The 144,179-nt window shown below is 36.9% G+C and overlaps 2 protein-coding genes across 2 annotated transcripts; one reads left to right on the forward strand and one right to left on the reverse strand.

The window, feature by feature from the left end:
• Window positions 1–5,313: 5,313 nt before the first annotated feature.
• Window positions 5,314–81,653, forward strand: LOC138762362 (mucin-like protein). The gene is made up of 10 exons (XM_069936131.1): window positions 5,314–5,528; window positions 5,628–5,715; window positions 45,942–46,229; window positions 51,614–51,859; window positions 53,564–53,716; window positions 62,753–62,931; window positions 71,021–71,177; window positions 72,832–72,951; window positions 80,514–80,626; window positions 81,537–81,653. Exons 1-10 carry the CDS (start codon window positions 5,331–5,333, stop codon window positions 81,651–81,653), a joined length of 1,659 nt encoding a protein of 552 aa, XP_069792232.1. The 5' UTR covers window positions 5,314–5,330.
• Window positions 81,654–81,748: 95 nt separating this feature from the next.
• LOC138762363 (uncharacterized PE-PGRS family protein PE_PGRS46-like) lies at window positions 81,749–82,372 on the reverse strand. The gene has a single exon (XM_069936132.1). The coding sequence runs from the start codon at window positions 82,370–82,372 to the stop codon at window positions 81,749–81,751; it is 624 nt and encodes a 207-aa protein (XP_069792233.1).
• Window positions 82,373–144,179: the final 61,807 nt, after the last annotated feature.

Below are 144,179 nucleotides of genomic sequence, written 5' to 3' on the forward strand. Positions count from 1 at the left end.
TGTGTTTGATTTTTATTTTAATATCCATCTGGGGACAAGCATTGTATTTTGGTACTTATGGTCTAAATTTTAGATTTAGACCTACGACACAGTAACAGGCCATTTCAGCCCGTGAGTCCATGTCGTCCAATTTACACCCAATTAACCTACAGCCCCCCAGTATGTTTCGAATTACAGAACATAGCAAAATACAGATTCCAAACATTATCAATATTCTATTTAAATTAGACCTTAATAAGCAAGATTAATATAAAATCTTGATGAAGGGTCGCATTGAAACTTTCAACCATTTTTTTTCAGATATGGATCATTATGCAATATTTTTCTGGCATTCTTGATACTTAAACAAGGTGCTCTCTTTGCTCTTAACTTTTTAAGTTGGCTTAGTCATTTGTTTTGCCACTTTACCATTTTCCTTAGACAATTTATTTTTTCATAAGAGAAATGTAATATTTTTCCCTAACAAAGATATTTATTTACAGACGAATACATTTCAATGCATATTGACGACAGATGGGATTTTCTCATTTGCTTTGTTAAAATATGCTGCAATGCTCTGGCATCCTGGTCAGAGATTATTTCACAGAGCATTGATGGGCTACACAAATGGAAATGGAATATTTTACAATGATCCACAAACACAAAAGATTAATACTTATGGGCCAGAAGGAAGATACAGGCCTGATCAAACAATTGGAAACACAGGATTCCGTGGACAATGGGCTTATCAATTGGATCTGCAAAACACTGGTAAATATAACACAAACTACCAGCAGAAGTGTTGGCATTGGTATCTAACTGAACCAAATCCTTCTGCCTGGAATGCCAATATACATTCATGTCCTTGCCATGAAACACAAGCAAAGGAAGACAACCGGTTTATACCTGAGATTATGCTATTCAATAGTTTGTCTGAACAGAAGCTAGAAGATAAAAGGATTACATTTCAATCTGCATTACCTAATAGATTCACAGCTGGTCGAAGATGCAGTTACAGTTCAGGATATTTGATCACAGGAATGACTGACCGTTACTTTATCTATTCGAAAGAAGCAACAACGATAGAGGACCACATAAGTGAGTATATATTAAAATGCTTTCATTGCCCTCATTTAATGGTTCAATTGATGTTGTTAGAACATCTCAGCTGGAACATTAGAGGAATGTATATTGGTCTTGGGACCAGCCAGGGGTTCAGCTTCCAATTGATTTTAAATTACTTTTGTTGAAAAAAAAATGTGAATATGGGTAACAGCTGGTGAGAAATTTGAGATCAGATTTTACTCTTTGACCTGAAAACTGTAGCAATCCTTCCCTCCTTGAGTTCTCCTATAAAGAACTTACTATTCATTTTAATATAATTTAAAAAATTTCAGTTCAAATTTTGCTCTACTCTTTTATTCATAAAGCATAAATTACAGAAAGTTAATGCTAAAAATGGGCATTGGCTGCTGGCCCTAGACATTTAGATTGAGTGAAGCCACTGGCTACAAACAATGGTCTCTGGAGCTATAATCTGGGAAGACATCCAAAGAAGAACTTTAAGAAATAGGTGAAAGGAAAAAGCAATTATTTAAAACTTGAGAACAGATAATTTCTAAATTGAGTACAAGGATCAAATACCTTCCTCCTTTTATGTTTCTTTTATAATCATATAACAATTTACAGTAGGAAACAGGCCATATCGGCCCTTCTAGTCCACACCGATTTACGTGAAACTCCACTATTCACTCCCTTGCCCATAACCCTCCAACCCCCTCACATCCATGTACTCATCAACCCTCCTCTTAAATGACAGAATTGACCCTGCCGCAACTACTTCTTCCGGTTGATCATTCCACTCAGCCACCACTCTGAGTGAAGAAGCATCCTCTTATATTACTCCTAAATTTTTGCCCCCTAACCTTTAATTTATGACCCCTTGTACCTCTACCCTCAGGGGAAAGAGCCTGTTCACATCTACTCTATCTATTCCCTTCATAATTTTAAATACCTCTATCAAATCCCCTCTCAACCTTGTACACTCCAATGAATAAATTCCCAGTCTACTCAATCTTTCTCCATATTCAAGATACTGCAATCCAGGGAACATTTTTGTAAACTTTCTTTGCACCCTCTCTACCTTATTTATATCCTTCCTATAATTTGGAGACCAGAATTGCACACAATACTCCAAACTTGACCGCACCAAAGCCTTAAACAGTCTCAACATCACCTCCCAGCTCCTATATTCTATGGTATGATTTATAAAGGCCAGTATACCAAAAGCCCTTCTTCACCACCCTATCTACATGGGAATCCACCTTCAAGGAATGCTGAACCATTTTTCCAAGATCCTTCTGTTCCTCAGCATTCCTCAATGACCTCCCCTTCATTACATACGTCTTAATTTGGTTATGTTCTATTCATTAAAATGTTGGTGCTTTAGTACCCAGTGAATGGGATACAGATGTCTCTGAACTGTTCTCAAAGTGGCACTTATTTATCTTCTGTGGCTCTACAGCACCAAATAGATCCCAGGCCTCACCACTGTGAAAAGCAAAGTAGTCCATGAGTGTAGATTCTGAGGCCACATCCCGATTCCCCCAATGACCTCTTCAATTTGCTGTGGAAGAAAAGGCAACTGAACTGTTTTTAAATTTCTATGATAAAATGGTCAAAATCTTCATTTTTAACATTTAAAAATAAAATATTTTCAAAAATATATTTAAAAAATAACTTAAAAGATCACTCTCAATTATTCTTTTTTAAAAATTCCTGCATTTATCTTTCCAATATCACTAAAGGGCAATGTCAATCTTCCATAATTCAACCCATCTGAGGTAGATGAATGTGCCAGCATCTGACAGCCTGCATGCCTCTCTTTTCCATGTTGCAATGAATTGGCATGCAGGTTAGAGACAAGCCGACTCACAAATAGTACACTGCCACTGTTTCCTTATCCTACTGCCGGCAGAAGGTTAGGCCAACATCAGGCCCTTCTCCCTCCTAACAGACAAATGCCAAAACTTGTGACAATGGAACATCTGAAAATCCTTCCTATATATTCAAACATTGAATTTTAATCACAATTGTATATTATATAAGACATTAATGTTTTAATTAACAGAGGGGGACTTGGAACCTTTTGAATGGTGTTGCAGAAAATCATCCTTGTGTAAATTGTACTATGGAAAACGACCTATTGATAAATGTGAAAATTATACATCATTGGGTTTGGGTAAGTGAATAACAATTCAATTTGCATTCTAACAGTTGTGGCTCATCATGTTGTGAATTCATTGCCTGAGTGGGATTCATTTTATTTAGTACTTTCTCAAAAGTTATTTTTCTTTATCCTAATTGTTTATTTATTTGATCACTACAATTTAGAATGCATAGCATATTTTAGAGGCATCTATTCCCTAATCAACCTGAAAAAATGTGACTGAAGTCAAGATAAAGTACCATGATTTCCTGAGGAGGATTGAATTGTTATTGGGTCAGATCAGATTGGATTAGGATTGGTGGGCTGGCCAAGTGGACCCTCTATACCAGTGATTCTCAACCTTTTTTTTTTCATTCCATCCTATTCATAGGTGCACTGTGGGATTGTTTAAGGTGGTATGTGAGTGGGGGGTGGGGGGGGGGAGTCTGAGAACCAGTGCTCTATGCAAAATGGAGCAGGCTGTAAGCAACTAGGCTGCAGATCTTGAAGGTTTACGACCAGAATGTTGTGATGGCTGACCGCTGTCAAAATCCCTGAACTGATTTAAATCTAACTGGTCATCAGAGGAGTTAAAATAAGCAAAACAATTTAAGTTATTAGAACGGTGATGAATTGAATGAAAATCATCTAATGGCTTAGAAATTAATTGAAACAGTAAGAAAAGGGAAAGAAAAATAAGTTCTTGTATTTTCACTTACTGTGTATTGTGTAATGTTGGTGCAAGTCCAGCAGTAAGAGCAGTCAGCTCAAGCTGACTTCCACTGAAGAGATGAGCTCGACAGTTAGGCTGCATTCGTAATCTCTGGCAAAAGGCAAGAACAACCTTGCCTAATGTATTGTATTCCATCCTAAGGAGAGTTTACTATGTATTCAGTTCACCATTAACTTGAAGTTAAATGTAGGATGTAAATACAGAATCAATAGATTGGGAACTAGAAATAAATCAGGGAAGTACAGTTCCCAACAGATACATTACTTTTTCTCTGTATTATTCGCCAATGTACTAATAGCCTTGAATAATTTGCCACCCCTTCATATTCTTTGGCAATGTAGCTACCAGTGAAAGCATGTAAATCTTGCACAATGTCGCACAGTTTATGACATGGCAATCAGAAGCAAAAATCCTGGCTGATTTTATTTCCCTTCCCCTTGGCACCGAGTGCCTCCCAGGTGATTTTACTCACGCAGCACAGATTGGGGCTGAAACCTGACTGGGTCATTGGACACTAAGGTTGAGGAAGACCTGTCTGGGGATTTTTAAATATTATTAGAGCGTGTTTTGAGGATACCTTTGGACATACAAGTGGATTGGTGGTATTTTCTAACTGCCAAAGTTTGTCAATCCCCATAGGCAAGGAAGAGATGTTAAAAATGAGAGGATGGATCATTCAGGATGATGCTAACTGCTAGCAGACACTAGAACTGTGTAGGTTTGATGTGTGACGTGGAAAAGAAAGAAAACAAAGAAAGGATAACTAACATAGCCAGGTCCATCATAGGATCTGACATCCAATCATTGAATGGTTTGATGTGAGATGTTGCCTAAGAAGGCAGTCAACATCATAAAGGATCCCATCACCCTGGTCACAACCTCTTCTCACTGCTCCCTTTGGCCAGAAGGTACAGAAGCCTGAAAACCAGCACCTCTAGGTTCAATAATAGTTTATTTCCGCCAGTTTTCAAATTCTTGAACTGCCTTGTAACTCTAATTAGGGACTGCTCCAACATCATAAAAGGTCTTGCAAATCCACATTTTCTGTATGAGAAAATCTAAGCATTTATTCTCTTTTTTATATATATTTTTTTGTTTCTTTATAATTCAATTAATACTATTGTAGTTATTAAAGTTGGTTCTGTAATTTCTTTTTATAAGGTTCCTTTTCAGCTGCAACGAGTCAGAATTTCGCTGCATATCTACATTGTACAATGTATATGACAATAAATTCATAATTAATCATTATTATTTTTGTTATTATCAAACCAATCAGGAAAACAGCTGAAGTAGAATGATGCTCAATAATTTGCATTTTACAGGATATAGATTTAAAATTAATATTGCATAATGATAAATAGTTTATAAATCTATTCTTATTTATAAGGTCAGGTTTATGGAACCCTGCACATGAAAACATTTGATGGAGTTGATTACACATTTCATGGACTTGGAGAATATGTCATTGTCAGGCTGTCATCAGCCAAGGGAAATAACATATTTACTCTACAAGGCCAAAGTGACCTAATGATCAAAGACAACACCCTTATAAGTCCTGTAATCTTTGTAAAGTTAGCTGCATTTTATCAGGGGATGGTCATGATGAAAGTAAGTGCTATTCCTTTATATCGAGAGTTTTCCGTTATTGTTTCAAAACAGTCCGCAAGATCTCAGAAATCTCAAATTCTTATTTTTTGTATTTTTCAGGTGGAGTGGGGATGTTCAAAATCTGAAAATGAACTATCTGTTGCAGTAAACGATAAAGATATCACGTTAAATAAGGCTGAAGATCTAGGTATGGTTATTAAATTGAAGATCTAGGATCGATTATTAAATTGAAGATCTAGGGTGGGTTATTAAATTGAAGATCTAGGCTCGGTTATTAAATTGAAGATCTAGGGTCGGTTATTAAATTGAAGATCCAGTTACGGTTATTAAATTGAAGATCTAGGTACGGTTATTAAATTGAAGATCGAGGTACAGTTATTAAATTGAAGATCTAGGTACGGTTATTGAATGGAAGAACTAGGGTCGGTTATTAAATTGAAGATCTAGGCTCGGTTATTAAATTGAAGATCTAGGGTCGGATATTAAATTGAAGATCTAGGGTCGGTTATTAAATTGATGATCCAGTTACGGTTATTAAATTGAAGATCTAGTTACGATTATTAAATTGAAGATCTAAGTATGGTTATTAAATTGAAGATCAAGGTACAATTATTAAATTGAAGATCCAGTTACGGTTATTAAATTTAAGATCTAGGGTCAGTTATTAAATTGAAGTTCTGGGGTCGGTTATTAAATTGAAAATCTGGGGTCGGTTATTAAATTTAAGATCTGGGGTTTGTTATTAAATTGAAGATCTAGGTACGATTATTAAATTGAAGATCTTGGGACGATTATTCAATTGAAGATCTAGGTACGGTTATTAAATTGAAGATCTAGGGTCGATTATTAAATTGTAGATCTATTACGATCATTAAATTGAAGATCTAGGTACGGTTATTAAATTGAAGATCTAGGTATGGTTATTAAATTGAAGATCTAGGTATGGTTATAAAATTGAAGATCTGGGGACGGTTATAAAATTGAAGATCTAGGGTCGGTTATTAAATTGAAGATCCAGTTATGGCTATTAAATTAAAGATCTAGGTACGGTTATTAAATTGAAGATCTAGGTACGGTTATTAAATTGAAGATCTAGGGTCAGTTATTAAATTGAAGATCAAGGGTCGGTTATTAAATTTAAGATCAAGGGTCAGTTATTAAATTGAAAATATAGTTATGGTTATTAAATTGAAGATCTAGGTACGGTAATAAAATTGAAGATCTAGTTACAGTTATTAAATTGAAGATCTAGGGTCGGTTATTAAAATAAAGATATAGGTACGGTTAATAAATTAAAGATCTAGGGTCGGTTATTAAATTGAAGATCTATGTACAGTTATTAAATTAAAGATCAAGTGTCAGATATTAAATTGAAGATCTAGTTACGGTTATTAAATTGAAGATCTAGGGTCAGTTATGAAATTGAAGATCTAGGGTCGGTTATTAAATTGAAGATCCAGTTATGGTTATTAAATTGAAGATCTAGTTATGGTTCTTAATTTGAAGATCTAGGTACGGTAATTAAATTGAAGATGTAAGGTCGGTTATTAAATTGAAGATCAAGGTACAGTTATTAAATTGAAGATCTAGGTACGGTTATTGAATGGAAGAACTAGGGTCGGTTATTAAATTGAAGATCTAGGCTCGGTTATTAAATTGAAGATCTAGGGTCGGTTATTAAATTGATGATCCAGTTACGGTTATTAAATTGAAGATCTAGTTACGATTATTAAATTGAAGACCTAAGTATGGTTATTAAATTGAAGATCAAGGTACAATTATTAAATTGAAGATCAAGGTACAATTATTAAATTGAAGATCCAGTTACGGTTATTAAATTGAAGATCTAGGGTCAGTTATTAAATTGAAGTTCTGGGGTCGGTTATTAAATTGAAAATCTGGGGTCGGTTATTAAATGTAAGATCTTGAAGATCTAGGTACGATTATTAAATTGAAGATCTCGGGACGATTATTCAATTGAATATCTAGGTACGGTTATTAAATTGAAGATCTAGGGTCGATTATTAAATTGTAGATCTATTACGATCATTAAATTGAAGATCTATGTACGGTTATTAAATTGAAGATCTAGGTACGGTTATTAAATTGAAGATCTGGGGACGGTTATTGAATTGAAGATCTAGGTACGGTTATAAAATTGAAGATCTAGGGTCGGTTATTAAATTGAAGATCCAGTTATGGCTATTAAATTAAAGATCTAGGTACGGTTATTAAATTGAAGATCTAGGTACGGTTATTAAATTGAAGATCTAGGGCCACTTATTAAATTGAAGATCAAGGGTCGGTTATTAAATTGAAGATCAAGGGTCAGTTATTAAATTGAAGATCCAGTTACAGTTATTAAATTGAAAAGCTAGTTATGGTTATTAAATTGAAGATCTAGGTACGGTAATAAAATTGAAGATCTAGTTACGGTTATTAAATTGAAGATATAGGGTCGGTTATTAAATTAAAGATATAGGTACGGTTAATAAATTAAAGATCTAGGGTCGGTTATTAAATTGAAGATCTATGTACAGTTATTAAATTAAAGATCAAGTGTCAGATATTAAATTGAAGATCTAGTTACGGTTATTGAATTGAAGATCTAGGTACGGTTATTAAATTGAAGATCTAGGTATGGTTATTAAATTGAAGATCTAGGTATGGTTATAAAATTGAAGATCTGGGGACGGTTATAAAATTGAAGATCTAGGGTCGGTTATTAAATTGAAGATCCAGTTATGGCTATTAAATTAAAGATCTAGGTACGGTTATTAAATTGAAGATCTAGGTACGGTTATTAAATTGAAGATCTAGGGTCAGTTATTAAATTGAGGATCAAGGGTCGGTTATTAAATTGAAGATCAAGGGTCAGTTATTAAATTGAAAATATAGTTATGGTTATTAAATTGAAGATCTAGGTATGGTAATAAAATTGAAGATCTAGTTACGGTTATTAAATTGAAGATCTAGGGTCGGTTATTAAAATAAAGATATAGGTACGGTTAATAAATTAAGATCTAGGGTCGGTTATTAAATTGAAGATATATCTACAGTTATTAAATTAAAGATCAAGTGTCAGATATTAAATTGAAGATCTAGTTACGGTTATTAAATTGAAGATCTAGGTATGGTTATTAAATTGAAGATCTAGGTATGGTTATTAAATTGAAGATCTAGGGTCGGTTATTAAATTGAAGATCCAGTTACGGTTATTAAATTGAAGATCTAGGTACGGTTATTAAATTGAAGATCTAGTTACAGTTATTAAATTGAAGATCAAGGGTCGGTTATTAAATTGAAGATCCAGTTACAGTTATTAAATTGAAAATCTAGTTATGGTTATTAAATTGAAGATCTAGGACGGTAATAAAATTGAAGATCTAGTTACAGTTATTAAATTGAAGATCTAGGGTCGGTTATTAAATTAAAGACATAGGTACGGTTAATAAATGAAAGATCTAGGGTCGGTTATTAAATTGAAGATCTATGTACAGTTATTAAATTAAAGATCAAGTGTCAGATATTAAATTGAAGATCTAGTTATGGTTATTAAATTGAAGATCTAGGTATGGTTATTAAATTGAAGATCTAGGTATGGTTATTAAATTGAAGATCTAGGGTCGGTTATTAAATTGAAGATATAGGTACTGTTAATAAATTAAAGATCTAGGGTCGGTTATTAAATTGAAGATCTATGTACGGTTATTAAATTAAAGATCTAGTTATGGTTATTAAATTGAAGATCTAGGGACGGTTATTAAATTGAAGATCCAGTTACGGATATTAAATTGAAGATCTAGGTACTATTATAAATTGAAGATCTAGTTACAGTTATTAAATTGAAGATCAAGGGTCGGTTATTAAATTGAAGATCAAGGGTCAGTTATTAAATTGAAGATCCAGTTACAGTTATTAAATTGAAAATCTAGTTATGGTTATTAAATTGATGATCTAGGACGGTAATAAAATTGAAGATCTAGTTACAGTTATTAAATTGAAGATCTAGGGTCGGCTATTAAATTGAAGATCTATGTACGGTTATTAAATTAAAGATCAATTGTCAGATATTAAATTGAAGATCTAATTACGGTTATTGAATTGAAGATCTAGGTACGGTTATTAAATTGAAGATCTAGGTATGGTTATTAAATTGAAGATCTAGGTACGGTTATTAAATTGAAGATCTAGGGTCGGTTATTAAATTGAAGATATAGGTACGGTTCATAAATTAAAGATCTAGGGTCGCTTATTAAATTGAAGATCTATGTACGGTTATTAAATTAAAGATCAAGTGACGGATATTAAATTGAAGATCTAGTTACGGTTATTAAATTGAAGATCTGGATACAGTTATTAAATTGAAGTTCTAGTTACGATTATTAAATAGAAGATCAAGGTACGGTTATTAAATTGAAGATCTAGGGTCATTATTAAATTGAAGATCTATGTACAGTTATTATATTAAAGATCAAGTGTCAGATATTACATTGAAGATCTAGTTACGGTTATTGAATTGAAGATTTAGGTATGGTTATTAAATTGAAGATATAGGTGCGGTTATTAAATTGAAGATCTAGATACGATTATTAAATAAAAGATCAAGGTACGGTTATTAAATTGAAGATCTAGGGTCGGTTATTAAATTGAAGATCTATCTACGGTTATTAAATTGAAGATCTGGGGTCTGTTATTAAATTGAAGATCTATGTACGGTTATTAAATTGAAGATCAGGGGTCGGTTATTAAATTCAAGATCTAGTTAGGGTATTGAATTGAAGATCCAGGTACGGTTATTAAATTGAAGGTCTACGTACGGTTATTAGATTGAAGATCTAGGGTCAGTTATTAAATTGAAGATCTAGGTATGGTTATTAAAATGAAGATCTAGTTACGATTATTAAATTGAAGATCTAGGCATAGATATTAAATTGAAGATCAAGGTACGATTATTAAATTGAAGATCCAGTTACGGTTATGAAATTGAAGATCTGGGGTCGGTTATTAATTGAAGATCAAGGTACGGTTTTTAAATTGAAGATCTAGTTACGATTATTAAACTGAAGATCTAGTGTTGGTTATTAAATTGAATATCAAATTACGATTATTAAATTAAGATCTAGTTATGGTTATAAAATTGAAGATCTAGGTCCGGTTATTAAATTGAAGATCTAGGGTCGGTTATTAAATTGAAGATCTAGTTATGATTATTAAATTGAAGATCTAGGTACGGTTATTAAATTGAAGATCTAGGGTCTGTTATTTAATTGAAGATCTATGTACGGTTATTAAATTGAAAATCAGTGGTCGGTTATTAAATTGAAGATCTAGGGTCGGTTATTGAATTGAAGATCTAGGTTCGGTTATTGAATTGAAGATCTAGGGTCAGTTATTAAATTGAAGATCTAGGTACGTTTATTAAATTGAAGTTCTAGTTACGATTATTAAATAGAAGATCAAGGTATGGTTATTAAATTGAAGATCTAGTTATGGTTATTAAATTGAAGATCTAGGGTCGGTTATTAAATTGAAGATATAGGTACTGTTAATAAATTAAAGATCTAGGGTCGGTTATTAAATTTAAGATCTATGTACGGTTATTAAATTGAAGATCTAGGTACGGTTATTAAATTGAAGATCTAGGGTCAGTTATTAAATTGAAGATCAAGGGTCGGTTATTAAATTGAAGATCAAGGGTCAGTTATTAAATTGAAAATATAGTTATGGTTATTAAATTGAAGATTTAGGTACGGTAATAAAATTGAAGATCTAGTTACCGTTATTAAATTGAAGATCTAGGGTCGGTTATTAAATTAAAGATATAGGTACAGTTAATAAATTAAAGATCTAGGGTCAGTTATTAAATTGAAGGTCTATGTACAGTTATTAAATTAAAGATCAAGTGTCAGATATTAAATTGAAGATCTAGTTACGGTTATTGAATTGAAGATCTAGGTATGGTTATTAAATTGAAGATCCATTTATGGCTATTAAATTAAAGATCTAGGTACGGTTATTAAATTGAAGATCGAGGTACGGTTATTAAATTGAAGATCTAGAGTCAGTTATTAAATTGAAGATCAAGGGTCGGTTATTAAATTGAAGATCCAGTTACGGTTATTAAATTGAAGATCTAGGTACTATTATAAATTGAAGATCTAGTTACAGTTATTAAATTGAAGATCAAGGGTCGGTTATTAAATTGAAGATCAAGGGTCAGTTATTAAATTGAAGATCCAGTTACAGTTATTAAATTGAAAATCTAGTTATGGTTATTAAATTGAAGATCTAGGACGATAATAAAATTGAAGATCTTGTTACAGTTATTAAATTGAAGATCTAGGGTCGGTTATTAAATTAAAGACATAGGTACGGTTAATAAATTAAAGATCTAGGGTCGGTTATTAAATTGAAGATCTATGTACGGTTATTAAATTAAAGATCAAGTGTCAGATATTAAATTGAAGATCTAATTACGGTTATTGAATTGAAGATCTAGGTACGGTAATAAAATTGAAGATCTAGTTACGGTTATTAAATTGAAGATCTAGTGTCGGTTATTAAAATAAAGATATAGGTACGGTTAATAAATTAAAGATCTAGGGTCAGTTATTAAATTGAAGATCTATGTACAGTTATTAAATTAAAGATCAAGTGTCAGATATTAAATTGAAGATCTAGTTACGGTTATTAAATTGAAGATCTAGGTATGGTTATTAAATTGAAGATCTAGGTATGGTTATTAAATTGAAGATCTAGGGTCGGTTATTAAATTGAAGATATAGGTACTGTTAATAAATTAAAGATCTAGGGTCGGTTATTAAATTGAAGATCTATGTACGGTTATTAAATTAAAGATCTAGGGTCGATTATTAAATTGAAGATCCAGTTACGGTTATTAAATTGAAGATCTAGGTACTATTATAAATTGAAGATCTAGTTACAGTTATTAAATTGAAGATCAAGTGTCGGTTATTAAATTGAAGATCAAGGGTCAGTTATTAAATTGAAGATCCAGTTACAGTTATTAAATTGAAAATCTAGTTATGGTTATTAAATTGAAGATCTAGGACGGTAATAAAATTGAAGATCTAGTTACAGTTATTAAATTGAAGATCTAGGGTCGGTTATTAAATTAAAGACATAGGTACGGTTAATAAATTAAAGATCTAGGGTCGGTTATTAAATTGAAGATCTATGTACGGTTATTGAATTGAAGATCTAGGTACGGTTATTAAATTGAAGATCTAGGTACGGTTATTAAATTGAAGATCTAGGTATGGTTATTAAATTGAAGATCTAGGTACGGTTATTAAATTGAAGATCTAGGTATGGTTATTAAATTGAAGATCGAGGTACGGTTATTAAATTGAAGATCTAGGGTCGGTTATTAAATTGAAGATATAGGTACGGTTAATAAATTAAAGATCTAGGGTCGCTTATTAAATTGAAGATCTATGTACGGTTATTAAATTAAAGATCAAGTGACGGATATTAAATTGAAGATCTAGTTACGGTTATTAAATTGAAGATCTGAATACAGTTATTAAATTGAAGTTCTAGTTACGATTATTAAATTGAAGATCAAGGTACGGTTATTAAATTGAAGATCGAGTTATGGCTATTAAATTACAGATCTAGGTACGGTTATTAAATTGAAGATCTAGGTACGGTTATTAAATTGAAGATCTAGGGTCAGTTATTAAATTGAAGATCAAGGGTCGGTTATTAAATTGAAGATCAAGGGTCAGTTATTAAATTGAAAATATAGTTATGGTTATTAAATTGAAGATCTAGGTACGGTAATAAAATTGAAGATCTAGTTACGGTTATTAAATTGAAGATCTAGGGTCGGTTATTAAAATAAAGATATAGGTACGGTTAATAAATTAAAGATCTAGGGTCGGTTATTAAATTGAAGATCTATGTACAGTTATTAAATTAAAGATCAAGTGTCAGATATTAAATTGAAGATCTAGGTACGGTTATTAAATTGAAGATCTAGGTACGGTTATTAAATTGAAGATTTAGGTATGGTTATTAAATTGAAGATCTAGGTATGGTTATAAAATTGAAGATCTGGGGACGGTTATAAAATTGAAGATCCAGTTATGGCTATTAAATTGAAGATCTAGTTACGGTTATTAAATTGAAGATCTGAATACAGTTATTAAATTGAAGTTCTAGTTACGATTATTAAATTGAAGATCAAGGTACGGTTATTAAATTGAAGATCGAGTTATGGCTATTAAATTACAGATCTAGGTACGGTTATTAAATTGAAGATCTAGGTACGGTTATTAAATTGAAGATCTAGGGTCAGTTATTAAATTGAAGATCAAGGGTCGGTTATTAAATTGAAGATCAAGGGTCAGTTATTAAATTGAAAATATAGTTATGGTTATTAAATTGAAGATCTAGGTACGGTAATAAAATTGAAGATCTAGTTACGGTTATTAAATTGAAGATCTAGGTACGGTTATTAAATTGAAGATTTAGGTATGGTTATTAAATTGAAGATCTAGGTATGGTTATAAAATTGAAGATCTGGGGACGGTTATAAAATTGAAGATCCAGTTATGGCTATTAAATTAAAGATCTAGGTACGTTTATTAAATTGAAGATCTAGATACGGTTATTAAATTGAAGATCTAGGGTCAGTTATTAAATTGAAGATCAAGGGTCAGTTATTAAATTGAAGATCAAGGGTCAGTTATTAAATTGAATATATAGTTATGGTTATTAAATTGAAGATCTAGGTACGGTAATAAAATTGAAGATCTAGTTACGGTTATTAAATTGAAGATCTAGGGTTGGTTATTAAAATAAAGATATAGGTACGGTTAATAAATTAAAGATCTAGGGTCGGTTATTAAATTGAAGATCTATGTACAGTTATTAAATTAAAGATCAAGTGTCAGATATTAAATTGAAGATCTAGTTACGGTTATTAAATTGAAGATCTAGGTATGGTTATTAAATTGAAGATCTAGGTATGGTTATTAAATTGAAGATCTGGGGTCGGTTATTAAATTGAAGATATAGGTACTGTTAATAAATTAAAGATCTAGGGTCGGTTATTAAATTGAAGATCTATGTACGGTTATTAAATTGAAGATCTAGGTACGGTTATTAAATTGAAGATCTAGGGTTAGTTATTAAATTGAAGATCAAGGGTCGGTTATTAAATTGAAGATCAAGGGTCAGTTATTAAATTGAAAATATATTTATGGTTATTAAATTGAAGATTTAGGTACCCTAATAAAATTGAAGATCTAGTTACCGTTATTAAATTGAAGATCTAGGGTCGGTTATTAAATTAAAGATATAGGTACAGTTAATAAATTAAAGATCTAGGGTCAGTTATTAAATTGAAGGTCTATGTACAGTTATTAAATTAAAGATCAAGTGTCAGATATTAAATTGAAGATCTAGTTACGGTTATTGAATTGAAGATCTAGGCTCGGTTATTAAATTGAAGATCCAGTTATGGCTATTAAATTAAAGATCTAGGTACGGTTATTAAATTGAAGATCTAGGTACGGTTATTAAATTGAAGATCTAGAGTCAGTTATTAAATTGAAGGTCAAGGGTCGGTTATTAAATTGAAGATCAAGGGTCAGTTATTAAATTGAAAATATAGTTATGGTTATTAAATTGAACATCTAGGTACGGTAATAAAATTGAAGATCTAGTTACGGTTATTAAATTGAAGATCTAGGGTCGGTTATTAAAATAAAGATATAGGTACGGTTAATAAATTAAAGATCTAGGTTCGGTTATTAAATTGAAGATCTATGTACAGTTATTAAATTAAAGATCAAGTGTCAGATATTAAATTGAAGATCTAGTTACGGTTATTAAATTGAAGATCTAGGTATGGTTATTAAATTGAAGATCTAGGTATGGTTATTAAATTGAAGATCTAGGGTCGGTTATTAAATTGAAGATATAGGTACTGTTAATAAATTAAAGATCTAGGGTCGGTTATTAAATTGAAGATCTATGTACGGTTATTAAATTGAAGATCTAGGGTCGGTTATTAAATTGAAGATCCAGTTACTGTTATTAAATTGAAGATCTAGGTACTATTATAAATTGAAGATCTAGTTACAGTTATTAAATTGAAGATCAAGGGTCGGTTATTAAATTGAAGATCAAGGGTCAGTTATTAAATTGAAGATCCAGTTACAGTTATTAAATTGAAAATCACTGGTCGGTTATTAAATTGAAGATCTAGGGTCGGTTATTGAATTGAAGATCTAGGTTGGGTTATTGAATTGAAGATCTAGGGTCAGTTATTAAATTGAAGATATAGGTACGGATAATAAATTAAAGATCTATATACGGTTATTAAATTAAAGATCAAGTGTCGGATATTAAATTGAAGATCTAGTTACGGTTATTGAATTGAAGATCTGGATACAGTTATTAAATTGAAGATCTTGTTATGATTATTAAATAGAAGATTGAGGTACGTTTATTAAATTGAAGATATAGGGTCAGTTATTAATTTGAAGATCTAGTTACGATTATTAAATTGAAGATGTAGGTACAGTTATTGAATTGAAGATCTAGTTACAGTTATTAAATTGAAGATCAAGGGTCGGTTATTAAATTGAAGATCTAGGTACGGTTATTGAATTGAAGATCTAGGGTCAGTTATTAAATTGAAGATCTAGTTACGATTATTAAATTGAAGATGTAGGGTCGGTTATTAAATTAAAGACATAGGTACGGTTAATAAATTAAAGATCTAGGGTCGGTTATTAAATTGAAGATCTATGTACGGTTATTAAATTAAAGATCAAGTGTCAGATATTAAATTGAAGATCTAATTACGGTTATTGAATTGAAGATCTAGGTACGGTTATTAAATTGAAGATCTAGTTACGATTATTAAATAAAAGATCAAGGTACGGTTATTAAATTGAAGATCTAGGGTCGGTTATTAAATTGAAGATCTATCTACGGTTATTAAATTGAAGATCTGGGGTCTGTTATTAAATTGAAGATCTATGTACGGTTATTAAATTGAAGATCAGGGGTCGGTTTTTAAATTCAAGATCTAGTTTGGGTATTGAATTGAAGATCTAGGTACGGTTATTAAATTGAAGGACTACGTACGGTTATTAGATTGAAGATCTAGGGTCGGTTATTAAATTGAAGATCTAGGTATGTTTATTAAAATGAAGATCTAGTTACGATTATTAAATTGAAGATCTAGGCATAGATATTAAATTGAAGATCAAGGTACGATTATTAAATTGAAGATCCAGTTACGGTTATGAAATTGAAGATCTGGGGTCGGTTATTAATTGAAGATCAAGGTACGGTTTTTAAATTGAAGATCTAGTTACGATTATTAAACTGAAGATCTAGTGTTGGTTATTAAATTGAAGATGAAATTACGATTATTAAATTAAGATCTAGTTATGGTTATAAAATTGAAGATCTAGGTCCGGTTATTAAATTGAAGATCTAGGGTCGGTTATTAAATTGAAGATCTAGTTACGATTATTAAATTGAAGATATAGGTACGGTTATTAAATTGAAGATCTAGGGTCTGTTATTTAATTGAAGATCTATGTACGGTTATTAAATTGCAGATTAGGGGTCGGTTATTAAATTGAAGATCTAGGGTCGGTTATTGAATTGAAGATCTAGGTTCGGTTATTGAATTGAAGATCTAGGGTCTGTTATTTAATTGAAGATCTATGTACGGTTATTAAATTGCAGATCAGGGGTAGGTTATTAAATTGAAGATCTATGTACGTTTATTAAATTGAAGATCTATGTACGTTTATTAAATTGAAGATCTAGTTATGATTATTAAATAGAAGATCGTGGTATGTTTATTAAATTGAAGATCTAGGGTCGGTTATTATATTGAAGATCTAGTTAGGGTTATTATATTGAAGATCTAGTTAGGGTTATTAAATTGAAAATCTATGTACGGTTATTAAATTGAAGATCTTGTTATGATCATTAAATAGAAGATTGAGGTACGTTTATTAAATTGAAGATCTAGGGTCAGTTATTAATTTGAAGATCTAGTTACGATTATTAAATTGAAGATGTAGGTACAGTTATTGAATTGAAGATCCAGTTACAGTTCTTAAATTGAAGATCAAGGGTCGCTTATTAAATTGAAGATCTAGGTACGGTTATTGAATTGAAGATCTAGGGTCAGTTATTAAATTGAAGAGCTTGTTACGATTATTAAATAGAAGATCATGGTACGTTTATTAAATTGAATATCTAGTTACAATTATTGAATTGAAGATGTAGGTACAGTTATTAAATTGAAGATCTAGGTATGGTTATTAAATTGAAGATCTAGGTACGGTTATTGAATTGAAGATCTAGGTACCGTTATTGAATTGAAGATCTAGTTACGATTATTAAATTGAAGATCTAGGTACGGTTATTATATTGAAGGACTAGGTACGGTTATTAGATTGAAGATCTAGGGTCGGTTATTAAATTGAAGATCTGGATACTTTTATTAAATTGAAGTTCTAGTTACTATTATTAAATAGAACATCAAGGTACGGTTATTAAATTGAAGATCTAGGGTCAGTTATTAAATTGAAGATCTAGGGTCAGTTATTAAATTGAAGATCTGGGGTCGGGTATTAAATTGAAAATCTGGGTTCGGTTATTAAATTAAGATCTGGCGTCAGTTTTTAAATTGAAGATCTAGGTACGGTTATTAAATTAAAGATCTAGTTACGATTATTAAATTGAAGATCTAGGGTCGGTTATTAAATTGAAGATCAAATTATGATTATTAAATTGAAGATGTAGGTACAGTTATTAAATTGAAGATCTAGGTACGGTTATTAAATGGAAGATCTTGGTATGGTTATTGAATTGAAGATCGAGGTATGGTTATTGAATTGAAGATCTAGTTATGGTTATTAAATTGAAGATCTAGGGACAGTTAATAAATTGAAGATCTATCTACAGTTATTAAATTAAAGATCAAGTGTCAGATATTACATTGAAGATCTAGTTACGGTTATTGAATTGAAGATCTGGATACAGTTATTAAATTGAAGATCTTGTTATGATTATTAAATAGAAGATTGAGGTACATTTATTAAATTGAAGATATAGGGTCAGTTATTAATTTGAAGATCTAGTTACGATTATTAAATTGAAGATGTAGGTACAGTTATTGAATTGAAGATCTAGTTACAGTTATTAAATTGAAGATCAAGGGTCGGTTATTAAATTGAAGATCTAGGTACGGTTATTGAATTGAATATCTAGGGTCAGTTATTAAATTGAAGATCTAGTTACGATTATTAAATTGAAGATGTAGGTACAGTTATTAAATTGAAGATCTAGGGTCGGTTATTAAATTAATGACATAGGTACGGTTAATAAATTAGAGGTCTAGGGTCGGTTATTAAATTGAAGATCTATGTACAGTTATTAAATTAAAGATCAAGTGTCAGATATTAAATTGAAGATCTAGTTACGGTTATTGAATTGAAGATCTAGGTACGGTTATTAAATTGAAGATTTAGGTATGGTTATTAAATTGAAGATCTAGGTATGGTTATAAAATTGAAGATCTGGGGACGGTTATAAAATTGAAGATCTAGGGTCGGTTATTAAATTGAAGATCCAGTTATGGCTATTAAATTAAAGATCTAGGTACGGTTATTAAATTGAAGATTTAGATACGGTTATTAAATTGAAGATCTAGGGTCAGTTATTAAATTGAAGATCAAGGGTCAGTTATTAAATTGAAGATCAAGGGTCAGTTATTAAATTGAATATATAGTTATGGTTATTAAATTGAAGATCTAGGTACGGTAATAAAATTGAAGATCTAGTTACGGTTATTAAATTGAAGATCTAGGGTCGGTTATTAAAATAAAGATATAGGTACGGTTAATAAATTAAAGATCTAGGGTCGGTTATTAAATTGAAGATCTATGTACAGTTATTAAATTAAAGATCAAGTGTCAGATATTAAATTGAAGATCTAGTTACGGTTATTAAATTGAAGATCTAGGTATGGTTATTAAATTGAAGATCTAGGTATGGTTATTAAATTGAAGATCTGGGGTCGGTTATTAAATTGAAGATATAGGTACTGTTAATAAATTAAAGATCTAGGGTCGGTTATTAAATTGAAGATCTATGTACGGTTATTAAATTGAAGATCTAGGTACGGTTATTAAATTGAAGATCTAGGGTTAGTTATTAAATTGAAAATCAAGGGTCGGTTATTAAATTGAAGATCAAGGGTCAGTTATTAAATTGAAAATATATTTATGGTTATTAAATTGAAGATTTAGGTACGGTAATAAAATTGAAGATCTAGTTACCGTTATTAAATTGAAGATCTAGGGTCGGTTATTAAATTAAAGATATAGGTACAGTTAATAAATTAAAGATCTAGGGTCAGTTATTAAATTGAAGGTCTATGTACAGTTATTAAATTAAAGATCAAGTGTCAGATATTAAATTGAAGATCTAGTTACGGTTATTGAATTGAAGATCTAGGCTCGGTTATTAAATTGAAGATCCAGTTATGGCTATTAAATTAAAGATCTAGGTACGGTTATTAAATTGAAGATCTAGGTACGGTTATTAAATTGAAGATCTAGAGTCAGTTATTAAATTGAAGGTCAAGGGTCGGTTATTAAATTGAAGATCAAGGGTCAGTTATTAAATTGAAAATATAGTTATGGTTATTAAATTGAACATCTAGGTACGGTAATAAAATTGAAGATCTAGTTACGGTTATTAAATTGAAGATCTAGGGTCGGTTATTAAAATAAAGATAGAGGTACGGTTAATAAATTAAAGATCTAGGTTCGGTTATTAAATTGAAGATCTATGTACAGTTATTAAATTAAAGATCAAGTGTCAGATATTAAATTGAAGATCTAGTTACGGTTATTAAATTGAAGATCTAGGTATGGTTATTAAATTGAAGATCTAGGTATGGTTATTAAATTGAAGATCTAGGGTCGGTTATTAAATTGAAGATATAGGTACTGTTAATAAATTAAAGATCTAGGGTCGGTTATTAAATTGAAGATCTATGTACGGTTATTAAATTGAAGATCTAGGGTCGGTTATTAAATTGAAGATCCAGTTATGGTTATTAAATTGAAGATCTAGGTACTATTATAAATTGAAGATCTAGTTACAGTTATTAAATTGAACATCAAGGGTCGGTTATTAAATTGAAGATCAAGGGTCAGTTATTAAATTGAAGATCCAGTTACAGTTATTAAATTGAAAATCACTGGTCGGTTATTAAATTGAAGATCTAGGGTCGGTTATTGAATTGAAGATCTAGGTTGGGTTATTGAATTGAAGATCTAGGGTCAGTTATTAAATTGAAGATATAGGTACGGTTAATAAATTAAAGATCTATATACGGTTATTAAATTAAAGATCAAGTGTCGGATATTAAATTGAAGATCTAGTTAGGGTTATTGAATTGAAGATCTGGATACAGTTATTAAATTGAAGATCTTGTTATGATTATTAAATAGAAGATTGAGGTACGTTTATTAAATTGAAGATATAGGGTCAGTTATTAATTTGAAGATCTAGTTACGATTATTAAATTGAAGATGTAGGTACAGTTATTGAATTGAAGATCTAGTTACAGTTATTAAATTGAAGATCAAGGGTCGGTTATTAAATTGAAGATCAAGGGTCGGTTATTAAATTGAAGATCTAGGTACGGTTATTGAATTGAAGATCTAGGGTCAGTTATTAAATTGAAGATCTAGTTACGATTATTAAATTGAAGATGTAGGGTCGGTTATTAAATTAAAGACATAGGTACGGTTAATAAATTAAAGATCTAGGGTCGGTTATTAAATTGAAGATCTATGTACGGTTATTAAATTAAAGATCAAGTGTCAGATATTAAATTGAAGATCTAATTACGGTTATTGAATTGAAGATCTAGGTACGGTTATTAAATTGAAGATCTAGTTACGATTATTAAATAAAAGATCAAGGTACGGTTATTAAATTGAAGATCTAGGGTCGGTTATTAAATTGAAGATCTATCTACGGTTATTAAATTGAAGATCTGGGGTCTGTTATTAAATTGAAGATCTATGTACGGTTATTAAATTGAAGATCAGTGGTCGGTTTTTAAATTCAAGATCTAGTTAGGGTATTGAATTGAAGATCTAGGTACGGTTATTAAATTGAAGGACTACGTACGGTTATTAGATTGAAGATCTAGGGTCGGTTATTAAATTGAAGATCTAGGTATGTTTATTAAAATGAAGATCTAGTTACGATTATTAAATTGAAGATCTAGGCATAGATATTAAATTGAAGATCAAGGTACGATTATTAAATTGAAGATCCAGTTACGGTTATGAAATTGAAGATCTGGGGTCGGTTATTTATTGAAGATCAAGGTACGGTTTTTAAATTGAAGATCTAGTTACGATTATTAAACTGAAGATCTAGTGTTGGTTATTAAATTGAAGATGAAATTACGATTATTAAATTAAGATCTAGTTATGGTTATAAAATTGAAGATCTAGGTCCGGTTATTAAATTGAAGATCTAGGGTCGGTTATTAAATTGAAGATCTAGTTACGATTATTAAATTGAAGATATAGGTACGGTTATTAAATTGAAGATCTAGGGTCTGTTATTTAATTGAAGATCTATGTACGGTTATTAAATTGCAGATTAGGGGTCGGTTATTAAATTGAAGATCTAGGGTCGGTTATTGAATTGAAGATCTAGGTTCGGTTATTGAATTGAAGATCTAGGGTCTGTTATTTAATTGAAGATCTATGTACGGTTATTAAATTGCAGATCAGGGGTAGGTTATTGAATTGAAGATCTATGTACGTTTATTAAATTGAAGATCTATGTACGTTTATTAAATTGAAGATCTAGTTACGATTATTAAATAGAAGATCGTGGTATGTTTATTAAATTGAAGATCTAGGGTCGGTTATTATATTGAAGATCTAGTTAGGGTTATTAAATTGAAGATCTATGTACGGTTATTAAATTGAAGATCTAATTACGGTTATTAAATTGAAGATCTTGTTATGATTATTAAATAGAAGATTGAGGTACGTTTATTAAATTGAAGATCTAGGGTCAGTTATTAATTTGAAGATCTAGTTACGATTATTAAATTGAAGATGTAGGTACAGTTATTGAATTGAAGATCAAGGGTCGCTTATTAAATTGAAAATCTAGGTACGGTTATTGAATTGAAGATCTAGGGTCAGTTATTAAATTGAAGAGCTAGTTACGATTATTAAATAGAAGATCATGGTACGTTTATTAAATTGAATATCTAGTTACAATTATTGAATTGAAGATGTAGGTACAGTTATTAAATTGAAGATCTAGGTATGGTTATTAAATTGAAGATCTCGGTACGGTTATTGAATTGAAGATCTAGGTACCGTTATTGAATTGAAGATCTAGTTACGATTATTAAATTGAAGATCTAGGTACGGTTATTATATTGAAGGACTAGGTACGGTTATTAGATTGAAGATCTAGGGTCGGTTATTAAATTGAAGATCTGGATACTTTTATTAAATTGAAGTTCTAGTTACTATTATTAAATAGAACATCAAGGTACGGTTATTAAATTGAAGATCTAGGGTCAGTTATTAAATTGAAGATCTAGGGTCAGTTATTAAATTGAAGATCTGGGGTCGGGTATTAAATTGAAAATCTGGGTTCGGTTATTAAATTTAAGATCTGGTGTCAGTTTTTAAATTGAAGATCTAGGTACGGTTATTAAATTAAAGATCTAGTTACGATTATTAAATTGAAGATCTAGGGTCGGTTATTAAATTGAAGATCAAATTATGATTATTAAATTGAAGATCTAGGTACAGTTATTAAATTGAAGATCTAGGTACGGTTATTAAATTGAAGATCTTGGTATGGTTATTGAATTGAAGATCGAGGTATGGTTATTGAATTGAAGATCTAGTTATGGTTATTAAATTGAAGATCTAGGGACAGTTAATAAATTGAAGATCTATGTACAGTTATTAAATTAAAGATCAAGTGTCAGATATTACATTGAAGATCTAGTTACGGTTATTGAATTGAAGATCTGGATACAGTTATTAAATTGAAGATCTTGTTATGATTATTAAATAGAAGATTGAGGTACATTTATTAAATTGAAGATATAGGGTCAGTTATTAATTTGAAGATCTAGTTACGATTATTAAATTGAAGATGTAGGTACAGTTATTGAATTGAAGATCTAGTTACAGTTATTAAATTGAAGATCAAGGGTCGGTTATTAAATTGAAGATCTAGGTACGGTTATTGAATTGAATATCTAGGGTCAGTTATTAAATTGAAGATCTAGTTACGATTATTAAATTGAAGATGTAGGTACAGTTATTAAATTGAAAATCTAGGGTCGGTTATTAAATTAATGACATAGGTACGGTTAATAAATTAAAGATCTAGGGTCGGTTATTAAATTGAAGATCTATGTACGGTTATTAAATTAAAGATCAAGTGTCAGATTTTAAATTGAAGATCTAATTACGGTTATTGAATTGAAGATCTAGGTACGGTTATTAAATTGATGATCTAGTTACGATTATTAAATAAAAGATCAAGGTACGGTTATTAAATTGAAGATCTAGGGTCGGTTATTAAATTGAAGATCTATCTACGGTTATTAAATTGAAGATCTGGGGTCTGTTACTAAATTGAAGATCTATGGACGGTTATTAAATTGAAGATCAGGGGTCGGTTTTTAAATTCAAGATCTAGTTAGGGTATTGAATTGAAGATCTAGGTACGGTTATTAAATTGAAGGACTACGTACGGTTATTAGATTGAAGATCTAGGGTCGGTTATTAAATTGAAGATCTAGGTATGGTTATTAAAATGAAGATCTAGTTACGATTATTAAATTGAAGATCTAGGCATAGATATTAAATTGAAGATCAAGGTACAATTATTAAATTGAAGATCCAGTTACGGTTATGAAATTGAAGATCTGGGGTCGGTTATTAATTGAAGATCTAGTTACGATTATTAAACTGAAGATCTAGTGTTGGTTATTAAATTGAAGATGAAATTACGATTATTAAATTAAGATCTAGTTATGGTTATAAAATTGAAGATCTAGGTCCGGTTATTAAATTGAAGATCTAGGGTCGGTTATTAAATTGAAGATCTAGGGTCGGTTATTAAATTGAAGATCTAGTTACGATTATTAAATTGAAGATATAGGTACGGTTATTAAATTGAAGATCTAGGGTCTGTTATTTAATTGAAGATCTATGTACGGTTATTAAATTGCAGATTAGGGGTCGGTTATTAAATTGAAGATCTAGGGTCGGTTATTTAATTGAAGATCTAGGTTCGGTTATTGAATTGAAGATCTAGGGTCTGTTATTTAATTGAAGATCTATGTACGGTTATTAAATTGCAGATCAGGGGTAGGTTATTAAATTGAAGATCTATGTACGTTTATTAAATTGAAAATCTAGTTACGATTATTAAATAGAAGATCGTGGTATGTTTATTAAATTGAAGATCTAGGGTCGGTTATTATATTGAAGATCTAGTTAGGGTTATTAAATTGAAGATCTATGTACGGTTATTAAATTGAAGATCTAGTTACGGTTATTAAATTGAAGATCTTGTTATGATTATTAAATAGAAGATTGAGGTACGTTTATTAAATTGAAGATCTAGGGTCAGTTATTAATTTGAAGATCTAGTTACGATTATTAAATTGAAGATGTAGGTACAGTTATTGAATTGAAGATCCAGTTACAGTTCTTAAATTGAAGATCAAGGGTCGCTTATTAAATTGAAGATCTAGGTACGGTTATTGAATTGAAGATCTAGGGTCAGTTATTAAATTGAAGAGCTAGTTACGATTATTAAATAGAAGATCATGGTACGTTTATTAAATTGAATATCTAGTTACAATTATTGAATTGAAGATGTAGGTACAGTTATTAAATTGAAGATCTAGGTATGGTTATTAAATTGAAGATCTAGGTACGGTTATTGAATTGAAGATCTAGATACCGTTATTGAATTGAAGATCTAGGTATGGTTATTAAATTGAAGATCTAGGTACGGTTATTATATTGAAGGACTAGGTACGGTTATTAGATTGAAGATCTAGGGTCGGTTATTAAATTGAAGATCTGGATACTGTTATTAAATTGAAGTTCTAGTTACGATTATTAAATAGAACATCAAGGTACGGTTATTAAATTGAAGATCTAGGGTCAGTTATTAAATTGAAGATCTAGGGTCAGTTATTAAATTGAAGATCTGGCGTCAGTTTTTAAATTGAAGATCTAGGTACGGTTATTAAATTAAAGATCTAGTTACGATTATTAAATTGAAGATCTAGGGTCGGTTATTAAATTGAAGATCAAATTATGATTATTAAATTGAAGATCTAGGTACAGTTATTAAATTGAAGATCTAGGTACGGTTATTAAATTGAAGATCTAGGTATGGTTATTGAATTGAAGATCTAGGTATGGTTATTGAATTGAAGATCTTGTTATGATTATTAAATAGAAGTAGTATGTACGGTTATTAAATTGAAGATCTAGGGTCGGTTATTAAATTGAAGATCTATCTACGGTTATTAAATTGAAGATCTAGGGTCTGTTATTAAATTGAAGATCTATGTACGGTTATTAAATTGAAGATCAGGAGTCGGTTATTAAATTGAAGATCTAGGTACGTTTATTAAATTGAAGATATAGGTACGGTTAATAAATTAAAGATCTAGGGTCGGTTATTAAATTGAAGATCTATGTATTGTTATTAAATTAAAGATCAAGTGTCGGATATTAAATTGAAGATCTAGTTACGGTTATTAAATTGAAGATCTAGGATCAGTTATTAAATTGAAGATCTAGGGTCGTTTATTAAACTGAAGATCCATGTACGGTTATTAAATTAAAAATCAAGTGTCGGATATTAAATTGAAGATCTAGTTACGGTTATTGAATTGAAGATCTAGGTATGGTTATTAAATTGAAGATCTAGGGTCTGTTATTAAATTGAAGATCTATGTACAGTTATTAAATTTCAGATCAGGGGTCGGTTATTAAATTGAAGATCTAGTTACGGTTATTAAATTGAAGATCTACGTACGATTATTAAATTGAAGATCTAGGTACGGTTATTAAATTGAAGATCTAGTGTCGGTTATTGAATTGAAAATCTAGGTACGGTTATTGAATTGAAGATGTAGGTACAGTTATTGAATTGAAGATCTAGGGTCGGTTATTAAATTGAAGATCTAGTTACGATTATTAAATAGAAGATCGTGGTACGTTTATTAAATTGAAGATCTAGGGTTGGTTATTAAATTGAAGATCTAGTTACGGTTATTAAATTGAAGATCTTGTTATGATTATTAAATAGAAGATTGAGGTACGTTTATTAAATTAAAGATCTAGGGTCAGTTATTAATTTGAAGATCTAGTTACGATTATTAAATTGAAGATGTAGGTACAGTTATTGAATTGAAGATTAAGGGTCGGTTATTAAATTGAAGATCTAGTTACGGTTATTGAATTGAATATCTAGGTATGCTTATTGAATTGAAGATCTATGTATGGTTATTAAATTGAAGATCTAGGTACGGTAATAAAATTGAAGATCTAGTTACGGTTATTAAATTGAAGATCTAGGATCAGTTATTAAATTGAAGATCTAGGGTCGTTTATTAAAGTGAGATCCATGTACGGTTATTAAATTAGAGATCAAGTGTCGGATATTAAATTGAAGATCTAGTTACGGTTATTGAATTGAAGATCTAGGTACGGTTATTGAATTGAAGATAGGGGTAGGTTATTAAATTGAAGATCTATGGTCGGTTATTGAATTGAAGATCTAGGTTCGGTTATTGAATTGAAGATCTAGGGTCAGATATTAAATTGAAGATCTATGTACATTTATTAAATTGAAGATCTAGTTACGATTATTAAATAGAAGATCGTGGTATGTTTATTAAATTGAAGATCTAGGGTCGGTTATTATATTGAAGATCTATTTACGGTTATTAAATTGAAGATCTATGTACGGTTATTAAATTGAAGATCTAGTTACGGTTATTAAATTGAAGATCTTGTTATGATTATTAAATAGAAGATTGAGGTACGTTTATTAAATTGAAGATCTAGGGTCGTTTATTAAAGTGAGATCCATGTACGGTTATTAAATTAGAGATCAAGTGTCGGATATTAAATTGAAGATCTAGTTACAGTTATTGAATTGAAGATCTAGGTACGGTTATTGAATTGAAGATGTAGGTACAGTTATTGAATTGAAGATCTAGGGTCGGTTATTAAATTGAAGATCTAGATACGATTATTAAATTGAAGATCCAGTTACGGTTATGAAATTGAAGATCTGGGGTCGGTTATTAAATTGAAGATTAAGGTACGGTTTTTAAATTGAAGATCTAGTTACGATTATTAAATTGAAGATCTAGGTACGGTTATTAAATTGAAGATCTAGGGTCTGTTATTAAATTGAAGATCTAGTTACGGTTATTAAATTGATGATCTAGGTACGGTTATTAAATTGAAGATCTAGGTACGGTTATTAAATTGAAGATCTAGGGTCGGTTATTGAATTGAAAATCTAGGTACGGTTATTGAATTGAAGATCTATGTACGGTTATTAAATTGCAGATCAGGGGTAGGTTATTAAATTGAAGATCTAGGGTCGGTTATTGAATTGAAGATCTAGGTTCGGTTATTGAATTGAAGATCTAGGGTCAGATATTAAATTGAAGATCTATGTACGTTTATTAAATTGAAGATCTAGTTACGATTATTAAATAGAAGATCGTGGTATGTTTATTAAATTGAAGATCTAGGGTCGGTTATTATATTGAAGATCTATTTACGGTTATTAAATTGAAGATCTATGTACGGTTATTAAATTGAAGATCTAGTTACGGTTATTAAATTGAAGATCTTGTTATGATTATTAAATAGAAGATTGAGGTACGTTTATTAAATTGAAGATCTAGGGTCAGTTATTAATTTGAAGATCTAGTTACGATTATTAAATTGAAGATGTAGGTACAGTTATTGAATTGAAGATCCAGTTACAGTTATTAAATTGAAGATCAAGGGTCGGTTATTAAATTGAAGATTTAGGTACGGTTATTGAATTGAAGATCTAGGGTCAGTTATTAAATTGAAGAGCTAGTTACGATTATTAAATAGAAGATCATGGTACGTTTATTAAATTGAAGATCTAGTTACAATTATTAAATTGAAGATGTAGTTACAGTTATTAAATTGAAGATCTAAGTATGGTTATTAAATTGAAGATCTAGGTACGGTTATTGAATTGAAGATCTAGGTACGGTTATTGAATTGAAGATCTAGGTATGGTTATTAAATTGAAGATCTAGGTATGGTTATTATATTGAAGGACTAGGTACGGTTATTAGATTGAAGATCTAGGTACGTTTATTAAATTGAAGATATAGGTACGGTTAATAAATTAAAGATCTAGGGTCGGTTATTAAATTGAAGATCTATGTATTGTTATTAAATTAAAGATCAAGTGTCGGATATTAAATTGAAGATCTAGTTACGGTTATTAAATTGAAGATCTAGGATCAGTTATTAAATTGAAGATCTAGGGTCGTTTATTAAACTGAAGATCCATGTACGGTTATTAAATTAAAAATCAAGTGTCGGATATTAAATTGAAGATCTAGTTACGGTTATTGAATTGAAGATCTAGGTATGGTTATTAAATTGAAGATCTAGGGTCTTTATTAAATTGAAGATCTATGTACAGTTATTAAATTTCAGATCAGGGGTCGGTTATTAAATTGAAGATCTAGTTACGGTTATAAAATTGAAGATCTACGTACGATTATTAAATTGAAGATCTAGGTACGGTTATTAAATTGAAGATCTAGTGTCGGTTATTGAATTGAAAATCTAGGTACGGTTATTGAATTGAAGATGTAGGTACAGTTATTGAATTGAAGATCTAGGGTCGGTTATTAAATTGAAGATCTAGTTACGATTATTAAATAGAAGATCGTGGTACGTTTATTAAATTGAAGATCTAGGGTTGGTTATTAAATTGAAGATCTAGTTACGGTTATTAAATTGAAGATCTTGTTATGATTATTAAATAGAAGATTGAGGTACGTTTATTAAATTAAAGATCTAGGGTCAGTTATTAATTTGAAGATCTAGTTACGATTATTAAATTGAAGATGTAGGTACAGTTTTTGAATTGAAGATCTAGTTACAGTTATTAAATTGAAGATTAAGGGTCGGTTATTAAATTGAAGATCTAGTTACGGTTATTGAATTGAATATCTAGGTATGCTTATTGAATTGAAGATCTATGTATGGTTATTAAATTGAAGATCTAGGTACGGTAATAAAATTGAAGATCTAGTTACGGTTATTAAATTGAAGATCTAGGATCAGTTATTAAATTGAAGATCTAGGGTCGTTTATTAAAGTGAGATCCATGTACGGTTATTAAATTAGAGATCAAGTGTCGGATATTAAATTGAAGATCTAGTTACGGTTATTGAATTGAAGATCTAGGTACGGTTATTGAATTGAAGATCAGGGGTATGTTATTAAATTGAAGATCTAGGGTCGGTTATTGAATTGAAGATCTAGGGTCAGATATTAAATTGAAGATCTATGTACGTTTATTAAATTGAAGATCTAGTTACGATTATTAAATAGAAGATCGTGGTATGTTTATTAAATTGAAGATCTAGGGTCGGTTATTATATTGAAGATCTATTTACGGTTATTAAATTGAAGATCTATGTACGGTTATTAAATTGAAGATCTAGTTACGGTTATTAAATTGAAGATCTTGTTATGATTATTAAATAGAAGATTGAGGTACGTTTATTAAATTGAAGATCTAGGGTCGTTTATTAAAGTGAGATCCATGTACGGTTATTAAATTAGAGATCAAGTGTCGGATATTAAATTGAAGATCTAGTTACAGTTATTGAATTGAAGATCTAGGTACGGTTATTGAATTGAAGATGTAGGTACAGTTATTGAATTGAAGATCTAGGGTCGGTTATTAAATTGAAGATCTAGATACGATTATTAAATTGAAGATCCAGTTACGGTTATGAAATTGAAGATCTGGGGTCGGTTATTAAATTGAAGATTAAGGTACGGTTTTTAAATTGAAGATCTAGTTACGATTATTAAATTGAAGATCTAGGTACGGTTATTAAATTGAAGATCTAGGGTCTGTTATTAAATTGAAGATCTATGTACGGTTATTAAATTGCAGATCAGGGGTCGGTTATTAAATTGAAGATCTAGTTACGGTTATTAAATTGATGATCTAGGTACGGTTATTAAATTGAAGATCTAGGTACGGTTATTAAATTGAAGATCTAGGGTCGGTTATTGAATTGAAAATCTAGGTACGGTTATTGAATTGAAGATCTATGTACGGTTATTAAATTGCAGATCAGGGGTAGGTTATTAAATTGAAGATCTAGGGTCGGTTATTGAATTGAAGATCTAGGTTCGGTTATTGAATTGAAGATCTAGGGTCAGATATTAAATTGAAGATCTATGTACGTTTATTAAATTGAAGATCTAGTTACGATTATTAAATAGAAGATCGTGGTATGTTTATTAAATTGAAGATCTAGGGTCGGTTATTATATTGAAGATCTATTTACGGTTATTAAATTGAAGATCTATGTACGGTTATTAAATTGAAGATCTAGTTACGGTTATTAAATTGAAGATCTTGTTATGATTATTAAATAGAAGATTGAGGTACGTTTATTAAATTGAAGATCTAGGGTCAGTTATTAATTTGAAGATCTAGTTACGATTATTAAATTGAAGATGTAGGTACAGTTATTGAATTGAAGATCCAGTTACAGTTATTAAATTGAAGATCAAGGGTCGGTTATTAAATTGAAGATTTAGGTACGGTTATTGAATTGAAGATCTAGGGTCAGTTATTAAATTGAAGAGCTAGTTACGATTATTAAATAGAAGATCATGGTACGTTTATTAAATTGAAGATCTAGTTACAATTATTAAATTGAAGATGTAGTTACAGTTATTAAATTGAAGATCTAGGTATGGTTATTAAATTGAAGATCTAGGTACGGTTATTGAATTGAAGATCTAGGTACGGTTATTGAATTGAAGATCTAGGTATGGTTATTAAATTGAAGATCTAGGTATGGTTATTATATTGAAGGACTAGGTACGGTTATTAGATTGAAGATCTAGGGTCGGTTATTAAATTGAATATCTGGATACAGTTATTAAATTGAAGTTCTCGTTACGATTATTAAATAGAAGATCAAGGTACGGTTATTAAATTGAAGATCTAGGGTCAGCTATTAAATTGAAGGTCTAGGGTCAGTTATTAAATTGAAGATCTGGGGTCGGGTATTAAATTGAAAATCTGGGATCGGTTATTAAATTTAAGATCTGGGGTCAGTTTTTAAATTGAAGATCTAGGTACGGTTATTAAATTAAAGATCTAGTTACGATTATTAAATTGAAGATCTAGGGTCGGTTATTAAATTGAAGATCAAATTATGATTATTAAATTGAAGATCTAGGTACTGTTATTAAATAGAAGTAGTATGTACGGTTATTAAATTGAAGATCTAGGGTCGGTTATTAAATTGAAGATCTATCTACGGTTATTAAATTGAAGATCTAGGGTCTGTTATTAAATTGAAGATCTATGTACGGTTATTAAATTGAAGATCAGGAGTCGGTTATTAAATTGAAGATCTAGGTACGTTTATTAAATTGAAGATCTAGTTAGGATTATTAAATAGATGATCGTGGTACGTTTATTAAATTGAAGATCTAGGGTTGGTTATTAAATTGAAGATCTAGTTACGGTTATTAAATTGAAGATCTTGTTATGATTATTAAATAGAAGATTGAGGTACGTTTATTAAATTAAAGATCTAGGGTCAGTTATTAATTTGAAGATCTAGTTACGATTATTAAATTGAAGATGTAGGTCCAGTTTTTGAATTGAAGATCTAGTTACAGTTATTAAATTGAAGAAAAGGGTCGGTTATTAAATTGAAGATCTAGTTATGGTTATTGAATTGAAGATCTAGGTATGGTTATTGAATTGAAGATCTAGGTATGGTTATTAAATTGAAGATCTAGGTACGGTAATAAAATTGAAGATCTAGTTACGGTTATTAAATTGAAGATCTTGTTATGATTATTATATAGAAGATTGAGGTACATTTATTAAATTGAAGATCTAGGGTCAGTTATTAATTTGAAGATCTAGTTACGATTATTAAATTGATGATGTAGGTACAGTTATTGAATTGAAGATCCAGTTACAGTTATTAAATTGAAGATCAAGGGTCGGTTATTATATTGAAGATATAGGTACGGTTATTGAATTGAAGATCTAGGGTCAGTTATTAAATTGAAGAGCTAGTTACGATTATTAAATAGAAGATCATGGTACGTTTCTTAAATTGAAGATCTAGTTACAATTATTAAATTGAAGATGTAGTTACAGTTATTAAATTGAAGATCTAGGTATGGTTATTAAATTGAAGATCTAGGTACGGTTATTGAATTGAAGATCTAGGTACGGTTATTGAATTGAAGATCTAGGTACGGTTATTGAATTGAAGATCTAGGTACGGTTATTGAATTTAAGATCTAGGTATGGTTATTAAATTGAAGATCTAGGTACGGTTATTATATTGAGGGACTAGGTACGGTTATTAGATTGAAGATCTAGGGTCGGTTATTAAATTGAATATCTGGATACAGTTATTAAATTGAAGTTCTAGTTACGATTATTAAATAGAAGTACAAGGTACGGTTATTAAATTGAAGATCTAGGGTCAGTTATTAAATTGAAGATCTAGGGTCAGTTATTAAATTGAAGATCTGGGGTCGGGTATTAAATTGAAAATCTGGAATCGGTTATTAAATTTAAGATCTGGGGTCAGTTTTTAAATTGAAGATCTAGGTACGGTTATTAAATTAAAGATCTAGTTACGATTATTAAATTGAAGATCTAGGGTCGGTTATTAAATTGAAGATCAAATTATGATTATTAAATTGAAGATCTAGGTACAGTTATTAAATAGAAGTAGTATGTACGGTTATTAAATTGAAGATCTAGGGTCGGTTATTAAATTGAAGATCTATCTACGGTTATTAAATTGAAGATCTAGGGTTTGTTATTAAATTGAAGATCTATGTACGGTTATTAAATTGAAGATCAGGAGTCGGTTATTAAATTGAAGATCTAGGTACGTTTATTAAATTGAAGATCTAGTTCGGATTATTAAATAGATGATCGTGGTACATTTATTAAATTGAAGATCTAGGGTCGGTTATTGAATTGAAAATCTAGGTACGGTTATTAAATTGAAGATCTTGTTATGACTATTAAATAGAAGATTGAGGTACGTTTATTAAATTAAAGATCTAGGGTCAGTTATTAATTTGAAGATCTAGTTACGATTATTAAATTGAAGATGTAGGTACAGTTTTTGAATTGAAGATCTAGTTACAGTTATTAAATTGAAGATCAAGGGTCGGTTATTAAATTGAAGATCTAGTTATGGTTATTGAATTGAAGATCTAGGTATGGTTATTGAATTGAAGATCTAGGTATGGTTATTAAATTTAAGATCTAGGTACGGTAATAAAATTGAAGATCTAGTTACGGTTATTAAATTGAAGATCTAGGATCAGTTATTAAATTGAAGATCTAGGGTCGTTTATTAAAGTGAGATCCATGTACGGTTATTAAATTAGAGATCAAGTGTCGGATATTAAATTGAAGATCTAGTTACGGTTATTGAATTGAAGATCTGGGTACGGTTATTGAATTGAAGATGTAGGTACAGTTATTGAATTGAAGATCTAGGGTTGGTTATAAAATTGAAGATCTAGATACGGTTATTAAATTGAAGATCTAGGCATGGATATTAAATTGAACATCAAGGTACGATTATTAAATTGAAGATCCAGTTACGGGTATGAAATTGAAGATCTGGGGTCGGTTATTAAATTGAAGATCAAGGTACGGTTTTTAAATTGAAGATCTAGTTACGATTATTAAATTGAAGATCTAGGTACGGTTATTAAATTGAAGATCTAGGGTCTGTTATTAAATTGAAGATCTAGGTACGGTTATTAAATTGCAAATCAGGGGTCGGTTATTAAATTGAAGATCTAGTTACGGTTATTAAATTGAAGATCTAGGTACGGTTATTAAATTGAAGATCTAGTTACGGTAATTAAATTGAAGATCTAGGGTCGGTTATTGAATTGAAAATCTAGGTACGGTTATTGAATTGAAGATCTAGGGTCAGTTATTAAATTGAAGATCTAGTTATGATTATTAAATAGAAGATCATGGTACGTTTATTACATTGAAGATCTAGGGTCGGTTATTAAATTGAAGATCCAGTTACGGTTATTAAATTGAAGATCTAGGTACGGTTATTAAATTGAAGATCTAGGTACAGTTATTAAATTGAAGATCTCGGGTAGGTTATTAAATTGAAGATCTAGGGTCGGTTATTGAATTGAAGATCTAGGGTCGGTTATTAAATTGAAGATCTAGTTACGGTTATTAAATTGAAGATCTTGTTATGATTATTTAATAGAATATTGAGGTACGTTTATTAAATTGAAGATCTAGGGTCAGTTATTAATTTGAAGATCTAGGGTCAGTTATTAATTTGAAGATCTAGTTACGATTATTCAATTGAAGATGTAGGTACAGTTATTAAATTGAAGATCTAGGGTCAGTTATTAAATTGAAGATCCAGTTACGGTTATTAAATTGAAGATCTAGGTACTATTTTAAATTGAAGATCGAGTTACAGTTATTAAATTGAAGATCAAGGGTCGGTTATTAAATTGAAGATCTAGGGTCAGTTATTAAATTGTAGATCCAGTTACAGTTGTTAATTTGAAGATCCAGTTATGGTTATTAAATTGAAGATCTAGGTACGGTAATAAAATTGAAGATCTAGTTACGGTTATTATATTGAAGATCTAGGGTCGGTTATTAAATTGAAGATATAGGTACGGTTAATAAAATAAAGATCTAGGGTCGGTTATTAAATTGAAGATCTATGTACGGTTATTAAATTAAAGATCAAGTGTCGGATATTAAATTGAAGATCTAGTTACGGTTATTTAATTGAAGATCTAGGTACGGTTATTGAATTGAAGATCTAGGTATGGTTATTAAATTGAAGATCTAGGTACGGTAATAAAATTGAAGATCTAGTTACGGTTATTAAATTGAAGATCTATGATCAGTTATTAAATTGAAGATCTAGGGTCGTTTATTAAACTGAAGATCCATGTACGGTTATTGAATTGAAGATGTAGGTACAGTTATTGAATTGAAGATCTAGGGTCGGTTATTAAATTGAAGATCTAGATACGGTTATTAAATTGAAGATCTAGGCATGGATATTAAATTGAAGATCAAGGTACGATTATTAAATTGAAGATCCATTTACGGTTATGAAATTGAAGATCTGGGGTCGGTTATTAAATTGAAAATCAAGGTACGGTTTTTAAATTGAAGATCTAGTTACGGTTATTAAATTGAAGATCTAGGTACGGTTATTAAATTGAAGATCTAGGGTTGGTTATTGAATTGAAAATCTAGGTACGGTTATTGAATTGAAGATCTAGGGTCAGTTATTAAATTGAAGATCTAGTTACGATGATAAAATAGAAGATCATGGTACGTTTATTAAATTGAAGATCTAGAGTCGGTTATTAAATTGAAGATCCAGTTACGGTTATTAAATTGAAGATCTAGGTATGGTTATTAAATTGAAGATCTAGGTACTATTATTAAATTGATGATCTAGTTACAGTTATTAAATTGAAGATCTAGGGTAGGTTATTAAATTGAAGATCTAGGGTTGGTTATTAAATTGAAGATCTAGGGTCGGTTATTGAATTGAAGATCTAGAGTCGGTTATTAAATTGAAGATCTAGTTACGGTTATTAAATTGAAGATCTTGTTATGATTATTTAATAGAATATTGAGGTACGTTTATTAATTTGAAGATCTAGGGTCAGTTATTAATTTGAAGATCTAGTTACGATTATTCAATTGAAGATGTAGGTACAGTTATTAAATTGAAGATCTAGGGTCAGTTATTAAATTGAAGATCCAGTTACGGTTATTAAATTGAAGATCTAGGTACCATTATAAATTGAAGATCGAGTTACAGTTATTAAATTGAAGATCAAGGGTCGGTTATTAAATTGAAGATCTAGGGTCAGTTATTAAATTGTAGATCCAGTTACAGTTGTTAAATTGAAGATCCAGTTATGGTTATTAAATTGAAGATCTAGGTACGGTAATAAAATTGAAGATCTAGTTACGGTTATTATATTGAAGATCTAGGGTCGGTTATTAAATTGAAGATATAGGTACGGTTAATAAATTAAAGATCTAGGGTCGGTTACTAAATTGAAGATCTATGTACGGTTATTAAATTAAAGATCAAGTGTCGGATATTAAATTGAAGATCTAGTTACGGTTATTAAATTGAAGATCTAGGATCAGTTATTAAATTGAAGATCTAGGGTCGTTTATTAAACTGAAGATCCATGTATGGTTATTAAATTAAAAATCAAGTGTCGGATATTAAATTGAAGATCTAGTTACGGTTATTGAATTGAAGATCTAGGTATGGTTATTAAATTGAAGATCTAGGGTCTGTTATTAAATTGAAGATCTATGTACGGTTATTAAATTTCAGATCAGGGGTCGGTTATTAAATTGAAGATCTAGTTACGGTTATTAAATTGAAGATCTACGTACGGTTATTAAATTGAAGATCTAGGTACGGTGATTAAATTGAAGATCTAGGGTCGGTTATTGAATTGAAAATCTAGGTACGGTTATTGAATTGAAGATCTAGGGTCAGTTATTAAATTGAAGATCTAGTTACGATTATTAAATAGAAGATCATGGTACGTTTATTAAATTGAAGATCTAGGGTCGGTTATTAAATTGAAGATCCAGTTACGGTTATTAAATTGAAGATCTAGGGTCGGTTATTAAATTGAAGATCCAGTTACGGTTATTAAATTGAAGATCTAGGTACGGTTATTAAATTGAAGATCTAGGTACTATTATTAAATTGAAGATCTAGTTACAGTTATTAAATTGAAGATCTAGGGTAGGTTATTGAATTGAAGATCTAGGGTCGGTTATTAAATTGAAGATCTAGTTACGGTTATTAAATTGAAGATCTTGTTATGATTATTTAATAGAATATTGAGGTACGTTTATTAAATTGAAGATCTAGGGTCAGTTATTAATTTGAAGATCTAGGGTCAGTTATTAATTTGAAGATCTAGTTACGATTATTCAATTGAAGATGTAGGTACAGTTATTAAATTGAAGATCTAGGGTCAGTTATTAAATTGAAGATCCAGTTACGGTTATTAAATTGAAGATCTAGGTACTATTATAAATTGAAGATCGAGTTACAGTTATTAAATTGAAGATCAAGGGTCGGTTATTAAATTGAAGATCTAGGGTCAGTTATTAAATTGTAGATCCAGTTACAGTTGTTAAATTGAAGATCCAGTTATGGTTATTAAATTGAAGATCTAGGTACGGTAATAAAATTGAAGATCTAGTTACGGTTATTATATTGAAGATCTAGGGTCGGTTATTAAATTGAAGATATAGGTACGGTTAATAAATTAAAGATCTAGGGTCGGTTATTGAATTGAAGATCTATGTACGGTTATTAAATTAAAGATCAAGTGTCGGATATTAAATTGAAAATCTAGTTACGGTTATTAAATTGAAGATCTAGGATCAGTTATTAAATTGAAGATCTAGTGTCGTTTATTAAACTGAAGATCCATGTACGGTTATTAAATTAAAAATCAAGTGTCGGATATTAAATTGAAGATCTAGTTACGGTTATTGAATTGAAGATCTAGGTATGGTTATTAAATTGAAGATCTAGGGTCTGTTATTAAATTGAAGATCAGGGGTCGGTTATTAAATTGAAGATCTAGTTACGGTTATTAAATTGAAGATCTAGGTACGGTTATTAAATTGAAGATCTAGGTACAGTTATTAAATTGAAGATCTCGGGTAGGTTATTAAATTGAAGATCTAGGGTCGGTTATTGAATTGAAGATCTAGGGTCGGTTATTAAATTGAAGATCTAGTTACGGTTATTAAATTGAAGATCTTGTTATGATTATTTAATAGAATATTGAGGTACGTTTATTAAATTGAAGATCTAGGGTCAGTTATTAATTTGAAGATCTAGGGTCAGTTATTAATTTGAAGATCTAGTTACGATTATTCAATTGAAGATGTAGGTACAGTTATTAAATTGAAGATCTAGGGTCAGTTATTAAATTGAAGATCCAGTTACGGTTATTAAATTGAAGATCTAGGTACTATTTTAAATTGAAGATCGAGTTACAGTTATTAAATTGAAGATCTAGGGTCGGTTATTAAATTGAAGATCTAGGGTCAGTTATTAAATTGTAGATCCAGTTACAGTTGTTAATTTGAAGATCCAGTTATGGTTATTAAATTGAAGATCTAGGTACGGTAATAAAATTGAAGATCTAGTTACGGTTATTATATTGAAGATCTAGGGTCGGTTATTAAATTGAAGATATAGGTACGGTTAATAAAATAAAGATCTAGGGTCGGTTATTAAATTGAAGATTTATGTACGGTTATTAAATTAAAGATCAAGTGTCGGATATTAAATTGAAGATCTAGTTACGGTTATTTAATTGAAGATCTAGGTACGGTTATTGAATTGAAGATCTAGGTATGGTTATTAAATTGAAGATCTAGGTACGGTAATAAAATTGAAGATCTAGTTACGGTTATTAAATTGAAGATCTATGATCAGTTATTAAATTGAAGATCTAGGGTCGTTTATTAAACTGAAGATCCATGTACGGTTATTGAATTGAAGATGTAGGTACAGTTATTGAATTGAAGATCTAGGGTCGGTTATTAAATTGAAGATCTAGATACGGTTATTAAATTGAAGATCTAGGCATGGATATTAAATTGAAGATCAAGGTACGATTATTAAATTGAAGATCCATTTACGGTTATGAAATTGAAGATCTGGGGTCGGTTATTAAATTGAAAATCAAGGTACGGTTTTTAAATTGAAGATCTAGTTACGGTTATTAAATTGAAGATCTAGGTACGGTTATTAAATTGAAGATCTAGGGTTGGTTATTGAATTGAAAATCTAGGTACGGTTATTGAATTGAAGATCTAGGGTCAGTTATTAAATTGAAGATCTAGTTACGATGATAAAATAGAAGATCATGGTACGTTTATTAAATTGAAGATCTAGAGTCGGTTATTAAATTGAAGATCCAGTTACGGTTATTAAATTGAAGATCTAGGTATGGTTATTAAATTGAAGATCTAGGTACTATTATTAAATTGATGATCTAGTTACAGTTATTAAATTGAAGATCTAGGGTAGGTTATTAAATTGAAGATCTAGGGTTGGTTATTAAATTGAAGATCTAGGGTCGGTTATTGAATTGAAGATCTAGAGTCGGTTATTAAATTGAAGATCTAGTTACGGTTATTAAATTGAAGATCTTGTTATGATTATTTAATAGAATATTGAGGTACGTTTATTAATTTGAAGATCTAGGGTCAGTTATTAATTTGAAGATCTAGTTACGATTATTCAATTGAAGATGTAGGTACAGTTATTAAATTGAAGATCTAGGGTCAGTTATTAAATTGAAGATCCAGTTACGGTTATTAAATTGAAGATCTAGGTACCATTATAAATTGAAGATCGAGTTACAGTTATTAAATTGAAGATCAAGGGTCGGTTATTAAATTGAAGATCTAGGGTCAGTTATTAAATTGTAGATCCAGTTACAGTTGTTAAATTGAAGATCCAGTTATGGTTATTAAATTGAAGATCTAGGTACGGTAATAAAATTGAAGATCTAGTTACGGTTATTATATTGAAGATCTAGGGTCGGTTATTAAATTGAAGATATAGGTACGGTTAATAAATTAAAGATCTAGGGTCGGTTACTAAATTGAAGATCTATGTACGGTTATTAAATTAAAGATCAAGTGTCGGATATTAAATTGAAGATCTAGTTACGGTTATTAAATTGAAGATCTAGGATCAGTTATTAAATTGAAGATCTAGGGTCGTTTATTAAACTGAAGATCCATGTATGGTTATTAAATTAAAAATCAAGTGTCGGATATTAAATTGAAGATCTAGTTACGGTTATTGAATTGAAGATCTAGGTATGGTTATTAAATTGAAGATCTAGGGTCTGTTATTAAATTGAAGATCTATGTACGGTTATTAAATTTCAGATCAGGGGTCGGTTATTAAATTGAAGATCTAGTTACGGTTATTAAATTGAAGATCTACGTACGGTTATTAAATTGAAGATCTAGGTACGGTGATTAAATTGAAGATCTAGGGTCGGTTATTGAATTGAAAATCTAGGTACGGTTATTGAATTGAAGATCTAGGGTCAGTTATTAAATTGAAGATCTAGTTACGATTATTAAATAGAAGATCATGGTACGTTTATTAAATTGAAGATCTAGGGTCGGTTATTAAATTGAAGATCCAGTTACGGTTATTAAATTGAAGATCTAGGTACGGTTATTAAATTGAAGATCTAGGTACTATTATTAAATTGAAGATCTAGTTACAGTTATTAAATTGAAGATCTAGGGTAGGTTATTAAATTGAAGATCTAGGGTCGGTTATTAAATTGAAGATCTAGGGTCGGTTATTGAATTGAAGATCTAGGGTCGGTTATTAAATTGAAGATCTAGTTACGGTTATTAAATTGAAGATCTTGTTATGATTATTTAATAGAATATTGAGGTACGTTTATTAAATTGAAGATCTAGGGTCAGTTATTAATTTGAAGATCTAGGGTCAGTTATTAATTTGAAGATCTAGTTACGATTATTCAATTGAAGATGTAGGTACAGTTATTAAATTGAAGATCTAGGGTCAGTTATTAAATTGAAGATCCAGTTACGGTTATTAAATTGAAGATCTAGGTACTATTATAAATTGAAGATCGAGTTACAGTTATTAAATTGAAGATCAAAGGTCGGTTATTAAATTGAAGATCTAGGGTCAGTTATTAAATTGTAGATCCAGTTACAGTTGTTAAATTGAAGATCCAGTTATGGTTATTAAATTGAAGATCTAGGTACGGTAATAAAATTGAAGATCTAGTTACGGTTATTATATTGAAGATCTAGGGTCGGTTATTAAATTGAAGATATAGGTACGGTTAATAAATTAAAGATCTAGGGTCGGTTATTGAATTGAAGATCTATGTACGGTTATTAAATTAAAGATCAAGTGTCGGATATTAAATTGAAAATCTAGTTACGGTTATTAAATTGAAGATCTAGGATCAGTTATTAAATTGAAGATCTAGTGTCGTTTATTAAACTGAAGATCCATGTACGGTTATTAAATTAAAAATCAAGTGTCGGATATTAAATTGAAGATCTAGTTACGGTTATTGAATTGAAGATCTAGGTATGGTTATTAAATTGAAGATCTAGGGTCTGTTATTAAATTGAAGATCAGGGGTCGGTTATTAAATTGAAGATCTAGTTACAGTTATTAAATTGAAGATCTACGTACGGTTATTAAATTGAAGATCTAGGTACGGTTATTAAATTGAAGATCTAGGGTTGGTTATTGAATTGAAAATCTAGGTACGGTTATTGAATTGAAGATCTAGGGTCAGTTATTAAATTGAAGATCTAGTTACGATTATTAAATAGAAGATCATGGTACGTTTATTAAATTGAAGATCTAGGGTCGGTTATTAAATTGAAGATCCAGTTACAGTTGTTAAATTGAAGATCTAGGTACGGTTATTAAATTGAAGATCTAGGTACTATTATTAAATTGAAGATCTAGTTACAGTTATTAAATTGAAGATATAGGGTAGGTTATTAAATTGAAGATCTAGGGTCGGTTATTAAATTGAAGATCTAGGGTCGGTTATTAAATTGAAGATCTAGGGTCGGTTATTGAATTGAAGATCTAGGGTCGGTTATTAAATTGAAGATCTAGTTACGGTTATTAAATTGAAGATCTTGTTATGATTATTTAATAGAATATTGAGGTACGTTTATTAAATTGAAGATCTTGGGTCAGTTATTAATTTGAAGATCTTGGGTCAGTTATTAATTTGAAGATCTAGTTACGATCATTCAATTGAAGATGTAGGTACAGTTATTAAATTGAAGATCTAGGGTCAGTTATTAAATTGAAGATCCAGTTACGGTTATTAAATTGAAGATCTAGGTACTATTATAAATTGAAGATCGAGTTACAGTTATTAAATTGAAGATCAAGGGTCGGTTATTAAATTGAAGATCTAGGGTCAGTTATTAAATTGAAGATCCAGTTACAGTTGTTAAATTGAAGATCCAGTTATGGTTATTAAATTGAAGATCTAGGTACGGTAATAAAATTGAAGATCTAGTTACGGTTATTATATTGAAGATCTAGGGTCGGTTATTAAATTGAAGATATAGGTACGGTTAATAAAGTAAAGATCTAGGGTCGGTTATTAAATTGTAGATCTATGTACGGTTATTAAATTAAAGATCAAGTGTCGGATATTAAATTGAAGATCTAGGTACGGTTATTGAATTGAAGATCTAGGTATGGTTATTAAATTGAAGATCTAGGTACGGTAATAAAATTGAAGATCTAGGTACGGTTATTAAATTGAAGATCTAGGGTCGGTTATTAAATTGAAGATCTAGATACCGTTATTAAATTAAAGATCTAGTTACGATTATTAAATTGAAGATCTATGGTCGGTTATTAAATTGAAGATCTAGGTACGGTTATTAATTTGAAGATCTAGTTATGGTTATTTAATTGAAGATCTAGGGTCGGTTATTAAATTGAATATCTAGGTACGGTTATTAAATTGAAGGTCTTGGTATGGTTATTAAATTGGTCAGTAAAAATCGTACAAGTGCTAACTTATCAAATGTGGCCATCCCAATGTGGACATTTTAACAACTACAACGTATCTAAATTATCAAATTATTATGTTCTGCAAGCATTTACTGTAACAAATAAATACTATAAGAATATCTATTTGTCATAACTAAAATATATTTTCTCAAATATTTATCATGAAGCTGATCAATGTCCCAATTATCAGTTACCAATACTGAACTCTTTCTCCAAAAAGATCTGGAGTGACTTCGGAAAGGAAATAGGCCATTCAGCTGATTGAGTGTATTCCATCATTCAAATCATGGCTAATGCAATTTTCCTTTCTTCCCCATTCTCTTTCCTGTTCCCCAAAACCTTTTTCACCCTGACTAATGAAGAACCTATCAACCTTGGCCTTTATATACCCAATGATTTGGCCTTCACAACCATTTGTGGCAATGAATTCCACAATTTCACTACTCCCTGGATCAAGAAACTTGGTCCTCAACTTTCTTACTACTGTAAAGATTGTCTCCACGTCCACTCTCTCTAGCTCTTTCAATATTCAGTATGTTTTGATAAAATTCCCTCTTCATCCTTCTAAACATCTGCGAGTACATGCCCAGATCCATGAAAAGCTCCTGAAACATTAACCCTCTCATCCCTGGGATCATTGTTGTAAACCTTCTCTGGACCCTCTCCAATGCCAGCACATCCTTCCTTTGATATGGGATCCAGTTCTGCTGGCAATACTCCAAATATAACCAACGCTTGTAAAGTCTCAGCATTACAACTCTGCCTTTATATTCTAATCCTTTTGAAATTAATGCCTTCCTTTCTCCCAACTCAACCTACAAGGAATCCTGCACTAGAGTTCCAAGTTCCTTTGGACCTCCACTTTCTGAATTCTCTCCACATTTACAAAATAGTCTATTTCTTTATTCCTTCTAAAAAATTGCATGACCATACACTTCCCTACACTATTCCATCCCCCACTTCTTTGCCAATTTTCTCAATCCATTGAAATCCTCAACCCTACCCGTCCCTCCGCCTACCTTTGTATCATTCGGAAACTTTGCCACAAAATCAACATTTCCATCATCTACATCATTTACATACAACATAAAAATAAGCAGACCCAATGCCAACTGCTGCGGAACCCCACTAATCCCCAGCAGCCAGCCCACTTGTCGCCTTCAGCCAGTCAGCCAATCTTCTATCCATGCCAGAACCTTTCCCATAATACTCTGGCTGCTATCTCACTTAGCAGCCTCATGTGCAGCATCAAAGGCCTTTTGAAAATCCAAGTAAACAACATTCAACAACTCTTCTTTGTCAGTCCTGCTCATTACTTGCTCAAAGAACTCCAATAGATTTGTCAAGCAAGATCTCCCCTAAAGGTAATCATGTTGACTTCAGCCTATTTTTTCTTGCACTTTTAAATACTCTAAAATATCATCCTTAATAATGGACTCTAGAACTTTGCCAACCACTAGAATTAGGCTAAACTAGTCTATAATTTCCTGTCTTTTGCTTCTGCCTCTTCTTAAACAATGGAGTGGCATTTGTAAGTTTCCAGTCCTCTGGAACCATTCCTAATTCCAGTGATTCCATGTATGCACCTTGCATATACTATGCACTAATTACTCTGCCTGCCGCAATAACCTGGATCTCCCAGTGACCACCCATTTCAATTCCTGTCCCATTCCCTTGCTGACATGTCCGTCCATGGTCTCATGCACTGCCAGACTGAGACCACCCGCAAATCTGAGGAACAACACTTCACCTTCCATCAGGGCACCCTCCAACCGGGTGGCATTAACATTGACTTCTCTGGTTTCCGTTAACACCATTCCTCTTCTTCCCCCTACTGCCTTTCCCCCAGCTCTGTCTCTCTTTCCACTTTTTCCTCTGTCTCCTTTCACAGAGCCAAAATTAATTCTCACCTCTCATCTTATCAGATCCAATTAACACCTTTTGTTGGTCTGGACTCCTTCCCTGGCCAATTTTTATTCTGACACCTTCCTATTCTTTGTTTATTCCTTGAAGAAGGAAGTGCTCAGGCCTAAAGCATGAGTAATATATCTCTACCTACTTATGGACACTGTGAGATCAGCTGAGTTCCTCCAACATTTCTGTTTGTTTTTACTAATTACTAGATTGTCTTATCACTGACACTTTACCACATTGTAATGTGCATTAATGAGACTTGTTTAGGTTTACCTTATTTACACAAATACCAAGAACTATGATCAACCCATCTCATTTTCAATTATCAAATTTTACATCTATGATTATATCTATAATTTAGTCAATAACAATCTGTTTCCATTTTTTCTTCTTCACAGAAGTGTACCATTTCAGCCAGAACCAGCTGGCACTGGTGTGTCAAAAAGGGATCAGATGCTCAGCAGTTTATTTTTCTGGACTACAGGTTACGGTAGAATTAGCCATAGGTGGCTTTCTTCGAGCAACTGTCTACTTACCACATTCTTTCTACAACAGAACACTTGGTCTACTTGGCTTGTGGAGCAGTATAACAGCAGACGAGTTTTTGTTCCCAAATGGAGACTATCTTAAATTTCGTACTGGTAGTTTTCCAACTGAAGAGGAAATATATAAGTTTCAACAGTCCTGTAAGTCCTTGATCTATTTAAAACATGGGTTACAAACTCTGAGCCTTTTCACCTCCTTTCCAGACAAAACGCATCGTGCTTCAGTTTCATGGATATCACTAACACGTCGATATCCCAGAGTAGCTTTTGTTTACACGTCACGCTGACCATTTAGCATAGACAACTAATTGACAACAGATGCTATTTTGGGCTAAATTAATTTATATTCTCATATGGTAGCCACACCTATTCTCTCCATAAAAGGTCATGATAAATAATCAGATAAAAGAATGCAAGCATTTTTAATTCCTCAACATTAAGATAAGGCTCAGAGAATGGAGCCCATCAGTTTTCATTATCGCAGGCTTCTGTGTAAATTCATAGTCACGGTTATGAGGCTTTAGGTCTGCCATGTCATTCTAACCTTTGGTCCATCAATATTAATCCCATTTGCCTGCATTGGGACCATATCCTTCTATGTCTTGTCTTTATAAGTGTCTGTCTAAATGCCTCTTAAACATGGTAATTGAATCACTACTTGTGGAGCAATTAGCCAGCTTGCCTTGGATTCCAAATGCCTTAACCTTTGAGACTAGCCAACCATGTGAGACCACATCAAGTGTCTTATGAAGGTTCATACAGACAACATCAACTGCGCAGCATTCATCAATCTCCTTTGCAGCCTCCTCAGAGAACACAATCAGTGTGTCAGAATTTCCCTGCATAACACCATGCTGATTATTCTTAAACAACCCCTGCCTTTCCTCATGGAAATAAATCCTGTCTCTTAGAATTTCTTCAATAATTTCCCCACCACTGATATAAAGCTCATTAGCCTGTAGATTTAGTTGTTCCATTATTGACCGTTCTCATTTAAATCAAGTTTACAACTTGAGAAATACACTATTTGAATGTGGTTCTAATTCTGGCGAATTGTTGCTTTACACAGAATTATCCATAATACAGGATGGCTGTTAGTTATTTTCAACAAATCCTAAGAACATATCTACAATATGAAAGTAGCACAATGTAATGACAGGGCTAAATATTCTCCACAAATATGTAAGAAGCTTTGTAAATAGCTGGGCTTAGAGGTGAAATACCTCGACATCCACAGGAAATGTATTCCTGCTTGGTGGTACTAAATACACTTCACAATAATGGCAGTACGTGGTACTCCAGAAGCAAAATCAAACTCCTTTACTTCAGTGCAACTGAGTTTTAGAAATGTAATGCAATGTTTTGTCAGTACTGTGTAATGCATTCAGTCCTATTTATGGTGGAGGAATTTTAATTCAAATATGACCGTTACATGGTAAATGTTGTAAAGATAGTGACAGTGAGTCCCTGATGGATGTGTAAAAATTACATATAAATGTAACTTTTCTATTTCAAAGTAAAATTAAACATTTTTATGCAATTTATCAGATTTTAAATATTAACAGAATGATATTGGAATGGAATAACAGGACTACAAATCTAAGCAATAAATTATTCAGAATGTATTTTGCAAGGATAATAAATTGAGGGATTGGGGTTTGATGTCAGGACATTAGTTGGTGCTGTAAGTGTTGAAGCAATCTCACAACTCCAGAGATTTAGGCTTGATTCTGATTTCTGGTACTGTTTCTGTGATGTTTGCATGCTCTGCCTGTGACATGCGTGATTCCCTTGGATGCTCTGGTTTACTCTCTCGTCTCCAAAAGGTACCAGTTGTTTGGTTAGCTGACTTCTCTAAATTGCACCTGTTTGGGTGATTGGTAGACAGATCAGGGGTGTGTTCATGGGCATGTGTGAGAGGATAGGTTAAAGGGAAATAGGTAGGGAAAGGATCATCTGAGATGTGACATGGACTTGATGGGTTGAATCACCTTCATCTATCTCATCTGAAAACATCAAGTATAATCTATGGAAAATATTGGACTTTCCAGCTAATTGTTTTTGGTTCATAATACAAATTTATTGTTTATTTCATAAAATCAAGAAAGTGATTAATTAGAACATTCTGCAGGAATATCCTGTAGAACATAAATTGCTTTCTTTGTTAAAGATCATTTGGATTAGTGTCATTTGTAAAGCATAAAATTTGATAGTAGGAGGACCACAAATACAGCATGCGACAAACTTTTCTCCCCAACACGTTCCTGCTGATCAAATTGGCAAACTGAGGTAGTCCCATTTGCCTGCATTTAGACCATATCTTTCTTATCCTAATTTTATTTGGGTATATTTAAAGCAGAGGTTGATAGGTTCTTATTAGTCAGGGTGTCAAGAGTAATGGGGAGAAGGGGTTGAAAGAAAAAGTGCATTAGCCATGATTTAAATGGTGGAGCAGACAAAATAGGCTGAATGGCCTAATTCTGCTCCCCGCTCTTCTGGTTTTTGATCATTATAATTGTACCCATTTTTGTAGCTTCCTCTGGCAGCTCATTCAAATACTGATCTCTGAATGAAAAAGTTGTCCCTCTTAAACCTTTTCACTCCCAAATTCATGTTCAAGTTTATTATTGTCTGACTGTACATATACAAACTGATGAAACAGTTTCTCTGGCCTACACTGCACAAACATACACACACCATACATATTAAAATCACATATATGCAGAAAATAATAATTAGAATAAATATATAAATATTTTAGGATGATTTACGCAATTACAGGATACTGTTCAGCTCTCTCACAGCCCACAGGAAAAGCCATTTCCCAACCTGGCAGTTCTGATTTTGATGCTCCTGTACCACCTCCTTGATGGTAGCAGATCAAACATACCGTGTGCTGGATGGAAAGGGTCTTCTTTAACTCTTTGCGCCCTCACCTTAAACCTATGTCCTGTAGTTTAGAATTGTCTACCCTGGGAAGAATCCACGCCCTTTATGATTTTATAAACCTCTAGAAGGGCACCCTTTAGCTTCCAATGTTCTACAAATAAAAAGACCAAGACGGTCTAACCTCTCTGAATAACTCAAACTTTCCAGTCTTGGCTACACCTGGTGAACCTTCTCTGAACCTTGTCTAGCTTATTGGCATCATTCTTGTGTCTGGGTGACTTAAACTGCACACAAATACTGTGGTTTCACCAATGCCTGATATAAATGACATACAAGGTCCTAATTTTGGTACTCAATACCTCGTCTAACAAAGGTAAGCATTCTTCATCAGCCTGTCCACCCGAGTCGCTATTTTCATGAACTATACACCTGTAGCCCCGGATCTCTCTGTTCTGCAACACCCTCCAAGGACCTGCCATTTATGTGTCAGTCCTACCCAGGTTTGACATTCCAAAATGCAAGACCTCACATTTTTTCAGAGTTAAATTCCATTGGCCCACCTCCCTAACTGATTTAGATCCTGTTCTAAACTTAAATACCCTTCCTAGCTGTCCTCTACCTAATCAAATTTAGTTTGATCCATAAATGTCCTCTTTATGGACATACAAATCGTCAATATCGCAAACAAACATCTGTAGACCCAGCACTCATTTCATCAAGACAGGTGAATTTACCTTATTTTAGTTACTGTATATTTGATGCTCTAGAAAGGAGAGCATGGCTGGCAGAGCAGTTAGCACAATGCCTTTACAGTGCCAGCGAATAAGTCTGGACTGGGGTTCAAATCCTACGCTGTCTGTAAGGAGTTTGTACGTTCTCCCAGTGTCTGCATGGGTTTCCTCCAGGGGCACCTGTTCCCCCCCAAACATTCAAAACGTGTCAGGGTGCAGGTTATGGGGTGTAAATTGGACAGCATGGACTTGTAGGCTGAAATTAAGAAAGAATTTAAATTTAAAGCTTGGTCTTTCAGCAACATAACAAGTTACGCACGATTTCATGGATAAGTTAACTTAATTATACTTGTCAAACATTTTTGACACACAACCCGAAAAATCCTCTTTGAAGTCCTCAATAGATGTTTGGCAGCACTGACATAGAAAGAAGTCAAAATGATTTTTTTTGCTGGCAATTTCCAGTAAATCACAACCTCTTGCTTTACCCCTTTCACCTTTCATGTCCAGATTGATTGGGTTACATGTTTTGATTCTGTTGTATCCACAAACCATTATCTCAGGTCAAAAAAAAAGCATAGCTAAGCCCCAATCTAAGAGCTAGACACAGGACCTCACCTCTGGGTCTTTTTTTTTGCCAAGTAAAACAGCATTGTTAGTCAATGAAAATAAAAAAAAAAGCACACAGATGCTGGAAATTTGAATCAAAACAGAAAATGCTAGTTAAACAGTATCATACAACATCCATAGAAAGAGAAACAGTCTACATTTTGGGACTGCAACTCTTTGGCTGAAAATGGATGGGAAAGAGAGAGATGTGTTAGTTTTTAATAGGAGAGAAGGTAGGGAAGGCTTGTATAATCCTGCCTCCTCATGCCTCCACCTGCTTCTTCTTTCCTAACACGTCTCTCTCTTTCGGTTCTGATAAAATATTCCAGACCTCAAATGTTGAGTGCTTCTCCTTCCATAAATGTTGCCTGACTTGTTGAGTTTTTACATTCCATATTTTTGTATCAAAATGTTGCCAACAGGAAGTGAGCATTTGTGCTTACATTTCCTAGAACTCAGGATGATGAATACTGCAGAAAAAAATCCTATCTTTTTGTTTCTACAATGGGTCCTAAATTTAGTCTTAAATGCTCACAAATAATGTTCCAAGCTACATTTTGAGCAATGACACTTAAATCTACCTCACCTGAACTTGAAAACATCTGAATTTGAACATGAGTAGACCATATCATGTACACAGAAGTTTCACTGAAAATTACTTTCAGTAGGTAATCGTAGGGCAGTTCAGGAATACAAAAATGGGTTCTTCTTGTGAGCCTTGAAGAAAATGTAGAAAGGAGTAAGAAACTATTGTGTTTGTAAAATCCTGCAAGCATTATTCATTTCAAAATGCCAATAATGAGGCATTGTGGGTTATATGATTACATGGTGGGAACAATAAAGTAGGAATAGAGATAGGTGAGATAGAAGGCTCAAATATTAGAGATATGGATAGCCATTTACAATCCTAAATATATCCTTCTTCCCTGGTACCAGAATGAGGAGTGGGCAAAACCTAGAAAGAGTTCAGCTAAACATAGGATAGGAACTAATGACCATTAAAGTCAATGGAATGGAAGGGAAAGTAGAGCAAATCAGTTGCCGATTTCCCCTTGCTTGATTTATACAATTATCCCCTCCCCCAAAAAATTGCATCCTGCAGATGTCGTCCAATTGCATTTTATGAAAGTACAGTATTTGATTTATCATAGAAAAAGACTCTCAATTTCAATATGATAAGGGGATAAATAGGATCATTATTTATAAAAATAAAAGCTTCATGGAAATAACAAAATTCCAAATGCTAGTGGGAGGAAGATTTGATTAACTTCTACTTTCTGGTTCTGTATTTCATAGGGCTTGTCCCACCACCGGAGAGTCTTTTTCCTTCACGGCAGCCATTGAAAAAGTGGGAAGCATTTAAGCCAATCTTCTCATCAGTACTCCTGGCAACTACAGATGATAAAAGATTGAATGATGTCAACAGAACTTGTTCAAGCAATGCTGAATGTGTTTATGATATCCTTGTTACTAATAATACAAAAGTGGGATTGCAAACAAGGAATTGTTACCTAAATTATGAAAAACACACAGTGATTTTTGGTCAGTACTATACTTTGGTTAGGTGTTGCATATTGGATAAGTAATAGTTGCAAAGAATGTCAATATTATTAAAATTATTACGGTTTGGCTGATTCAATTTTTAGGGTCATTGTAGATGACAATGTACAACACAAATTGAAACCATGAAGTAAACCATCAAATACATATTGATCATAATTAAGTTAAGTGTATTTTTATTGATTCGAATCCTGGTAATAGCCAGGGATGGACAGGGTCTTTACCGTCTTAACCAACTGATTTCCTATTGCATTCTATAGTCTTCAGTGAGCTATCTAATTGTGTGCTACTTAAAATACTGCCATGTAAAAAAGATTTCTTAAGGTTACTCTGTATTCTGCCTTAATTTTTTTGACGACATCACTTCTTCAAATGAAGAATGTGATATTTATGGGCATAAATAAGTCCAGCCTTTAACAGGTTTCCAAGGTGATTTCGTTAGTTATCAACAGGCAGTTGACTTTGGGGAAACATCGGGCATCCTATGAAACAAGAGCTATTTTCTTCTTTATCCATTGCCTGTGTTACCTAAACTTTCAAGTGACGAGATCTTAATAATGAGTAGATTGAACCTGGGAAGCCTTTCCTTCTTCATAATTAGGAGATATGGAGGCTGGGAGCAGGTAGCACAGATAAGCCTGGAGTTTCTCAGGAACTTTTTAACCCTGGACCTCTGCTAAAATATTATTTTCTGATTTTCTAACCAAAATAACAATTCTCATGATCCTTTTTCAGTTCCAATATTTTGAGGGATGGTGGAATTGAAAAGATTAAGGGAACAGCGAAAGGATGGTCTCTAAATGCTCCAAGCATCACTCTCCTGTGCCTTTCCCTCCCTTGGAGTTATAAGTAGCATGTTGCTGCGGTCCTGTGGCTATTGATGTTCCTCTTGGTCCCCTTCTCAATCCTGCAGTGTAATCAATACCTAATGTTACTATAATAGACCTACATAGTGTTCAGAATCTAATTTCCAGAGTTTAGACATTAACTTCCAAAGTTTATAAAGTCAGGTATTAGTGTAAATTATCTGGATAAGCTTTTCAGAGAAAGACAAAAGAAAGTAGCTGTGAAGTTACATGACCCATTGACGGATTGTCTTATTGATTCTTTAGTTCCTTCCAGTGATTATGTATTTTAACAGGAAATATAGGAAGCCAGAACTCAGTTATTACAATAAAAAAACACATTATCCCAGTGCCCTGATTAAGAGATTAACATAATGAAATATCAACCTGCTCACATGCATTTAGACACATTGTGGAAGGCTGGAAGTGACTTCCTAAAGCCCATTTTTAAACTCATGCAATTTAGTTAATGTCATGGTGTTGCATTACATGCTTTTTATTGGTTTATTCCATTTTTACAGTTTTGTAGGACTGTAATTAGTACTGCACCTTTAAATTAACCAACAAGCTTTTTTTTTTAACTAGGATTGCTGTGAATATTTAATATCTGTCTTATGCATTTATTCTCTTTTACTTCTATTTTATTAGTTTACTACTAGGGGTTTTCTTTATAAGTACCTCTTCGACTACAGCAAGAAAGAATTTCTGACTATTGAACATGGTACAATGTGTATGGAAATAAACTCATTATCAAGCATTGCATTAGTAACGTTGCATTTCCAGAATTGTACCAACATTGATGCTGAAAACAATTTATACTCCTTCTCTCTCTTGATTTCAGGAAACATGCCTCCAACTTTTATTGGCCCCTTATTCATCCGAGTTAAGGTCAACAGAACGACAAGGATTCAAATGAAAGCAGAAGACCCCAACAATGATAAAGTCAGCTTTGCATTAGTACCACCTATTCCTGATGGAGCCACAATAAGCTCAGGTTTGAAACTTATTTTAAAAACTCTTTGTAACTTGGAATTCTTGTGTGTTTCCTATATTCTCTAGTTCTTTCCAACACTACAGCACTCAATATTGCACCCTTTCAGTTATTCACTATGGGTTATTTAAGACCCTTTCTTATTTCTTGCCCCATCTTATTACTACTCTTCTAACTGTTTGCTCTACAGCATTCGACCCTAACAATCCCATTTGTTAAACGTTAGGGTGCACCCTAACGTTTCAGGAGAACTTATTGAGGAGGTACGGAGTACCTGTAGGTGCATGACAAGATTGGCCAAAGTCAGCATGGTTTCTTTAAGGGAAAATTTTGCCTGACTACAATTTTTTTTTGACGAAACCACAAGCATGCTAGACAAAGGAGATCCAATGGATGTTGTATATTTGGATTGTCAAAAGGCCTTGGACAAGGTACAGCAGATGAGGCCACTTAACAAGATGAGAGCCGGTGGAATTACAGGAAAGATACTAGCATGGGTAGAATATGACTGATTGGCTGGAAAGAGAGTGGGAATAAAGGAATCCTTTTCTGGTTGGCTACCAGTTACTGTGGTGTTCCACAAGGTTCAGTGTTGGGGCTGCTTCTTTGTACATTGCATCTTAATGGCTTTGATTGTGGAATAAATGGCTAAGTTTGTAGATGATGTAAAGATAGTAGGAGAGTTAGTAAGTGGTGAGGAAATAGATTAGAGGAATTGGCAAAGAAATAGCAAATAAAATATAATGTTGTAAAGTGTGCAGTTGTGCACTTTGGTAGAAGGAGTGAAAGGGCAGACTTATTGGGATGGAGGGAAAATGCAAAATTCGGAGGTGTCCAGGTTGGTAGCAAAATGTCAAGCACCATTACGCTGAGCACAGGCACACCATAGCACACAGCCCACTCGGGTATATACCACTGACGCACGACTGCATCGCCAGATCCAGCTCCAACAGAGTCATCAAGTTTGCAGATGGCACAACAGTCGTTGGCCTCATCAGCAACAACAATTAGTCACAGTATAGAGAAGAGGTGGAAAATTCTGTGAAATGGTGCGAGATTAACAACTTGAGTCTCAACATGGACAAAGCAAAGGAGATGATCATGGACTTCAGGAGGATCAGGAACAACCACCCTCCACTACACATCAGGAACTCTGCGGTAGAGAGAGTGGAGAATACTAAGTTCCTTGGAGTTCATCTAAAAGTGTCCTATTATGGATAGTCAACATCTCCTCACTTGTCTGGACAGCGCAACAGCGACTGCACTTCCTGAGAAGTGAGCAACGCTACTGGCCACCATTATGTCAACCTTCAATAGGAGCTCTATTGAGAGCGTCCTGGCCGGCTGCATCATAGTGTGGTACAGTGGCTGCAGAGAAATGGATCGGAGGTCAATCCAAAGGACTATAGGAGTGTAGAGAGGATTACTGGAGTCTCCCTCCCCCACCATCCCACCCTGACCCCCCCCCCCCCATCCATCAACTTGACCTACGGAGATTGTTGGCTGAAGAGGGCACACAAAATTATTGAGGATCCCTTCCACCCTGCACATTGCATCTTGGCATCTTTCAGCTGCTTTCATCAGGGAAAAGATACAGGAGTATCAGAGCTACCACAACCAGGCTGAGGAACAGCCTCTTCTCACAAGGCAAGGGAATGCTGACCATCCAAAGGAACTGCTCACACTAACCATCTGAAACTCTCACATGTACAAAACAATATTGATTGATTTATTTGTATAGATAAAATATTTATCCTGCATTGTTTGCCTGTATGTGTGTTATGTCTGGTTGTGTGTCTGCACGTTTGCACCGAGGACCAGAGAACACTGTTTGATTAGGTTGTACTTGTACAATCAGATGACGATATACTTAACTTGACAAAGGGACTTTGAGTCCCCCTGCAGGACACCCCAAAGGATAATGTCCAGATTGAATTCCAGGTGGTGAAGAAGACAAATGCAATGTTGGTATTCGTATCTTGAAGAATAGGATATAGAGCAGAGATGTGAATTTGAGGCTTTATAAGGCAGTGGTGAAGCATCACTTCGAATATGGAGTAGAGTTTTGGGCTCCTTATTTAAGAAAGGATATGCTGGTATTGGAGTTTCACAAGAATAATTCCTAGAAGGAAGGGATTAGCATATGAGGAACATTTGATATCTCTTGGACTGTGCTCCTTGCAGTTCAGAAGAATGAGAGGGACCTCACAGAAGCATTTTGAATATTGAAAGGACAATGCAAATGTGGCAAAGTTGTTTCCCATGGTAGAGGACACATCTTCAGGATTGTAAAGGTTAAAGCCTTGTGTTTTTGAATTGTAGTTAATTTTGTGCCTATGCCTTTAAGAAAGTATTGTTTGTAGTGTCATATGTCATAAGATCTGAGCAGACTGAGAGCTTGCATCTCATTCTTCAATGAATTCTTGACAGAGATGTGAGCTTGAGATACTTTTCTTTGAATTAATCTTGATTCATCTTAATTTGTCTTATTTTGTCTTAAATGTGTCTATTTCTTCTTCTATCTATTTAAAGTTGAATATTGTTTTATTATTATACCGTCTATGCTTTCTTTACTCATCATTATGAAAATCTCAATGAAAAGTTGTGCAAAACGTTTATCTGTTTTATCAATGATTTAAAGCTACTTAAAGCTGCAACTACAAAGTTTGGTTCATTGGATTAATAAGATAGTAATTCTGAATATCGTCCTCACGTCTCTTTGAAGATGGCATATTTTGAAATTGGGAAATATTAGAACTTGGAAAGTGTCATCTACAGGATTGAAGGGCATCCATTTGAAACAGAGATCTAAAGGAATCTCTTTAGCTAGAGAGTGGTGAACTCCTGCAATTTGCAACCATGGGTGGCTATGGAGGCTGTCATTTGGCAGAGATTGATAGCTAACTGAATAGTCAGGGTATCAAAGGTTATGGGGAGAAGGCAGGGAAGTGAGGCTAAGTGGGAGAATTGATTAGCTCATGATGGAATGGTGGAGTGGACTCAATGGGCTGAATGGCCTAATTCTGCTCCTGTATCATAATCTTATAGACTTATTGGTAGCTTCAGAGTAGCGACCCCATTTTCATACTCTTTCTCTGAGTATTGAAGCCAACATAAGCTCCACAAACTGAACCCACCAAACTTCTTCTCATCCCATTTAAACTGTCAATGTATCCATATTTCTCTCAGGACCTTTTATCTTCCATAAACATTGGAGGTCAGTGGCATCATTAAGGTTGGTGTCACCCACTGCAGTAACTCATAGTGTCACCCTCCCCCACCCCCGTGGTCCTCCTTCCATACCAGACCATACAGAATCCTTAATGTTTTTTGTACTAATGTTACTTGTAAATCATAATTCCCATATAACACTAAATATTAATGGAAATAGCAGTGATTAAAAAAAACACCATAAAATTTGACAAAGTAGTGACTATAAAAACACCATTAGCAACGAAAACAACAGACCGCACTTGTAGCACATGCAGACGAAACCACATGATTCAAAGGGTCATTATATTTGAGTAATAATGACAGCTCTGACTGGAGCTCATTAGAAGGTTCAAAAAGTAAATTAGCTTCCAGGATATTTTCTCCCAATTTGTCTAATTCTATCTTAGTCCAGTTTCTCCTCTCTGATAAAAATCTGATAAGTATCTTATCTGTGCTGCCCTGTAGTAATTTTTGAAGTTTGGTAGCTGTAGCTCCCCCCCTCCCCTTGTTCGTAACTCCACATTAATTTTTCTAGTGCTATTGTTAATTTCTTACCTTTCCATAAACATTTCCTTACTATTTTCTTCAGTTTTGGAAAAAAAAATTTCTGTCAGGGGGATTGGTAACATTTGGAATAGATATTGCACCCGTGGAAACACATTCATCTTAATACAGTTTACTCTTCCTATTAAAGTTAACAGTAGTTCTTTCCAATTCTCTAAGTCTTCCTGTATTTTTTTAATTAATGGTTCATAGTTTAATTTGTATAAATGTTTTAGGTTATTATCTATTCTGATACCAAGGTAACGTATCACCTGTGATTGCCATTTAAAAGGGGTTTCTTTTTAAAATTCTGAATAATCAACTTTGTCCATTGGCATCACCACTTTTATTGGTGTTAATCTTGTACCCTGATATCTCTCCTTATTCTTTCAGTTTCATATGTAGTTTTTTTATTGACCTATCTGGTTCTGTTAAATATACTATGCTGTCATCTGCAAATAGGCTGATTTTATATTGTTTCCCTTTTATTTTTATTCCTTTTAATCATAGTTTCCTTTCTTATCAACTCCGCTAGTGGTTCAATAACCAAAGCGAACAGTGAAGGGGGTAATCCTGGAACACATACTTTACAAATGGGATGAAAAATTGGTGCAATACAACAATTCACCAGCACTACATCACACACTTAAATTATGGAAAAGAATACACCTGGAAGAACAAAATATAAATTATCAAATACCAAAAATGTTATTGACACAAAACCCACTAATCCCCCTATACAATAGATAATTTACTTTTCAAGGAATGGGATAGAAAAGGAATCAAGAAAATAGAAGATTGCTTTTTGGCAAATAATTTATTAACATTTGAGCAATTAAAAGATAAATATGGAAAAACACAAAGTACCAGTTGAAAACTTATTTAAAAGATAAACTGGGAAATAGCTTGAGACTACCTGAAAGTAGCAGCTATGAATATTTAATCAGAGACATAATGATAATTAAAAAGTTTATTACCCACATGTACATCAAATTGAAATATAAGGAAGAGGATGAAACAAAGTATAAACCGAAACAAAGTTGGGAAAAAGATTTAAACATAGAGATATAGAACGAAACATGGGAGGAGTTAGGTATAGGAACAATGAGGAACATGGTAAATACTAAATTATGTATGATACAATATAACTGGCTCCATAGATTATATATAACTCCTCAGAAATTAGAAGAGTGGGACCCAACAGCATCAGATAGATGTTTTTGCTGTAAACAAGAGACTGGAACAGCATTACATGCAATTTGGACATGTTCAAAAGTGAAAACTTTCTGGGAAGATCTTAGCCTAATATTAAACAAAATCACAAAAAATAATAAACCTAAAGATCCAAAAAAATTTTTGTTAAATAATATAAGAGACAAAAAAATTAGGACTAAAATTAGACAGAGCCCAAATAAAATTTATTATGATAGCACTAGCAGTAGCCAAAAAATGTATTATGACAACCTGGAAAATGGAAACAAACCTTAAAATACAACAGTGATACAGAAATAAAGAAGTGTATTCCATTAGAAAAAATTACATACAATCTGAAAGACAAGTGTACATTATTCAAACAAATATGTCGGAGAATGCCGACCACAAACCTCCATCTCTTAAAACGACATGATTATGAGCATAATAAGATTTAAATCTGTGTAAGTGGATGATACGACTTCTTTGCTTTTTTGTTATTTCTTTGTTTTATGTGTTTTATTATTTATTGGTTTTTGAAGGGGGGTGGGGAGGTGGAGAGGGATGAAAGGGGGGAAAGGGGGGAGAAAGAGGAAATGCCATTGTGAATATATTAGTGATGATCATTTGTGAATGTTGTTATTGATATGACTCATGGTGAAAGAAAGAAATTTAAAAAAAAGTAAATTAGCATAGGTAAGCTGGGCTTACAAAAAATGTTTTAACTAACTACAGGGATATTTTTATTTAAAAATAATAAATTTCTGCTGAAACTCTTTATAGACAGTCATTTTGGAGTCATCCCCTCTGATGGTGTCACCCGGACATGATGGTAGCAAGTTGATCCGGTGCAGTCCGCACCCCGCGTACCCCCGTACCCCCATAGCGATGCCAGTGTTGGAGATAATAGCTTTGACAAAAATTCTTTTTTGAGACCTCTTTGCCTATACCTTCCATTCTTTCCCTAGTACAAAACTGCCATAGTATCAGTGTGGTCCACATGACTAAACTGCACATTCAGCTCCTCTTTTGGTTTTCGGAAACCTTTTCATAGTCTGTTCCTTCCCAGACACCATTGTTTTAAAGTTTCATGTTTTCTTCCTCAAATGGCTTGCATCTTCCAAATACAAACTTGCTGTCCGTTACACCCCCAACTCCCCCAAGCCCTTTCCACCTTTCCCCACCACTTAGTCTTCAACAGCCCCATCCAGACCTTTGTGGTGAGATATTCTTCTCAAATTAACTGTCCACCTCAATTAATGTTGGACATTTGCAAGCAAAATTAAGAAGTTCCAGAAGGTAGGTCAACTTTCAAGACAATGAGAGATCGAGAATAAATGTTAAATCCCATAAAACCAAGATCGAAGGGCTTCAGGCTGACTGCAAGATAGGAACAGGAAGGACACTGATGTAGAGGCCATTGCGGGCCAATGAATGCTGTCTTCTTGTGCTTCACTGAGCCATTGTCATTTTCTTAGGCTATATCCCTACACTCTGGTAATGTTGAGGGGCAGATTGCTGCAAAGGCAGTTCACTCTGCATATCACTTTGCATGCTGAAATCCACAATCAGGATGGTAAGCAGGTTGACTCTTTGGTAAAACAAAACCAACACAAATCAGTTTGGCTAGGGATAAGAGAGAGCAAGAGGCATAGAGCATTGATGGGAGTTGCACACAGGCTTCAGAAAATAAATGGTAATGCTGGATATAGTATAAATTAGTCATGGAATAGGTAATGCAAGGATACTTTAGATATAGATAAGAAAAAACAGTAATAATGTAGGGAATGAATTCATGGAGAGTATAAATCAGTGGTTTTCAAACTGCCCCCTTAAACTCTCATTCCACTTTAAGCAATCCCTATGCTATCGGTGCTCTGTGATTAGTAAGGGATTGCTTAAGGTGGTATGTGGGTGGAAAGAAAAAACTTGAAAAGCACTGTTTTAATTGTACCTAATTGACTCGTTATGTGCTCGGTTTGATAACTCCAAAGGAAATGGGCCAATGACAATCTTTATCAAGTGAAATATTTCAGTAACAATTGGGTCTAGAGCAGTGGTTCTCAACCTTCCCTTCCCATTCGCATGCCACCTTAAGCAATCCCTTACTAATCACAGAGCAATGATGCATAGGGATTACTTAAAGTGGAATGTGAGTTTAGGGGGGCAATTTGAAAACCACTGATATAAATGAACATTTTCTAAATATGTAAGTTGAGGAACTAACAAGTTAAATGGCGGTTTTAGCGCTAATATTGAGCAATGAGAAAGGGTAAATAGACCTCAAAGTTAAAGAACTTTGGGGAAAAGTGACCACATGTTAGAAGTTTATATACACAATAGAAACAAACTAAGCCAACGTGGAAACATAAGTTAATAACAGGATTGGACAGAGTCAACAGAGATTAATGAAAGGGAAAGCATGTTTGATAAATATTAGGCGAGAATTGTTGAGGTTTCAACTGGCAAAATAGATAAGTGCAAACCCATGGGCGTATAGGGACTCTTTTGTTAAGGGGAGCAGAGGGGTTGATTTTCCTGATATTTTACAAAAGCAACTGTAAGTAGTACTATTACTATATATTCCATATGTGGTAAAAACTCCTAGTATCCAGCACTTGCGGGGATTGATCGATGTTCGATAAGCGAGTTTTCCATAACTTCAGACTCACTCTTACAATGCCTAACTAATACACCTTCATTAAGCATAAAAAGTTTAAAATACAAAGGTACGATACTATACTTACACTGAAACAAACTTCGCTTGTGTGAACCTTAAAGCATTTTACTTTATTTTCAGACACATTTAAAAAAAAACATTTAACTGTCACTGCATCTGCAGCTTCCACGAAGCTGCCTGAAAGACAAACAATAACATTTTAATTAACCTCCCCTCTCCCACATTTACAGATAAAGCCTTACTAATATACGTAATAATTTACTAATAAAGATAAAGACTCTTACTAAGCAGGGATAAGGAGAAACTTTAAGAGAGTCACCCCAACAGCGAGCAGCATCAACCAGCTCTTCATCCTGGGCGATGCCATTTTATTCAAACTTTATTCAAACAACTGCTACAAGCAAAACACAACCAAGGCACTCCACAGACTGAATATTTGCTCCCATCTTCAGATCTTCAAGTTTATGTGTTACTTCAGAGAACATTTACTTTTATAAGTGTAATTTCACTCGTCTGAGTGCTACTGGTACCATGTAACCCAGTACTACCTATTGCATGGTCAGATGGTTGGCGACTAAACCAGCTCCCCGACCAGACTTGCCTGGTACAGAGGGTGGCTAGACACCCTGCAGGATGAAAAACAAGACCTGTCAAAGGGTGGATGAATCCTCTTGTAGGGTCAGCTGCCATCTAGCAAACACGTGCCGTGAAGCATCGAAACTTCGTCTGGCCACTCACTGCAACAGAACTTCCCCTAGCCGTCTTGGACCTCACCATGCCACTGGATCCAGGAGGGGATGTCAAGAGGGTGGGTCTGGCTCTGTTCAACCACTACTCACCTAAATCCATTCACACACATGCTGCTCCTTTCTGAGGAGTGGGGTATCCTCATATCAAACCGCACAAACTGATTGAAAGGAGCTATCATCACCCTATGGGATGGATAACCAGAATAAGTAGACTTTTAATTTTTATGTATTCTTAATTATTTCTATTTATTTGTTTTCCTCTTTTTTGCTGGCTGCTTGAATTCTAGGTAACAGGGATTTTACTGGAATTTTGAGTTCAGAGATAGAACAAAACTTGTTGACATAATTAAATAATGCATTAGATACCATCAAGTGGGAACAAGTTTCCAGCTGGATAAGTTGACAGAAAAGAGAATAGGGGTACATGTATATATCATGGACCCCCATTTAGATGAAAAGATCATTAAAAGAAATGTTACTGTATTAATGTAGTAGGGGAATAGAGAGCAACTTTTCATTTGTAGTTCCTCTGGTGAAAATCTTTACATCTCAAAAAATGAAAAGAGAATTTACATTAATTATGGTTTAGGTTGTAACACAGCAAGAGCAATTTATTTCCTAAAGTTCCTTTACTTGGTGCACATATTTCTTCTCACAATACAGCTACAGGTCTATTGACCTGGACCCCACGAAACGTAACGCCAGTCCAGTTAACCATTCAAGTGAACGATGACTTCAGCGGATCAATTATGAATCTCTCTGTCCTCATATGCAACTGTATGAATAATGGTGAATGCGATTACAGAACCATCACACAGAGCTACTTGCTGGGGAAATTCCAGGTTAGTAGACCTGCAGCACCAACTACATGGCAAGTACAGTAACACTTCCTGGATTGGGGATTTATTGATGGAAGAGGAAATTATTATTGAAATGTATTTGCAATTTTGGTTAGCACAGTGCTATTACAGTACCAGTGGCCTGGGTTCGAATCGGGTGGTGCCTGTAAGAGGTTCTCCCTATGTCTGCTTGGGTTTCCTCCCACCCTTCAAAACATATGGGGGTTGTAGCTTAATTGGGGTATTTGGGCACGTGTGCCGGAGGGGCCTGTTACCGTGCAGTATGTAAAAAAAAATTAAAATTAAAGATTTTTTAAATTCTCACTTTTGTCTTCTAATTTTATTTAACAACAGAACTCATTAAAATAAATGCCACCATTAATTATGCTATATTGTATCAAACATTTCTGTGCAATTAATGTAATAATTTACTAGATTAAAATCCTATACACCAGCCATTCTCAACTTTTTTTCAGCTATGGCCCCTCTAGGACATTCAAAATTCAAAGTTTATGGACTGTCTTCCCTGTGAATCAGTCAAGATTTGGTTTCTTCTGTACTTCTCTCCCTCTGACTATGCAAAAAAAAAATTGTTTTAATTTGTTATGTGAGGTGAAAAGAAAACAAGGCTTTTACTTAAATTTGCTGTGCCCCTCAGGGTGCATTAAGCAAATTACGTTTATGTATGTAACTAAGTACAAATTTATTGCAGTAGCAGAATCAACTGAAAATAATAAAACACAAATTAATTGCCAATAGATAGATGACTCCTGTCTGTATCTGATGATGGGTCCCTGCTGACTTCCAGGAGAGTGAATCCAAAGAAAGCATCTGGCTCAGATGGAGCACCTGGTCACGTATTAAAACTCTGTGCTGACCAACTCACCAATGTATTCATGGATATCTTCAATATCTCAGTCCAGCAGAGCATGGTACTCACTTGTTTCAAACAGCCATCAATCATACCAGTGCCCAAGAACCTGCCTTAATGACTATCGACCAGTAGCACTTACATCAACAGTGATGAAGTGTTTTGAAAGGCTGCTGATCAAGCAGATCAGCTCCTGTCTGAGCAGTGACATGGATATGTTCCAGTTTGCCTATCGTAAGGATCTATGGCAAATGTCATCTCACTGGCTCTACACAAAGCCCTGGAACACTTGGGCAGTAAAGATGCATTCATCGGGATGCTCTTTATCGCCTACAGTTCGGCATTTAACACCATCGTCCTCTCAAAACGGATCCACAAACTCAAAGACCTGGAGGTTAACACCCCACTGTGTAATTGAATCCTGGATTTCCTCACCTCCAGACCACAATCAGTGAGGATGGGTAAGAACATCTCCTCCACAATCTCTATCAGTACCGGAGCATCACAGGACTGTGTTTTTAGCCCCCTGCTCTACTCACTTTATACCTATGACTGTGTGGCTCAGTACGGCAATAACACCATCTGCAAATTTGCCAATGATACCACTGTAGTGGGTTGTATAAAGAAAGGTGATGAGTCCCCATACAGGAGGGAGACTGAAAACTTGGCTGAAGGATGCACCAACAATAACTTTGCACTCAACGTCACCAAAACTAAGGAGCTGATTGTTGACTTCAGGAAGGGAAAGCCAGAGGTTTGCAATGTAAAAGTACAGAAATGCTGGAGGAACCCAGTCAGTCTCAAAGTGTCCATAGCAGGTAAAGATATATTACTGACATTTCAGGCCTCAGCCCATTTTCAAGGTATGAGTAAAGAGAAATCCTGTCTTTTTTTTTTACACACATCTTTGGGCTGAGGCCCAAAACTGGTATCTATTCATCTCCTGCAGACACTGCGAGACAGATTGAGTTCCTCCAGCGTTTCTCACATGTATAGGTGAGCAATTATAAGGTGTCATCTGAGTTCTCGTATCAGATTGTTGATGCATTATGTTTCCCGTCATGAATGGAGTGTGGAAAGCTACTCCTAGTCTGCTCTGGGGTGGGGGGGGGGGAGGGGTGGGGGAGGGGGGTGATCATTTTTCAGAGTACATAGCAGAATTATTTCTCCATTGCCCACAATAATTTCAGCCATTTCCCATGCCATCACTCTTCTGTCGATTACCATTTCCAACAGTAGTCTTCTTACAACTTTTCAGTTTGTCAAGGACAGTTTTTTTTTAATGGTATTTCACTAAGAACCCTAAAAATGTCTATTTAAGCTTCTTACTTCATATGCAACATTTTGGTTTGGATGGATTTGTACGCAGACGCCAGAAAGGAGGATTCAATTTTTTTAAATCAAATAGTGTTGCTTGGGTTTTCTTATTGTGTGAAAATACTTCTTTCAAATGGTTAGAATGAATTGGTGGATCCATTATAAAAATAAAACCCATAGGTGTCAAAATTGGATGACTTTTCACAGCAAATATGGCCCACTAGCATGCTTCTCTCTCATTGCAGGTGGTTGGTTGTTTCTGCCCAGAAATGTTTTCAGGACACTTCTGCTCAGATTTTAAAGATCACTGTAAAGGTCAACCTTGTTTCCCGGGCTTGAAATGCACAAACCAAGCAAGTCTACAGCTGTTTCAATGTGATCAATGTCCTTCTGCAACAATTCCAAATGGGAAAGAGGGCTACAAATGCTTCCTAAATGGTGAGGATTAATGAAGACGTTATTTTGCACTGAATTCATTAAGTAAACATGAAAAAGCCTTTCTTGAGCAAAATTTAAGTGTGTGTGTGTGTGTGTGTGTGTGTGTGTGTGTGTGTGTGTGTGTGTGTGTGTGTGTGTGTGTGTGTGTGTGTGTGTGTGTGTGGTTTTAATGGGGCCGAATGATTAAACTTGTCTAAAAACGCAGCCCTGGTTGTTATATGATAGCTGTGCATTGCACTCTACCCTTGAAGCTGAACTCATGGAACTGAATTTTGAAGGCAGAGGTTTATTGCTACCCAACAATTAATTTCCATGTGAACATATTCTGTGCTCTTTTTGATTATTTCTCTCCAAACCTCTTTGCTAAATGACATCTCTCTTTTGTTATTTCCTTTTTCCTCAGGGTACATTTTATTTCTCACTATCCCATTTTCACATTTTCTGAAAATGTTTTGCATAGAAACTCTGAAATATTTATCTGCTACCAACCATAATATTTTGAGATTTTCTTTAAAATCTTTCATTTTTAAATGAAACTCTAAAGGTCATGAATTATAAGAATACTATGGAAAGGGGGAAGTATGGTGGTGAAGCTAAAATTTAGGACCAATATTGGAATCAAATGCACAGGTAAACGTCAGGAAAAAGAGTTTAAAAATATGTGATGCAGTAATTAAAATTCAATGTTTGTATCCACACTTCAAAATCCACCATCAAGCTGGAGAACTTAAATTTAAATATTTAAATAAATTTGCATTTTAAAATGCCCATATAAGTCATGGTGACTGAAATATCAGCATATTTTTATTAATACCCTAATATTTTCTGTGACGTATAGCTGGTCTTCCCATCTAGTCTGCTCTATTTTTTCTATTGACTCTTAGCTATTTCTCCTAGTCAAGTCACCTTTATTTGTCCTTCATACCATGCATTGCACAGTAAAGACAAGATACTGTTTCTTCAGGACCATGCAGCAGATTTACATAAATAAGAGTTAAAATAGAATTCATGGAATTCACAGAGCCTGATGGCTTGGGGGAGAGAACTGTTGCCCAATCTGGATGTAAGGACCAGAGTGCTACAGTTCCTCCTACCAGATGGCAGAAGGGAGAAAAAATTATCTGAGGGGTGTGTGGAGTCCTTCACAATGTTTATGGCTTTCCACCTGCATCGTGTGTTGTAGATGTCCTTCACGGTAGGAAGAGAGTGATCTTTTTTGCTGACTTCACTATCCTCTGATCCAGTAAGTAGATCCCTACAAGTCACTCAGTTCAGAGGCCATCAAAAATAGATTATAAGTGAGCACACAAATCCTGTGAATGATAGAAAAACTAAAAACAAAGATTGAAAAGTAAACTAAAAGGATAATAGCCCCTGAATTGATGAAATCACACAGTAGACAAATTAGTGAAGTGAAGCAATGTGATTGCATGGAGTGAGCAGTCCACATTCTTAGCAAATTCTCGAGCAAGGGATGGTTATACAAAATAAATTGTTTTCACAGGATTTGAAATGACACTGGCAAAATCCTACTCCACTCTCATTTACAGTAGTGTGTTTATCGTTTCCATGAAGGTAGATGGCTTTGATCCAGTAAAAGATTAAAACGCTGATGTAGATTGGCAATGTGTGAGCGCTGCCGTGCGAATAATTCTGATGCAAATTCCACAGACTGCACAACAAGCTTTAATTAGCTTAAACTTGTACACACCAGTCTCAGTATATTGCTGGCTCCAAGTGTCTGACTGTCAGGGGCCGGCTCGAGTCTTTATACAAGCTAGTGATTGACAGCCAGCAGGTGGGGCCAGCCTCCCAGGTTGCCAAACTGCAGGTACAGCGGTTGCCCCCTGCAGTAGGCTGGTCGGAGTGTGGCCAGTGTAGTGGTTGTATCACCGCACAATGTTTTTAAAAATGTAGATTAAAAAATAGAAAAAAAGTGTTAGCGCTCTAAAGAAATTAGAATCAGAATTAAGTTACACGAATGTTTGTTATTTATATGAAACATTTTAAAAAAGAGATCTTATTTTGTTAATTATTCATATATTACATTTTGATTTTATTCCATTCTGTACATGTTTCTGAAGTTAACATTCGGATAAAAAAACATTTCTGGGTAGGGATAATGTGGAGGATAGAAAAATGAAATATTAATCTTATGATTCTAAAAGCAAGAGAAGCAACAACCATTGGATTAAGAACTAGGAGGTGAATCTTTTCTATTCTCAGATTGAAGTAAAGGCCAGGAGAAGAAAGAGATGACACCTTGGTAGAGAATTGACGACCATGGTGGTGTACAAGAATGGGACTACAATACTGTGATTGTAACCGATGCAAATAAGACTGAAATAAACATAATGCATTTGGTCAAAATGAAAGTATATATTTTGAAACAGATCTAATATGCTTCTACCCTACAAGGAAAGAGAAACAAAAAAAATCATCGTATCAAGCAACACCTGTAGAAAAAGAATTTTTTAAATTGTAGTCAAAACAGCTCAAAACAACCACGAAAATGTTTACTCTTATATATCAAATGATAATTTTGTAATTTAAGTATTTTAATTCCTTGAATAATGCTATTTCATTCTGTTTTCTTGGATTAATTAATTCTTTAATCCCTTTCAGATAAATGCCTTCCACCATTTCCTTTTCCCTGCCATGAATTAGCTGACTGTATCACCACTACTGACAGCTATGTTTGCCAGTGCAAGCCAGGATATATGGGTGATGGAAGAAATTGCACAGGTAAATGCAAAGAGCTCAGCGTCATTTCCACCTTCATTCTGTATGACTCACCCTCCTCCATCTGACTCAACCTTTTCTTCTCTTGGCTCTCTCTCTCCCTTAGTATTTACAGCTCAACTGCCTCTTGTCTCCCAATTCCACCCCTCACTCTCCAACTGTCCATTATCCTTCACCCCTCCTGGTTCACCGATTGTTCTCTGGCCAGCCCAGTCCTCATTATACCAGTTGTCTCCCCTCTGCACTCTCAGACTTGATGAAAGGCTCTGAGCCTAAACATCCCACTGGTTTCCTCCAGCAGATTGTTTTTTGTGCCAGGTTCCAGCATCTGCACCTCTTACATCTCCACTGATGCTTCAGCGTTGAGTGAGTGCTAAGGTTGAAGCTGCCATTATTTCAGATGCTAAGCCAATCAGTTTCCTCAGATGGATATAAATGATCCCACAGCACCGTTCTGAACAGAGCAGTGATATTCTCATTGTGCATTATTATTGTTTTAAGATATCCAAAAGATAAATTATTTGATCATTATCTTTTTGCTGCTTGTGGAGACTAAGGTTAGAATATAACTCTTTATTATGGCATATCTGAAGTACTCATGTCCTGCAGTGATAAGCAGGGATTTGTACTTGAAAGCTTTTCATATAAATGAATATCAGAAAATCTCTGCAGAGTCTAAAGAACTGTTAATCTTTCACACAATTTACCATTGCATGATACAGTATTTATTCTCCAGTCATTTATTCTCCAATGATTCACTAAATAAATGCCTTAAAGGAGATTTTATTTTCAAATGTGAATGGCCAGCACACTGCCTGGTGTGAGATGGTGTCATGAAGATCAAATTAATTCAAGTTAAAAGGCTGAAAGGTGATAAGTGCTACATTTTACTCCTACACTCTGACTGCTGCTATAAATGTTGAGCTTCAGCAGGAGACATTGATGAAATAAATGCTTTCCCTGAATCATAGAAGCACACCTGCCCAGAAGCAGGCCTTGCAGCCCATCAAGTCATTGATAGGAGTCTAGTCAGTCTCATTGCCTTGCTCTTTCATCATGGTCCAATCCATGGGAACTACCAATGCCTTAAGAACAGCAGCTCCAATCTCATTGCAGTAGTATTACTCAGTCTTTTCTTTTGAATTATCTTTGCTATGGCATTTGGTTTAGAGATTAATTCAACAGATAACAGAATGCATAATGTGAATTGAGCATGTAGATTATCGTCAAGTTTATTGTCATTTGATTGTAGATGTACAACCTGATGAAACAGTGTTCTCCAGTCCTCAGTGTAAAACGCACAGAAATACAACCAGACGTAACTCACATGCAGGCAATCAATACATATGCAGGACAAATATTTAATCCAGACCAGTGGTTCTCCACCTTTTTCTTTCCACTCACCTACCACTTTAAGTAATCCCTATGCCATTGGTGCTCTGTGATTAGTAAGGGATTGCTTAAGGTGGTAGGTGAGTGGGAAGGGAAGGTGGAGAATCCCTGTTCTAGACCCAATTGTTACTGAAATATTTTGCTTGAGAAAAATTGTCATTGGCCCATTTCCTTTGGAATTAGGAAACCGTGCACATAACGAGTCAATTAGGTACAATTAAAACAGTGGTTCTCAAAACTTTTTCTTTCCACCCACATACCACCTTAAGCAATCCCTTACTAATCATAGAGCACCTATGGCATAGGGATTGCTTAAGGTGGTATGTGAGTGGAAAGAAAAAGGTTGAGAACCTTTACAAATCTATACAAATGAGAGTCTCGGATGGTTAGTGGGAGTAGTTCCTTTGGACGTTCAGCATTCTCACTGCCCGTGGGAAGAAGCTGTTCCCCAGCCTGGTGGTGCTGGCTCTGATTCTCCTGCATCTCTTCCCTGACATGAGCAGCTGAAAGATTCTGTGTGCAGGGTGGAAGGGACCTTCAATTATTTTGCGCACCCTCTTCCGACAATGATCCCAGTAGATCACATCGATTGGACCTCAGGGAGGGAGACTCCACTCTTATGGTCCTATGGATTGACCTCTGGTCTATTTCTCTGCATTTCTCTCCTTTTTATTGACAGTTGAATCCTCATCTGTGTTCCAAAACTTCAGCAACTTCATTAAAAGCACTGCTGGTGCACAAAGAAACGACGTGCTCATTGGGACAACGCCTCCAAATACTGTTAATCCATCTCTTTGAAGAGTGCCACTCTGTGGTGATATGACACCACTAGGTCACCAGGGGTCACCCCGGTGACCTTGTCTATAAAGCAGTCCAAAGCTACAGTCTAGCCTTCCAGGTTTGTCTTGCAGAGAGACAAGACCTCTTAGTGTACATTTTAGTTTATTAAAGCTGTCTTATACTTGCACTGCTGGTGTGGTTATTGTCAGTATACACTCAAAACACAAATAATTTTGGTTTAAAATAAGCTTTACCAAGGCAGTTTATTACGAGTGTTACTGATATTTTGACATTGTTAGTTGGGCACTCTCTCTTTCCCTGTTGAGAAAGTAAAAGCTCTAGAAATACATTTTCTAAGCTTTGAAATATTCCAAATTCCTCCGGTCATATCATTAAGTGGTTATATTAGATTAGTTAAAAGTGAGATTGAAGCGGTATGGGAATGCCAGAGATGGTTCTTGAGTAGGCAGAACTCAAATTCCACCTCCACCAGCCCCAGAAAATAAACCTGAATGTCATTTTGTAATGTCTTTTTGACTCTGTTGCCTGTAGAGTGGTAAAGTCTGGGCTTCTGTTAGGGTACAAAAAGACACAGCAGAAGCAAAAAGAAGCAAGACACAGTTTTATTCTCGTACCACCGGTGGGCATTCAGTGTTGGGTAGACAGAATCACCTCACTGATACCAGAGAACCTCATTCGAAGATTCAAGGCAAAGAGTACAGTTTATGTCATTCTTTTGCATAATTATCAAACACAGATTTCCACTGACTCTTTGTTACAGGTAAAGATTAGCATTATACATTTGTTCATTTCAAAGGGCAGGAAAAGGGGGGTTGTGTCAGTCGGAGGTAACAATTCATAAGTTGTTCAGTGTTGATGGCTGTCTGGAAATGTTCATATTAAATATACAATGATATCTGTTGTAGCCACTGGAATTAATGAGCTATGGGCCATACAATGGTGACTGAAACTACACGCACAGGAAGGGGCTCTGTACCAGCTTATCTATCGGCGCTGGTTTCTGGCAGCCTCCTTTGATAGTAGAGGCTGTGTCTATCATGTAATAGTAATGGCACAGCTGAGATTCAGGCAGGAAGCATTCATGAATGGACTTACTTCATTAGCTCCTTTTGAAATTGCAGCACCTGGGTAGCTCTCCTGGGACCCAGGTGCAATTACTGGAGTAAAGGTGCTGGAAGCACCTTTCAAATTGCAGGGGGATTGACCCATTAAATCGCCAACCTGGCGATTTAAAGGGGATCCTGCCCCCGCAAAGATGCTTCTCGCACTGACCGGAAGTACTGCTGGATGTTCAGATGCTGGCTGCCCGGTCACGCACGCACGCACGCAAACACTGACGTCACCGGAATAAGCTGGTCGGCCATTTTCCTTTTCAAATCGTCTGTGGGATACAACCTAGGTAAGTTTAACTGGGTTCCCTGACTGTCTCTGAGGTAGGTTATGGACCCGTTTGGATTCTGACAGGGTTGACTGGGTCGGACCCTTTCTAACCACCACATAACTGGAGCACTAACTGCACAAATTACCCAGTTAACCTCATTTTACATGGTATGTGAATGTAGATTCTGCCTGCTTTTTTTATACTGTTTGGACCCCCCCTAAAACATCCAAATTCCACAAGTTTGTTACATGGTACAACCTGTTCCAATCTTAAATGGGAATTGATTTGTATATTAAAATGGGTTTATTGTACTTTTGAAATTGGATTGACAGCATCACTGAGGAAAATTGACCACTGATTCTATTTTGGGATATCTACCACCTTTTTAATGTTAGCTATAATATTTATTCGTAAAGTTAAGTGAGATTTTCCCATCACTAGCTTAGTTTAAATTATATTTTGTTGCTGTAACATCTTAGAATTGTCATGTCTCGTCTGTTCAGGTTATGTTTTTATTTTTCATTCCCTTTGTTCATCATGTCCTGTTTTATTTTTTTAATCCTTGTCTCGTTCCAGGTTCCCACATCCTGTCGAGTTTCTCTCCTATGTGATTACCTACCCTGCCCTAACGTGTGTTCACCTGTGCCTGATTACCCACCTGTGTCTTGTTAGCCTTCCCTCCCCTTGTGTATATCCGCGGTGTGCTCTCTTCCCTCCTTGTTAGTTTGTCTTAGCCCTTTGTTGCAATTGTTCCAGCAGTCTTCCCTCGTGTTAGCTTGTTAGTGTTTTTTTTAACCCCGCCTCTGCTTTGCCCTGCTGAATTGTTTGCCTTTGTCAATTGACCACGGGTGATTCTAATAAAGATTCTGATAATCGCCTAACTGAACTGTCTCTGAGTTGTGCATTTGGGTCTATTCTCTGTGAGCCTAATTCCTTGATAAGAATTCTTTTCTGTTTACAGATATCGATGAGTGTAAGAATGTGACCTTCTGTTCTAGTGCTAAATATGAATGCATTAATACTTTTGGTTCTGTTCAATGTTCCTGCCGGTATCGCAGTGAAGGTGGCTCTTCAACTTGTGGTTTGTATGAAGGAAAAATACCAAATTGTACTTAATGGCAGAGACAGAAATCAAACAGTCCACATTACATTTAATGACTTTTTTTTCTTGATAAATTACAAACATTGATGTTTTTGTTCCTGGAAACATCAAAGAGATTCTTTCATTCTAATGCATATACTTTAAGAATAAAGGATAAAATAAGCATGAGACAGAGGGTATGCTACAAGAAAACCTAGAATAAGGGAAAGGAGAAGACTATTCCAGTCCTCCAAGTGTCTATGTGGTCTACTCCATGAAGAATTCATTTATTTAGTCTTCTGAGGGAAAGTACTTTCTGAAATACAAAAGTAGCAGCAGAAAACCTTCTACTGTATAATTCATTTCCACTACCATCAGAACATTTAACTTGGGAACAAAACTTGATCATTTAAATTCTTGATCTTATCCCAACATTTAGTTACATTAATTGGATCCTATGAATTGAGGAATAAGCTGCAAAAACCTGCTCTCCCAGTAATATCTTTATGGGTTGATTTTTTTTCCCCCTCTCTCTCCTCATCCACCCGAGTTATGTTTCACTTCTTTGCTTATCATGAATATATCCACCTGCAGCTTTAAAATATTTTCAGGATTCTTACTTTACCACCTTTTTAGGAAGGTGAGTTCCAAAGATTCGCCACACTGATTAAAAGAAAATCACATCAATATCTTGAGTGGGAGACAAATTATTTTTAAACTATAACCCTCGAGTTCTACATTCTTTGATAGGAACTGAACATCCACCTTATCAAGAACATTCAAATCTTTTAATCAAGCTTCTTCTCACTATTCTGCAATACGGTCTTGCCTAGGAAATCTTTCCAAATAAGACGAGTTGTCTAATCAAGGTGTCACTCTCCTAAACTTTCTTTAAATAAATTCCAATGAATTAATATCCTTTCTTAAATAAGAATGCCAATGTTGTAAAAGTAGATTCATAGTAATCTTTAAAAAAAGCTTCCCTTTCAGTAAACAATGACATTCTTTCATTACTTCTTGCCTTTTTTCTAATGATGCACTGGGATTATACAAATCCTACACATGCTCCCTTTTCTTATTTAAAAGAGACAATTTCACATTTACCCACATTAAATTCCATTTGGCATTGCTCAGCCTTCCTCTGTCCATTTGCAGCTCCTTCGTACACTTTACAAGTTAAGTTTCTACCTGTCTTTGTGCTATTAACATATATAACAACCATAGATTTGAATGTCATTTATATAAATTGTAAAAAATTGATGCTCCAGTAGCAATCCCTATGGCACAACAATTTTTGCATCATTCCACTCCGTTTTTTTTAAAACTCCATGTCTACTCTGTGATCCCTGTTAGCCAGAAAATCTTCTATCCATCTCAATATGTTGTCTCCTTGCACCATGAACTTTTATTTACTGCAAAAAATCATCAAGTGGCCTCTGAGAATCCAAAAATAACATGTCCACAGTTCCCCTGATTAACAGAATATATTTCTTTATGGGTGTTCATTTGGTGCTTTTTTTCAGCTACCCTTGGTTGCATTAATTGTAATTGTCTTCCCTGAAAAAATATCTGATGATAATGACTTTGAATTGCTATGAAAATTAATTTGGGATTATTTATTGTAAGTAGCAATGATTAATTGACTAATTAACTGTGTGGTATGTTGAAAGTGGTAAGATGCCAGTTCTCAGCCCCTGATTACTGATTTTCTTAAATGATTTTTGTTTCATATCAAAAAGGAAAAGTTATGTAAATCAGACAATTAAGAAGGGGAATTAATGTCTTAATTAGTGTAAGATATCTAGACATAATATAACTGGTGGAAACTTGGAGCTCATCTGCACAGGGATGAGTGTGTAGTATGGGCATGCCTATGAGACTCACCAGGCTATGCCGATCTAAGATCAATCAGACTGCACAGGCCATTGGCTGTATATATAGACCTTATGGTGGGTGCACAAATGGATAGAAAATACAACAATGCAGTGCAGGAACAACCATGTTGTGGGTAGCCCTCCTGGGACCTGGGTGCGATTACTGGGGTAAAGGAGCTGGAAGCCCCTGCAGTGACATTTCATGATTCACTAGAAGTACCACTAGATGTTCGGATGTTGGCTGCCCAGTGAAGCATGAAAGTGCTGAAGTCACTGGAGTAAGTGGGTTAGCATTTTCATTTTCAAATTGCCTCTGGATGCAGCCTAGATAAGTTTAACTGGGTTCCCTGACTCCCTCTGAGGTAGGTCAGACCTGGTTGGACCATTTCTCACTGCTGTGTAACTGGGGTGCTAACTGGGCAAATTGCCCAGTTAACCCCATTTTACATGGCAGTTTGAAAGGGCCTACTGCCTCACACATCTCCTTTAAATTTTCTTCCTCTCACCTTAAAGTTATGCCCTGCAGTATTTGATACTTCCACCCTGAGTAAAAGACTCTATCTGCTCTATCCATGTCTCTCATTATTTTAAACTTCTATCAGTTGACCCCTCAGACTTCATCCTTCCAGAGAAAACAATCCAAGTTTGTCTAATCTCTCCTTGTAGCTAATATTCCCTAATCAGATGAACCTCTTCTGCACACTCTCCAACACCTCCACATCTTTCCTGTAATGCAGTGGACAGAACTGCACACAATACTCCAAATGTGGCCTAACTTAAGTTCAAACATATATGCCTCATACCTTCTTTACCACTTGTTCACTGCCCTCTTTACCTGTTTTTCCTCCTTTAGGGAGCTATGGACTTGCAACCCAAGGTCAATACTCTTCAGAATTTCTATTTACTTTTTAACGTTCTCCTAAGATGTATGCAGGTTAAATATTGGATATGTGCGCACTTAAATTGAAACTGTTGCCCATAAAGACCAAAGTAGGGAGCATGTGAAGCTCTGGGATAGGTCTTTCAGCTTGTGGTGGCTCAAAGATTGTGCCCAAACCACTCATATATTTGATTTATTTCCATTTTTCTTATGCCATAGACTATTACAGCCCATTGAGTCCATGCTGACAACTGTCACAATGCCATTCCTCAACTAATTTTACCTGTAACCTAGTCCCCCATATTCTCAACATCATCCCACTGCCGCCCCAAGATTGTAACACCAATTTATGGAGTGGCCATTTATCTACTTACACCTTTAAGATGTGGGTGGTCACTTTGGGAAAAGTAATGCAGTTTACAGTGTGAACATGCAAGCTCTGCACCATGCCAGAGGTCAGGATTGAATCCAAGGTCGCTGGAGATTGCTGTGCCATTGTGCTGCTCCATTGGTCTAGGACTAGGCCAAATGCAAATAATTTCCTGTTGAAAACAATAAGTGATAAAAGATTAGTTTTACCCTAATTTCCATGATGTCCTTCTCTGAACTAAGCTGTAAATTATTCATTTTCAAGTCCCTGTATCAGTCTTTTTCAATGCAGTTTCAATGCAGATATTTAATCAATCACAATGAAAATGTTGCCTAACTTCATTTTTGGTTGTATTTTCTTCACTTCTACAATTTCCTTTTTGAACCATCTTTTCTCATTTGAAAACAATTGTTACCTTCAATGGAAAATCATAAATCCTTTGGTTGAATAATCTGTGACAATGAAGAATTTACAAAAAAAAAATTTTGATTATTTCAGCAAAATCAGATTTTACCTTTTTTACACCCTGCTTCTGCAACTGTCTCCTTGTTATTCAAATCCATAATTCACATTATCAATCTGGTTGAACTTTGAGGCACCCCTCCATTGCATGAATTTTTACAGATACGACTGTTCTTTGCTACATGCAGTACCTGCACACCACTTCTATCAAACGGAAGAGGTTGATTTCACAATACACATTGCAAATGACAATAGCTCAGCTCTGATCATTCATGAACTTCAATCATCCAGCGTCAAGTTCAATGCCCACAGGCAAACTTTCAGTTTCAATCAATTTTCAATCTATTTCAAAAACGGCCACATGTTCCATTTGCCAACTCTATGAACCGTCTATTAAATTCTAAATTTGACTTAAAACCTGACAAAGATCCATTAGTCAGGTGGAGAGAAAGGAAAACTACCTAACTGTGAAAATAGTACCTTTCTTCTCAAATGCCTCAGGAAGATTCTCATGATGAGTTGGTTAACTTAGAAACATTTGTAGACTCAAATCTTCTCCTCCAAAATTAAGATTAGATAGGAAGCTAAAGGACGTAGATCAATTTTTGTATAAATTGCAAGTTGTTCTCACTTTCATTTTCTACTTATTACACAGGCTGAATTGAGAAACAAAAAATAACACAATAGCTTGTTCTATTACCTGTTAGTCTAATTGTTCTTTCTGTTATGACAAGTCACTCCGATTGGTACTGAGTCAAACAAATATACAGAGAAAATTGTTTGTTGATGAAATGGATAGTATCAAGTAGCTTTTTTTAAAAAAATGCATGGTATAATTTACTTGCCAACTACTGATACTGCTAAATATGAAATTACAAGGGCTAACAATAAACTCATTTTCAAACCTTATTTACTGTAATACTTTAAGGACAAGTATTTGACAGACTGCAAGGTGGAGGATGTGGCAATGTGGCGTCCTAGAAACAGACCTGTAGCTCATAATATGCTGCCTGTTGATTGTGACTCCGTCCGCATGATAACTTTGTGAGAAATGCTTATTTTAATGCTCCCATTATGTAACTAGTTCTAATTTGGAGTGAACATACTGGTAGGGGATACAAAGTTGTAACTTGCTAAAATTAGTCAAAGCCAGCTTTATGGTTGGAAAAGGCACTGACAGTCCATTTGGAAGTAAACATGATCTGGAAAAAAAGTAAGGAATGGAACAACATTAAACATGCTTCAAGGATTCTACTTGGGGTTTTGATATAGATGATAGAACACAGGAAAGGTGATTTACATTCACTGTAGACTAGGACTTCTGGAAACATGCTCAAAAAGCAATGAGAGCAAATAGCTGTGGAAATCAATGTCAAGGTGCCTTAAGCCATACTGAATATTTAAATAACCCTATTAATGGCCAAGGTCACTGAATACATCTACAAATGTTATATCTTCTAACAGCATTGCTAGCATCAGAGACTATGCTCAATTCACATCATCCTCCTCATTCATCCATCAACAATCTCTTCCAGCCATGACTCATATCCGATGGGCAGCATTTCTGTGACAGATGCACCTACAAAATCTCACAGAAAGAACTGTTTCCCACAATAGAGTAGGTGCTCATTGATGAGATGGGCTGGAGTGGAACTGAAAGCAAGGAGATATTTGCATTCTCAGATGTATACATCTCGCATCTGACTTCCTCCTTATGCTGTACCCTCTTCTAGTTTACAAGCTAAAGATCGACTTTCCACCCAACCTCCTCCCAGAACAAAATATTACAGCTATGCTATTTTTATTTCAAATTTGGCCTGCTTGCATTTACTCTATTTATAGGTCTCATAATTTTGTAAACCTCTATCAAATATCCCCTCATTCTTCTACCCTCCAGGGAATAAAGTCCTAGCAACATCCTTGTAGATCTTCTTTTTCTGCATTGTTTCAATCTTATTGATATCTTGCCTGCAGTTAGGTGAACAAAATTGCACACAATGCTTCAAAATTGGACTCACCGATGTCTTATACAGCTTCGTCATTACATCCCAACTCCTATACAAATGATTTATGAAAGTCAATATGCCAAAAGCTCTCTTTACAAACTTATGTACCTGAAATGCCACTTCCAGGGAATTATGTATCAATATTCCCAGATTTCTCTGTTATAATGCATTCCTCAATGCCCTACCATTCAACATGTATGTCCTACCTTGTTTAGTTCTCCCAAAGTGCAACACTTCACACTTGTCTCCATTAAATTGCATCTGCCATTTTGCAGCCCATTTTTCCAGCTGGTCCAGATCTCGCTGCAAGCTTTGAAAGCCTTCCTCACAATCCACTTCACCTCCAATCTTTGTGTCATTTGAAAACTTGTTGATCCAATTTACTATGTTATCACATGTCCATTGATATAGATGACAACAATAGACCCAACACTGATTCCTGAGGCACACTACTAATCACAAGCCTCCAGTTAAATAAGCAATCATCTACTACTACTCTCTGACTTCTCTCGCAAAGTCATTATCTAATCCAATTTGCTACCTCATCCTGAATACCAAGTGATCAAATCTTCTTGATCAACCACCCATGTGGGACCTTGTCAAGGTCCATATAGACAACTTCCATGGCCTTTCCGGTGGAGGGTGAAATCAGACTTGGTTAATATCACAGATGATTAAGATGGAGATTTTGCAGGGGAAACTTATGGGAGGATGTTGATGGCTACAATTTACATGATGAATACAGAGGTTCACCAGAAACCTTAGATTTAGGCCAGGGAGCATGGCGAAATCCTGCACAATCTCGGCAGAGGATGATACAGGATCTAAAAGTCATTTTCCCAGGATGAACTAGTGAAGAGTATTTACACACTAATACTAAAATAAAATTATGTGGATGCTGGAAAACATATATCAACTACAAAAGGGGGGAATGTTCAGCATTGCAGTCATATCTGTAAAATTAATTCAGCATATTGTCATTACTTTGAGCCTCCACCTGATTCCCACTCTGACCTCTTTGATTCCAGACCCCATAGTGTTCTAATATAGTTCAATGGAAACTCAAGCAACACTACTCCATCTTTTGATACAGCATTTTACAGCTTAAAGGCCTAATAATGGGGAGAATTACATCTAAAAGCACCAGAAAATCATTTGACACATACTCATCTCCTGGAATTTGCTTTGATGATCTTTAACAAATCATTTGGACTATCGCAAAGATGAAAATCAAGAATATTACTTTAAAGGAATATCACAATGAAAACTAATGATTTTTAGATAATTTGGAATCCAAACTCTAGCTTTGCTTTCAGACAAATCTGGTCAGAGTTCTAGAACTGAAAATAACATTTCATATCATGATGCAAGTATATTTGTATTTTTTTTCCAAGGCAATTTTATAATATACTTATTTTAATTCTTTTTACAGCTGAAACATTAAATCCACCAGGTACAGTCAATATTAAATTTGTCTTGAGATCTGTGTTGATTATTCATTGCAACATTTTTAGTTTGTAGGAACTTTCTATTGGTTAGCGTTAATGAATCCAGCACAATATTGGGGTCACCAGTATTCATCCAGGGGCTTTGTAAGGGAACTGATAGCTAGAACATCCCAGTCATCTCAATACAAGGATGCTTCTCTAGGTTTAATGTATTGAAAAGTGAATCCTTTGGTTTATTTTTGAATATTTTATTTATAATTTTTCATACAGGCTTGTAGTCATATACTGCGACCTGCCATATATGTACAAGTATAGGAGATTGTGAATCCTTTGTTCATGAAGAACAGTTAAAGAACAGATACATAAAACAGATTGTGTAAACCAATAGTTATTATTTCTCATTTGAAACTTGTGTCTACTTAAAAGACTGCATGGTAATATCATGATTTTTTAAAAATTATCCAATTTCAATTATGTACTTGTGTCTTAATCTGCAATTGTCTATATATATTTATATTTTAGGTTGGAATATATTTAACTGTACCCTTAATTGGAAAGATTTAAGGAAGTCTGAAGAGCTTTTGAATATTAACAGTGCTTCATTTAAAATACATGCCAAGAAATATACTGAAAAGGTGAGATGTGTATTTTGTTCATAGAAATTTGTTTAAACATTCCCTATTTGCATATAAAATATAACTTGTGATATAATCTACGACTAGATCTAATACAATGTTGTGGCAGAATTACTTATTGATTGGCCAAATATGCAGCCACTTTCCTTTAGATAATCTGAGCAAAATTAAACTGTTAATTAATTCTGTCTTCTTGATAGTTCTTAAATCAAGTTTTGACCTGATTCATCTTTTCCGTAGCCTCAATACAAACAGCACACAGTGTCTGAGTTTGGCACTGGATCACAAAGGTCAATGCCAAATGATCCTGAGAGGAAGATTATCATTAGTCAAAACACATTTGGGCTGGGGCATCAAAATCAGTCAGGTTTTCCAGTTCTGTTCACAATCTAGTGGCATCTGTTGAATAGCTTGTAACTGTAGCTATTTGATATGGATGAGAAGGGGAGGTGATAATGGTAGAGATGGGGTTGGATATTAGGGCACCACTTATTATCAAGGATTCCACATCACAATACAGTCCTCTCTCTTAACTCATTCAATTCAATGTGCACATAACGCAGGTCATTTGGTTACTGTGAGTTTATGTGTGCTGAGATTCCTCAAAACCTCTGCACTTACAGCAGTAACTGAAATCATCTTGCTCTATGATTTTGTGGCAAACATTTGACTTGTAGCATATCATTGAATTTTGGTAATGGTCCCATTATCATCCTGAAAAGTCAATGAACCAGCTTTCTTATTCTGCCCAAGCAAATGGAGTATTCTTCCTCTGAATGGTTTGCTTTTGATTATTGAGATTACAGTTCTAAGTGATCCTGCTTTATGATTATCCTTCACTGTCTTATTGATACTCTGGACACAGACTGTTCATAATGAACTGTCCTTTACTCTTGCATGTCTCAACTAGGTCTACTTCACAGACCTGGTGGTTTGCAGGCATGTTATGATTGCAGGTTTACTTTGCAACATTGTTGTTGCTTCTGCAGATAAGTTGCAGGTGGACAGTACTTTTCCAGTTATCTGAAAAACTTGTGACCGCACGTTTTTCGGTTAACTGGATTTTTCGGATAACTGAATAATAGCTTTAAACAGCCCAGTAGCATCAGCAGAATACTTGTATCAGCTATCGCCAATTCCAGACACTTCTCCTCCAACGTCGCCAATCCCAGACACTTCGCCTCCAACGTCACCAATCCCAGACACTTCGCCTCCAACGTCGCCAATTCCAGACACTTCTCCTCCAACGTCACCAATCCCAGACACTTCGCCTCCAACGTCGCCAATCCCAGACTCTTCTCCCTCAATGTCACCAATCCCAGACACTTCTCCCCCAACGTCGCCAATCCCAGACACTTCACCTCCAACGTCGCCAATCCCAGACACTTCACCCCCAATGTCGCCAATCCCAGACACTTCTCCCCCAACGTTGCCAATCCCAGACACTTCTCCCCCAACGTCACCAATCCCAGACATTTCTCCCCCAACGTCACCAATCCCAGACACTTCTCCTCCAACGTTGCCAAACCCAGACTCTTCTCCCCAAACATCGCCAATCCCAGACACTTCTCCTGCAACGTCGCCAATCCCAGGCACTTCTCCCCCAATGTCGCCAATCCCAGACACTTCTCCCCCAATGTCACCAATCCCAGACACTTCTCCCCCAACGTCGCTAATCCCAGACACTTCTCCCCCAACGTCGCCAATCCCAGACACTTCTCCCCCAACGTCGCCAATCCCAGACATTTCTCCCCCAACGTCGCCAATCCCAGACACTCCTCCCCCAACGTCGCCAATCCCAGACACTTCTCCCCCAACGTCGCCAATCCCAGGCACTTCTCCCCCAACGTCACCAATCCCAGACACTTCTCCCCCAACGTCGCCAATCCCAGATACTTCTCCCCCAACGTTGCCAATCCCGGACACTTCTCTCCCAACGTCGCCAATCCTCCCTGGGTGTCAAAGGTCCACACTCCTACCCGGGAGGCTGCTCTCCTTGATGACACCAAGTCAGTGGAGAACCAAATATAGTGGAGGGTAAAGAGGAAATGGAAAGAGAGAAGGGAGGGAGTTACTGAAATGAGGACAATCTCCCCATGTGCTGCCTGACCTGTCGACTTCCTCCAGTTGCTCACTGATGGCTCAAAATCCCAGCCTGCTCCTCTGAGCTGGCATTCAGCCATTCAGCATCTGTCTTCCTGGCTGGTTCTGAGCTCTGTTGATAGCAAACTGATGCTAACAGTGCATCAGAGCCCCACATGACCACAATTGGTGAAATTCTTTTACAAGTTGTGATGTCATGTTGCCACTGGAAAAAATGTTTGGTAACTGATTTTTGGATAATCAGAAATGTACTGTATTATCTTTAATCATGGGTGTGATACCAGAAAACTACAGATTGACCTATGACATGCTTTTGTTTAAGAAAAGCTGCAGGATAAGCCAAGGGCTACAGGCAGGTGATCCCAACTTCATGGTTGGAAAGTAAATGGAGGAGATTCTGAGGAATGGAATCTGTAGTGATAGAATGCTTGTGACACTTCTGACCACTAGGGGGAAGTTGGAGGTTAGTTTGTTGCAGCTTCAGTTGGATTCAAGATGGATGCCTCCATACAGTCATGAATTCTATAGCTCTATAGTGCTATGGCTAATAAAGTATAGTACCAGGAGTGGAAGAAACACCAGGAGTGTGCAGTCATTATCAGCAGAGATATGAAGAGTGTAAAGATTCCTGCCACTGTAAATTGGCCTGAAAATATCGACCATGAGTGGAGGTTGTTCAAACAAAGATACATGCTGTATCTGCAAGCCACTGGAACCATAGCAAATCTGATGCATGGAAGATTGCATTGTCACTTACTGTGGCAGGGCCTCAAGCACTAGGGGTTTTCAATTCATCTGTTTTTGCTGAGGCAGAAGATCAGGGCAAGTTCAACAAGGTTATCGAGATGGTTAATGAACACTGTTCACCAAAGAAAAATGAAATGTTTGAGAGGTACGTGTTTCACTCACACACTCATCTGCAGGGACTTGAAATTAAAAGCAAGAACATGCAATTTTGGGTCATTGCAAGATTCAATGATTCTTGATGAAATTGAGTTCAGAAAGTGAGAGAGAGATTACCTTAGCTACAGCTGTGAAGATATGCCATGCCAGTGAATTAGCTCTGCAGCATGTGAATAAGTTCAGTGAGAGTGCAAAAGCCAATGAAAACTAGGGCATAACCATAGCCACAGAAGGCATACCCATAGCCACACACATGAACCAAAAATGAGATATAGGAAACAACAAAAAGGAGAGGCATTCATTTGCTAACGATGTGGCACTCAACATGCACCAAAACGATACCCAGCTAAGGGCAGAATCATTATGCAAAGCAATATTTTTCCCAAAGGGAAATAAACAGAGGTAAAAGTGTACACACTATAGAAGAAACTGCTCTCAGTGATACATTTTCCATTGGTAAGGAAGTGCAGGAAGGTTATAAACCAACAGACATTCTACAATTAAGCTTGAACAGAGTCAAGCAGGATAAGTGGACTGTGTCAATGCATACAAATGGAACAAATATTCCTTTCATGCTGGACACGGGCAAAGGTCAATTAGATCTATAAACATAACATCAACAGCACAAACTTTTTTAGTGTGCAGTTCTTTTTCTTTTAGAGATTCAGCCTGTCAGGTGCTTTGATAACATGTGTGGATCTTCTTAACATATGTACTTGTGTCTGCTCTGCTGGTCCGCTACTGTCTAGCATTGGTGGTGTTTCTTCTGTTGCTGAGTAGGCTGGATCCTTTGCATTTGTCTGTTCCTGCAGTTTCTCTTGCATTTTCAGCAGGCTCTTTTGATTCCTTCTCAGTATTTGATTATCCTTTGTTCTGACAGTGTAGGATCTAGCCTTTTTTATCACAGAATCTACCGGAATTTTGATAAGCAGGATCTGATTAGGGATAGTCAGCACGGCTTTGCATGTGGGAAAATGTATCTCACAAATTTGCTTGAGTTTTATGAAGAGGTACCTAAGAGATTAATGAGGTCAGGGCTGTGGACATTGTCTACATAGACATTGGCAAGGATTTTGACAAGGTTCTGCTCATCCAGAAGTTTAGATCCCATGGAATCCATTGGCTAAGTGGAAGGGTTCAGAGGGTGGAGGTGGTGGAGGGTTGTTTTCCAGTCTGGAGCCTGTAAACAATGGTGTGCTGCAGGGTTTGTTGTTGGGTCCACTGTTTGTTGACTATAATAATGATTTGGATGGTAATGTAGTTGGCCCATCAAGCCTGTCATGTCCATCCCACCCATCATGTAATAATCCTATTTACCTGAACCTGATCTGTAGACTTCTATGCTTTGCTGAATGTTGTGAGAGGATCTATCTCTGACATATTCTCAGGCAATATGTTCAAATTTGTAATTCCCCTTTGGATGAAAAAAATCTTACTCAGATTTCCCTCTGAATTTTTTAATCCTCAGTTTAAATGTGTGCCTCTCTGAAAAAGTTTCTTACTATCCTTGCCAACTACACTTCTCATAATTTTGAACATTTCCATCATGTTCTCCCTCAACCCTATTTGCTTCAAGGAAAACAAACTCAGAACTGCACAAATTATTCCAGCTGTGGATTTACCAATGTTTTATTAATTTGAGTCAAGGTGTTAGGTCTGCTTTGTTCATGAATGAGTGAGTCAGACACCAGACTGAGTCGAAATCAAGGTTCTTTGTTCTTTATTGCCGGATTGTAACACTTGCAACTAACAGTGTTAGTTGGAGAAGGCGCATTCTGCCGTTAACAACAAGTGGTGTTTTTTTTTATACCTCAGGATACGTACTTAGTAAATGATCATACCATGACATTGTCCAATGAATAAACTGTTGCTATCCTTCTCTGTTAGTCTGCTGCACATCATTCTTGTTAGTGCAAAGCTTATCTTGAGTGTACAAGGTCACATCTGCATTCTGTTACTCCTTAGTACTGGGTGACTCCTTCTCCGGTCCCATCTCATGATGTTTTTACCTTACAAAGGCATTCCTGTTATTGTACTCTAGGCCCTGACTAATGAAGGCAAGCATCCCTTATCCCTTTTTCACCTCTATCTATCGGTACTGCTACAATCAGTGATGTACACAAAGATTCCTTTGTTCCTCAATATTTGTCAGGACTCTTAACAGTTATCGTATTTATCCTATACCATGATTAAATTTCACATGTCTTCGCCCTGCCCAACTTTCCAGCTGACCAATATTATTCTGCAGCCTCATTATCAAAACCCACCAATTTTTGTGTCATCTGCAAACTTTAAAATGATATCTCGAAGTATTTTCTTCCAGTGTTTTCTTATTCATTTGGTTTCTGACAAACCTCTACTTGCCTCATATACTTCTGCAAATGAGAAGTCCTTGTAAAGATCAACAAAAAGGAGGAACTATGTACTACAGTCATAAACTCAGGGAAAAAGACTGGTAATTTTGATTAGGGTAGAAATGGAACATAAACATGTCAGAATTCAATCCTTATTACATTTACTACTGGAAGTGCCCAATTATTTATGTAATAGATTAAAAATATAAGATTGTTAGTTATACAAAAACTGTCATTGTTTAAATTTCATTGTCTTTTTTTTGCTTTTACAGCTTAATAATATTCTGAGCCGAGGATTTGAAAATAAATTCTACAATCTTAGTTTGAAGTCATTCCCAGATGGAGGCCCTTTAGCCCACTATCATGTGAATGTTTCTAGTGACACACCTCATTGGTTTCTTCGGGACTTTTTGGTTCAAGTTGCGGAGCACTATGGAGTTCAGCCATCACCTATTTCAGTGGAAGGTAAATTATCAGAATCAGGATTTATTGTCATGAAATTTGGTGTTTTGTGGTAGCGTCATAGTGCCAACATTCATATAACCATCTTACGACATTCTTTGGTTCATTAATTATTCAGGAATCTGATGGCAGCGGGGAAGAAGCTGTCCTTGAACCGTTGTATCTTTAGGCTCCTGTACCTTTTCCCCAATGGTAGCAGAGTGAAGAGGGCATGGCTTGGGTGGTGGGGGTCTTTGAGGATAGAGACTGCTTTTTTAAGACACTGCCTCATATAGATGTCCTCAGTGGAGTGAAGTCTGGTGCCTGTGATGTCACAGGCTGAGTTAACAACCCTCTGAAGTTTATTCTTGTCCTGAGAATTGACGTCTCCATACCAGCAGTGATGCAACCAGCCAGAAAGCTCTCCTTGGCACATCTCTAGAGGTTTACGAGAGTCTTCAGTGACGTACCAAATCTCTTCATACACTTCACAAAGTATAGCCACTAGCAAGCCATCTTTGATATTGCATCAATGTGGAGTCTCCAGGACAGATCCTCGGAGGTGTTGACATCCAGGAATTTAAAGTTCTTGACCCTCTCCATGACTGAGCCCTTGATGAGGACTGGGTTGTGTTCCCCTCACTTCCTCCTGAAGTCCACAATCATCTCCTTGGTTTTAATAAATATTATATCAAAGCAAGACATCTTTAATTTGATGTAAATACATGTAATATGGGGTGCTTCTATTTGATAAAGGATCTTCAAGTAATCCATCTTTCTCCCTATTTAATCAATAAATCAAGTTAAATTGTACAAGTGTGAGCATATCAAACATTTTCTGTATTTCGTTGAAATGAAGTAATGGATGAATATTGAATCTATTTATTCTTTCTGTCATTGCATTCTAGTGTAGGCCAATATATTTTATAATATATTTAATCGAACTCAACCTCAGGACTTCTCAAACCCAAACAGAGAATGTACATGCCCAATCATTTCCACCCCTCAAAAACAAAAGGTTTCCAGCATAATCGACAATGTTTCCCTGCACAGTCACATCATGAAAATTAAATGTTCTTCCACTGACTCCAAACTGCATTGTGCACATTTTAATTTTAGCTTCTTTGCTTATCATCTTATACCTCCATCCTGTTTGCAAATCTATTAATCATTGGAAAACAATCAATTTGAACACAAAATGTTAATTCTCATCTGAACATTCTCTGCCCTCAGGGAAATGATAAGAATTAGAGTTTCAATTTTCTTTTTATCTGAACAACCTGCCCTCTCTCCACATTACTTTTCCAGAAAATCGTTACTCCATCTTTTGTCAGAAAGGATATTCAAAATACTGAATATTGAATATTGTTTTATGAAGTTCTAGTGGAACTGCCTAAGATTTGTAAAACTATACCTTTAATGAAAATAAAGATTTGACATGTTTCTCAACAGTTTTCTCAATGTACTTCACTAAATTAATAAATTTGTGTATATGGCACCTCCAGGTCTCTCTGTGATCCCATGCTCTTATAGAGTTATAATATTTAGCTTCATGTTATTGGCTATTCCATGCCTCCAGCCAAAACTATCACATTTAATCTACGAGATGTTTCATCCTGAATGTTTTTATTACATTTCTGAGCGTCATTTCATTTGCAAAGTTTGAAATTATATTTTGTACATCCAATTTATTAAAATCGCACATGGACAAGAAGTTAGTGCAGAAGGAAGTTTCAGTGATTTGCAGTCTGTTTGAGCATACATAGGCCTGTTTAATCAACCACATTAGCAAAACTCTCACCCTTCAACAAATACTCTGCTTTTCTGTTTTAGGTACAAAAATGAATAACTGAAAATTTCCACACATTCCACCTACCAAGTTCTTACCCATAACCTCAGTCTGCTCAAATCCCCAGGAAGCATCATTACATCCTTCTCCATATCCACTTATTTTAATATCATTAGTAAATCTGGAAATTTGATCTTCATTCTCTCCATCAAATCATTTACAGTATGTATATTGTGAAAAGCTGGACAACCAAGCCCCAATCTCAACAATACCTGACTAGTCACTGCCGACCAAGCTGAGAAAATCCCATAACTCCTACCATTTGCTTTCTGTCTGAGATGACCAGTTCTCAATTACTGACATTTCCATCAACTCCATCTAGTCCAACCTGTATAGGATACTATCAAACCAAGATGTCTTTATTTTGATTTAAATAACCTGGTGCCAACAATAACAATGTTCCTTCTTATTTATTCTATCAGTCACATCTTTGAAGAATTGGAATAGGTTAGCCAAATATGATTTACCTTTCAATCCCTTTATTTATTTCCAAGATGTTCTTTTATTCCTCCCTTCATTATAGATCCTAGCATTTTGGATATTGGGTTAACAGGGTGACATTAACCTCTTGTCTTTCTCTTGCTTTTTAAAAACAGTGGGGTCAGTTTTTCTACTTTCCAATCCATAGCAATTGAATCTTCAGAACTTTTGTTGATGATAGCTACTACATCAAAAACAAACTTATTCTGGAATGTAAATCATCTGATCCTTGAAATTTATCAGGGTTCAAGCTCATAAACTTCTCTGGTGTTACACTGACGAATCCTTCATTTTCTTGTTCTCAGTTGACCTTTTATTTGCAAATATATCTGACGTTTTTGCATTTTTTTTCTTTATGAATGTTAATTTCCTTTGCCATTCCATACTCGTTATTGCCTAAAATCTTTTGTCTCTTGTAAAACTCCTTTGCACATTTTCAAAGGATTTTATATCATCCTTTGAATGATGATCCTTTAAGTGATGAATAAAATTCAAGGTTCTTTTATTGGCATGTAATAAAAGAGAAAATGTAATACTACACGAAATTTCCTTTAGTCTGCCGTAAGGCAGACAGAATCGCCACCAGTATTGCCTGGCACCCCTTACAGTAAAAGTAAGAGAAATAAAAGAGAGTCGCTTCAAAGTCACTGAGTGTCCATGGATTTGCCTCCAGTGCTCCTACAACATCTGCAGCTGCACAGGCCACTGTTCTATCCATTGGCAACCCGAGCTCCAAATCTAAACCTCCAATATGATAAGGAAGCCTTCAGTGACATAGGCCCTCCTGGAACCCTTCTTGCCCTCAGCACCCTCTCAAATCCCAGTTCTAATATCTGGTTCCTATGAGCCAGTCTCCAACAGCCCACAGCCTATGTGAGTCCTTTGACTATAAGTCACCTGCAGCCTGTGTAGGTCCTTCAGCTGCTAAGCCCCTCGCATGTCCACTGCTGTGGTCCGCATACAGTAGGGTCATTTCCTCTGCTTCTCCTTTTCAATGGGGGGGGGGGTGTTTCTCCCAGTTTCTGATGGCCTGAACCAGTCTGCTGCTCCTCCAGAGGCTGCAATCTCTCAAGGCCACTGCCAGCACAGGCCCTGCCATCTTGGGCACAGACCCCGCCGTTGCAGGATTTTAAATTAAAAAAAGTCATCAACTCCTTTAACAGTTTGAAGCCTGTTAGCCATCGGCATTAGCAGTTGGGCCCCGTAGTTAGACCCTGCGTAGGAGTGCTGTGCCTCCACTCCCCACTCTCCCGCAGTGCTTCCATTACAACAGCTCCAGAAGAGTCAGCATTTATTTTGTCCTTAACACTCCATCTGAGGCCTAACCAATGCCCCTTTAGACCCATAGACATGTAAGTTTTCTGACTTCAAGTCAACAATGTTCTTTTAAAATAGGCTGACTTATCTAAAGAGAGCAGAGTACTAACTAATCTCTGCTACAGGCAATTGACTTTGATCTAATATCCTTTTTCAGTGTATCATGGGTCCAACTCAGCTTTCCTGTTGTCCGTGGAGAATTTACACTTGGAAAAAAAATTTTAAAAGATCCTTATCTCTTATAACAAGACCCATGATCTTTAGAATATGATGAACACAGCAAAAGATTAGTGCATAGATCTAAAAAAACAGTTATTTTGCCATTTAATCCATGCTGCAGAGAGCGTTGCTTGAGAAGGGAATGTCAGTCAAAACATTGGGATAACTCTAATATTTCTCCAATAATTTCATTCTTCTTGAAATAGTACCAAATGATCCTTAATGTTCACCAGAGCTATTGTCTTAGTATTGCTGGACTTAATCAAATTATGTTGTTTTCATGTATTTTACAGACTTAAATGAATGTGTCAGCGGAGATGCAAATTGTCATAGAACTGCACTGTGTGAAAACACTTACGGCAGCTTCAAGTGCATTTGTAATGGAACTGTTGAATTGGAATCCCAAACATGCTACAGTAGGACTTCAATTTATTCAGATATGCAATATATATTAATGGAAGGGAGAGTTGAAAATCATCTTATTAACTGGAGATTAATTACTTTGCTCTTTGTTTAAACTGACCATCGCGTAAAATCTTGCAAATAATGCAAGGACTTTATATTTTCCAGTTCAGATACTTTTTTTTATTAACGTCCAATTCTGATGCATCAACTGCTCCAGCAGTTCCTTACCTTACAAATGATAAACTCTTCAGTCTTGATATTGGCAAAGTCTGAGAAGGTACAGAGCACACCAAAGACAGCCGAAGAAAGCTAAACCTATTGACTTTGAGAGAAGGACCTGAATGACATTCATAGGTCCATCTCCCTCTTTACTCCTGTCAAAATAGAAGTCATCCAGCAGAGAGTAGGAATCAGTAATAACAAGATATTAAATTGTAGTCTTTAGCACTCTTGCAATTTGGTCCTTGTCAAATTTCATGAGGTATTGTCCTGGAAAATGACCATGGTCCTTGGAATAGGAATCAGTTGTCTCGATGTCAAGCATGGGGTCAGGACTGCTGTCAATCAACTAATACCATTGCTGTTGTCAGCAAGCTGGACAATTGATTCAGAGAAATTTGTTTACAGAATAATGAAAGCAATCTAAATATTTAAACATTGTATTTTCCTAATTACACCATCAAATTTTCCTGCGTCATTTATACAGCACAGGTCTCTTTGCCATTATGCCCTGAAATTTTTCACCATTAGATGCAGCCTATTGAAATTGAACAAAGATGGGCAAAGGCATATGGAAGAAATGGACAAAGGATAACAGTACAAAAGTGACCTGGATTGATGATTGAGTAATGTATTAATCATTTGTGATCAATTATGCTAATTACAAAGAGTTGATCGATAAGAAAGGGAGCCAAAGAATGCAATTGCAGTAGAATGAGGAACATTAGCATTGTTTCCTTCATGGGATGTTGCTGGCAATTCAGTATTTTATGATCAAGTTGTAGGGTGATTTATATCAATGCCAATATTAGCAGTGTGTGTGATTAATACTAAGTAAGTACAAGAAATTATTACATCCTAAACTAATAAAACTGGCATCAAATTAATGTTTCATAAGGACGGGTGTCAACAAAAAGATCCTCTGTTTATTTGGAGCATGAAAGCACAATACCCACACTGGTGAACTATTCTGCCAAGGGACATAAAGCATGTTAAGAATGTCCACAATACTAGAAACTAATCAGTGTCCTTGTATTAGGAAAACAGTATTATATTCTCTAGTCCATGGTCATCATCTGTTATTGTCATCAAAAAGTTTATAATGGTTCATATTGTATATTGCTTGAAAGTTCCTGCAAAGTTCCACACAGTTAATCACTGATCATTTCTCTTCTTGGAGACCCTCCAGTGAAGTGACAACTTTCTGTGGTCTCCCAGAGGTTTCAATGGGAAATTAGTCTCAAAGATCTGCATTTGGTTAGACATAGGTTAAACAGATTTCAACGCTCTATTTATTTCAGTTGGGAGAAAGAGTTCTGAGGGAAAGATATGTATCTTTTGAAATAACGTCATGTACTTTTGAAGTGAACTGGGATTCCCTGGTAGTGTGTTGTACTGATGGCTGGCTTTGCCCCCATCTGCTCACATATAACTTTGGCTTCCCGCCTAAACCCAGAACCCTTCTGAAGACTACTGTAAAACTCTACCCATAGTTGTAAGCTAATAAAAGCGTTTTTTCTCCCTCCAGTTGTGAGACCTTTTATTCGCACTATAATTTTATTAACTTATTCCCTAAACGATGGAAGTGCTACTCAAGCCAGGTACGCTGCTGATCGACCCTCTGTCCCCCGACACGGCTGAGGAGTTCACGTACTAGCTAGACTGCTTCCAGGCCTACCTGGACGAGACCAGAGACATCTTCCACTGATGAACTCAGGAGGTCCGCACTCGTTTCGAGGGTAGGAACGAAAGGGTATGCAGTCACCAGGGACTGCACTACTTATGATGCTACCATCGAGACGTTGAAGGCTCAGTACCTGAAGTCGCAAAACAAGGTTCTAGCGAGGCACCAATTCGCTCTACATTGCCAACAGGCAGGAGAGACCATCAATGACGACCTGCTGTATCTATGGATGCTTGCCAAGAAGTGAAGGTATGAAACGGCTACAGGCCATGTTCATGAAGAAGAACAGACCTGGCCAGCCACATTGAACTGGCCAAATCATTGGAACGGGCCAAGCTCGAGAATGACAATCTCAAAGCCAGAGAGCTCGCTGACCCAGGTGACCCCTTCCAAGGACCGGCTGTTCCTGCTAACCCAACCCTAACGGCTGCCACTTCCCGTGCTAGGGAGCCTTCCCATGCTAGGGAGTGCTTTTTCTAAGGCAAGAGCCGGCATCCCCGACCTTGTTGCCTGGTTAAAGACTCAGTGTGTTCCAGCTGTGGCAAGAAAGGGCACTGGGCAAGGGGAAACCCGGGGAAGTCCACGGCCTGCACAGTTCCCGGATCCGAATCCCACCCCAAGCCGTCTGCCCCGAATTCACTCGAGCCCACTTGCTGCACTACACGCTGACGGAGGGTGACAGTGAGGAAACAGCGTGAAAAGGTTCAGTGGCCATCTTGACGCAACTCAAATTCAAACTCAGCCTATTCATCGTCAGAGGAGGAAGGAAGGTGGCCATCTTGCTGTGCTATGAAGTCGACTCCAGCTTACCCACGGGCAACCCAGGACAGTGGGGGCCACTCAAGTGAAGAGTATGGAGTCTCCGGAGTCCTAACCTCGATGGTTCTAGATCAGGACAGACCTCACCAGCTTAACAACTCCATAGTGACTGTTAAGGTAAATGGACATTTCACTAAATGCCTAATCGACACAGGCTCTACTGAAAGCTTCATAGACTTACAGACTGTACAAGAATACAACCTAAAGATGAATCCTTCCAATTATCGTATATTCCTTGCATCTCATTTGTACTCTACCCATATTCAAGAATATTGTATAGTACATTTGTCATTTGAAGGGGGGGATTTCTGTAAGATTCATCTGTACGTACTGGATGAATTATGTATTCTGGTATTGTTGGGTCTGGATTTCCTGAGTCACCTTAAAAGCATGACCTTGGAGTATTCTGGTCCCCTCCCCACTAATGAAGGGCCTCTAAAATCAGAACCCACATGCAGCCTCTCCACACAGAATATTGACCCCCAATCTCTCTTCCCGAATCTGTCCCAGACTGCAAACCTATCGCTACCAAGAGCAGGAGGTACAGCACAGCAGAATGAGATTTCATAAAGTCTGAGACACAATGTCTACTCAATGAAGATATCATCGAACCTAGCACAAGTGGTGGTGGTAAAGGAGGAAAACAAGTCCAGGCTAGTAATTGACTATAGCCAAACAATTAATTGGTACACACTCCTGGACACATACCCCCTTCCCTCGATTTGCGGACTCGGTGAATGAGATTGCACAGTACCGGGTATATTTGACCATTTACCTGAAAGCTGCTTATCATCAGCTGCCAATCTGTTCTGAGGACCGTCCATATATGGCATTTGAGGCTAACGGTCATCTCTATCAATTCTGGAGGTCCCCTTTCGGTATTACTAATGGTGTTTCTATCTTCCAGAGGCAGATGGACAGAATAGGTTGAAGGCTACCTTCCCCTACCTCGATAATGTCACCTTCTGTGGCCATACCCTAGAGGACTGAGACGCCAACCTTCAGAGATTTCTTCACTCAGCAAAAGTCCTAAACTTCACTAATAGTTCTGACAAGTGCGTGTTCAGGACTAAACGTCTGGCTATCTTGGGCTACGTGGTGGAGAATGACATCATTGGCCCAGATCCCGATAGGATGTGCTCCCTGTTCCCAGGACCATGAGGCTTTGAGGAGATGCCTGGGGTTTTTCTCATGTTACGCCCAGTGGATCCCTCAATACACTGATAAGGTTCGACCTCTCTTAAAAGCCACTTTTTTCCCCTCTTGGCTGAAGCCCATATGGCTTTTAACTACCTCCGAAACTACATTGCAAAAGCCGCCATGCAGGTGGTGGATGAGAATGTACCTTTCCAAGTGGAAAGCAATGCTTTGGACATGGCCCTGGCTACTACCCTCAACCAGGCTGGCAGGCTGGTTGCACTTTTTTCTCGGACATTACAAGGCCATGAACTCCACAACCCTTCTGTGGAAAAGGAGGCTCAAGCCATTGTAGAAGCCGTGAGGCACTGGAGACACTACCTGGCTGGTAGGAAATTTACGCTCCTCACTGGCCAGCGTTCTGTCGCATTTATATTTAATAACGTCAAGAGGTGCGAAATCAAAAATGACAAAATTTCTAGGTGGAGGATCGAGCTCTCCACCTAGAATTATGACATTGCCTATCGGCCAGGAGCCCTTAATGACCCCTCAGATGCCTTATCCAGAGGAAGCTGTGCCTCTGCACACACCGGCCAACTGCGCTCTCTGCATGAGCTCTGCCATCCAGGGGTTACCTGCATGGCTCATTTTGTCAAGGCGTGCAATCTTCCCTACTCCATGGAAGATGTCAGAGAAATGACCAGGTTTGCGCAGAGTGCAAGCTGCACTTCTACTGTCCCATAAAGGCGCACCTGATTAAATAATCTAGGCTCTTCAAACAACTCAGGGTCAATTTTAAGGGACCTCTCCCCTCCACGATGGGAACATTTTCTTCCTCTCTATCAGTGACAAGAACTCCTGCTTCCCGTTCGCCATCCTATGTCCAGACACATGCACTTGGTCAGTCATAAAGGCCCTCGATTCCATTTTCACCCTGTTCGGGTATCCTGGCTATATACATAGTGACTAGACTTATCTTTTATGAGCTAAGAGCTATATCAGTACCTGCTGGTGAGGGGGTTGCATCCATCAAGACTACTAGCTACAACCCCCAGGGCAACGGGAAGGTTGAAAAGGAAAACATCATGGTCTGGAAGGCTGTCAAACTGGCTCTCAAGTCAAGAGGCCTTCCAGACTCATGCTGGCAGGAAGTTCTCCCTATGGTGCTCTATTCCATCCGGTCCCTACTATGCACAGCGACCAACACTACTCCTCACGAACTCCTATTCAATTTCGAGAGAAAGACTGTATTGGGAATTACACTCCCAACCTGGCTCACCACTCCTGGTCCAGTCCTTCTCAGGAAGCACATGAGAAGAAGCAAGACTGGCCCCCTGGTGGAAAGGGTGGAACTGCTCCATGCCAATCCCTTGTACACCTATGTGGAGTACCCAGATGGCAGAGAGGACAGCGTCTCTATCAGGGACCTTGCACCCACCGGAACAGAGGGTCCGTTGCCTCATGCCCTACGAGCCGCTGAGCTCATTCTCGCCACCCCCAGTCAGGGCCTCGGGGAATCCGGTTCAGGAGGAAAATGCATCCCACTCCACCATAGAGCTGGAGACCCCACCTGCCACTCCTCCCTCACAAGGGGACCAGAAGACCCAAGGAACCCAAGGTCCTTCCATGCTTAGGTGCTTCACTAAGATCTCCAGACCTCCATATTGCTTAAATTTGTAAATAACTGTATATTTTTCAAGTTTTTTTCTTCAAATCAATGTTCTCCGTCTTCATCCACAGACCCTAAATTCTGCAGGAAGCGGTGAATACAGTGAACTGGGATTCACTGGTAGTGTGTTATACTGATGGCTGGCTCCACCCCCTTCTACCCATATATAACTCTGGTTTCCCGCCTAAACCCTGAGCCCTTCTGAAGACCACTGTAAGACCCTACCCTCCATTATAAGTTAATAAAAGCATATGTTCTCCTTCCAGTTGTGAGACCTTTTATTTATGCTACACCAGTATTAAGAGGTTTAAAGCCAGTATATTATATTTTAAACTCTTGCTTTGTAGATTACTAGGCCATTAACATAGCCATAATGTTGTGATATTATAAAATAGATTTTAATCTACCTTGAAAAGCAAAGTCGGTCAGCTGAAGTGAGAAGTGAATGATGTACAATCACTGTGGAAATTGTTAACATTTTACCAGCAAGAAACCAATTAATATAATTTTCCATTATAATTCACAAAATGCACATTGATAAAATATAATTTTCATTTCTCTTTTATGCAGAATCAGACAATGGAACAGCTGGTTTGAAGTACGTCAGCTATAACAGAATGTTGATAGGCCTGGTATTGGGATTAGGAATCCCACTACTTGTGCTTCTGCTTGCTTTAGTTGTTTTCTGTTGTTGCATAAGCAGGAGAGTAAAAGCAGAGTAAGTATAATTAAAACAAGCAGAGTTGGCTAGAAAATGCAGAGAAAAATTACAGTGCAATTGAAAATTGACTCAATCTGGAATACTGCAATTTTTCATATTGTGGTGGTATGTTTCCTCCATTGTATATATGGAGCTGGCCTGCCCACTGAGGACTGATACACTATGACTCCTCCCCCGTGGTCCTGGGCCATAAAGGTTGAGCCATCTCTCCCTTCCCCCCCATTCCTATACCTGGATCCGGGCCAGCAAGGTTCTTCTGTACATTAAAGCCAATTGTTCCCTCCGTCTAGTCTTTGTGGTTACTGGTAGTGCCCTACACATATGTTTTGAGGTATCTTAGCAACCACGGTTAAATACAACCTCTGAGGTTTCAGCAAGATTCTCATTTGTCCTAGCCTTTTCATTCAGTGTAACCTTCCACCAAAGATGGCGATGCAAATTCATTGATCTAAAAATTCTTACTTCTAACTAGATTTTACTTAAATATTTTTTTCTGAATATTACTACTTACAGTGCCAATATGCCACTGCATTTTTTTTAATTGTCTTTTGACCTCAAATACATCTTTGTATCTTTGCTTGTGGAGGTCAATGTCACAGTCAAGCTCAGTTTCCAAGCCTCAAGATCACTGCAGGTTATCACTGCAGAACTTTGGTATATTGTTTCATTTAGAACATCACGCCAGTTCACACTCAAAAAGAGAAGATTAAATCTACCCCTTCTTTAGGCTAAAGGAGCAGAGAGAATGGGAATGGGAATTTTCCTGCTTGGCATCCTCACATGGTTTGGGTTGACTGTGACTCCTGTCCCAGGAATGTGGTTGATTCTGAGCCACATGGCAACATTCATGTTCTTCGAATAAATAAAATCTTTAAAAAATCTATTTAGCAAATGTAATCAGTAATGTGTAATTCTCACATTAAACTAAATAGTTAGCAACATTAAATGTTAAAATAATTCAGTTCCCCTGCAAATTTAATGACGTAAAATTTGCACACATAAAATTATGAAGTACATTCAATAACCTCCAGGTACTAAAGGCATTTAATAATGTAGCTCTCTCATGAATTTTATATGATCTGCTGGTTTATCAAATTGTGATAGTAAGTTGTTTTCCTGTTGTGTTTACAGCATTGCTTCAACATCAAATGGATGTGTACCTCAAGGGAACTCTTTAAAACCTGATCATCATGTTGAAACTCTTGTTTATAATGTACATCACCTACCTTCATATATATAAAATACAGCATACAGATTCCTCTGAAGAAACTTGAATACGTTCTTTGGAAACAAATATTAAAGGAATATATTAAGTTGAAGTTTTTAGACGTTGGGAAATGTCAAGTCCTTCATGTACTTATTTATACCACGGAACATGGTTCTTATCGACAGAAAGGTTGAGCTAATTAACCACTTCCATATTTTCTGAGTTGCAGACCTCCTACAAATATTAAATGACTCCTGTGGACTTCCATCCAATCATTAGTTCCAACAGCCATTGAAGCAAAAGCATTCCCCAGCTGGGCTTTCACCTGCATTTTTGTTCAAACTGTCCTTTCAAGGACTCTGGGATCCTGTTTCTTTCTACATTTTGGACAATAAATTCATGACAAAGGTTGCAATTTGTTCCATATTTATGCTTAGTTTGCCATCCTAATCCTATCAGAATTCCCATTTCCTTAATTTTCTTCGTATTTGTTTGCAAATTTTGACATCTTTATATTTAGTTCAGTTGTCTGAAGTGCCAATCATCAATGATGCAGTAAAGTTTTGGATTAGCTATAACCGTTTTAATTTACTAAATCATATGCAAACTACAGCCTCAAAGGTGGTGTTCCATCTGACTAATGTCATCACTCTTTAAGCCTTATGACTAATTTTGTCACTTTTTTGTTCTCATGTTTATCTATTATAGTTTCATTTGCGAATGTATGTACAGGTCATTGCCGATATTTTAATTACCTCTATTTTAAGGCATTATAAGGATCAAAAGTGCAGATGTTCATTTCCAATGGCTCAGAGAATGAAATAAAAAGACATCATGTTGGAAACATTCAGCAAGTCAGGGAGCATCTGTAGAAAGAGAAACAGAGTTAACCATTCATGTGGAAAACTTTTCATCAGAAACATGAGGGAGACAAAATGGATTAGGATCAGAACCACATGGAGGGTAGGGAGGGATGGTAGGATACCAGATGGTAGAGTCAGGTCAGGATTGTTTAGATGGAAGTTGTAAATAAGATCAACTGATCTATAGGTTAATGGAAGTGAGTGGTCTTTTGTTTGTAAAAGGTATGAAATGAGGGGAGTGAAAATGTGACCAGAGGATTTTAAAAGTTTCCAAACGCAGGGCTGCCGATGACAGCCAGTTGGACAGGCTTTGTGGATTGACAGTTTTAAAAAAAAGGATGACGTCCTGGCTGATTCTGACATAAACAGAGAAAACGAGTGATCTGAAGTTGTAGCACAAACAACAAGCTGCTGAAGGAACTCAGAGGGTCAGGGAGGCATCAATGGGTCGAAATGGTCCATCAATATTTTGGTTCAGGATCTTTTAAGAAGGGAATGATATATGAACAGTAAAGGAAATTGAGGATGGGTAAGAGGTGATAGGGTATTGGACAGAAGATGCAAGAAGTGGAGAGATATGTTGAGGGAGAGACAACTGGGAAGGGGAAGGGAGTCTGAAAGTTGGAGATAGAAGTGCAGAAGTAGGTAAGGAAAAGATGGAAACATTGAAATCAAATGGAGGTGCAGTTATGTGAAATTAGAAATATCAATGATTATGTCATTAGGTTTAAGGCTGTCAGGAGGAAGATGACGTGTTGTTTCAAAGTTCAGATTTATTGTCAGAGTATATGCACGACGTCACGTACAACGCGGAGATTCTTTTTTCCTGCGGGCCAGGCAGAATTTCTACTCCAAAATTCTATTGTGGTTGTGCAAAACTGTACTCAAGAAAAAAATACATGTATAAAAGAGAGAAATGTAAACAAAGAAGTAAACATAAACAAACTGACTGTGCAATGCAGAAAATAAATATTCAATAATAAAGAATGTGCAAAGTATTGAGTCTCTGATTGAATTTGTTGAGGAGACTGATGGTGGAGGGGTAGCAACTGTTCCTGAACCAGGTGGTGTGAGTCTTGTAGCATCTATACGACTTGGTGGCAGCAATATGAACAAGGCATGTCCTGGGTGGTGTGGATCCTTGATGATTGTTGCCACTCTCCACTGACAGTGTTCCACATTTGTGCTGATCCATATATTCAAGGGCTTCTCTGTGAACCCTCCGAACCTGACTTAAATCTCAGGTAACACCTCTCAAAACATCTCTTCACTTTGGATGTTATTACTACTGGTTGGTAGTCATTTAGGCAGGTTACCACACTCTTCTTGGGTATCGGTATGATTGAGGCCTGTTTGAATTGTGTGTCAGAGTGAGATGTTAAAGATGCCCATGAATACATTGGCAAGTTGGTTTGCACAGGTTTTCAGTACTTGGCTTGGTACTCCATCCAGACTGGATGCTTTCCACAGATTCACATTCCTCAAGGCAGCCCGCACTTTGTCCTCAGATACTGACAGTAGACAATCATTAGGGGACATTGGGGTTCACAGTGGTGGTTCTTTCTTGTTCTTATGGTCGAATTTATCTGGGAGTGAAGCTTTCTGTTTCCTACTGCACCAGGTTTAGTAGCAGGAATGTCATTTAGGCCCTACCACAGCAGTAGGGTATCCTTCGTTGTTTCAATTCTTGTCTGGAATTCTCACTTTTCCTGGAAGAGAGCATTGCATAGGTCATACCTGCTCCTTGTGTAGTGTTCTGGATCTCTGGAGAATGCTTGTGATCTGGGTCTCAGCCAATTCTCAATTTCATTGTTCATCTAGGGCTTCTGATTGGTGAAAACCCTGAACTATTTGATGAGAAACACACTTGTTCTCAGCCATTCTAATAAAGTCTGTAATGTCTCTCAAGTTTATATTTGGCCTCAGTCTGGCAATGGATGAGGCCGAGGGCAGACATATTAGTGTTGAACTGTTTGGGGAAGTTGAAATGCTTGGCTGCAGGAAGTTCATGCTTAGATCGACAAATAGAGGATACATATTCAGCAAAGCAGTCGTTCAATCTGTGCTTGGTCTCACTGACTGATGTTCAGGAAGCCAGACTGAGTACACCAAATGCAGTAGATTAGATGGACCATGTGCATGCGAATCTCTGCCTCACCCGGAAGGTCTGTTTGTTGCCCCAGGTGTAAAAGAAAGGAATATGAAAGAAAGGAATACATTACAATGTAAGTTGAGAGTGAAGTGTGTGAAATTGTTGAGTTCTCCACAGGTACAGGAGTAGCAGCAATGCAGTCATTAATGTCACATAAGGAAAGGCTGGGGACCAGTACCTGAGTAGGATCGAACAGGGAGTGTTCCACATGCCTGACAAATCCGTGTAGCTGTGGCCCATACCTGTGCCCATGGCCACACTCTTGGATCCGGAGAAAATGGAGGGAGTTAAAGGGGAAGCGGCTAAGGGTGAGGTAAAGTTCCTCCAAGGGGAGGAGAATGTTAGTTGGACACTGAATGACAGTGGATTCAAGGAAGAATGCATTGCATTTTATTTTTAATCCAAGATCTACTTTCACGGCATGTCCCAATCCGCAAATTTGAAGAAGATCAAGACAGCAGGTACAAGGGAATGCGTCACCTGCAGGTTTCTCCAACACATTTTGCATCATTCTGATGTGAAAATGTATCATTGTATCTTGATCATTTATCAGGTATGAAATCCTGGAGGTCCCCATTCAAAAGGATTGTGGGAATATTTTTTCAGCAATGAGATATGAATGAAAACACTGGTTGGTTGGTAGCTGTTGGAGTGGAAGATGAATCAATAATTAATGAGGATGGTTCTTATCAAATAAGTTGTTCAAACGATTGATAAGCAGCGATAGAAGGTTTTGTACACGGGCTCTGAGTGATTGTGATTATAAACTGGGAAAATTATTGGGGTGCAAAGCCAAACAAGATTAGTTCTTAAGGGGACTTGCACTGAGTAGATTTTCAGCTCCAGACCTAATGAGCTGAGACCCCTCAGGTAGTTCCCCTTATAAATATGAAATAGGCCTCACAAATGCTGTAAAAGTTGTTTATTTCACAACATTGTGGGCTCAAAGGCCTGTACTGTACTGCGCTGTATTGTTCTATGTTCTATACATCTACAAACCAAGTATATGTGAACAAAATATTGTGGAAATAATATCCAGACATGTTGGATTAGAAATTGCACTCTTTGTACCTTGTCAAATGAGTTCCCATTCTTCCTTTATGTTGAGTTTTCTTTAATTATGATTCACTTTGTGCACAAAATTGTGGCAATAGGCAATTGAACATCTAGCAGTTATTCACAGCACAGAATTAACCATTCTGCTTATCAGATCCAGCCATTGGGATAAGAATAGTATCACAGAGAGATGAGTCTGGACACAAGTGTCACAATCAAAAGTAACTTTAATTGTGTACACAGAAATTAAATGGAGGAAGATGTTAAATGATACTTAGTCATTCTCACTAATTAATAGCTATACAAACATTGTTATACAGACAACCTATCCAGGTTGGACTCCAATCTTCTACACTGTACAAGACAAAAACTATAATGATATAAGCAGAAATATCAGGCACAAGGCTCCTCAATACTAATGGCTGCTTACCACACTTTCTTACACATGTACATTTTAACAAGACAGTGACAACACACATTCCCGCTTCCCTGTACGTGGTTGGGGGGGGGGGGGGTGCGGCTCAGTGCTAAGTACTGCCAAACAATACTACAGTTCCATTCTAATGTAGTAAACACCTTACCAATGATTCCTCCAGCTATATTCACAGTTAAACAACCTGGCGTAGAGCAGTGCTTGTAATCAGGACCAAGGAGAAGAGAGAGTGAATTGTTATGTGTTGTTCTGAGCTGGGCATCTGTACATTCCAAAACTCACTGCTTTATTGTTTGCTCACTGAGTGTTTTTAAGGCGCTCCCCAATCCCATCACTGGGAACTGGAAATTGTGTCATTGACTGGCAGCTATTCATGCTTCATGCATGTGGGCCCTTTCCTTGAGGTGAAGGGGAAGATGCCTGGCGCCATCTTGGTGTAGGCTGCTTCAACCATGCGTGAGTTACAATTGTCTGAACACCAAACGCGTTGGCCGCCATACAAGAATACTTTTCTTTCTTCAGTACCATTCTATATACAATTACATTTATACAAATGCACAATAGTACCTCCATGATTACAACTCCCCAACCCACCAAAATCCCTGTCCATCCAATTACTTACAGCATTCATGGGGGCAACACATTGAATTAGTTTTTTAAAAAACATCCTGAATATTTTTTTTTCCGTCGTAGAGATTATTATTTTTTCTCTAAACTTTTCATTTTTGCTTGAGTGGTTTCTTTATGAAAACAAAGACAATGTATCTATCAATTATTCCATCCTTTTCAGCGTAATCTCCAGTAAGTTTAGCTTATTTATTCCTTAATTCAAGACAGGGGTGTGAATAATTTGAAGGCAAAGATCTCCAGTGTTGGGCAATATTCATTAGGAACTGAAAGTTACTAAGTAAGGGATTGTGATTTCTGGCTGTTATTCAGTGAGAAAAGAAGGAAATAAAATGAAATGAAGGAGGAAAGAAATTGTCAAACACCGGGTTAAAGAATTATGCATGAATAAATGACTGAAAAATGCAAATGTCAAACCTTGATGAAGGGCTCAAGCCTGAAACATTGGTTATGTATCTTTATTTTTGTTCTATAAAGTCCACTGTTTGAGCTGTTGAGTTTTTCCAGCGTTGTATTTTTTCTTCAATCATGTGTCTGCAGATTATTGTATTTAACTTTTATTATATTCATCTTTGATAACGTAATTGACAGTATTCTAATATTTCATGTTTTGTGTGCGTTGGAATATATGGAAGCTATTGATTAATGAAGTCCATTCTAAAATAACTCTTAATTACAAAAGCCTATTTATGCAATGCAATTACGTATTGACTTTGTAACTAAGATCTGACCTGTACTGTAAATTTAATAGTTACAGAATGAGGTTTTGTTTGAAATAATCCACCTGAAAGATAATATAGTTATGGATTTGAAATTCTGATTTACTGTGCCCTACTTTACAACAGAAGAATCAGTGTTTTTTTTTAACAAACATTGTGCATAATAGTTTTGCAGAATGTAGCAAATGTTTGGTGTGAAAGGCATTACTTCTCATGAGGAAACCCGAATTTAATTTATCGTTTAAGAAGATATCAAATGTAAAATTGTAAAGCATGTTTAAAAAAAACTAAAGCTGCTGGACGAGCATTGACCAGGCAGAGGCTGAGGTAGGCAGTAAACAGGTCTAATGTTGGCAACGCAAGACTCCAGAAATTAATACCCGAGATTGTTTGTATGCTCCCAATCAGCTCCCCACCTAGAACTAGAACCAAGTAGCAGGCAATGCCTGATGTCAAGAATTGCTGCAATTCCCGACTCTTGGAGGCGTGAATGGTCTCACATTTTGGGAGCGAGAATGAAAAAACTGGATGTAATGACAATATAAAGCACTGTTATTTTTTTCTGGAACAAGAATAGTATTCCTGTATGAGTCTTTTCTACTTCAAGAATGATTTCCTACTAAATTGACTAATGGGAAAGCCACAGTCTCTCACAGTCCGAAGCATGAATATTGTAGACAAGTACTGGTGACGTGACTGATAAATGAAGGATCCCTTTGATTTCTAGTAAGGATCCTTTTCATATGTGCATAAAAGACAGTAAAATTAAAGCCCGTGGGAAGGATGTGGGATGTTGATGGGTGTGTCACCTAAACAGCTAAACTGCTTCCTCTGAGTTAGTTAAAATTTCCTTTACAATTGATTTGAGTACTTGCACAGCAAAATCTCAAAATGGTCCACACCCTCATCAAGAAAGCGTGAGTAATTATGATTTTATGTTACTGTTCCAAAAAAGACAGGAGTGGCCAAATTCTCTCTTCTTTTTAACTTCCTACCTCTGGCTGCTTACTTCCAAGTAGAGGGCACTAAAACCGACCCCAAAATATGTGCTTAGCAAAATGAGGAGCGGTCCCACTTGAATATATTGCCGTTTGGATATCCTGTTCGGTGTTCAGCGAAGGACAAATGTGGACTGCGGTTCATAGGCATGCCAATTAGCTCCTGGAATACTCCTTATCTCACATGTGTTCATTAGAATTAGATCTTCAGGAATGAAGTTAGTACAAATTATCACACAGAAAGGGGAGTGAAAGCCTTGAACTTTGTCCGTAACTCATAGTGGCTGCTTGGATGTTAGTTCTATTTGAATCTGAGATTTTTATTTACCATAACTATTAATGGATATTGGGCAAATGGCAGAGTTGAAGTTAGTCTCATTTATTGTCTCATTGAATTACAGAACATGTTTGAATGGCATACCTTTGTTCCCGTGACCTTGTATTCCTAAAATAGATTTTCCAGCTATTTCATTTATATATGACCAAAATTACTAAGCAGTTCTTAAAATATTACAAAAAAACATAAATATGATAGCAAAAGACTAATTTTTTGCAATCTAGTCTAACTTCCAGATATTTGGGAGTTTTGTACTATGTAAAGATGAGGATGGTCCAGTCCAATTTCTGACATGCCTATTTAAAGTTATAAAGTATGCCATAAATAAACATTATCTCTACTGGATCAAAGCTTTACCAGTTTTGATTTACAGCTTGGGAATAGCAATTTGGATTTATTGTCTCATTTGCATCGGACTGCCAGTCTGATGGGCACCAAACCTCATAAGCCCAATGCATTTGACCTCTTGAGGCCAACTAAGATCAGGTTGCTTCGCTGATACAAAGGCAATGTGGAGGAGAGATTTTCACTCCTGTAGAAAAGGAGTCCCGTGTACCAAAGGGGTGTTTAAAAACCTGAAATAACTATTACAGGTAATGTTCCAGGAGGTTTAAAATGACAAGTGGAATCCAGAATCAAATTTACGCATAACACTGTTTCAAAGAAATGTTTCTGCAAATTAATGGGATTGGATAATCTTTTGGAATTAAATGGAAATGTAATTCCTTAACAATATTTTGAAGCCATTTATCAGTGTCGTAATGACCAAGCAAAATAAACTGATATTGTTGTCTCTGGACAGCTGGGAACGATCTAATATACAGGCTGCTTAAACTAAAATCTTTGGAGTTAACGTAGAAGCAGTTAAATGCAGTGAAAGAAGTACCATCGGCTTCTACAAAAGAAGACTTAGGAGTGCCAAATTTATCCTTTCCTTTGAAATGGTTTTTTATTAAAGAGTTGAATAAGTACATTGAAACAGAAGACAAAAAATTGTCCTGATGCCTCCGTCAAGAATACGTCAATGAAAAGTAAAACAATCAGATAACAAGGGCTCTTTTTAAGTGTCTTAGAAATAAATATATTTTGCATTCAATGCCTAAGGGTACACTTGAAAGGTAATAGTTATCTCTGATAATCACTTCAAATGGCCAAATAGGATTTTTGGAATGACTGCTAATTCCAGGTTTAATAGCTTCAAAAGTGATTTGACTCTCTTGAAAGTTGATCCATGGACTTTCCATTGTATCAGATATCAAGAATATTTATATAATAGATTTAATTTTTTTTAGCTAATTCAGTTGTTGACACTGCCTTTCCCAAAATAATATCTGGCTTAAAGTTGCCCTGAATTCTGTGTGTATGTCTGTGCAATTCCTGTTATTGAAGTGTACTGAATGATATTAGACATCCATGATCCAGGGTAGGAAAACCAGTACATAAAGTACTCCCACCATTCAAAATGCACTGGGGATGTGGGTTAATTAGATTTAAATCGGGCATCATGGGCTCATGGCCCAAAATGGCCTGTTACCGTGAACAACCTGTTCACCATTTTCGGATACTCCTGCTATGTCCACAGCAACAGGGATTCATCCTTCTTGAGCGACGAGCTACGTCAATATTTGCTGTCCAAGGACATTGCCTCTAGCTGGGCCACCAGCTATGATCCCAAAGCAAGTGGCCAGGTGGAGCAGGAGAACGGCACGGTCTGGAAGGCAGTCCAAGAACCTCCCTGTCCCCCATTGGAAAGAGGTTCTCCCAGAGGCCCTCCACACTTTACGGTCCCTCCTGTGTACGGCCACCAACGAGACACCCCATGAGAGACTGTTTACATTCCCCAGGAGATCGGCAATGGGAACCACCTTATCTACCTGGCTGATGTTCTCCAGGCTGATCCTTCTCCGTAAGCATGCGTGGACACTTAAGTCTGACATTTTGGTCGAGAGGGGCCAGCTGCTCCATGTGAACCCACAATATGCCTACTTGGCATTCCTGGATGGGTGCGAGGACACAGTATCTATCTGGGACCTGACACGCATGGGAGCACCTGGACCCCCCTCAACCAGTCGACAGGTACATCCGCCCAGCTCTCCAGGACCCAATCTCCCAACCGCCACCACCCCTACCAACCTGACAGTTGGTACACACACACACACACACACACACACACACACACACACACACACACACACACACACACACACACACACACGGCCCAGCCAAGTAACCCTGCCATGATGGATCAGTTGAAACCAATGGAGACCACTATCGACTCCCAGATGGGGTCTCACCCGTCACAACACCAAAGTCCACTAGACAGACTGAACTTATGAAGGGTGGCTGACCACACCACACACCCCAGAACTTTCTTTTAAAAGAGGGGGTAAATGTGGTGAAACCATTAATGCACATATTTGTCATATGTAAATATCATGACCTTTCCTGTTTGACCCTGCTCTCATTGGCCAGTTCGTGACTCCTCCCTTTTCTTCCCCATAAAGGTTGTCATGCCACAAGCCTGCCCCCAGTTCAAGTCCAGGTCAATGTGAATGACCAATACAGGGATGCCGTCCATCTCTTGCAAATAAAAGCCTTTGGTTTCGGCAACAGGCTATTTTTGTGTGATTGATCATACGTCAGTTGGGATCTGCACAGCCAAGATATTAACAAGTGAGGGACTCAGAATTTTTCTGCAGCACCTTCGTTAGTGCCACTTTAGTTGACCATTGTACTGATATATTACTTCCAGCTCTCCAGATCAATTACACGGAGCTTCACTATTTAAAGAAACAATGCAGGTATAACAGAGTTAAAAATGGGTTTTAATAATTTCCATTCTCAATTCTATATTTGTGAATTTTATCTCAATGAGTTATTTGTTTATGTATTTAATAATGTTTCTGGTGGAAATGAGTTTGGTGGTGCACAGCTCTTGTGTACTTCCTAAGCCCCTCTCTTCTTGTCTCTCACACTGTTGTTACCCTGCTAATGGTAAGTGGGGGAGAAGATTCCTACTGGACTATTTTAAATGTTTTCTGTGTAAAATGAATTTGTTTTATCATCTATCTTAATGTATATTGTTCATTACTAATATTATTATGTTCTACGGTTGGTTTTATTTTGTTTTAACCATTAATTTAAATTTTATGGATGTTTTTAATCAAAAAACATCCATTATCATGAGCTAGTCAAAGTAGCTTTACTGAGATTTCAAAGTGTAAATTCTGTTATTTTGCATGCTTAGGAGAAAAAGCGGCAGAAAAGAATGAAAACTCAGAAGATAACGTTTGTATTTTTTTGTCTTCAAAAGGGACAGGCTTTTCTTATTAAATGTCTGATTGTGGCCAGTTAGTTTCTCTATGCACTTTTTAACTTGCCCACCAGGTGCCACTGTTTTTGCTTTGTATATTTACATTTCTTTTTTTATATGTAGTTTGAAAGGATTTTAAAATGCAAAATGTTTTTCTCGGCAAATCTTAAAAGCTCTCGACGAAAACTGTGTACACTGATTTGAGTACATATTTAAATGTTAAAATAAAAGTTCTGTATGTAGTTGAGGAAAATAATGCACACACTGCTGTTACTTTGCTAAGGGAGAAAAAGTGGCAGAAAAGGGAAAAAAAACTCAGAAGACAGTGGTTGTATTATTTTGTCTTCAAAAAGGGAGTGAATAAATGCTGGAAGAAAACAGTTCTGTGAGTCATCTCTTCTACTCCCCATACAAACCCGTTATACAACCATAATTGTGTAATTGACTGCATTAACAGGGAGGCATTTAAAAAAGGTGCTTCACAAGTCAGTTGCTGCAGCTAACAGAAGAAGAATGGTACCATGCATTAAATGGAAAATAAAGTACAGGAAAAAGCTACTTAGGGCAACTCTTCTGATACATATTATGCTCATACAAGTCTCCTTCCCTACAGCCTATTTCATCACATCCTAATAGCATTAACTTCAGGTAATTCTATTGGTTATTTCATTGGTCATGATATGAGACCCTTGCCTCCATTCCACTGCAAAATGTCATGCCCAGCCTTACCATAACTGCTGGCTGAGAAGTCATGGAAAAGTTCATTGATTTACCACAGCTTACAAAAAAAATAAAGAACACACTCACTCATTTCTATCAGCAGACCATGAAGTTGACACTAACTATTTTTCTGCAGACACAACATTGCTTTCTTCAACTCCCCAAACACCACCCAGCTAAACTCCTCTGACCTTATCATTGGTTCCCTGCCACATGGGTGATCCTGACACTCTTATTCTCCTTCTGCTGCATCTAAGATCCATCACCTCTATACCAACACTTAACACACCTGTGCATGCATGCTATTACTCCCACGCATTGCTTCGCTCGTGTCATCAGCGGCGACCGGCACTGCTCTTGATGCAGGTAAGTACGCGACTATGACAGAGCACCCCCCCTTCAGCCATGCAAGGAGGCATCTGATTAGAACTGTCACACTACATAACGGTCCAGAGGGCTGACAGTTTGGCCCGACCTTTTACGTCAGTGCAAGACAAGATATGCACGGTCCGACTGGCAAGATGCAATTGGTCCTCTGACTCTGGCTCCGACGCCGAACATGGACCATCTATAAACGCCAGCCTCAACCGTCGATGAAAACCATGTCAGCTTTTCACTCCTGTCGATCACAAAACTCTTCAGGTGGCGCCGCAAGTCTTGAAAAGGACCATGATCAATGGGCTGAAGAGTTTGCACACAGCATCATGCTGAAGAAACACATGGGTACAGTATTGTAAATCAATTGACACATACACTGCAGGTGACTCCTGCCGCATAGGAGTAGGCTGAAGTAATCTCATGTTTTCCTGAAGACAATCAACATAACCAGCAGGATCATAGAGCTTTGTGCTTGGGCTCGGATTCACAGACTCATCTGGCAAAGTCACCATGTACTAGCTCTGCAGCTAAACACCCAAGATCTGCCTTGACAGCAGTACACTCCAAGGAGAACCATGGGCAAATGTTCGCTCCACGTAGACGCATCACTCCCTGCTGTTAATGATGCCTTCAATTTTTGATGGAAATGCACAATGAGGCCGTTGCCCTGTGGATCATAAGCTGAAGTGCGAATATGGGTAGTGCCCAGAAGATCATTGAGAGCTCAGAACAATGCCAATTCAAACTGAGAACCCTTGATCCATTGTAATAGGTGACCAGAACACCAGAAAATGGAACCAACGATCCACAAAAGCCATAGCGACTGTCTCCACAGAGATGTCAGTGACATGACTGGCCTCCTGCCACCTGGTAATTCGGTCTTCACACATGAGCAGATTAAGTATCTCCCCGAGATGGCAGGGGTATACTTCTCTGGCTATTACACCTGCACGTCGTTTCACTTGCGTCATCAGCGGTGACCGGCACTATTCCCAGCACAGGTAAAGATGCGACTGCAACGGACCACTGAAAAATGACAAAATCTTTGGATTATTCAGAATCCCCATTGCAGTTCAAAAACCTGGTGAAGGAAACTTCTGTAAAAAAATTCTCAATTTCATCATCCCATGTTCCAAATGTTATATTCTATGCCCTGACTGATGAAAGCAAGTATGTCATATGCTTTCTTCACCACTGTATTGGAGGATTTAAACCATGCTTTTGCTCCTGCAAGGCTGGGAATCAGTAACCTGCTTGAGACTCAGCAGACACAAGCTAAATTCCACCATGGGGCCCAGAGATGCAGTTATCTGACAAAAAGACATCTGTGTACCAAGAACATTTAATCTTCCTGCTTGTTTTGGTCACAGTCTTTCAGGCAGAGACCTAACCTTGACGCAAAATAAACCATTTTATTCAAAGTGATAAGCTGAAAGTTGTGTTATTCGATAGAAGCCTAGGCATGCTAGCTTGCTCGCTTATCTTTCTTTCTGTGCTGGGAATAGATGCTTGAGTAAGCAGGTTTTGGGTAATATAAGCTGCTGAAGTTCGAGACTCTCCGAGGTGTGGCAACATCTCTCAGCAAGAAGAAGATCTTCTAGAGTCCAGCCAACATCCCGGTCGGGGGATGTGGAGAAGCTGCTACCGGTGCCCCAACAACCTACTACAAGTGTGAGGTCGTTGCCTCGCTTCGGCAGTTGGGACCAGTGCAGGCGTTGATAAATATAATTTGGAAGGGCTTTCATATTGTAGTTTGATATCAGCTTTAGAATTTGTAATAAAGATTTGTATAGACTGAAGTGCTCTCGGCGTGTGTGTCTATTTTCTTTCAGTAGCTCAAACACTGTGACCAATCTAAAGTGAACAAAGTGAGAGGTACAAGTTTACCCAGGACAGCCACTCCATTGAACGATGCTGCAGCTTTCAAGGAACTTTGAACTTAATTTCACAAAACTGCAATGCTATTACAATGCTGGCGATCTGAGTTTGAATCTGGCACTGTCTACAAGGAGTTTTTTTAAAATTTTATTTAATCGTTCAAAGTACAGGTAATAAGTAACATATATAACAATAAACCATAAACATGAACGTTATGTTTTATATATATATATATATATATATATATATATATAATATAAAAGAAAAGAAAGAAGAGAAACCCCCCCCCCCCCCCACTTCAGCCAACTCTCCTAAGGAGAGCCATAAAGAGAAGAAAAAAAAATATTAAGGAAAAATTAAGCATACATATTGAGATCTAATCAATGTAAATCAAAATGTAAATATTCTGAATATAACAACCACTTGTTAATAAAGAAACTATAGTTATCACACAAAACATATGTAATTTTTTCCATTATTAAACAATATTTCATCTCATTATGCCATCTATTAATATCAATCATATTCATATCTTTCCACGTACTAGCAATACATTTTTTCACTACAGATAAAGCTAAATATACAAAAGTAACTTGAAACTTATCTAATCCCAAACCTTTCAGAGGTTGCAAACTACGCAATAAAAATACTGTTGGATCTAAAGGTATTTTAATCTTATACAGGTATTCCAGAAACAATTGAACTTTCTTCCAAAAAGATTGTATATGTATACATGACCAAACCGCAAGAAAAAAAGTTCCAACAGAGTTACCACATCTAAAACACAAATCTGATTCATGAAAACCATATTTTTTTAATTTTTCAGGTGTCAAATATAATTGATGTAAAAAATTATAATTAATCATTGCATAGCGGGCATTTATCAATCTAGTTACACTATCATAACAAATATCTAACCAATCATCCTCAGAAAAAATAAAACCGATATCCACTTCCCATTTACCTTTGGATTTATCCCAACTCTTTTTATCCATACCATCCTGTAATATTTGATACATAAATGAAATATAACCCTTCTCTGGTACCTTCATAAGAAAAGTCTCAAATTTAGTCATTTCAGGTAAAATCATATCTCTACCAAACACATGTTTTACCAAAGATCGAATTTGATAATAAAGAAACAAAGAGTTCTTATCAATTCCATACCTATCTCTCATCTGGTCAAAAGATAAAAATTTACCTTCTTTAAAACAATCTCCCAAATTTTCCACACCTTTAAATCTCCAATGTAATAAACTTCGATTATGTATTGAGAAAGAAATAAGTTGATTATTATACAACGGAGTCAAGGCCGATAATTCACCCCTAGAACCTATCATTTTCTCTTTCTTTGTCCATAACTTCATTAAATGTTTTAATATAGGCACATTAAATTTCTGTAACAAATTTACATTCCATCTAAACAAAAATTGATGTATTTCAAATTCAGAGATATTTGCCATCTCAGTTTTGGCCCAACTAGGGGGCCGTTCCAAATCCATCAATGAACTAATAAATTTAAATTGGGCTGCTTCATAATAATTTTGAAAATGTGGTAAACGTAGTCCCCCTAATTCATATTTCCAAGTTAATTTATTCAAGGCTACTCTTGAAAATTTACCTCTCCATAAAAACTCCCTAACCATTTTATTAAAAAAAAATATTATCAAGTAAATACGGAATAGATTGAAATAAATATTGCATACACGGAAAAATATTCATCTTAATTATATTTATTCTACCCAATAAATTAATAGGCAAATCTTTCCATTTAATCAAATCAGTTTTAATTTTTTTATTTATTAACGGAACATAATTTAATTTATATAAAGATTGATAATTAACATCCAAAATTATACCCAAATACTTAATTCGATCCGTCCATTTCAAATTAAGAATATTCTAATCAGCTGAATAATCTCCTTCACTCACCGGTAATATTTTGCTTTTTTCCCAATTAACTTTATATCCAGAAAGACATCCATTTTGCATCAAACACTCCTTCAAATGCAAAAGTGATTGAACTGGATTTATTAGATACACCAATACATCATCGGCAAATAAATGAATTTTATATTCCTCATCTAAAACTTTCATACCTTGTATCTGTGTATTTTGTCTTATCAACTGTGCCAAAGATTCGATCACTAACGCAAAGCTGGTGATAAAGGACCACCTTGACGAGTAGATACGGTCAATTTAAGCGGTTCCAAAATCAAACCATTCGTCAGTACTCTAGCTACCGGTTTACTATATAAAGCCTTAATCCAACCAATAGAAAGAGGACCACTACAAGGAGTTATTACGTTCGCCCCATGTCTGTGAGTTTCCTCTCAGTGCTTCAGTTTCCTGCCACATTCCAAAGACATATGAGATTAGTAGTTTAATTGGTCACATGGGTGCATTTGGAAGGCATAGGCTTGTGTGTCAGCAAACTGGCTATAACTCTAAATTTAAAAAAAATTAACTTTAACATCCATTATTTGTTGGAGTTAAATTCCATTGGCTAATGCTTATGGTTCACTCTCCCTTTAACTTTCAACCAGTACCTGAATCTCCCACACAAATTTGTCTTCTTATTGTGACCTTGGGCTGTTGCTGAACCACACACAGTGACAACAAAACTGTCTCTGAACTCTACCCTTAATCATAGATCTGCCACCTGAACCACATCAAAGTTCAAATTAAAATTCCGATTCAAAGTTCAGATTTATTGTCAGAGTACATTCATGACATCACATACAACCCTAACGATATTTTTACTGCCACCAGGCAGAATTTCTACTACTAGGTAGAGCAAATTGTACTCAACAAAAAGATACACCTACAAAAGGGAGAAATGCAAACAAACTGTGTGATACAGAAAAAACATTCAGTAATAAATAATGTGCAAAGTAAGGGTGCTTAAATGAGTCTCTGCCTGAGTCTGTTGGTTAGGAGTCTGACGGTGAAGGGGTAGCAACTGTTCCTGAACCTGGTGGTTTGATTCTCGTTGCACCTATACTTTTTTTCCTGATGGCAACAATGAGAACAGGGCATGTCAGGGGTAGTGGGGATCTGGATCCTTGATTATTGTTGCTGCTCTCCGACAACACCATTCCATGGCCGTGATGGACTGGGCTCTGTTCATCACCTTCTGCAGGGCTTTCCATTCAGTGATATTGGTGTCCCCATTCTAATCTCCCTCCTGTATGCTATCTATAGATCTGTTATTCATTCACCACTGAACTTCTGCATGAGGCCACTACTCTCCATACATGGTGGATCCTTGTCCTACACTGAAGCCCGACTCAGTCCTTTCCACTACCAAACTACAGGAGCTGGCCTCCATCTAATAATTCCCAGCAGCTGGTCTGCCCCTGTTCTACACACTGCTCCATTAAGTCTGACCCCCCCTGTTCAAGCAGGTGCTCCTTCTCCATTTGAACCTGAATTACGCCCAGGTCAGGTACCCCAGTGGTTGTGACGACATCGTCTCGGCCAGGGATCTGGCATCAGCAGGGCCCCCACTAATAATCTCCAGTAGTCCATCAATCTTCCTTCCACCATCCCAACTTACCAGCCCCAGAAACTGATCCCTTTCCTAATTCCAGTTCTTCAATTCCCCTGGCAGCTGATCACTCCCATTATGTTCACTCCTCTATCCCTTCTCAAACATTGGGAAAGCAGCAGCCTTTCATATCAGTGTGATGGCTCAATCAAAAATAGGAAGAAAGACTAGTAATAGCTTGTTTTCCCAACAGTTATCAGGCTCTTGATCTTCCCTGTACCACCTTAATCATAACACTGCTCTAAGACCACTAAAGATGTCTGCACTAACTCCACAACAGACTTGTTAGGGCAACTGTCCCTATGAATATTTATCTCTTCATACTTGTATACTTATTATTATCATTTTGTTCCTCTTGCGGCAAATTGTGTTAACTTCATATATTCTCACTGTTTGTTAGTGTGTTTTATCTTCCTGTGCTGTTGCAGGAATGTTACTGCATCCATACATCATACAATGACAATTATATGAATGTCCTATGGACATGGGCCACAAGATCTCTCAGTTCTTCCACACTGTTCAGAGTCCTCCCATTAACAGTGTATTGTGCATTCAAGTTCGACCTTCTGAAATGAACTACCTTGGACTTTTCTGGGCTAAACTCCGTCTGGCACTTCGCAGCACAACTCTGCATCCTATCCATGTCCCTCTGTAGCCTCTGTCAACTCTCTGACGCTACCCACTTTTGTCTAATCCACAAATTTACTAACTGACCCCTCCACTCCCTCATCCAGGCCATTTATATCTTAAAAAAATCACAAAGTGAAGGGGGTCCCAGAACAGATCCCTGCAGAACACCACAGCTCACTAACCTCCATGCAGAATACAATCCATCTACAACCATCCTCTTCCTTCTCTTCCTTCAAGACAATTCTGTATCCACAAAGCAAGGCCTCCTTATCTTCTGAATGAGCCTTGCACGGGGAGTCTAATCAAATGCCTTACTGAAATTCATATATATCTCATCCACTGCTCTACCTTCATCAGTGGACTTGGATGCATTATGGTATATGCACATTTGGGAAGGTCATGGTCAGATTATCAACAATCAGCATTGCTTTGTGAGGGGCAGGTCATATCTTATCGATTTGTATGTTTTTGTTTAGGTGACAAAGATGGTTGGGGTCCTGGATGTTGAATGTATGGACTTTAGTAATCTGTCAAGGTCCCGTGTAATAGACTGATTCCGATGTATGGGATCCATGATGAGTTGATAGTTTAGAATCACAGAGGCTTTGGTTGTTTGTGATATTTGTAAATGACTTGGATGAAAATGTAGTTGGGTAAGTTTGCAGATGATGCAAAGATTGGTGGAGTCGTCTAGAGGGTTATCAAAGAATACAACTGGATTTTACATCAGTTACGGACACGGGCAAAGATAGGCAGATGCAGCTTAACCCAGACAAGTGTGAGGCATTGCACTTTGAGAGTTTAAATGTAGCCAATTAATGTAGGGCTCCAAGAAGTATTGGTGGAAAGAGATATTTGGAGGTCCAGGTCCATTGAAAGTGTCCTGACAAGTAGATAGGGTGGTATGGTGGGCTTTATTGGACAGGGCATTGAGTATAAATGTGAGGAGATCATGTGGCAGCTATATAAATCTTTGGTTGGACTGTACTATGAATGCAGTGTGCAAATCTGGTTGCCCCATTACAGGGAGGCTGTGGAGGCTTTGGAAAGGGTACAGAAGAGGTTTACCAGCATGTTGCCTGGTTGAGAGGGTAGAAATTATGGAAAGAAATTGGACTCTGGTCACAGGTAAAATTATCTATTAATCTCTCTACATATGTCATCTTTTCACATTGATCATGTCCGTATTAATGTAGCAGTTTCTTGCTGAAGGAGAGTGGGATATGTGATTTGTGGTTTTCAAGAGAGCTGCATAGGATTGGAATGGCCCAATTTTTGTGGGAAGATGAAATAAATAATAACACCATTCAGGGCCTTTCGCCATCCAATTGACTAAGGCCAGTAAAGAAGGCAGTTAAACCTCTAACAGTAAGTTCTTCATTGCAATAAAATTAGATTTTATAAAATATATTCCCATTGCATGAAGTCCCAACAATGATACACTCCTCCTTGCTCAACAATTTAGCAAATTCCATTTTAGATTACAATGCAGAAACTCAAATTGACTGCTTGGAATAAATCCAGTTTGGCAACTTAGCCACCAAGTGTTAGCTTTTCACATATTTTGAGTTTTTACAAGTTTCAGTCGCACTTTGATGCTTTGATGGGATGGTTGTGGAGTGAATTAGTACTGTAGTACCTTCAAGTTCAAGGGAGACCATATTTCAAAAGACCTTTCCTATGTGTCGATCTCCCTGAAAAAAACTTTGTAAAAGATGGTTGTTCAACATTCTTTAAAAGTTTCCTCTACTGCCGCTAGATGGCACCGTTACCTTTCTAACAGCATTGCAGAGTTCCCAACTGGCTGTTAGAACCATCGCAGGTTACAGCATGCAAGCTTCATCAAAATATTCAGTGGAGCAGAATTCAACAAGTAACACTAGCCCAAATCAACTAATTTTCTGAAGTTTCCAGCCAATGTTTTAAAGTGTTTAATTTTACTGAAGAACAGATTACATTACTAATTATGTAATTCCACTTTCAGGCCATTTTACTTCCTAGTGTTCACCAATCTAATTGGAGAAACAAACACAAAGAGTGCATGTATTTTCTATTAACTGGGCTAATATTCTAAATTCAGAATCTGCTTTAGATGACCAAGAGTGCAACTCGCTTTTTTTTGACCTTTCCAATATTTGCTGCCACATTCTGTTTTTAATTAATTGATAGGCCACCTGTGAATGATCCGAAGAGTTGGGTGGAGCATTGAAGAGTAGGAGTTGCAATTGAATGGTGAAGGAAAAAAATTACTTTTGCACTTGGGTTGGTGGCAAAAGTTGGGCATAATAATAAACAAGCATTTTGCAAAAGATTGACCATTTCTTGGGCCCAAGATCTTGTTGCTGCAAGAACTAAGTTTTTACTTTAAGGAAGGTCTATATGAGGGCAGGGTCCCATACATGGAATCGACAACTGAAACTTATTCAGACAGGTTCCTTTTAAATTCTATGAAATTGGGCATGTTCTGCATGGATAACATGTACAGGCCATAGATATGTGGACAAAAAGAATTGCATTTTCTTTTTAAGGATGGCAGCCGTTTTTGTGAAGTTAAGCTCCAGAGTTGAGCTTTATCCTTTTTGACTGATAAAAAGAGAATCTTCTCTTTCATCTACAACCCTGTCCTCCACTGCCAGTTGTCCATAAACTATTGTCCTTAAGATGGAATCAAAGGATAGCACTGCAATTTTCCTTGTTGCTTCCTACAACCATCTTTCCATTCATAACTTTTGGGAGTGTGCTGCGCTGCAACACAAAACACAGAAAAGACTGTACTACAAGCGTCTATTGTACACCTGTAGTAATCTCGATGGCTCCATGTGTGACTGGCCCAGGAGTGGCCGGCTCAATTCTATATACAGGTCGGTGATTGACAGCCAGTCAAGTGGAGTCAGCCTCCCAGGTGGTCTTCCTGCAGGTACAGAGGTTGCCCCCTGCAGTAGACTGGTGCACATGCGACCCAGTGTTATCACAACCTTCACCCCCTTAAAATGAGTCCAAGGGAGGTGGGTAAGGTGTCTCGGTGCCGGTTTTATTTACAAGTTCAGGAAAGTTGGCAGCCATCTGTGCCTCTGCAACCATCACAAGGTCGCTCCTGGTCATTGGTCGGCGAGGGTGGGGTTGCCTGAGGGTCGGCCGGGGCCAGGGAGACCAGCGTTGAGGGCAGGGCTGTGTCTGGCAGTGAGGGGGTGTATGTGTGGGTCTGGTCCACCAGGAGTGGGGCCTTCTGGAGAGGCGGTGGAAGGAGGTCAGCTCCCGGTGAATCCTTGGTGGGCCAAGGGTACTCATGGTTGTGGGGGGGGGGTGGCCCTGCTGATGCCAGATCCCTGGCCGAGACGGTGTCCTCACAACCACTGGGGTACCTGACCTGGGCGTAGTTCAGGTTCGAATGGAGAAGGAGCACCTGCTTGGTCAGGGGGGTCAGACTTAATGGATCCACGTGTGCTTGCGGAGGAGTGCCAGAACCAGAGACATTAGCCACATTGGGAGGGAGATGCCAATTGCCGATTTCCTTTAATTTCAACATCCAGGTCATGTTTGGGTCCACAAAGCTCTCAGTACTGCCGCTGTCAAACAGCCATTTTGTTACCTTCCTATTGACAGCGATGTTCATCATTGAGCGCCCGAGTCCATGGATGCTAGGATCATCTTGGGGTCGAGTCACTGCTCCCTGATGGCTATGGTGAATAGCAGCTAGCAGCTTCCCTCTGGGGTGTGGGGTATGTCGAGTGCACGATTGTATGCACGCACATGTTGACCACGTTATCCTATCACGAGGTGAGAAAGTTGGGGTGGTCGAGAGCCAGCTGGCCCATGATGGCAGTGCCCGGTGGACGCATGTGCCATTGGTGCATTGCGCGACCCGACCGGAAGTGAGGCCAGAAGTGACATCACCAGTGTGGGCAGAAGTTAGATGAAGGAAGATGGCAGCACCCGTGGTGAGCACACAGCAGCGTAGCAGGTGGGTGGCTGGACAGGAAGTGACATTAGCGTTGCGGGTCGATGTGCCAGACCAAGTAATGGCGCTGCCCGATCTTTGCACATGGTGGTGGCTTGGGGGGAGCTCTCGGCTGATTGTGGAGGGCCGCAGCACTCCTGGCGGCTCGAGAGGCACACCTTAGCAAAGTGGCCTTTCTTGCTGTATCGGGACCAATGCAAGTTTCTCACCGGGCAGCTCTTTCAGGAGCATCTGCCCAACCCACAACGGGACCTGCAGTAGTTACAGCGGTGGGTTGCATTGTGGACAGCGATTGTCTCTTCCCCGTAGGGCCCCTCAGCGACAGCAGTCATCGACATCGGCCAGACTGGAGGTTGGGAGATTTGTGCATTCAAAACATCCACATGGAGGGCTGCAGCTTCTGGAGTGTGGACTACCTCCATGATTCTGGTAAAGGAGGCAGTATTTTCTTCCAGCAGTCTCTGCCGGGTGACCTTTGATCGCAACCCTCACACACAGGCATCTTGGATGAGTCACTCCACTTCCCCTTCGGTCACCCCAGTCTCAGTCAGCCATGGGCGAGCTAGCTCACGCAGAGGCCCCAGAAAGGCGTCTGCTGTCTCACCTGACTGCTGCGCCCTGATGCTGAGCAGGTACCAGGCATAGAGCACTTTGTCAGGGGCCTGTACATGCCCTCCTGGACGGCCATCGCAGGTTCATAGTCCAAGTAGTCGCTGATGGCCTGGAAAGTGCAGGGGCCCAGTGTGGTGCGAAGTACCATGAGTTTCTTTTGGTTTGTGTTAATCACTTCAGCCTGCATCTGGATGATTGCCTCCATCACATGCTTCCAGATCTCGAAGTGCGCCGGGGCATCCGGATGTTGGGGGTCGATTTCCAGATTCCCAATGGTGAGAAACTTCTCTGCGGTCTTTAAATTTTAAGTGGATTCAATTGTGGTGCACTGTGGTGCAATAAAGAGACACAAAACACAGAAAAGACTGTACTACAGGCTTTAATCCTCTTAAACTCTGTTGTACACCAGTACAACACTTGATGGCTCCAAGTGTTACTGGCCTGGGAGGTTGGTGATTGACAGCCAGTCAGGTGGAGTCAGCCTCCCAGGAGGTCTTCCTGCAGGTACAGTGGTTGCCCCCTGTAGTAGGCTGGTGGGCACATGGCCCAGTTCTGTAGATGTATCACCACAGGGAGATAATATTATTTTGGCAAAACACAAACATTAGATGTTATAATAACTTTCTCTTCACGTTTGTTGCATGATACATAATGATCTTGTAGGCTGATCTCATTTACTTTTTGGAAGCTATTAAAACATTGCTTTAAATTGAGTGCAGTACTTAAATATCCATTGTTTACCCAACGATCAAAAAACACGGGCCACATAATTTGATTGTGCTAATATAATTCAATGGATATCAATACTAGGGGAGAATGAAATCGTTTACTGACAGCCTGCACACATCCCTCACTGAAATCAATTTTAAGATCCAGGTCTTCTTTCCAGTTGTTTAGACTTTTCCAAAATAATTATTTTGTTTAAATTTAGAAATACAGAATGGTAACAGGCACTTCTGGCCCATGAGCTGTGCTACCCAAATACATCAATTAACCGACAAACCCTATACGTTTTGAAGGGTGGGAGGAACCCAGAGCTCCTGGAGGAAAGCCGCACAGACACAGGGAGAAAGTACAAATTTCTTACAGACACCGCCATGTTCGAACCCAGATCGCTGGTGCTGAAATAGTGTTGCACTAATACGTTACGTTAAACATGCCACCCCAAAACCATGGAAATTGATTTATTTCTAATTCAGGGCTTCATTTTTCACCACATTTCTTTCATTGTAAATTGTGATTAAAGACCACAGTAGCAGTAATTTGTACCATCTACAGGATGCAAAACAGCAAATCATCAAGGCCTCCTTGGAGACCACCTTCCAAAACCACAAACTCTATTAGTTACAAAGACTAGGACAGCAAAAAACATGGGAACTCCACAGGGCTCTGGGTCAAATTACTGCAAATGTCTTCCTTACAGCATTGTGGATGTATCCATACTTTATGGATTGCAATGGTTCAAGAAAACAGCTTACCACCATTTTCTCAAGGGCAGATTGGATGGGCAATTAAATGCTGACTCAGCCTGTAAAACCCACATTTTTGAATGAATAAAAATATATATCAATAAGCAATTTTATTAGATGACTTTATCCAACTGAAGTTGCTTCAAACTATATTGAAATTCAGATTCAGTTACTGTAAAATTTGAAACAATAAATATTTCATGATTCCAAAGATTTATAATATTTTCACAACAGATGTATCTAATGCTGTTGAACTACATATTTTGTTAATAATTTGTCACTATACTTCAATGTTGTTTGTATAGTTAGTTTCTTTTTTGCCCCTTTCATTTTTACATTTATACTTTTCTGAGTGTATCTGCAGTACTCCCTGACCAGGAGAAACGAGAAATTCTGTATCTCAGCTTTTTTCCTGATTGTCCCGTGTTGACTACAAGAAGATACAGTAGAATAGGTTGTGGTGACATGCCTCTACATCCTCATTTCCCGATCCTGGGTGCAGCAGAGTGCAGTGCTGCCGGAGCGTCACACGGGTTCTCCGCCCCATCCCCACTGAGTGCAATTCTGGACATACAAGATACCCGTTTCTTCCACGACTGGTCATCATCCTTTCTTGTCCTACTGTTTGCTTTCAGTTATACAATGCCAAATACAGCATGGCGGCCACCAAGGCCAGGTCTTGCGAGACCTCCTTGTCATCATTTCTGGTGAACTCCAACACCTAAAAAATTAGCATTGCATCCCTGTGGACAATTTGCCCACAATCAGGAATTCTACCAGGCAATTCAGGAAATAATGAAATTCACTTTGTAGGTTATTGCTGTAAGTAACCTAATAGGAGAAGCAGGAGGTGACTGAACACATGAATCCTGCCCTGCCATTTAATATGATCATGGCAAATCTGCCCAAGGTCCCATCTCCTCTTCTGTGCCAGAAGCACAAATGGTGGTGGATGATATAAATTGTTGTGCACAGAGACATCAAGAAAAGCTGTAAGAAACTACCCTGGATGAAATCATGAGACAAGATTAGAAGGTGGAAAAGGCAACAAAAAATGGTGAGCAAGGATAATTCAAGGTGATAAATTTGTCCAGTATGTGGCTAAAAGAGACCAATTTTAAGCTTTGATACTTTCATCTGAAAATCTAATTCTTGCAAAGAATTCTAATAATTTTGCAAGATATATTCGGCATATTTGGTTATCAATGAGCAAGAAAATAAGAAGATCTATTCAGTGGTTCTCTTTTCAAGAGCAATCAATAAATTAAAGTGAGTGGCAATATTCTGCAACTCTCTGTGACCCTTGCTGTTAATAAAATAATAATTTTATTACTGGACTAGAGTAAATTGTATTCAAAGATTCAAACAATAATAAAGGAGCATAATTCTGAAGGCCATTGGGGCTCCAATGGAATAATAATTAGATGGGTAATCAAATATACCTGCAATATTTTGCCCAATGTCTTTAAATTGCTCCACTATTCATTAAGATCTTGGCTGATCTGATGATAGGCTCATCTCCAGCTACTTGCCTTTCCCCTGTATTCACCTACTATCCAAAAATCTATCCAATCTTGTCTTAAATATGTTTACTGAGGTAGCCTCCACTGTTTCCATGGGCAGAGAATTCCAGGGATTCAACACCCTCTGGGAAAAGCAGTTCCTCCTCATCATCTCCATCCTAAATCTACTACCTTGAATCTTGAGGCTATGCCTCCCCACCCCCACCAGTTCTGGTCTTACCTACCAGTGGCAAAAACTTACCTACCTCTATCTTATCTGTTCCTTTCATAATTTTATACGTTTCTATAAGATCCTCTCTCATTCTTCTGAATTCCAGCGAATACAGTCCAAGATGATTCAAACTCTCCTCCTAGGTTAGCCCCCCTCATCTCTGGAATCAATCTAGTGAACCTCTTCTGCACTACCTCCAAGGCCAATATATCCTTCCTCAAGTAAGAAGACCAGAACTGCATGCAGGCCTCCAAATGCGGCCTCACCAGTTCCCTGTACTGTTGCAGCATAGCCTCTCTGCTCCTAAACTCAATTCCTCTGAATTGTTTGAAATGTTTTAATCGTACCTCATGGACTCGTTATGTGCACGGTCTCAGAACTCCAAAGGAAATGGGCCAATGACAATATACCTGACAGCCTGCTGCACCTGCAAATTAACCTTTTGTGATTCATGCACCAGCCTCCCAACTCCTTCTGCACAGTAGCACGCTGCAATTGTTTGCCATTTAAGAAATAATCTGACCTTTCATTTTTCCTTCAAAAGTGAATAACCCTACATTTACCAACACTGTATTTCATTTGCCAGATCCTTGCCTAATCATGTAACTTACTCTTTCTGAAAACTCTCCGCATCCTCTGCATAATTTGGTTTTCCACTCAGTTTAATGTCACAAAGATAAGCGTATACAGAGCCGTTGTCATACCCACACTCCTGTTCGGCTCCGAATCATGGGTCCTCTACCGGCATCACCTACGGCTCCTAGAACGCTTCCACCAGCGTTGTCTCCGCTCCATCCTCAACATCCATTGGAGCGCTTTCATCCCTAATGTCGAAGTACTCGAGATGGCAGAGGTCGACAGCATCGAGTCCACGCTGCTGAAGATCCAGCTGCGCTGGGTGGGTCACGTCTCCAGAATGGAGGACCATCGCCTTCCCAAGATCGTGTTATATGGCGAGCTCTCCACTGGCCACCGTGACAGAGGTGCACCAAAGAAGAGGTACAAGGACTGCCTAAAGAAATCTCTTGGTGCCTGCCACATTGACCACCGCCAGTGGGCTGATATCGCCTCAAACCGTGCATCTTGGCGCCTCACAGTTTGGCGGGCAGCAACCTCCTTTGAAGAAGACCGCAGAGCCCACCTCACTGACAAAAGGCAAAGGAGGAAAAACCCAACACCCAACCCCAACCAACCAATTTTCCCCTGCAGCCGCTGCAACCGTGTCTGCCTGTCCCGCATCGGACTTGTCAGCCACAAACGAGCCTGCAGCTGACGTGGACTTTTACCCCCTCCATAAATCTTCGTCCGCGAAGCCAAGCCAAAGAATGTCATTAGTAAACTTAGATACCAGACACAGTTCCCTCCTCTTTTAGATCATTAATGTGTATTGGAGAACATGTTGATTTAATTGCTAGTTATAATTTGAAAAGGAGAAAGCTCTTAGAGAGATACTGCCTGAGAGACTGATGGAAGCAAATTTGCAGTCAGCATTAAATAAATGACGAGGCAGCTCCGACTGAGTGGCAACATAGATCCATTGCAATTTGCCTACCGTAGCAATTGATTTACAGTGGATGCCATCTCACTGGCTCTGCGTAAAGCTTGAGAACACCTGGACAGCAAACAGGATGCTCTTTATTGACTACGCTTCGGAATTCAAGACCATTATCCTTTCAAAATTGATCAGCAAATTCCAAAACTGGGTCTCAATACCTGACCATGTAATTGGATCCTGGATTTCTTCACCTCCAGACCACAATCAGTGAGGAGTGATAGGAACATCTCCTCTATAATCTTCATCAGTACCAGAGCACCACAGGGCTGTGTTCTCAGCTCCCTAATCTACTCGCTATACACCTATGACTATGGCTTGGTACAACAACAACACCATCTACAAATTCGCTGATGATATTATGGTAATGGGTTGTATAAAAAGGGGTGTTGAGTCAGCATACAGGAGGGAGATTGAAAATCTGGATGAATGATGCACCAACAACAACCTCGTACTCAATGTCACCAAAACCAAGGAGCTGATCATTGACTTCAGGAAGGGAAAACTAAGGTGTATGATCCAGTGATTTATTGGGCAATCAGAGATAGAGAAGGTGAGCAAATTTAAGTTTTTGAGAATTGCTATCTTGGAGGATCTTTCCTGGGCCCACACACTAATAGTATTGTGAAGAAAGCACGTCAGCACCTCTACATCCCCAGGAGTTTGCGGAGGCTTGTTATATCACCAGAAACCCTACCAAATTTCTACAGATGGTGAAAAGTATACTGACTGGTTGCATCACTGTCTGGTATGGGTCCACCAATACCTCTGAGCGAAAAGCCCTGCAAAAGGTAAAACCCTTCCCACCATGGAGAACATCTACAAGGATCACTACCATCTGAGAGCAGCAGCAATCATCAAGGATCCACACCACCCAGCACACACTCTGCCCTTGCTGCTTCCATCAGGAAAGAGGTCTAGGTGCCACAAGACTCGGGTTCAGGAACAGCTGCTACCCCTCCACCATCAGAATTCTCAACAACAAACTCAATCAGAGACTCATTTAAGGACTCTTATATTTGTACTTTTTAAAATCTCTGTACTGCACAATCAGTTTGTTTGCATTTCTTTATTTGTTCTCATGTGTGTGCTGAGTAGAGTTTTTTGCACTATCAATAAATGGTAATTCTGCCTGAAGAAGAATCTCAGGTTTGATTGTGATGTATTTTCTCTGACAATAAATCTGAACTTTGAACTTTGAATTGCCTGGGGCATAGAAGGCTACAGACTAAGTGCTGGAAGATGGGATTCATGCGGCTGGGTGTCCACTGGTCGAGGTGGATTTGGAGCGACAAATGGCTTGTTTCCATGCTGCAAGATTGTGACTCTGCATTATTTTCAGGTTACTCAAAGGTGATCGTCAAGTAAATACAAAAGTACCTTTACCTGTAGTCTAAGTTGATAGAAAAGTTAAGAATTCTGTGACTCTGAGCACATTTAAGTAGAATTTGGCAAAATTAGTGTATTCAAAAAAATTGCTGGCAGGAAGGCTAATCTAACTGTCATATTTTTAGTCTGTAAATTTTATGATTCTACATTCGAGCCACCATACATGAAACATTCTTGTGCAGGGATCAGACAGCAATGAGATACGTTAAATAGAACTTACTCTACACCTGCTGAGGCAATTACCAACAATACATTCACAGCCTCTTTATCAAATGAAAATGTTATGATCAGATTTTGCAGTTACTGCAAACTGGTCAATCAATGGGCAAGATAAGTACCATGAATATTTGAAACACTTCCTGAAAATGTAAACACATCTGCAAGAGGGTCTCTTGGTCATAAAAGATTTAAATGGTTGCTTACCAGTGGCAATTCTTTAACAAATAGTTCTGGACCACAGCTGACCTTCAATCACACTAAACCATTGGGGATGGCATAGGATTTCAAAGAAATGCAGTATTCAAAACGTTATGTTTCTTCCATAAAGAACTAGAGACGGGAGATATATTTGCACAACTGGATGTAGCCATAACATACTCATCCAGGTTATGCAGATTAAACCTAACTATACTTACAATTGAAGGTGCACGTTAGAAGTTTTATAAATGGGATGGAGAGTTTGTGTATGAAGATATGGTACATAGATTTGACTTACAACCTCTGAGTTTCTACAAAGGGAAGTGATTTATTTAAACACACAAAGTCTTTACAATATGGGAGGTAGACACAAGAATAATATTCCCATAGTCTGGGATTGTAGAATCAGGGGTCAGTGTCTTGTCACTGTCCTGAATTTTTTTTCTTCTAATACCAAATTGAGGTGTGAAAAAAAATGTCTTCATCCATTGTGTGGAAAATCTTTGGAATTCTCCACCCAAAAATCTGTGGAAGATCCATCACTGAGAGTTTGCTATATATTTTTACATCTCCAGGAATATAGAGAGATGTGGCACACGTAAAGATCTGCTATCATATGATAAAATGATAAAGCATGCTAAATAGTATACTCCTGCTTCTTTTTCAAAGTTCAAAGTTCAGATCTATTGTTGGAGTACATACATGACATCACATACAACCCTGAGATCCATTTATCCTGCGGAGCAGGCAAAATTTCTACTTATCAGTAGTGGAAAAAAAAACTGTACTCAATAAAAGATATGTATACAAAAGAGAGAAATGTAAACAACCTAACTGTGCAATACAGAAAAAATAATATTCAGTAATAAATAATGTGCAAAGTAAGAGCCCTTAAATGAATCTCTGATTGAGTTAGTTGTTGAGGAGTCTGATGGTGGAGGGGTAGCAGCTGTTCCTGAACCTGGTGGTGTGAGTCTTATGGCACCTACACCTCTTTCCTGATGCCAGGAGTAAGTACAGAGCATGCCCTCGGTAGTGTGGATCCTTGATGATTGGTGGTGCTCTCCTACAGCAGTGTTACATGTAGATGTTCTCAATGGTGGGAAAAGTAATGCCTGCAGTACTGGGCTGTGTCTACTACCTTTCATTCCCCCATACTAGGCTGTGATGTAGCCGGTCGACACATTTTTCTATGACACATCTGTAGAAGTTTGTCAAGGTTTTCCATTTCATACCAAACCTCTGCAAACTCCTGAGGAAGTAGAAGTTTTCTTCACAATGACATTAATATGTTGGGTCCAGGAAAGGTCCTCTGAGATAATGACTCACTGGAATTTAAATTTGCTCACACTCTCCATTACTGATCCCCCAGTGATCACTGGATTGAATACCTCTGGCTTTCACTTCCTGAAATCCATTATCAGCTCCTTGGTTATGATGAAATTAAATGCTAGGTTGTTGCTAGTATACCATTCAGACAAGCTTTCAAGTCTCCCTCTTGTATGCTGATTCATCATCCTTTTTTATCCAATCCACTACCAGCAAATTTGTAGATCGTGTTGTTGTACTAAGCCACACAGTCATATAACCATATAACCGATTATTGCGTGGAAACAGGCCATGTTGGCCCTTTGAGTCCGCACCGGTTCACTAGAACAACTCTACTAGCTCAACCCTCCCACTCTCTGCCCATAACCTTCCAACCCCCTCACCTCCATGTACACATCCAATCTTCTCTTAAATGACAGAAGGGACCCTGCCGCAACGATCTCTTTTGAAAGATCATTCCATTCTGCCACCACTCGTTGAGTGAAAGTTTTGCCCCCTACCCCCTACCCCTTACTCATGCCCTCTTGTTCCAACCTCCTCTGCCCTTAGGGGAAAGAGTCTGTTTATGTCTAGTCTATCTATTCCTTTCATAATTTTAAATACCTCTGTCAAGTCCCCTCTCAGTCGTCTATGTTCCAATGAATAAAGTCCCAGTCTCCTTAATCTCTTCCTGTTATCCGGATGCTGTAAGCCAGGCAACATCCTTGTAAACCTTCTCTGCACCCTCTCCATCTTATCTATATCCTTTCTATAATTTGGAGACCAGAACTGAGCACAGTACTCCAAACCAGACCTCACCAATGCCTTAAACAGCCTGAGCATCATTTCCCAGCTCCTATACTCTATTCTACGATTTATGAAGGCCAGCATACTATATGCCTCCTTAACCACCCTGTCCACATGGGAATCCACCTTCAGTGATCTCTGTACCATAACCCCCGGTCCCTCTGCATGCCTCAATGCCCTCCCCTTAACTGCACATGTCCTATTCTGGTTATTTTTACCGAAATACAGCACCTCGCACTTGTCTACATTGAACACCATCTGCCATATTTCAGCCCACTCTTCCAAACAAATCAAATCAAAAACCTACCTCACTATCCACCACTCCCCCTATTTTTGTATCATCTGCATATTTGCTTGCCCAGGTAACCACACCCTCCTCTAAATCATTATTATAAATGATAAACAACAAGGGACCAAGCACTGATCCCTGAGGCACCCCGCTTGTCACAGGCTTCCAACCTGACAGACAGTTGTCCACCATGTCTCTCTGCTGACCATCTTCTAGCCACTTCTGAACCCATGTCACAATCTCTCTACTAATTCCTAGTGACTGATCCTTCCTTATTATCCTTCCATGCGGAATCATTGCAGGTGTAAAGTGAGTAGAGTAGGGGTCTAAGTGCACAGCCCTGTGGTGCTCTGGTACTGATGGAGATGTGGAGGAGATATTCTTCCCAGTCCTCACTGATTAGGGTCTGTAGGTAAGGAAATCCAGGATCCAATTACACAGTGGGGTGTTGAGGCCCAGGCCTTGTAGTTTGCTGCCCAGTATTTGAGGGAATTTTGGTGTTGAATATCTATTCAATCTGGCAAGGAAGCCTTTTTTAACAAAAATATTTAAATTATTGAATGGTCCTAGAAGACCTTATCCAGGATTTTTTTTAAAAATTGGTTGTGGTCTACTTATTCTAATAAAAGCTTATTCAGTTAAGCAATATATTACCACTGATAATTTTCAATTTGAGAAATATCATAACATATGCTCAGTTAGAAGATTAATTAATTACACAGCACTCTTCATGAGTGATCTTCTCACATTATTTTCTTGGGCATCCTCTCTGAACATTCAATTATGATGTTAACTTGGTGAGTGTTTCCCTCCCAGTTATTTTGATAGAAACTTTTTTTTATATTAACTCATTATGAATTAAATACTGATAATTATTGTTCATTCTTAGTAGCACCTGAACTAAGCAGGCATATAAGAATCAACCTCATTAGGGATCTTGAGTCACACGCCTGTCAGATCTGGTAAGAGTGATTGACTTCCCCTTGCTGAAGGATATCAGCAGATTTTTTTTTTGTGGTAAGTTGGTTATTTCATGGTGAAAGTTACTAAGACTAGCTTATTTTAAAATTCAAGGGTTACTCAATTAATTGAATTCCCCAATTGCCATGAGGGGATGCTAAGTGATATCTTTGAAGCTGTGGCCCAGGCTTCTGACTGCTAGTTCAGTAACTTAACAATTGCACCACATCTGGAATAGTCCTTCAGTATTATTTGACACCTAGAAGAGAAAAAAACCATGGAAAATATGGAAAGTTATCAGCATTTTCTTGAGTGTATCTAATATGATGCATCAACATGACTATTCATTCAAATGCCTCTCTTTTACTCTAGTCTCTGTCGAGAAATATGCATAGATTTAAAAAATATATAGGTGGTGAAGTAAAATGTGAAGCTATTGTCAATTACTGACAGTATTCTTGAAAAAGCACAAAATGCTGGAGGAACTCAACAAATCAGGGAGCACATCCCTTCATCAGGTATAGCAAGAAATGGGCAGAGGCCCAAATAAAGGAGGGGGGAGGGGATGAAGCACATTGGCAGTGATAGGAGGTGAATACCAGTGAAAGGGGGAAAGAAATAGGAAAAGCTAGGAAGTGATAGGACTGAGGATGATCTACTCTGATAGAAGGAAGGCAGTGGGAGCTGGGGGAAGGAAGGTAAGAGTGATGTGCAGATAGAGGGTGGGGAGGGGAGAAGTAAAGGAGAGGGAGGAATAGGGCCAGAGGAATAAGGGAAGACAAAAGGAGGGGTTTGTTGAGAACCCCTTCTTGTTTATGATTTTATAATTTAACAGATATTATTGTCATTTTTTTTTCATGAAGTACCTATTCTGTGCCCCCAATGTATATGACAATGAACTCATTAACAGCATGTGAAATATGTGAGGAATGTTCGAAAGGTGCAGTATTGTCGAATAGTGAGAGAGTGAAAGGTGTTGATATTAAGATGGACCTGTTGTCTTAGAACACATATCAGTGAAGGTTTAAATTCTACGTCAGTCGATGCCCAAATGTTGTCGAGATCTTGTTGGTTGCAGTGATGGATTGCTTCATTTTATGAGGAATTGTGAATGGAACTGAATGTTGTGCAATCAGTGACATCACTCCTTTTTGACTATACTGTATGATAGAGAAACATTATTGGTGAAGTAGCTGGAGGTGGACAGGCCGAGAATACTGTGAAATTCTTGTCATGGTGTCCTGGGACGAGAATGGTTCACTTCCACTAACATAACCATGTTTTATTCTCCTGAGAGGTATGATTCAAACCCATTACTGTGTTTGCTCTTTTGTGTCTTGATATCAAGGAAAATTGCTTTCTTGTAATTTCTGGACCTCAGCTCTTTGGTCGATACTTGAACCGTGCCTGTGCTGATGTCTGTAACGAGCGTGTTCCAGTAAACCCAAAGTGGGCATAAATGAAAAGTGCCCAGTTAAAAATTGTGCCTTCTGATAGCACTGTTGGCCATATATTCACTCAACTTGCTGATGTAGTTAGTTGGATTTGCCTGGTGCTGTTTCAGTGAACAGAACATTCTGGGGCAATTGTCGACAACCAATCTGAGCCTTTCCTCCCTCACATCCAATAACCTTCCATTTTCTTCCATTCGTGTGTCTACCTAAGAGGCTTTTAAATGTCCTTATTGTACCCATCATTCTCTGTGTGTAAAAATAAAACAAACTACCTCTACAATCTCCCAGAAACATTCCTCCACACATCTTAAATGAGATTCCTCTGGAATTGGCTGTTATTGCCATGTGAAAAAGTTGATAGTTGTCTACCCAATCTGTGCCTCTCATAATCTTATACACCTCCATTAATTAATCTCTCATCCCCCATCATTCCAAAGTGAAAAGCACTAGCTTGTTCAATCCTCCTTCATAAGACAGATTTTCCAAACCTGGCAGCATCTTGGTAAATCTTCTCTGCATCCTTTCCAAGGCTTCCATGTTCTTCCTATATTGAGGTGACCAGAATATAGCACAAAACTCAAAGTGCATATGTAGTTCTTGACTGCATTGGCCTTTGTATTGTCTGTACCAATAGGTTTTGCTTCATCAAGTGCTTTCAGCTGTCCTCGATATCGTGGAGTAAATTGAATTTGCTGAAGACTGGATCCTGTGATCGAGGGGCTCTCTGGAGGTCGAACCATCTGAGAGATCATACACTTATCACTTCTAGCTGAATATTGGTTGCAAATGCTTAAGCCTTATCCTGTCCTGTAGAATGGAGATCCTCTTGGAGGCTCTGCTGATTGTTTGTTGTGTTGTACAGTGTGGCAAAAGTCTCTGGATTAGCACCTCACTTTTTGCTGCACTTGGTGCATTTAAAATATGCTCGCTGTAATATGCTTCTCAACGAACCGAGCTTGATTTTTTTTTGGCCTTTTACGAAGGTGGTAGTTTATTCCATAATTACAAGAAATCACATCAATACAATATTACAATGACATACTACTTACAAGTTCACCATCCAGAACACAGTTGAGCTCCTGTTGTGCCCAGAAATCCCCCATTGTTCCCAGGACACTATGTGCTTCTTCTCTTGAGATATACGGGTGTAGATGTAACCCCAGAAGATGGGCAGGCAGTCAGCCTGGGCCAAGGCTGATCACCTGTAATGACAGAGTAACGATACACTTGGTCAATATTAAATTTAAATTATTTTTTTAAAAATAATGGTAACGGGCCCTTTCAATTACACCCAATTGACTAACATCCCATTACATGTTTTGAAGGGTGAGAATAAACCAGAGCACCCAGAGGAAACCCACGCAGACACGGGGAGAATTACAGTCAGCATGGGATTCAAACCCAGGTTCTGGTCACTGACAGCATTGTGCTAACCGCTTCACTAACCATACCATGTTTCAAAATGTGGTGGATTGCAGTTCTGTTGCTATTAACAGTCATTTGTAATTCAGATGCCTTACAATGAAATGGAAGGAGTCCTCAATGTGAAGGCAGGACTTTATTGCTACTAATTCTGCCATGCACAGATATATCTGCACAGGTAGACTGGCAAAATAGGTTTATCCCCCATGTTTGTTAACTAACTCATTAACTTCTGCAGAGCTGGACCAGCAGCCATACCCTTCAGAACTTAACCAACTTGGTCTTGCTACCAAACTACTTGTGTAACAGCTATCAACATCGTTGCTATTTCAGTGCACCTTCCAAATGTTGTTCAACATTTGAGGAACTCTGATGGGCAGCATGTTGAGGGTAGCGGTTAGCACAACACTATTACAGTACCAGTGATTAGGTTCGAATCTGGCTCTGTCTGTAAGGAATTTGTATGTTCTCTGTGTCAGCGTAGGTTTCCTCTGCATACTCCGCTTTCCTCCCACCCTTAAAACATAAAAGGTTATAGGTTAGTTTGGATGTAATTGGGCAATAAGGGTTTAAATGGCTGGAATTAGCTTCTACCATGCTGTGAATAAAATTTAAATTCATCAGCGGAGGGAATATGGTTGGTAATAATCACGAGGTCTCCTTGCCTTTGTTTGACTTGATGCCATTCTGAATTCCTGGCATATGCAGTCAATGTTGAAGATTTCCATGGCCACTCTCTTTACGTCACTGTGGCACTACTTCTGATGGATCTGTCCTGCTAATGGAACAAGACTACCCAGGATTTGTTCTGCAGGAGTAATTTAAGAATCAACCACATTGCTTTGGTTTTGCAAATCAGATATTTGTTCTCATGTAAAAAAAAAACCCAGAAATATATTACATAAAATTGCCTTTAGTCTGCGATAAGCCAGACAGATTCACCATTAGCATTAGCCTTACTCAACACTGTTTATAGTCAGAGAAAGAGAAGCAAAAGAAAGGTCCCCTGAGTCACTGGGTGTCTGTGGATTCGCCTCCAGTGCTCCCTCAGCCTCTAGAGCCACACAAGAATCCAGTTCAGTTTAAGATCCAAACCTCCAACATGATTAGGAAGCCTTCAGCACCGAGCCCTTCGGGAACCCTCCTTGCCCTTTTCATCTTTTTCAGGGTCGGCACCAAGGTGGGGCATCTACAGGCATTGCGCCCCCCCACAAATGAGGCGCTGTGACCCCCTCATATGGTTGCGCCCATCCCTGGGTGTCAGACCCGCCCAACTCCCTCCCACGTCAGTAGCATCTAGGTTGACACACGCTAGTGACTCTCCACTTGCTCCCTGGCTGTGTCACTGGCGTGCGTCATCCCACGTTGGAGGGATGGCCCCTACCAGCACTATCCGCCCCCATCAGTCGGATCCTGCCAGAACCCTCCCCACCCCTGTTGACGTCAGATCCTGCCCCTCTCTAACTTGCTAATACCACCCCCCCCCCCCCCAGCATATGTTCTGGCATTGACCCAGATCTTCTTGAATCCTGGTTCCAATACCTGGTTCTCATGACCCAGTCTCCAGCAGCCCGCAGCCTCGTGAGATCTTTGACCTTAATTCATCAACAGTCTGCAGCCTGTGTGGGTTTCTCGCACACACGTCGCCAACGGCACAATGCCTGTGTGTCTGTCCTTCAGCCGCAGAGCCCCTCACTGGTCCACCACCACCATCATGGTCTAGGGTCATCCCTTCTGCTGCTGCTGCTTCTCAACTGAGGGCTGCTCTCCCCATTACTAGTGCCCTGCTCCAGTCTACTGCTCCCTTGGTGTCAGCAGCCCATCATGTCATGTCCCTGCCATCTTGGGTCCGGACTCTGTAGTCACAGGATTTTAGATAAATCATCGATGGCTCCTTTTAACAGGCCACTTAAAGGGAGGTAGGACCGGGAAGGAGGGGAGGGGAGTGCTGTATCTGCGTTCCCTGCTCTCCCAGGTCCACAACAGCGGCAGCACTGCTATTCGTTACATTGACAGTTGCCAGTGTTTTTAAAATTTCCAGACATATTTAGATCAGGACTGGTAAGGATATAAGATTCCTCAACTGGAATGCATTGCTAATGGGCTTTTACATCAATGTTGTAGTTTCACAGTCATCAGTGGAATTGCAGGCCACGTGGTTGACTCTCCGCTCTAGCATCTTGGGTTTGATTCTGATCAAACAGTTTGCAAAATATCTGGTGTTGGGGTGATCTACTATGAAGTTTATCTCCCCTGGCTGCAGAGTCTGAAGGTAACAACCTCAGGATATGGGACAAGAACCTTTTTGGCTGAGAGGTGAAATGTATTCACTCAGAGTGTGTGGTAATCTCGACCGCAGAAGGTGGTTTAGGCAAAGAGACTCAATATATTTAAAAAGGAACCACAGCTGTCTAGATACAACAGCTATCAATAGGCATGGTGAGAGAGCAGGAAAAGAGAAGTAACCATGATTGTTATGAATGGTGGAGTAGATTCATTGGGCCTGATTAAGGTGCTAGATGAAGAGAAAATGACACTCTTTTCAGGAAAGGGCATGAAAGTATTCCAACATTGACAGGCTGGTTAGTTTATTAACAGCACAGGAAATCATGGATGTATCATGCTGAATTGGTACAACTAGGAATCCTCTTAAATAGGTTAGATATGCATTTATGACTGTATTAGAACACTAGAACTTTATTGCAAACACTAGGTTACATTAAATTGGTCTGCCTTTGTATGAATTGCATTGGTGGTTGGGGGGGGTGGGTGGAAATGAAGGGATCACTCAGACCATTGACGGCTCTACCGTTGAGGTCACTAAGAGTACTAAGTTTCTTGGTGTGCACTTGGCAGAGAATCTCACCTGGTCCCTTAACACCAGCTCCATAGCCAAGAAAACCCAGCAGCGCCTCTACTTCCTGCGAAGGCTGAGGAAAGTTACGGTAATCTCCCACCCTCCATTCTCACCTCATTCTACAGAGGATATATTGAGATCATTCTGAGCAATTGCATCACTGCCTGATTTGGAAACTTTATCACCTCAGACCATAAGACCCTGCAGAGGATAATGGAGTCAGCAAAGAAGATCATTGGGGTTCTCTCTTCCTATCATGATGGACATTTACAACACATGATGCATGTGGAAGGCAAATAACATTGTGAAGGACTTCACACACTGGTAAAATTTCTTCCCTTTTGCCATCTGGAAGGAGGTACCGAGGCACTTGGGCCCTCACGTCCAGATTGTGCAAGTTTTTTTACTCCCAAGCCATCAGGCTCCTCAATTCTTAGAACATATGTGTACTTGCATAATCATGATTTTTTATTGTAGTTAATATTTAACTTCTATTTATGTAAATCTGCTCCATGGTTCTGGAGAAACGCTATCTCGTCCTTACTGTGCACTGCATTAGCAGTTATGGTATGAACGACTAATAAAGATGACTTGGCTTGACCAAAAAGACGAGCCAGGAGAAATGAGGATTTCAGCATCAGATGAGCCAAAGCAGGTTAGAATGGTTACGGAAACAGAATTGGGGATGATGTGCAGTTATATTTAGTATGATGTTGTTATTAATTGCCTGTTTCAATTTCCAACAGAGATCAGGAAGAAAAATGAATTGCTGACGAGGATAAAAAGTTTTTTTTAAGCTGAACAAAGTTTTTTTTGCTGCTAATGCATTACTTAATGTTGAATGACAATGAACCAGTGGAAAATTGAAATGATTGAACAATCACATCAGACTGAGTTGATTATCATACATGTGGAAAGTAATGCTTCTTTTTGGATAAATTTTTAAAGGGCAATAGAAAGATAAGAAATGAAAATGCTGTGAGGCAAGGATAGTGCCACAGAATTGTAATGGCACAGAAAGAGGCCATTTGGCTGTGTTGGCTCATATTACAACAATGTCATCAACCCCATTTACCTTCTCTTCTTCATTGCACTCCTAGTTCTTCTCTCTTGGGTGAATATCCAATTCCCTGCTGAAGGTTGTAGATTGTTTCAGCTCACTGTATAAAAGGTTCTCTTAAATTGGTGTTTGTAGTCCTTACAGCACAATTACAGAAAGTGTTTTTTTTTCCAAATCTCTTTTCAAACCCCTCTGCTTCAAGGTGAAATATCCCAGCTTCCTTAACGTAACCTTGAAGGGAAAATCCCACGGGTCTGAAACTATCCTGTTAATCACATCTGAGCCTTGAAGGATTTTCATATTTCTCAATGCATTAACCAGAACTGAGCACAATTCTCTAAGTGTGCCTAAACAGTTTTACAAAGGATCAAAAGATTATATCCTTTCTTTTCTTATAAACAATTATCCTTCTATGTCCAAGATCCCACTTGTTCAGAATAACTTGTCAGTTGTACAGTATGGAAATGGGCTTTTCGGCACATTACATCCATGCTGAGTTTTTTTTTGTCCATTTACACTAATCCAATTTCCTTCTACTAGGATTGTATCCTTCTATGTCTTTATTTTAGTGTCTGTCTTTATGCCTCTTAATTATATCTGATTCCACCATCTACTCTAGTAGTGTGTTGCAGATGTTAAACATTCTTTGTTGTAATCATATTGCTCAGATCCACTTTAAAACCCTTTCCTCTCCTCTTAAACATGTTCTATCTTGTTTTTGATACCTCTACCATGAGGAAAATATTTTGACTGAATACCCCTCTTATAATTTTGCATACTTCTTTACATGTCATGCCTATCCCCTTCACTTCAGGGAGAGCAAAAGTCTCCTAAACCACTCTCCATAAATTCTCCAATCTAGCAAACATCATGGTGAAACATCACAATGCTGGAAGAGAAAGGAGATTGAAATGTGTGTACAGTGGTGCAAGAGCAATAACATGGTTCTCAAAATGGAGTTGGTTGTGGACTGCACTATTCCTTGTCGACAGTGGGGAGCACAAATTTCCTTGGTGTCCATTTCAAGAACAACCTATCCTGGATCAACAATGCCTCCTCCTTAGTCAGGAAGGCATAGCAATGCCTACACTTCCTAAGGAGGTTGAGGAAGGCAAGGCTACCAGCCACCATCCTAACAACAAGCCCAATGGCAAGTGCCCTGGCTAGCTGCATCATAGTGTGGTGTTGTAGCTGCAAAGCATCAGATTAGAGGTCAGTAGGGAGGGTGATTAAAAATGTTGAGATCACTAGGGTCTTCTTCCCTCATGGGGACCGATGATAAAGGTGGCTTAGAAAATTATTGAGGACCCTTACCATCTAGCCCGCAGTATCTTTGAGACTCTATCTTCAAGGAAGAAATACAAGAGCATAAAAACTAGCACTGCCAGGCTGGGAAACAGCTTCTTCCCTCAGATGGTGAAACTATTTTTTAAAAACTTTATTTAAAAGATAAGTACAAAGTATAACATACAATCTAAATATTCAAACAAAGTAGTTTTACAAAGATTTATATATAAAGAAAAGCAGAACACAACAAATATTAAAAAAATTTTAAAAACAAAAAAAAACCTTTCCTCCCCCCACACACCCCTTCAGCTAGCTCCCTTAAGGGGAGCCAAAAATATAAATCATATATATGTTTAAAAAAATATAAATATTAATAACAGTTCAAAATACATCCAATTGAATATATTTCAAATACGGAGACCACTTATCAACAAAAAAAGAATAATTATCATGTAAATTATAAGTAATTCTTTTCCATAATGATACAAGCTTTCAGTTCACTATGCCAGAGTATTATATTAATTTCTACATCATCTTTCCAAATACTAGCAACGCATTTACGCACTACTGATAACATCAAACGTACAAAAGCAATTTGAACTTTATCCAAACCCATTCCCCTTAATGAATACAAATCTCCCAACAAAAAAATCGATGGATCCAAAGGTAGTTTAAAATTATACAATTTTTCCAAAACTATTTTAATTTCTTGCCAAAATTGTTGGGCTTTCACACAACTCCAAACAGCATCTAAAAAAGTACCAGTACATAAACCACATCTAAAGCAAGAATCCGAATTACTAAACCCATATTTTTTTAACTTTTCCGGGGTCAAATACAATTGATGTAAAAAATTATAATTGACCATACCATATCTCACATTAGTCAATTTAATTACATTGTCCTGACACATGTTCGCCCAATCATCTTCAGGAAAAGTAAACACCAAATCAGTCTCCCATTTAAGTTTAGATTTTTCCCAATCTGGTTTGTCGATTCAAATTTCGACAAAGTACATCTCTCTACCATAATTATCTTTTACCAAAATCCTAAGCTGATAATACACAAATAAAGAATTTAAAGGTATTTCAAATCGTTCTCTCAAATGGATAAAAGAAAGAAATTGTCCCTCTACAAAACAGTCCTGTATTGTCTTTAAACCTTTAGAATTCCAAATCTTTAAATAATTATTAAACATTGAAAAAGGAATAAGCCGATTATTGTATAATGGAGTTAAAATTGAAAATTTATCTTTTGACCCTAATTTTAAAAAAATCCATATCTTTAATAAATGTTTCAGTATTGGCATATCATATTCCTGTAATAAAATCAATTTCCAACAGAATATAAATTCATGTATCTCCGTTCTAGGTAGACATGATATCTCTACCTTAGCCCAACTAGGAGGTTGATCCAAATCCATTAGTCTACTAATAAACTTCAACTAAGCTGCCTCATAATAGATTTGAAAATGTGGCAGTTGTAAACCACCCAATGCATATTTCCAAGTGAATTTGGGCAACGCTACTCAAGCTAATTTACCTTTCCACAAAAACTCTCGTACTGCTTTATTCAAATCCTGAAAAAATCTCTGAAAGTAAACAAGGTATTGATTGAAATAAATACTGAATTTGAGGAAAGATATTCATCTTAATACAATTAACATGTCCAATTAGAGTTAATGGGAGATTTTTCCATTTAGTTAAGTCTACTTTAATCCACCTCAATATAGGTACATAATTTAATTGATATAATGATTGATAGTCATTGTCCACAAACACACCTAAGCATTTGATTTTATTCGTCCATCTTAATTTTGTAATATTTTAAAATTCAGAATAACCTTCTACTCCAATTGGCAAAATTTCACTTTTATCCCAGTTAACTTAATATCCCAACAATTCTCCAAATTTCAATAAACACTTCTGTAACTGTTTCAATGATCTCTCAGGCTCTATCAAATATATCAACACATCATCTGCAAAGAGATTAATTTTATATTCTTCATCCTAAATCCTCATTCCTCTAATATACTCATTTTGTCTAATAGCCTGTGCTAACGGTTCTATAGCCAAAGCAAACAGGGCTGGCAACAATGGGCAGCCCTGATGAGTTGATCGAGTCAATTGATGGTGAAACTATTGACCAATCCTCGAAACCCACAAATCATTTTTATATGCTGTATATTTATTTTGAATATTTTAGATCACTGAGTATACATGTTTGTGTGTGGGGTGTACCGTGCGTGCGTGCGTGCGTGCGTGCACTATGGTCCAGAGATGCACTGTTTTGTTGGGTTGTATGTGTACAATCAGATGACAATAAACTTGAAATCCAGCACCTGGTCTTTCTTACTTGCCACATCATGGTAAATCTCCTCTGAACCCTCTCTAGCACATTCACAATCTTCCTAGCATGGATTGACCAGAACCGCACACCACACTCCAAGTGTTTTCTGAAGTTGTCACTGAAGATCCCAACTCTTCCATTCTATATTCTGAGGTATGCTATATGCCTTCTTCACCATCCTACTGACTTGTGTTGCCTCTTTCAGGGAACTATGACTCCTAGGTTCATTGAAGACCCTTAGTGGCCTACCATTTATTACATGTGCCTGATTTGACTTATAAAAATGTGTCACCTTGCACTTGTTGGGAGTAAATGCTTTATCCTATGTTCCACCTGATCTATTTCCTACAGCTTTGGATAACCTTCCTTGATGTCCTCAAGAGCCCAAATGCAAATGTATCATCTGCCAACTAACTATACCTTAATACTTCAACTTGCAAGCAATGAATATGTATCACAAATATCAAAGAACTAAGCCCTGCAGTACACTTCTCATTAGACTTCCAATCAGAAAAATATCCTTCCAACACTATCCTCTGCCTGCCATCACCAAATCACTAGCTCATCTTGGATCTCATACAACAGTCAACCATGCAGCACTTGTCAAATACCTGTTGACTATCCACAAGTCCTTGAGTTGTGATTTGTACATAAATCCTGTTCTTTGAAGTTTTCTTGATCAAACTGTCAATATCCATTATCATCCAAGTTTCCCTAATTTGCTCAGAGTGTGGGACGGAGTCTGAAAGGTAAAATGTGGAGAGGCAAAAAAAAATGTTGGTAGATGAAGTCTGGGTAAGAGTGAAGTCAGAGGTTGTAGGTGATAGGTGGAAATAGATAAGGGATGATGGGCAGATGGCACCAGATTTGGATGAGGGGGTGGACCAGTGGAAATGGGGAATGAAGGGAGAGATATCCTGGGTGGACTGGAGATTGTAAAATTCAACTGTATACCATTCAGCTGTAGGCTACCTAAACAGAACACAAGATGCTGTTTTAATTTACATTTGGCCTCTCCTTGGTAATGGAGTAGGCTAAGTTCAGATAAGTCGATGTGTGAATGAAAATGGGTTTTGAAATTATATGCAACCAAAAGGTCAAGATGACCAATGTGTAGAGTTAGAGACTGACAGGTGATAGGTGTTTCCTTCATTTTATTTCCTCCTCTTTCCTTTCTGTTTCCTACTAATCTCCATATCAACACTCTCCCTCTTCCACCTTCCTTCATCTGCCGAACGTCCCAGCCCATCATGTTGTTCTACCTGTACCTACCAGCCCATGCCTCACCCCACCCTGTCACTCACATGTACTGACCACCTGAATTCAGCATCTTGGGCGGAAACACAGACCGCCTCTGTCTGCAGTACACCAATGCCGTTCGCCCCAGTTTATGTTTTTGATCATGGATCGTTGACCTGACCCTTTCTGATTCAGAGAAATCAGTTTTGAACCTGGAAGGTTGTAATGCGCCATGCCCCGTGAGGTGCTGTTTCTCAAACTTTCATTGATCCTTGTCAGGTGGAAATGGAATGAGGCAGGCCACAGGACCCTTAAAGAGTTTCTCTTTCCACAAATGTCAATCCTACTTGCTCAACTGTTTTATCTGACTTCCAGCCATAGGATCTCCTTTATTTTCAACACTTTACTGTATCTGCTTTTCTAATCCATAAAGATTCCATAAAAGAACATGCTCCTCTCAATACTGTGCACCCATTTTGAAATGTTTCTTTCGCTTGGACCTTTGACCAAGGTGGCCTTCCCACCTTGGGCGTTTTTACTGAAGTGCCCTTTTGGGAAGAGGTGGCCGGTGCCTTTGTCTGCAGCACCACCATCGTCCTCTGCTACTTCGCCTTTCTCCCTGGTGCATTGTCGATCCATTCTCCTTGAAACGAGTGAAGTGCCATGCACATTACAGATGCATTGGTCAGGAACACACGAGGGGCGATGCTCCCGCTCTTCGCTGCTCCCCTCCCGCTCGCAACCTTCCTCCCCGAAACTTGGCCGGTTTGCACGGCGGACGCTGGACGCCGCCTTCACGCATGCGTGATGTTTCCACCCTGGTTACTGCATTGCACCACTGACTCACGGTAACAAACATCACCCAGCAACTGAACGCCGATGCCAGAAGTTCGTTCAGTTCAAGAACAAGCAGAGAAACAAAATAAGAAAGAGCAACGTATTTTAGCATCACTGTGAGCGTTCAATGGTCTCCTGCTAGGAAAAACGGCACGTCTCTCTGCCCATCAGCACATGAGAGAAAATATCAGAGTTTACAAAGTCATGAGCAAGTTCTTCATCGAAACTGTAGCAATGCAACATATGCAAAAGATGGAAACTCAACCTGAAATAATACAGCAAAAAAATCCACGTGGCAGTCAAAACCAGACCTTCACTCTTACTAAAACAAAATAGTTTGTGAGAAAACAATTATAAACATCACAAATAGGCAATTGTAAAGTTGAGTAGATAAGTTTCTTTTAAAATCTTCCCTATTTCTTTCGCTGGTATGTGAATCTGAAAGATACAAATGTCAGGAATTAGGGCTCATCTTGTTTGACATTGTCTGCAAGCAATGTAATCCAATATTGTCGTTTCAGCAAATCTATTCAATTGAAGCATAGTGGTTCAGGGCGTAATGTCTGCCTGTGCAGAAAGGGGGAAATTGCTCCTTGATCAGAAGGTTTTGCAAGATGAAACCGTGAAAGGTGAATAGAATGGTCTAGACCAGCTTAGACATCTATATGTGTTATATATATTGCAAGGAATAAAATACCTGATCATAAACCTGTACGCTTCATTACAGCTATTAGAGACAATTGTGCTCAATTACAACTGTTTAGAGTTGCTAAACTACCAAGAAAATCAGATAAATTGAGATTCTATTTTCACGATATGAAATGTTGATTTACAACAGCCAGGTCATGTGTACTACCAGATATACCACTCATCCAGATATGAGTTATTAACTGATTTGTGTGTCCAGCTGAACCACCTTGTACATTTTTGCCTACCTTTTCTTGATAGTGAAATTACTGCCATTTTGTCCAAAAGGTTTGGAATTGTTTGATGGCAGCCCAGACTATCCCATTTAAGATTATTTGCAAACCATTTTTTGGAACCAAATAACTTTGAGGATTAATTACTGAGGCACAAATTGCCAGTCTATTGCACTCATGTTCTGTCCTGAAGGATCGGTCCTGGAGCTTCCATGTCGATGCAATCACAAAGAAGGCTTGCCAGCGGCTATACTTTGTCAGGTGTTTGAGGAGATTCGGTATGTCACCGAAGACTCTTGAAAACTTTCGACAGGTGTACTGAGGAGAGCATTCTGGCTGGTTGCATCACTGTGTGAAATGAGGTACCAACGCTCAGGACAAGAAAACTCTAGAGGGTTATTAACTCTGCCTACAACATCACAGGCACCAGACTTCACTCCATCAAGGACATT

This window comes from Narcine bancroftii, chromosome 4 (assembly GCF_036971445.1).
Source record: "Narcine bancroftii isolate sNarBan1 chromosome 4, sNarBan1.hap1, whole genome shotgun sequence".
Classification (NCBI taxonomy): Eukaryota; Metazoa; Chordata; class Chondrichthyes; order Torpediniformes; family Narcinidae; genus Narcine; species Narcine bancroftii.

Coding starts and splice junctions, on each gene's coding strand:
- LOC138762362 (XM_069936131.1), top strand. CDS start 5,331: ATGAAAACATTTGATGGAGTTGATTACACATTTCATGGACTTGGAGAA. Junction 5,716..45,941: donor AAATAAGGCTGAAGATCTAG/GTATGGTTATTA, acceptor TCTTCTTCACAG/AAGTGTACCATTTCAGCCAG. Junction 62,932..71,020: donor ACTTGCTGGGGAAATTCCAG/GTTAGTAGACCT, acceptor TGTTGCCTGTAG/AGTGGTAAAGTCTGGGCTTC.
- LOC138762363 (XM_069936132.1), bottom strand. CDS start 82,372: ATGTCTGGGATTGGCGACGTTGGGGGAGAAGTGTCTGGGATTGGCGAC.